General features: G+C 36.8%; 6 protein-coding genes and 2 long non-coding RNA genes across 10 annotated transcripts; 4 read left to right on the plus strand and 4 right to left on the minus strand.

Moving 5' to 3' along the window:
• Nucleotides 1-11261: 11261 nt before the first annotated feature.
• LOC116169429 lies at nt 11262-11680 on the minus strand. Its single transcript, XR_004144957.1, has 2 exons — nt 11520-11680; nt 11262-11472 (listed from the first exon to the last, which is right to left on the minus strand). It is a non-coding gene; the product is annotated as an uncharacterized LOC116169429 (long non-coding RNA).
• Nucleotides 11681-12198: 518 nt separating this feature from the next.
• LOC116169428 (actin-like protein 6B) lies at nt 12199-17792 on the plus strand. The gene is made up of 8 exons (XM_031485515.1): nt 12199-12338; nt 12387-12572; nt 12624-12760; nt 12806-12981; nt 13026-13239; nt 14224-14481; nt 14526-14621; nt 16740-17792. Exons 1-8 carry the CDS (start codon nt 12314-12316, stop codon nt 16905-16907), a joined length of 1260 nt encoding a protein of 419 aa, XP_031341375.1. The 5' UTR covers nt 12199-12313; the 3' UTR covers nt 16908-17792.
• Nucleotides 17793-19003: 1211 nt separating this feature from the next.
• Nucleotides 19004-19834, minus strand: LOC116169746. Its single transcript, XM_031485906.1, has 3 exons — nt 19691-19834; nt 19545-19634; nt 19004-19473 (listed from the first exon to the last, which is right to left on the minus strand). Exons 1-3 carry the CDS (start codon nt 19716-19718, stop codon nt 19133-19135), a joined length of 459 nt encoding a protein of 152 aa, XP_031341766.1. The 5' UTR covers nt 19719-19834; the 3' UTR covers nt 19004-19132.
• A 6607-nt stretch (nt 19835-26441) lies between these two features.
• On the plus strand, nt 26442-36593 carry LOC116168022 (WD repeat-containing protein 35). Its single transcript, XM_031483665.1, has 20 exons — nt 26442-26580; nt 26633-26744; nt 26791-26969; nt 27024-27287; nt 27746-27917; nt 27967-28112; nt 28159-28377; nt 28425-28566; nt 29021-29140; nt 29190-29448; nt 29496-29733; nt 29780-29958; nt 30006-30209; nt 30258-30401; nt 30446-30641; nt 30690-30902; nt 34075-34183; nt 34232-34497; nt 34549-34682; nt 34732-36593. The coding sequence occupies exons 1-20, from the start codon at nt 26557-26559 to the stop codon at nt 34910-34912; spliced, it is 3501 nt and encodes a 1166-aa protein (XP_031339525.1). The 5' UTR covers nt 26442-26556; the 3' UTR covers nt 34913-36593.
• Nucleotides 36594-36948: 355 nt separating this feature from the next.
• Nucleotides 36949-39175, minus strand: LOC116168023 (adenylate kinase). Its single transcript, XM_031483666.1, has 3 exons — nt 38933-39175; nt 38649-38885; nt 36949-38345 (listed from the first exon to the last, which is right to left on the minus strand). The coding sequence occupies exons 1-3, from the start codon at nt 39032-39034 to the stop codon at nt 37956-37958; spliced, it is 729 nt and encodes a 242-aa protein (XP_031339526.1). The 5' UTR covers nt 39035-39175; the 3' UTR covers nt 36949-37955.
• Nucleotides 39176-42821: 3646 nt separating this feature from the next.
• Nucleotides 42822-74160, plus strand: LOC116168373 (serine-rich adhesin for platelets-like). Of its 2 annotated transcripts, XM_031484172.1 has the most exons (11): nt 42853-42946; nt 43012-43297; nt 43626-43815; nt 43866-44042; nt 50056-50294; nt 50349-50660; nt 50710-56211; nt 63951-64847; nt 66889-68296; nt 71308-71471; nt 72002-74160. In XM_031484172.1, the coding sequence occupies exons 2-11, from the start codon at nt 43250-43252 to the stop codon at nt 72998-73000; spliced, it is 9936 nt and encodes a 3311-aa protein (XP_031340032.1). In that variant the 5' UTR covers nt 42853-42946; nt 43012-43249; the 3' UTR covers nt 73001-74160. The 2 variants fall into 2 exon arrangements, with proteins under 2 accessions (XP_031340031.1, XP_031340032.1); XM_031484171.1 differs by lacking the exon at nt 43012-43297 and having other exon boundaries at nt 42822-42946.
• LOC116168375 lies at nt 44049-44526 on the plus strand. The gene is made up of 2 exons (XR_004144751.1): nt 44049-44249; nt 44297-44526. It is a non-coding gene; the product is annotated as an uncharacterized LOC116168375 (long non-coding RNA).
• A 7836-nt stretch (nt 74161-81996) lies between the features above and the next one.
• On the minus strand, nt 81997-102239 carry LOC116168374. Of its 2 annotated transcripts, none has more exons than XM_031484174.1 (10): nt 101988-102239; nt 100850-100978; nt 96820-96977; nt 83425-83497; nt 83219-83380; nt 82967-83165; nt 82678-82913; nt 82539-82626; nt 82283-82489; nt 81997-82235 (listed from the first exon to the last, which is right to left on the minus strand). In XM_031484174.1, exons 2-10 carry the CDS (start codon nt 100964-100966, stop codon nt 82117-82119), a joined length of 1359 nt encoding a protein of 452 aa, XP_031340034.1. In that variant the 5' UTR covers nt 100967-100978; nt 101988-102239; the 3' UTR covers nt 81997-82116. The 2 variants fall into 2 exon arrangements, with proteins under 2 accessions (XP_031340034.1, XP_031340033.1); XM_031484173.1 differs by lacking the exons at nt 81997-82235; nt 82283-82489; nt 82539-82626; ... (2 more) ...; nt 83219-83380; nt 83425-83497 and adding exons at nt 84257-84649; nt 84698-84913; nt 84969-85062; ... (2 more) ...; nt 85655-85816; nt 85867-85939 and having other exon boundaries at nt 101988-102207.
• Between the last annotated feature and the right edge of the window lie 2532 nt (nt 102240-104771).

Here is a 104771-nt window from a genome sequence, read left to right on the forward strand (position 1 = left end):
AAATGTAAATTTACTCTATTAAGCGACTAATGCAATTACGACTCATTCAATTTAAATAATGAAAAACAAACAATATAAGTCATAAATTTTAATTCTATTCCTAATTAAATTCACAGATACTTCTACTTAATCCACAGGCAGCTATAACCATCATAGCTAACTATCCTGTCTTCATTCCTTTTTCGCTACGACAGCCGAAGGGCCCACATTGCTGAGATTTTTGCTCTTGTTCTGTCTATTTCCGCTTCTTTTTCGCACTGTCAACGACGATTCTACCACGATTTCATCAAATGGCTGTCCGAAGGCCGCTGAAGAAAATAATATGCATTATTTATATTTAGTCACACCGAGGTGTGCGTCACTAGGAAACGTGAATTCAGTGAAAATTGATGGGAATTCCTTTCTCAGGATGGAGCTTACGAACGACATTCTATAGCAAGGCGAACGAAATTCCAGAGAAAGGACATTTTTAAAGCAAAAATGCCCAACCGATCCGAATAACAAATTGGTTAATTTTAATTGTCCATTTCAAATGACGCAGGTTTAAAGCATTTGAAGAATTTGTTATAAATTTGGCATATCGCACTGATCACATAAAAAAAATGTACTTACATTTGGCAATCTTCGGTGAATCTTTTGTTTCAGTTGGAGCAGTATAAGAGGTGCATACCAAAACAGCAAAAATGAACACAATAATGCTGAACAACTTCATGCTGCTGACACTATGTAAGAATAGAAAGTGAATTGTGCTAAAAAATTATGTAGGTACAATTTAATCTACCAATACCCAACTCGTATTACTACTTTGCTTAGTAGTCCTTGACTTTTTCGTTAGTGGTCCGAGTCTTGCAATGTAATTAATTTATAGGCACCTGCATATTTCAAAGTAAACGAAAAATAATCAGTTCGAATCGCATTCACATGAACCGGTTTTCCAAATTGAAGGTACAGCAACCTTTTCAAACACTCTACCTGTACATTATACGAATGTTAATATCACACTTATATATTGCGAACTTGTACGTCAATGAACTACATCTATCGAGTTCGCATATCCAATAAAATTGCCAACGAAAGTGGAACAACAATAATCAGTCCCCATTTCCTTCTTGGCCTGGAGGAAACGTCTAACTTTCACTACTTTAGCAGCATTGCAAAGTACAGACATATTTTAATTATAAATCTATTTTGCCAATTTAGTACTGTAGTTATATAAACGAAAAGAATTATTAGATTGTTTTGCTAATAAAAGAAGTGGTCGTTTCTTTCCGTTGAAGTGGAACCAAAAGTTCACATTCTAGAACTTTGCAAATTTCAGTCAGTAGGTATCCTTCATCTTCAAATTTCATTCATTTTTATTGAAATTCCTTTATTCCAAATTATCCTCGTGGCATTGGGAGGAATGAGAGATAAACGTTTTGTTTTATCCATATATTCCAAATTGAAATGTTTCTTTCGAACTATGTGCTTATATTTATTCTCCCTTTAATCTTTGCATTTAATTTACGAAGAACATTTTTGTTTGAATGTTGCACATGTTGTACAGATCCAAGATTGATTAGGTATTATTTATTTTGTGCTAATGATTAGAATCAGAATTAATGAGCAACACATATAAAATATAAAAAAACGTTAAGAGGATTCTATGTACTTACCTAAAAATATGGTTTCCAAAAATTAGCTTCTACGCTTTGCTATGTTAATTCACTTCCTATACAGAACAGTCCATGTACAAGTACTCGAGCCAGCAGAGATTGCGAGGCTCTAATTGCTGTCATTCCCGCAATTAGCAAAATAAGTACCGCCACTTTAGTTTCCACTCCATCTTATTCGCAATAAATATAAGCTGTCAGTAGTGTCAGTGGCAATATATTACGACTCTAATTAAATTTAAAAAACGTCAGCGCATCAGGTGGATATGTAATAGTAACCATATAATGATAGAAGATTACCAAAGTGCTCGTGTGAGATCGAAGGGACTTCAGCGCATTTTTGTGTTACAGATCAGTATTCTATTCGCTAGTTTGATTCCCATTCCCTTTGTTGGTATCCACTACCGACCCCCCTTTCACCCACAATGCGCATTTTGGTGGATTTCGCCCTCCACAAAATAGTATTCAATGTTTGGAGAACACGAGAAAGCGCGATTCGAGCTTTAAGAAATGCAAAGTCGACTACCCCTCGAAGACGCGTGTTTTACAAACGGTTGTTAATTTCGCTCCTAGGAAAAAAAGAAAATTCCGTCACGTAAGAGCCGTGCGCGTTTTTAAGATCTTTCCAACGACACCAATTTGAAAACAATTGGAGCAAAACTGTAGAAGAAGAAGAAAACAAATTGAACAATCACCATGTTAGTAAACCCACCCACCCAGATGTCGCCGACCCCACATCTTGTAGCCCCGTCCCTAAAGTTGTTAATTACCCGACTCCGGTATGTACACGTACACTCCTAGTCTTACTACAAGTGCTCTTCTATAAGGGCCATCATTTCCTGCCAACCGGACAAAGTGAGATTAAAAGCTACCTTTCAATAACACTTTGCAAATGTATGTGCTTGCGAAGTTATAATGAAAGTTAAATAGGGTAGCAGAAGCTATTTGCAAAAATAGTGTGCATGTAGTCCCTGACAGTGTTAATGGTCCTTGTTCTCATAGTAAAGAAACCTACATGCATGTTTAAGTAGTTGTCATCGGCTTCAGATCTAAGTCTTGTAGAACCAAATCACTGCGGAATTAGTAGGTATGCCAGTTTTCCTTGAGGTACTTACGTACCTGAGTGTACTAGTTAATTATACAATGCGATCAAAAATGATTGGCTGTCTAGTCGCCTTTGGAATTTTTGTTTACATGGGAAATCCTATTTAACTTGAACTTCCTAAGGCGACTCGACAGCCAATCATTTTTGATCGCCCGATATTTAAGTGTAGCCTGTCATTATCTATAAATAGGGATTAATATGCAGGAATAGGATGAGTAAACCTATATTTCCAATCCAGATGTTCAAACCAGCTCACACCTCACAACAAGGAAGAATTTCATCACTCTGCCGAGGTGTTTCTAACAAAAAGTGTCATTTTACTATAATGTAACGATTTAGCTGGTGTGCTCTGATTTATCTTATTATTTCATATACGAGTAACACTCTATATGTTTGAATCTCTAACTCTAACAGGAGCAGGACAATATATCTATCCTCATCGCTCACAGGAACAACGGTCGAGGTTTGGGAAAGGATTGGTGAATTCTGCAGCGATTAATACCGTGGGACATGGGGGATTGTACTGGGATAGGTAAAGAAGCCGAGAGAGTTTTACAGTCAATTCGGGAAATACTTACGAAATGGATCTAACTCTGGCAAGGTGGTGCGAAACGTTACAAGAGCGATTCTCGTATCGCCCTTGGGCCGAAATGAAGGTAGACCAATTTTACAGTGGAGTGGGTAGACGCCCCATGCACTGTGTATTTACTGTGACTATATATATTTAGTCTTTCAGTAACTCCTCACAGTAGGGATGACGTTATTGCGCCCCAACAATGCATCTTAGTAATTAAGGTGGCTCATAAGGACTCCCTTTAGCCTAAGGACGTTACGAAAGACTTTCCCTCTCTACGAGTATCTTCCCCAGTTAGAGGTTGCCAAACCGCCAAAGAATCGTATATAATTTAGGGCAGTGAAGATTAACGATGGTTATTCTACAAGTTGATTTAGTGGGTCTAGTATACTTTAAACAGGTAAATTAATAAACACAACAGTCGGTCGCTCTTGATCTTCCACGGTACCATCGGCTAAGATATTCAATGGTTGCACTTAATATTCGCAATACATGAAGTGGAAATCCTTAAACCACACACATTAGACACAATTGAGGGTAGCATTAAAACGAGCTTAAAATGCAAATCATGACAGGAAGCACTAAGATAGAATTAATCAATACTGTTGTTTTACGATTCGACATTCTCCCTTAGTTAATATCCCATTCACAAAACGATTTACGTCAGTTAAAACTCTTCGCAACGCCGTGACGTGAATAGTGTTGACTTTATTTTTGGTTAATAAGTGTTAAAATATAATAATGTTGTACTTCACGAACATTGTCTGCGTATCAAAGATGAGGATTGATGTCGGTGAAGATACGAATAGTTAGCATTGAAACATTTATAAAACATTCAATGCATTGTATTATTAATTTTATCTAATTACCTTTTTGTTTAAACGAGTAAAAAAATCTTAACCTAAGTCTTATCTTTACATATTCCGTTATAAGCATCAACATGAACGGAACCTCTTTAAGAGTAAGGGCAAAATTTTACCGATTGAGAAAGCGTTGAAAGCTGTTTTGCCAATCAAGTCGAGGTGGTGCCTTAATTTGTGTAAAGCTTTCATATTTTTTCCTAATCCACTCTTGGTATAATCGAAAGGTTCAATAAACTGTTGCAAATGCAACTATTGGAAGCAAGTTTATTATTACGTTCTGCATGACGCTAGACAAAAACTAGCTTTACCCCATTTTCGAGCAGAACTTTTCCTACCTTGAATACCTACTGTATTCTTGGAAATGTTGCTGACAAACACTTTCCTTTTAGTTCCATTCGTGGTTCAGCAACTTCCCAAAAAATATCAAACTTATTTGTCTCCCCCACTTCGCATGACATCTCTATTCACTTCCTCAACATATTTGTACTCCCTGGCAATTATAAACCTAAGTAGGGACATTCAAAAACAAAAGATACCATCACGTTTTTTTTATCGTTCTTTTATAATAAAAACTATAAACTATTCATGATCTCCAGGATCCTTCACACTGTATATCATTTATTTATTTGTTATACCTCTCTTGTTCTATGCCCTCAACAGGCTTGCGCCCAATTACAGAGTGACCCGCATTATGCTATCATGCAGGATTTTACTTACGTTATTATGACATATTCCCTAAATTGGAAATTCCGTGCAAGAGAGGTATAGTACTTCATCTAAAGACATGACGCAAGTTGTACGTGCGAACTTTAAAACTTTCAAAATACAAAGATTCAACATTTTAAATGGAAATTTAACCAAAATTAATTAGGGCCGAGATCTCGATGGAACAGACAGACAGACAGACGACGGAAAATGGAGCACATAAGCGTTACCTGAACTTCGTTGTGTTACGCTAAAACACAATATTAATGCATTATACAGAATTCTAATAGGTAATTTGGATATTGGGTGGCTAGTCCAAATATTCCACCCACGCATAGGGTTGTTTATTTTTAGTTGCTCCTGGTTCAACAAGAACCAAGAAACATTAATTAATATGTCATAACCTCCCAGTACCTACAAATTAGGTAATTAAGTATTGAGAAAAAATCTATACCTATCAAACTTGAATATTTCTATTTTAAATCTTCCACTCCTTATCCTTCCACTTCCTAATAGGTAGGGATGAGTGCAACCTAGTGGAACCTTTTTGGTGCGAAATGCAGAGAAATAAATAAACGTAAATATTGGAACATTTACGAACTTAACTTTAAAGAAATTATTTGGATTCTGGAAAAATGTTCATTTTGGTCTTCACCACTACACATTTAATTTATACAGGTATGTACTTGATATTACACATAAAATTATGTATTGATTATGAGTCACATTAGAGCCCAGCCAAGGCATTAAGTGGCAAGTTCTCCCAGACGTTCATTCTCGTAAAAATCAGTATCCACAATCAAAAGTGGCCCATGATCTACAAGATGCAGTCTATATGACTTAAAATTACTTTCCACCTTAGATCATATATGTACATATTATCATAGACCAATTAATTGGTCTATGATAATAATATCTAAGCCGTAATAATACTATGTCTAAGCTTTCCACCAATCGACGCCACTGGAGTCGAACCAGTTTTCACCAGACTGTGTATCTGTCGCAGCCGTTTAATGAAATTGGACATTTCATGAAAAGTCTAGACACTTCATGAAACTGTGGAACAGTTTACTTTCCAGGACCAAGCGATTGGATTCCCTTCCCATTAGAGATCGATAAATGGTATCCTTATCGATCTAGAAGGGGAAGGGAAATTACCCCACACGTACAAATTTTCAGCGTTTCACTAAATGACTAGGCCTCGGACTAGACTTTTCATGAAATGTCCAATTTCATTAAACGGCTGCGACATATCTATAGACATAAGTTATCTACTTGCAGATGTGTTGCACATTGACTCCTTCAATACTGCGCAACCGCAAGCGCGCTAAAATTTGAATTTTAGTAGAATTGTCAATTGTAAGGGGTAAGTAAATCTTAGATCTGTTTATATGATCTAAGAAGTAAATAATACACATAACCTGCATACGTTATAATTGAAGATAATTTAGCTTACCTGCTTACCTATTGTAAGTAGGTGTAGTAGGTATATATTACTGCCATCTTATCAAGATTAATTTTTTTGTTATCTACATTTCAAGTAAATGACTTTGAATTCCTCAAGGAATTCCTAGACTAGAATATGCCAAAGGCGATAGAAAGAAACTATTTCGGTAAGTACTGTAACAGTTAATTAGAAATAGATAATGAAATCTACTTACAGACCAATATTGACCTACGGTAGAGAGAGAGTTTGGTGCTGAAGGAATCACAAAAAACCAGACTACAAGCTACAGAAATGAAGTAGGTACTTGCGAAGGGAAAGGGGAGTTGGTGGAATTACTAGTAAGAAGATAAAAAAAGAAGTGGATGCTCTGATAGAGGCCTTTGGTAGGCAAAAATTAAAATGCTTATTTGGACGAATGGAAAACAGTCGGCTTACGAAACACATATGTAACACCGGAATTCAAATTAGGAAGAAAAGGGGAAGCATAAAGACAACATGGGATATGTACTTATAAGTAGCAAGAATACTTCAAGATCAAGGCATAGAATGGGAGGAGGCTAAAGGCGTCGGACACTACTGTCTTAAGTGTAAATAGCATTGCGATCCATTTGACAGACTAGAGGAAGAATTCTGGCGACACTTTTCTTGCCAGTCTAAACAGGCAAAAGTGCAGCTCACCAAGTTCTCGCAAACTTCCCATTTCGTTTCGATATTTTGGCGAGTAAACGTGCGATTTTTATTATATTGCGACACGTAAATGAGTATCCTGCTTTTTAATTTTGTAATAACAGAGAAAATGGAGCCCAATAGTTTATAGCTTGGTTTATAGTGACTTATCTGGTAGAATATGTTAATTTATTTGGTACCAAGCCAAATGGAAGTGGTAAAGTTGGTAAGATTCGTTTTAATTTGAATAAATTTACGATTTGAATTTGGAATTGTGTAGGTAGTACTGCCACGGGTAAAGGTTTCGTCAAACTGACGCAGTGGAACTGTTTGTACAGCTAAGAAACGTAGGTCTAGCGCACAGAATGAAGTTTAACGAATTGTCACAATTTTATTGTAGTATGAATGTTCTGCAAGTCAGTGATCATTTCTCTGTATTAAACATCGAATTGAACGCAGCTGACATAACCTACTTCAACGGGTTAATATGAAGGGTAGCAAAATGACAGAGCCCTATCGTGCCTGATAAATAAATTGGAAACTAAATATACTGCAGCAAGTTGTTTTATTATAAACCGTCGATACTAAGGTAGGTCATATGTTAAGGCTAGCGCAAGCAGTGCTTACGTTCACCAGACGAAGCGCTTCATAAGCGCTACCCATAGACAGGAATACTCTAGCAAGGTTCTTCTCGCGCGAGTTGCTGTGTGGTAGCACTGTCGAGGTCCGTACGTCGACTCACGGTGATGTGTACACCTCGACAGTGCTATCAGACACCCGTCTTTAGGTAGCGCTAATGAAGCACTTCGTCTGGTGAACATTATCGTAACCATCACCACGAAACTTTTAAAGGTCTACAAACTTACCCCACATCAACATATCAATGAAATCTTAGGCGTCTTGATTCAAACACGAAAAGGTGCACAAAACGTTAAGTTTTAAACGCAAACAAACGAATTTAAAATAGGACGCCATATTCAGTTCTTGCTATTACATTTAACACGACATCGAAAAGACTGATTTGCGAACACTTCCCCGCCGGTTTTTGTTACTTTAAGGGTTGAATTTAACAACAAAATCAAAATTCACGTGATCACGTCCCGAGATCCTACACGCAAACGCCGATTTAAATTCGTACGAAAAGGAGAAGGGACGCCATAACTTTTTGTAGTTTAATATTACGTTTAAACACCGATTTACGTATGATGAACCGAAACGAACTATGTGCCAGAATTGTTCCCGTCTTTTATTTGACTTTTTTAAGTTTATTTTAATATCGCACTTCGTAAATTAGCAGCAAACCGAAAAAATACAACACGCTTGAAACGGCAGCAACGACATAGTTGGTCACGTGACGAAGATAGTGATCATGACGTCACAGCTGCAAGACTCGCTACGATTCGCCCGTTTCAAAAAATGGTCCAATCAAATGCATCCGGCTTTCTGTTTACTAGTTTTTCCCGGAATTCTAAAGCGATGGCAAATTTACTTCCCAAGATCTAAAAACTGTTGCTATTGCAAATCTTTTTCACACAGAAATGGCGAAAATAACTTCTCTGCTTCCCCTTTATTGGTATACATACATATACGTGGGCGAATGTCCGTGTCATTTAATCCAAAACGTAAACAAAGCAATTTCATGGAACCAAAATACGACCCAAACAAACGAAAGTTGCCCTAAAGCGTGAAATGTGGAACTTTCCCATATTCCCGTGAGGTCCGAGCGTAAGGAAAACCCCCCTCCGCCCCCCCTCCCTTGAAACAAATTCAATGTTTCTTTTGTACATCAATCGTTAAGATTTTTGTGCACTTTTGTGACTCCCGGTGCTGCGTTCTTGTTTAAAAACATTCAGCCCTAAGGGCACCCATATGACAATTTTTATCAAAGACCATCAAGCCTTCCTTTCCCTACCCCACAGACTTGCAGTGTTATGGTTCGTGGTCCTTTCTTAAACGTTATGGTGTAAGTGCTAAAACTATTAAATATTTTGGGGGAGAATGCAGAACGGGGGGTGTCTGGAATACCTCCCCAGGAAATGAAAATTCAGTGTTCATTTTCCTACACCTATCGTAACATTTTCGTACGTTAGAGGGGGGTGGCTCAGACCCCCTGGTGTTACATTCTCTCTAAAAATGTTCAGACCTAAGGACTCCCTCTAATCTTCCCGAAAAAAATGATAAAACCAGGAAATGAAATATTAAGCGTTCCTGTTCCTACCATTACCATACGATAGGTATTTTGATGAGAAGATTCGTCTCTCGTTTGGGATAAAATTATTAATAAATAAATCTACGATCCCCCCAATATTTTTATGAATGGGAAGATCGTGGATTTATTACTTAATAATAATAATCATAAGATGTTCGTGCGCTGTGACTCCCAGTGCTATGTTCTTGAGGCTCTCCTTCAAAACGTGCTGCCTTAGAAAGTTGAATTTTCCTTTTGTAATGCGAGTATTTTGTGGAGAAAAGGTTAGGGGAAAGCGACGTAAGTTCTGGAAAAAGCAGTCATGGTGCTTCCAGTAACTTAGAGCAAAAAGCTCGGTATCGTTGGTCTCGACCACAAAAACTTTCCTCAGTTTTTAGCGATACCTGACTAGCCGTTTGTCTACCCCCTGGTAACGATCTCAACGCTCCCAACGGAACTCTGATGAGATTTCCGAATGACAGTATGGCGAACCAAATCCAAGTCAGGGTAGAAGAGCTGGCGCCGAGAGGACTGCCTGGCCAAGGGGGAACTTGGTCATTGGACAGCGAACTTTGGTTACCGCGGGCGCCTCTCAGTTTCAAGTAGCCTTCTGATGGTAAGGGGAAACTGCCAGACCTCGTTGAAAAGCCTAATACTCGTGGGAGCGTCGAATTGGACTTAATACAAAAACCACTCAAGCTGTAACGGAGGACTCGCTACCTCCAACCATCACAGACCAAGGATTGTCCGACATCAAGAGGGCCTTATTGGGCTCTGACGAAGACCACTACTCTAGACAAGGGTACCGCATCCCTCTCTCCCTGAGGACTCCTCTCGGGTAACAAAGCCTATAATCCAAACGAATCTGAAAAATCAAACAGTACTCTCAGGAGCGCCGGCAAGTTCAAAGCGAGAAGACTAGAAAAGGGAGCAGAGCAGTTATGTCCTCATATGGGTGCGCAGATAATACCCTCAAAAAATCCTGTTCCATCACCTCAACTTCTCAAGTCATGGAGGAAAGGTGGAGGTGCTTCCACAGTTCCAAAAAAAAACCTTCCGAACCTGAAGTACAACCACCACAACAGCACCAGCAGCTGCTACAGGGACAACTGCAAGAAGCTACGGTTAAGCATCACAGTTGAGGCAACTTGTGGCCAGTTCGCCCGGTCCTATTTCAAATTGGGAGGAGTTTGTGAATATGGAGTCTGATTCTAGCAACGCCGGATAAGCCATAGACCTTAGGCAGGCGCCTCACTGTAAAGCAGGACATTGCCCTCATTCAAGAACCTTGGGTTGTTAAATCAAAGGTTTCTGGTCTTGGGGGCACAAAACGGCCATTATTTTGATATACAGCAAGAAAAACCTAGGGATCAACTGACAGCATTTATGGAAGCTAAAAGTGCTGCTAGTGTAAACAGTTTTGTGAGAACTTGCTAGTCTAGTCTATCTGCGCCTTAAGAAGTTAACGTGAGATAGGAAAAAATGGAGCCCAATAGTTTATAGCTTGGTTTATAATGACTTATCTGGTAGAATATGTTCATTTATTTTCCCGTACACCATGATGGTAGAAGGGTTTTGATTATAATAAATACCTAATAACGTTACAATCCTTGTTGTTTATTCCATATTATGCTGTAAAGGATCGTGACGGTTGCTTTCAAGTTGGGGCTATAATGTAACTGGAATTCACAGTGATGACCGAAGGCTTTATTAATTTCGAGTGCGTTAAATGAAATTCAAATTTAAGGGCGCTTGCGTATGCGCAGTACCGAGGGAGTCAATGTGCAACACATCTGCAAGTAGATTATCTAACCTTACCAGGGTTGTATAAAATCACTCCTGACTTATTACATTTTGAATTTCTAACAGCGTTGGAAGATAATTATGATTAGACCTAAAGGAAATTATAATAAATTAAAGCTGATATTAGGAATTGCTTTGGGATTACATGTAATTGGATATATTGCAAAACCATATTTTATTGCAGGACAGAAAGACCCAATCAAAGATGGTAAATGAAATGTCAGGGTCCAACTACCTACCCTCGAAAAGACTCATTTCCACACTACCACAAAATGTAATTGAAATGTAATGTCGCATGTATAAATATTAAAGTAATTATCTACATTAACTATTTTATTTACAACCAAACTAATCCGATTCTACATATTTGCCACCATAGTACGGTAGATATTGTAAAACTGCTTTCCATTCGGTAAAATAACAGAGTGCTAGTCCTGCAGTAGCTCCATAGGCAGCACCAGTTCCAATCCTAAAAATGTTACATAACAAATTTGTTCGGAAGTGTAAAAGACATACCAATGCGAAGCCATTTCTGCGTGCTTTTTGCCAAAGCGTGTACACATTCTAGGCATTAAAGAATTTATTATAGACATTTTTAGTTTTCACAAGTGTCCCGAAGCTATTTGGGAAATAATCGATCGTTGTAAAGTTAGTAACGATCTAAATTTTCATGAAGTTAGCTTAGCTGCACAATAAATAGCCGCATTTAGCGGATTTGTATTGGACGCATTCTACAAATTGGTACTGTATAAAGATCATTGATTATATGCAATAATTGATTAGTTATCGATGATAATGACGTGCAGAGCATGTACCCATATTTTTAAAAATTTAGGTGAATTTATAAAGATGTCCACAGTGTATGGCAAAATATACACAAGTGCGTATAATCAAACTATCTGCAGCATACTGCATTAGCTTTGTTTATGAATAAACAATGGAATTAGGTAGTCCATAGCTATATTTAATTGAAAAATTGGTGAACTGCACTTCTTTACTTTATATGCACTCATGTTTGAGGTGTGGAAATAGAGCTTTAATGGACTTCGTATCTCTCAAGTCATTTTTACTTGTACTTAATATTTTATTTGGCTATATATTAAATGAATGAATATAAATGCGACATGTAGGTTTTACTTCAAAATGGTAAAACTATTGATCCAAAACATGAAGTGTGAATTTTTAAATTTCCCGCATGTTTGTGCTGTCATTCTATTGAGTCCCACGCCCCCATCCTTCCATGTGATTATGCGGTTGTTGTATACATTTTTAAATTTCAAACAAACATTAGGATAGTTATAATCGATAATATGAGTGGTGCAATTTATGGTGGAGGTATGTATAGATAGTCCTTTGTGTGTCCTTAATCAGAATTGTTTTCAGACGAAGTCGGTGCATTGGTCTTAGATATTGGTCATAATACAGTCCGTGCTGGTTATGGTGGTGAAGACAGCCCTATATTGGATATACCCAGTAACATTGGTATTTGGGCAGATTCGCAAGATGATGTGGGTGAGCCCCGATACAAATACAACATTGGCCTGACTGCCATTCACGTTAAGCGACCAGGTATCTTGTTTATCAACCTATGTAATTGTTTGTAGATTCTTATTTGGCCAGGTATGGAGTTGGTCCCATTTTTAAAAGAGGGAATGGTTGATAATTGGGATATGTTTGAGAATTTAACAGACTATATTTATAAACATGCTCTGGGGGCTGTACCTTGCGACCATCCCATTTTAATCTCTGAACCACCGGTAAATAGTATGTTTTATACTAGTTTATACCAAAGCTTTTTGTAGTGGATAACTCCACCGAAGCGTGAACAAATGGCAGAACTAATGTTTGAAAAATACAAAGTGCCAGCACTATACCTAGCAAAGAATGCAGCACTGGCTGCATTTGCTAATGGACGACCTACATGTCTAGTTGTCGACAGTGGTGCTACACACACTTCGGCAGTTCCTCTTCTCGACGGGTAAAAGTGGTATGGTCTAATATTCTTGCCAATTTAAATTTTAGGATTATTCTCACGCACGCAGTTGTCAAATCACCTGTCGGAGGTGACTATATTAGCATGCAGTGTCGACATTACTTGGAGGAGAAAAACATTGACATTATTCCCCCATATATGATTTCGAGTAAAGAACTGACGAAACCGGACGAACCTGCGAGTTGGAAGATTAAGACTTGCCTACCTAAAGTCACAGAGTCATGGCATAATTATATGGTGAAGGTATGAGCTATTTGCCTCAGTCTCAAGCCTGATCTTTCATGTTTCATGAAAACAAATCCATTCACATAGGACCTTATTTAAGAGTTCATTTTACGTTCATTTTAAACGGTGTAACAAAAATATCTCAGAGTACTTGAATAACTTTCTTCTACAACATTTTACAACTGGAAAAACAGACTGTCTTGGAATAATACCACGAAAAAATCCTACGATTCACTTTTTCCTATGCTATTTAAAACATCTTTCCTTCTTTTAGTTTCTGCCTCTCCCCTATTTGAATTTGCGTCTTCGAAATTAAACACATGTTTATGCTTATCTTGAAACTAATTAACTTACGCAGCGATAACAAATTTCTTATTGCAATGACCGGAGATAACATGAGATAAACTTACAAAACATTTCACGCAAATATTTTCAAATGAACAATAAAATACTAAATACTACGCGATTATTATAGGCATATGATGTTACCCTAAGATACGTAACTCCTTACTTTTGTTTAATCTGACAAAAAGAAAGCTTTAAAGTTTTAATTGTAAACAACATTCACAATGAAAGACTCTTGAGTAATAACTAACAAGGTTTTAAACATAAGGTTCTCTATTGTTGTCCCCAATCATGCACCATTCAGCACATAATCACCTTCCTGAATATTATTATTATTAATTCTTCTAAATTCCTTAATTAATATGATAAATACCCGTGATAAATATTATATTTGAAACTTCCTTATTAAATATAAATAGGTAATCAGAAAATTATGTGCAAAAATGTATCAAAATATGGGTTGCACCAACTAGCTCACTGGAATCGGACAATTTCAATCTTACCTCGTCAATCTCACAAAACTAATTTTTTTATGTACTCCTTGACATAAAAAAGCTGATTCAATTGGGAGGAAATCACTATGATACAAAATAAAATTGAAAATGATATGAATTTGTTTAGTTTGTTTATATTGTGCACTGAATAAGATTTTCTTAGGAAGTGATGCAAGATTTTCAAGCTTCAGTTCTTCAAGTATCTGATAACTTGTACGACGAGGAGGTTGTGAAAAGTATGCCCGCAATACATTACGAATTTCCGCACGGTTTTCATAAGGATTTTGGCGTTGAGCGCTTCAAGATTCCGGAACCGCTGTTCAATCCGACCACGAGCGCTAAGGCTGGTATTCAACCGATTTTAGGTGTTGGTCCGTTAGTAACGACCAGTGTGGGAATGTGCGATATTGATATTAGACCTGTAAGATCTTTAAAAAATGTTAAGAACTTAATCGTTTTTTATAGGCCATGTATGGAAGTGTGGTCGTGACTGGAGGCAATTCCAACATTCAGGGTTTCAATGAGAGGTTAAATAGAGATCTGGCCGCTAAAACACCACCTGTAAGTATGCGTATGTATGTTGTATGGCCTTATTCTCATAGTAGCAGTTTGATTGATGTTGGCAAAATAAATTTAAAAAAAATGTTTTTTTCTTCTCAAAGAAAGTTAGTATCCATCATGGTAGGTTTATATCAAACATATTACACGGCTATAAATTATTGTAATGTGACATGTTGACTGCACATCCCACATTAAAATCCCATGCTATTTTGCAGCCTTTTTTGGAAGCTGTATAATTTGTACATTTACAAAACAGATTCATATTATAAAAATAGATCTGTTGCAATGTTGTTACGTTTCTACTAATTATGCAAAAATGGATTTTGTACAATATCCTCAGAAAAAATTGTTCTCCAAATACTCTTGCGTATATTTTTGCGAAATGTGCTAGTGGGTATAGGTTTAACGGCAATTGTTTTAAAATGGCGCATGGATGAAGTGACTTGAAACGATTCTTTAATTGTAGATATCTGGTATCGTCCTCACAAACACGACATTAGCGGTCGCATGATACATCTATATGTAAAACATATGAGAAATGCATTTCATTCTATTCTATTCATAAGGGGAGCCCAACCAGGCAGACACACTGAAGGCTCATTCTGTCTACCCTCTTTTTTTTACAACTATAGGTTTAGAACCCACTCCTCTCAGTAATGGATAGGAACCTCTTTAGCCTAAGTTGCTGCACTCTTCCCAGTTCCAGACTGTCGCCTAGGAGCTGTGATGTCTCTCTGATTAAAGCGTAACAGTGACAGACCACATGTCGTGTAGTTTTATCTGCCTCGCCACAGAACCTGTAAGTGGGCTCTCTTAAAAGCCCAACGTTGTGATAGGGGACTATCCAGTAGTCAGTACCCCGTGAGCATACTGGTGATCTCCCTAATCTGGCTTCTATTCAGTTTTATAAGCTAGAAGACCTAGATTTACCAAGGGTCCTGGACTGTCCGAGTCCAGTTGCTTGTTGCCACTTAACCTGGAATTAACTGGTCGCCCTGGCTCTGACAACGAAGGGAGCAATTCCTAGAGTAGATCACTGACCTAAATAAAAGATGGATGAACAATACGCGCAACATATTAAGTCATGCGCAATGGACATGAACGAGTACTAAAGTGATTGTTGGTTGTGTATACCCTATACGTGCATTACAATTCCATAAAATGTAAATTGGTTTTTCTTGACAATTGGAATTGAGCAATCATTTATTTGTATGTATTTAAACAAGTTACAAGTTAGTTTACAGTTTCTTTGTGATCACCAACAAAATATGAGACCATAGAGTGCTTCCCTTTTATTTGAGACGCTTGGTCAATAAATTTCATTAATTAAGACATTTTGAATAGAACGTCTCATTCAATACATTCTACTGTCAGTGAGCTGTGTTAAAAACCTAACCAGGCAGTGAATTTAGTGCAATATTCCTGAATGAAATAAGGGAGCGCCTATCTATGTTCAAGAATAGTCTATCTTACTGCTACAGATTTGTACAGCATGGAATATCTTTAAGCTACTGTAGCGAACATTCCAGAAATCTCGATAGACTTTGAGGCGCCATGAAAGATTAGTCATCGGCGATAAAGGAACGAACGCGGATGTGACGTAATCTTTCCTCGAATTATGACGTGTTTTTGTTCTACACATTTGAACAGACTCGAGAAAACTCGGGTTATTAAGCAAATCGAATTGCGTTTCAGGCGAAGTTTCAGGACAGTTCCTACATCAATGTGTTCTTGTTACGTTATAAATTGTGAGTGATAAATTTTAATTAGTTACTGTTATAAATTAATTGATGGTACGACTTATAGATTTATTGTTAGTTAATTGTAAATACTTAAATAAAACCATATAATTAAATTTATGTTACATTATTTACTTTATGCCTGTATTGGTTCCCTTTAAATTCAGCATTACGAAAAATCATGCGTTTTATAGTACTATTGTTTTAAAAAAACATTAATTATCGTAAAGTATGTTTTATACAGCAAATTATCCATTGATAAACAGCCAAATTTCATTAAAATTTTGAAATTTCAGTTTGCAAAAGTCCATAAGCCATTTTTCATTTTGAACAATTGCTTTGTATTGGTGTATGTATTGACTACAAAGAATCTTTGCAGAGCATGCGGTTAAAGGTGATCAGTGCTGCAGGAGCAGTCGAACGAAAGTTTGGTGCATGGATAGGGGGATCGATATTAAGCTCTCTTGGTTCCTTTCAGCAGTTGTGGGTATCAAAGCAGGAGTATGATGAAGGAGGTAAAGCAATAGTTCAGTCTAAATGTCCGTAATTTGGCGTCTGGTATTTGATTTGGGCGAGGGTAAATTGCTTGATAAGAAAACTTCGAAATTTCAATTACTCATATCTGTCCTATTCTCAGAGCCATTTTGTATATCAATATCTTCTAGTATAAGAGAGTTTATATTCTGATCGTTTGTGACTGACTCAATAACAATTATTTAAGTTCCTTTTACAATTAATGTAGTTGGAAAATTCGGCTTAACTCTAGTTTTCTATTTTAAATGTGTCATATATGGTAAGGTAATTCACCATTGCTTCACAAAAAGTGAACATTTTAGATTGGAAGGTATTTTTTATATATCGAATAGTGGTGCCTACGAAAACTAGGGTTAATGGCTTCATGTGTTCCGTAAAAAATGTGGTGCATATTATTTATCTAACATAGAACTAAAAGACTTATTTTTTAATGCAATGTGTTAAACGCTATGGACATAATTGTTTAAGACTGCAACTTATCAACTAAGGCTCAATACTACTTTAAGTAAAAAAAGTATTATTTTTGGTCTCGTTAAACGTATTATTTTAACTTGTGAGTGAAATTTTGTGATATGTCTAGTTTTGACGTTAAATTCCTAAACGTTAAGTTAAATCTAAATGTTCCTATTAATTATTTTCATTTCAGTTTACACATTTATAAAGTCTGATTTTTTTTATGGTAGGATTAGTTAAATTTATTTAATCTGTCGCTAATTTTTATTAAGACTGAAATACGAAAGCACTTTAAAAAGGCAGCAGTTTGTATTTTATATCTAAATGATGAGCAACTTGTAAATTCTGTAATTGTCAATTGATTTTGAGCATGTCATGTTTTATTGTGATTTGTATTCATTGTAACTTGAAAGTGCCAAAATGTGCAAATATATAGTTAACATAAGTGAGTCGAAAATCATGACCCTTTGTTCCCTTTTGCACTAGCAAATTTGAGCATAAATGTGGCCCCATCCTACATGTATTTATTGAACTGATAGCGGAAAATTTACCAATAATTGAATGAGGAACAGGTCGTACCCAGGGGGTGGCCAGGTGGGGCTGAACCCCACATAGAACGTGGTGTTGCCCCCACTGGAAATTATGGTTGATGGTTCCTTTACAAAAATTACAGGGGAAGTCTATCAAAAACTTCCTAGAAAAATACTGTCCACCCCTGCTACTTCATTCTGGCCGGCCTGGTGAGGAAGGGCGGAAGTGTTCTCTTTCTAGTAGAGGCATTGAATTTATAAAAATTCAGTGGTAAAACAAAATCTACAGATTAGAACAAACATTGTAATAACAGATAACAGGAGATGGGTGGTTCACTTCTGATATAAACGCGTTGATTTGCAGATTTGAGCCAAACGTTATTACCTTCATCTGCGTGGAGCATGAATTTCAAAAGTATTTTACAAATTCCGCAGATGAACATGAGACGGGTGGCTCCCTCTTAATGTGCAAGCAGAGAACAGTGTGAAAGTTTGAATGGAAACTGTAGAAACATGAGATGGGAGTTTCCTTTCTAATTTAAAAGAATATGCAAATTTGAACGAAAATTGTAGACACAGATGGCCTCCCTCTAATGTAAAAGCGGGAAAGTTACACTTTGGCCAAAGATCGTACTATTATCTTTGCTTTGACTTTGATTTGTTTAGCCGACTGCTCGAGATTTTCATGAAAATGTTACACACTTCGGCTGCTTGCACTTCAAAGATTAAGGTTTATACAAAAGAGTAAGTCCACACGGCTCAAGTTTCTGTCTGGGTATCAGTTTCCCTGGACAAACGTATGATTTCAATTTTTGTCATTCAAACACTAAAAATTAATCCGATATTTGTACTGAAAGTAACAGCATTGATTATTATTCAATGGTAATAGCCAACTTGATAAAATGTACAATAACCTTACCTGTACCATGCGCTTAATAATATTTTCCAATAGAAACAAAGGGGTATACAATTCACGTTACCTACAGAAATAATTGTAACGGTGGTAATTTACACTCTGTGAAGTCCAGCGTTTCATATTTGAAAATTGGTTTAACAGAAAAATGAAGATACCTACACATTCCCATTTATTTTTCTAAGATAATTAGGTACAAAGCTATTAGCATAGTATAATACAAAATATTTATTATAATACAAAATATTATGGTATTAGTAACAATATGGAATATAACTTAAATATAGCGTATACATTTTGATTAAAAGGAACCCTAACAACTAAGTAAAGCAATAATTTCTATCAATTATTGTACAAACGTTTTTTGATTTGAGATTTGATAAAATGAATCACAACGTGATACCAGCCCAAACGTTCTCCAAGTTCCAAATCTTCATCGTTTCGGTCAATGGTATGAATTTGAGGAGCGATATTCAGTTTCTCAAGTTCTTCATTGACAACGGCATTGTGATTTAAAACCTGGCGCTCGATCAGTTCTTGGTCGACGGCATCATCCTCTTCGCGAAAGCGATCTGGACAATATACGGGGTAGCAGTAATGGGCGTAGTACAATGCAGTTCCAATGAAGATTAGAGTAAATGCTATAGCAAACACTCCTGTTGCGTTCAATCCGCAAAAACCTCCTGTCAAAAAGAAAATTACGCAAATAAGCAAAATAAGTTGGAACGCAAATTAGACTTTCCAAAGTACTTACCGTGCATCTTTTTTGGAGTGGTGATAGTTTTGTTTAGGCCAACTAATCCATCATCTTCCGCAGCTTGAGAAATTACATCTCCAAAAAGTACTGTAACGAGCATGAACAATTACCTGGAATATTATAATAAATAATTATTTACGTACCGATTATAATAAATAAAATTGTTTCCATTTTTTCCACTGTAGTATCGAAATTTGGCAAAACGCACTAAGATTATTATTGGCAGAGCGGATTCTAAGGTAGCTTATTTTAAACGAGCAGCTTTAAGCGCGCAAACTTTTAGGAAAGCAAAGTGAAAAGTGAGAAAGAAATTACTCCCCCTTCCATTCATTAGTAATTTGCACAGAGTACGTAAGTAGGAGAGGGGCAAAATAAACGAAATGAATTTTTTTATTCGTAAATGAAAATGAAAAAAAATTTTAAGTTCCGTGACGAAATTGTAAAAATTTCGCTTAAGTTCTCAAAAGGTTTTGTTTCAGTAAATATTTCTATTAAGAGTTTGAATTTGTTCACGTTAACTTGATCAAATAGGCGCGTTCGTCCAAATGGCTAACGCTAAAGTATGTTTTTCATTACTCGCAAATCTATTTTTTGAATGCCCGCTAGATGAATGTGTACCTACTTTTTTCAACTGTCATAAAAGCCACTGTTAGTAGGAATTCTTATTCAAGTTGGTAAAATATTTGCCCTTCAAATGCACCTGAGACATTTGAACCAGTAAAAGCTAGAATTCGCTTTGTGCAACCTGCGATGTTTAAACCTCTGAAAAAGTACAGCTTTGCACGATGGCCAAATGCTGAGCTCTCAAACAAAGAAACGTACAAATGGGCGGACGGAATTCAGATAGATCTCTTTATCAAAACTACGCTAAATAAGTTTGAAGAGCGAAAAATATTCTTGGTTCTATACCCACAAAAAAATGATGTCGCAACTCGCTAAAGCTTTCTGGATACACTGAAAGCATAAGGCCGGGTGAGCGGCTCTATCATTTTTTTGCAATTACATTGTGGACATGCTTAGGCTTACTGCTTATTAATTTAGTTAGAACAATCAATTTCTAAAACATAATGTGCGCTTAAAAAATTAATAGGTAATCATGATTTGTTAAAACCCGTACCTATAGTGCATTGAGATGCAATTGATGCCAATTTCCGCAACTTTGATTTCATGTGGGGCGCAGCAACAATGTATAAAATGACTGTAACTATATAAGTTACACAGATTTTAATTACCAAAAAGTAGCAAATCAGCAACTTTCTTGAAATTCCGTTGACTCGCTTCGTCTGTGTATTCTTTCTAAATCAGACGGTTTTTTTCTACTCTGCCTCCTATTTCGTGTTTATAAAGCCATTCTCTGCATTCTCATCTACTTTTGGTTGGTTTAATGTTAAAATATGACTTTTTTTGGTGTTCCCTCTTTACCCAAAGTCATTCGTACTTTTTCGATCAGACTTCTCAATCAAAAGTTATAGACTAGAAACCAATTTCGAAAAAAAATTCAAAGGGCTGCAACTTTTGAACTAGTAGCCCAATCTTGGAACTGTTTGAAATTATGGATTCTACAGGCCACATTCTATAAGAAAATTTTTTTTCCGGGGCGATCTGAGACAATTTTTTTTTTCGGGGCTCAAAAAAAGGCAGTGTATAACCTTCCTTTTTTACCAAAAATCGACTGCACCAAAATTTCTCGGGAAAACACTTTTTCTTATTAATTTTGGTGCGTAGAATCCAAAACAATTCGTACTTTTTCGATCAGACTTCTCAATCAAAAGTTATAGACTAGAAACCAATTTCGAAAGAAAATTCAAAGGGCTGTAACTTTTGAACTAGTAGCCCAATCTTGAAACTGTTTGAAATTATGGATTCTACAGGCCACATTCTATAAGAAAATTTTTTTCCGGGTCGATCTGAGACAATTTTTTTTGAGGGCCTCAAAAAAAGGCAGTGTTATACCTTCCTTTTTTTTGAAAAATCAACTGCACCGAAATTTCTCGGGAAAAAACTTTTTCTTATTCATTTTGGTGCGTAGAATCCAAAACAATTCGTACTTTTTCGATCAGACTTCTCAATCAAAAGTTGGAGGCTAGAAACCAATTTCGAAAAAAAATTCAAAGGGCTGTATCTTTTGAACTAGTAGCCCAATCTTGGAACTGTTTGAAATTATGGATTCTACAGGCCACATTCTGTAAGAAAATTTTTTTTCCGGGTCGATCTTACACAATTTTTATTTCGGGGTTCAAAAAAAGGCAGTGTATAACCTTCCTTTTTTACCAAAAATTGACTGCACCAAAATTTCTCGGGAAAACACTTTTTCTTATTAATTTTGGTGCGTAGAATCCAAAACAATTCGTACTTTTTCGATCAGACTTCTCAATCAAAAGGTATAGACTAGAAACCAATTTCGAAAAAAAATTCAAAGGGCTGTAACTTTTGAACTAGTAGCCCAATCTTGGAACTGTTTGAAATTATGGATTCTACAGGCCACATTGTATAAGAAAAATTTTTTTTCCGGGTCGATCTGAGACAATTTTTTTTTCGGGGCTCAAAATTATTAACACGTTTCTCTAATTGGGGTCGATGTTAGGTTGTTAAAAAATTCTGTTTTAATTGAAGTGTTTTACAATGAATTTATCATTTTTTTGTCGTAGCATGAAAGTGCTGAAATACAATGATAGGCGACGCACCTCGTGTGGATTGTATATTTTGTTACTTTTAATTATCAGCTGCAATTAAAAAAAAAAACTTTTCGAGAAAGGAGTAAAATGTTTTTGTGGTGCACCTCAGAGCTACCCCCCCCCCCCCGTCACCATCATTACTACACTAATACTTTAATGGCCGTAACCTATGCAATTCCACCTGGCCCGCAGGTACCCAGTCCGCCCCTGTTTGTCGATACAAGTTTTTTCTAACTAGCGCATAAATCACAACTATACAGGGTGGTACACATAAGCATGTAAAGAAATTGGGTGGTAGACGGGATCAAAACAAGCACTTTTTGTAATAAACGGACGGTCCAACGTGTTTCGTTTGGTAGCCAGCCTCAAAAAAGTGGTGAAATCTAAGTTTCTTCTTATGGTACTTGGAATAATGCCTATGGATTGTAATGGAACTCTACTTATTAAATAACGTTTTCCCACCACCCGAAGCCACGCACAATCTACATCTTAGAATCGAATTTGTAGACTTGAATACCATCATCTACATATCGATTTTTTAGCGCATTTTTGCAAAAATTTTTTTTTTGTAAAAAGTAGCTTTTAATCTCACTTTGGCTGGCTGGCTGGTCGGCTGGCTGGCTGGCTGGCTGGCTGGCAGTAAATGCGCGCCCGTAGAAAAACGCTTGTAAAAAGACAAAGAGTGTACATGTAACTATCGGGGCCGTGTAATTAAGAACGTTAGGGATGGGGCTACAAGATTTGGAGTCGACGACATCTGGACGCCATCCCCGAGCGTATTATACTAACCTGGAGATTTTGCAGTTTTTATCTATCTTCTTCTACAGTTTTTCTCCGATTGTTTTCAAATTGGTGTCGTCGGGAAGATCTTGTCAACGCGCACAACTCCTGCGTGGCGGAATTTTGTTTTTTTTCCTAGGGGCGAAATAAACCACCTTTTGCGCGGCGCGCTTCGAGGGGTTGTCGACTTTGGGCCCCCAAAAGTTTCTTACAGCGCGAATCGCGGTCTCTCTTTCTCGTGTCACTAATAGAAGGTCGAGCTATGTGAAGTACCCAAAAGTTGAATACGATTTTATGCCGGGATTTTAGCGAAATCTACCAAAATGTGAATTACGAATGAACGGGACGTCGGAACTGTGTATCGACAAAGGGAATGTGGTAACCCCTGACGAGATCTTACTGATGGTGGAGTCGAAACTTCAAATCCGAATTGTTGCGGGTGATCAGAAGTGGGTGTCGACAAAGGGAATATGGTAACCCCCAAAGGATTTTACTGATGGTGGAGTCAAAACTTCAAACCCGAATTGCGAGTGCACGGTAAGCGAGAAAATGGTACCGACAAAGTGAACGTGGTAGCTTTCGGCAAGATCTTATTGAGGGTGGAGTCAATATTGGCTAATAAAACACTGATCTGCCACACAAAAATGCGCTGAAGTCCCTTCGATCTCACACGAGGACTTTGATCATTTTTTAGTATCATTTAATAATATCGACTTAAATCGATAATTGTTTGTTATTTGCTACATTTTCAACAAACTGCATGCGAAATTAGATGGCTCACTAGTATAGGCGAGGGACAGTTTGTGACCCGACGGACCAATCTTCAAATGAATACCTATAACTTTCGTTTGAAAAGTGATTTTAAAAATTTGTTCGACAATTCTCCCCATTTTCGTTGTCCGGCCCAAAATTGTAGTGGAATTTTTTTTCGAATTTTCAAATTTCAAATTCGCGACCAAATTTCGTCGAAATTAGAACTTTTTTTCGCACTCCTATTTAGCGGTGCACCCTTCCGTGGTAGCAATTTAAAAAAAAATTTGCGAAATCGGAAAAAGCATACCCCAAAACCTATTCAAAGATCAGTCTTTCTAACTCCTATAGTTGCTGAGAAAAAAATAAAAGGAGAAATGCAAATTTCACTACTTTTTTGGGGGTGGCTAGAAAGATTAAACCTACAACTCTCGACTCATTGTAGAATGCTCGGGTTTGAAGCATTAGCTGTCTGTCACAGTTCTTTACATGCAGATTGTATGTATTTCAGCGCCAATAAAATCTCAATCTGTAGCACAAAAACGTTTTACATACTTGTACACACCTACACAGGGTGTAACACAAGTATGCGGAAATTTGGTGGAAGATGAGCACAAACATACATGAGTTGAAACCATTCAGGCTCTAGTTCAACCCCCCTCCCCCTATGGGCTACCTCATGAACTTGGTGAAGGTATGATTCCCCGGTTACGTAAACCTAGAACTTCCACGGCGAAAAAGTCGTAGCCTTGGTGAAGGGGATTCGTTCATCCTCCTTCAGTTCCCTTTTGTTAGTACGTATAGCAAAAAAAATTTGTTTTCACTTTTCCTAATTTTCATTACTTTATTTTGTGCTTATAAATCTTATATACCTACTGCATTTTAATTCTTGATTCGCCAACACTCGCACATCAAGCGTGTGTAGTTTTAGCGATCATTTTGGATCAAGGTAACTCAACTTCATCTAAACCCCAATTTGACCGAAGAAAAAGGTGTGTACCTACATGTAAAAAAATTGGATTGCGTATGATATGATATGAACAATTTGAAATAACGCATGAGGAAATAGATTACATGTGTGCAGTGTAAACGTTGATATTGGTGACCGAATTTTTTCGAAATTTTAACAAAAGGCTTTCTTATAACAGGAAACTTTCTTTCTCATTTGTGGACCACTTTTCGTGATAATTTAACTGAGGATGATTTATTATAATAATAAGAGCAAATTGAAGCACAGTGAACTTTTTATTATGAGACGAATTTCTCTAAAATTTTAACCAAAAACGAATTTGGCTGGGGTAGCCAATTTTTTCGCAAAAAAAGTTCCTATCTGTGGAAATGTGCTTTTCGCAAATCGTTTACGATTACTCATATAACTTGTTTGAAATTAAATTATTTTGAATCGAAAGTTCCATAAATACTTTGGCAACCCTACACCCCATCACCAAAAAACGAAACATTCCCACCAAAATCGGAAGTCTCGGTAACTTCGCATATTGATAAATTTCTTCCACTATAAATTTACATTTATCAAAGTTTAAAAATAAACACAGTAAGAAAGCGCGCATGTGGTAATTTGTTTACAATTATTTTACCTTCGGCGAATGTTTATTAAAACATGAGTGGTACTAACCTTTGACGTCAAAATATGGGTCATACACCTTTATCGTGTTATTCTTGCGATATTGAGTTTACCAGTAAAAGCATGAATCACTAATTAAGCTTGAATAATCTATAGAAAAATTGTTTATTTTAAATAAAATTGAATCGCACCTTTTCATATAATTTTATCAATGCCTCGATTTGTTGTATATTTATACTAATTAAGTATTTATATCCGTATATCCAAACGTTGGCGAGGGCCTCAGAATATGAGTGAGAATCATGAAAAAATAGTGAGAATAGATGTCTATAGTTTACAAGCTTTCAATGGTAGTTTCGGTAGACTTTTGTAAAAAGAGCCTCGTTTCGGCAAATGGACAAATGTGAATTAAGTAGAGATTCAGTTCCTTAGCTTTTATATGTAGGTATAAACGACCAAAGAAAACTAAAAAAATTTAACAACTACTGTCTTTGCCACAAAAGAATATGCATACTACGTCATCATTTCTGGACTCTCATATAGTATTTACCATGCATATTTTTGTGGGCGGCTAATAAAACAAAAATTGAATAGATAGTGCACATTCACTGGTCTAGAAATTTTATAAAGAATCCACCTGCAGAATTGCATCGTAATCGGTCCACTAGTTTTTGAGACATCGTGGTAACGGACGGACGGACGGACAGACACAGCAAAATTGTAAGCTCTGTGAATTAAGTGGGTATTATTTGATCGTTTATATTTCTGATCACTCTTTTGGCTCCAAAGTGTTCGTCTATTGGTACATCAGAAAAAGTGTTAATTGCGCATCGTTTTTTTTATTACAAACGACCTTCCTCAAACCCCTTCTTGTGTCCTGGGTTTGTTTTTTACCTGACTTAGATTAGGCACGGTACATTACGTCAATAATTTCCACATAAAAATAAAGGATGAATTAATGCAAAGTGTAATGCAATAAAATTATAATTGTGTACAGGGGCCCTGTATGTCAAAGTACCCTGTACATAAAGAAATGTGTGCTGTAGGAATATTCGTAAGAGCAGTTGGTGCTAAAGTTGTAAGCCTGCTAACGGCTACCTTCATTTGAATATATCTCCATGGTGATGGTTGTTGACATGTGTCTGAATCTGACTGTCACAAAGGAGTTATGTCTGTTTTACTAAGTTCCAAAAGTGGTTTCATATATTAAATTGCAGTAATAATGTATATTTACTTAAGCAAAAAGGTGAGAAAAGTGCTTTCCTTAAAACAAAAATATACCGAAAATGTTTTTACAGATCGCAATCCCTAATAACATTCGAGTAACTTCAATTGCTTGGAACAAGGAGGATGGTTTCATAGCCGTAGGTGGCGAAGGTGGTCTGCTAAAAGTTTTGAAACTTGATTCCGGTACGTCGGGATGAATTAATTGTAACTGATTGGCATTTGTTTTAAGGTAATGATGCGGAAAGTGGCGGTAAAACTAAAGGCATCTCGTCTTCTTCGAACCTTTCAGTTAATCAGACATTAGACGGTCATTCAGAAACTGTCCAGGTCATAACGTGGAATAACAAATTCCGTAAATTAACAACAAGTGACCGCTCTGGAATGATTATCGTATGGATATTGTATAAGGTGAAGCCAATTATTTTTTCTTTTGCTATTAGTATGACGAGTGACTTATTGCAGGGCACTTGGTACGAAGAAATGATAAATAACCGAAAAAAGTCTGTGGTTGTAGACATGACCTGGAGTGCCGATGGAAATAAAATTTGTATTATATACGAAGATGGGGGAATTATTGTAGGGTCTGTTGATGGGAATCGAATTTGGGGGAAAGAAATAAAAAATGTCACCATGTCAAAGGTGCAGTGGTCACCAGATGCTTCAATATTGCTATTTGGTTTCACTGATGGTAATATTCACATTTACGATTCTTCAGGTGCTTTTACAGTAAGTTGTTTGAGCACCATCTGCTGGCTATTGCCATGGGGTACCTTAACACAGAAAATTGCACATGGCAATTGTACAGGATGACTAGTTTGTACACCTCTGTTATACAAAATAAACATTTTGAATATGTATTATGTACCTACCTATTGGATACTTTTGGTATATTTGAAAAAATCTCAGTTCCCTCAGAAAAGAGAGCCAAGAGTGTTCCAACTCGCTCTTATAGTCAAAATTCATTTTAAAAAAATGTAAAAGCAATAATTAATTAATTTGGAAACAAGACATGGTTTCAAATACGCTTTCAATAATTTAACAATTTTTAAAAAAAGAAATTGTGATTATTATATTACTGCAGACTACCTACTTAATTTGTTAAAATATGATGCAGCCGATAAAAAAAAGCTTGCAAACTCCCTAATAGGATGGCGCTTCAACTAATAATGCTATTACCTTCATAGGGAACGATAGAATTAATACCTGTACATGTATTAAAAATGACTGTCGGTGCTAATATCGTCGGTATGGATTGGTATAATGGACAAAATGGTCATGTGTATGCTGCCAGTTCAACACTAGCAGTTTGTTGTGAAAATGGACACCTACAGTTAATGCGTAATCCTTTTCACCCTTGTAAGTTAAAGGTAATTTTACACATTTATTTATGAACCTAATTTAACAGATCCGATCTATGTCGATACGAAGATGACAATATCGTGTTGTAGTTGGAACCATAATGGCTCCTTATTGGCTATAGTGGGTAGACAACAATTACATGATGACAGTAAAAGCAGCAATGTGGTACAATTTTACAATCCATTTGGCGAGGTAAGCGACTCGCAAAGTGTCACATTTTGTCCTCATCAGCTTTCAGCATTTACGAACTTTAAAACTGCCAGGCCAACATGTATCGTGCTGCACTTGGGAGGAGGGGTCGTTACGCATAGCTTTTGGAATTGACTCTTCAGTGTACTTTGCAAACATTAGACCCGACTATAAATGGTGTTATTTTAAAAACACTATCGCCTATAGCTCAGGGCGTTTGTACAAAAATGGGGTGTGTGTTACATTTTGGGACATTGTGAATTACCAGGTAAGGAAAACCTTGGGAAATACTCAAGCAAACCTTGGTCATTTTAGGTGCATGTTCAGTATGTTCTCGGTTTGTTAGATATGGCAGCTTATGATAATCACTGTGTTCTGCTTACAAAGTTAGCGGGTGATGATCCAATGGGACGTTTTGGTTTGATACTTTGCAGTGCTTCTGGAGCTGTTGTGGATGGTATTAATTTTTATGTCTTTAAATCAATTTTAACACTGGAATGGACTGAAACAAATACTATCTTTCGTACGCAGTTGTATATCCTTCTGCAAGCGGATTTTCAACTGTGATTAATAAATTGTTTTTGCAACTTAACTAGCCACTCCAAAAAATAATGTAACGCAATTTGTCCACCTTGGACCCCAACGCTGTCGTGGTAACAATTTATTTGTATTCGTGTTTGAGATTGCCAATTATGATTTCCGGGATTTCTCTACAGATGCAAACTAGATTTCAGGGTTTGTAGGCCCAAATGGTAGAAACAACGAATTTTCAAACCTGGTCTTTCCATTTGTTGTCGTCTTGTCGCCCTGTCAAAATATTAAGTACATCATGGTAATAGACCTATTAGCAAAGATTCTAATCAATTTTACGGATTACTTTTTGAGTTACATTAACAGTTAAAAATTTACAGCAAAGTACGTCGATTTTGACGTTAAATGGGTGGCTATGAATTCCACACATGTTGCGGCTGCGTCAAAGAGTAACTACATTTTGTGGCCTTATAAGACACCAAAAACAACGAGTGCATTCTGTAAGTGCTCCACGTCTCAGTTATGTGAAGTTATTTATGGTTTTTCTAGGGAAAAATCAGGCGTGCCATTTGTATCACACTGCCTATGATCCAACTGGTGCCACTTTAATAGTTAACGATTGTCCGATACCTACAGGAATGCAGAACTCATTTGATCCTATTTGTGCAATTGCTCTTTCGGAAAGGTATTTACTTATTGCCAAAGAGTCTGGTACTATCAAGCAATACGTTGTTCCTCATGTTGTGATTGTGAAAACATTTAATCTGACTACTCGTGCGCATAGGATGTTCATCAATTGTAATTCAACGTATGTTTGGATAAAGAACGTACTTATACTGAATTGTGCTGTTTTAGGCGGTTGTCTTTGATAGATATGACTGGCTTATTAACCGTGCTAGATATTTCTGAAGCTTCCTTTCACCATAGCGACTCGGAGAATACTCGTTTGGAACGCAAAGATGTTTGGGCGATGTGCTGGGCATCTGACAATCCTCAGCTTCTTGCAATTATGGAAAAGACAAGGATGTATGTGTTTAAAGGAATTTATCCCGAGGAACCTATATCAACATCGGGATATATATGCAGATTTGAAGTATTATGCGGGTTAGTTCCATATTAATGTAGCTGTACTATTGCAGAATTTGGAAATCCAAGCTGTAATGTTAGATGAAATCATTGACATACCTGACAAACCATCAAAGGACCACTTGTTCAAATTAGAAGTTAAAAGTTTGCGAGATACTCGCCAGCTATTAGAAAAAGTGGGCATTAAGGAAGCTTATCAGTTTATTGAAGACAATCCTCATCCTCGGCTGTGGTGAGTATACCACTATTCGTTCTAACTTGCCACTAACAGTTTGTTAGGAACTTACTGGGTGAAGCTGCATTGAAAGATTTGAATTTCAAAGTGGCAGAAGACGCCTTTATTCGATCTCAGGATTACAGTGGAATACAATTCGTAAAAAAACTACGTTTCACCATGAATAGCAATGTTAAGCGAGGTCTAGTGGCCGCCTACTTTAAAAATTTTGAAGAAGCAGAAAGGTTGTTTAACGAAAATGACAGGGTGTATGTATAATTTATAATTCTATCGTCTTTCAAAAGGTATTATTTTAGAGATTTAACGTTACATTTACGTAAAACATTGGGGGATTGGTTTCGCGTCATTCGTATTATAAAGTATGGATACTACTCTACTCCTGGATTACTTAAGAATGCCTACAATAAAGCGGGGGATTATTTTACGCATATTAACAATTGGTTAGAGGGATTTTTTAAAACATTGATACATTTTATTTGTATAGGTCTGCAGCTAAGGAGTACTATGAATTGGCAAAAAATAAGAAAAAAATGATCGAGACTTATTTTCAGTTGGAAGACTTTAAATCCTTAGCAAACATGGCGGAAACTCTAGAAGATTCGGAGCCTATGTTGGCAGATATGGCCAGGGGATTTGCTGTTGAAGGCGATTACCTAACGGCTATCAAAACCTACCTCAAAGTATAATAAAAATAATAAAATATCGGGTTACACACATGTAATTTTTAGATTCAAGATGTGAAATCCGCTCTTAAAGTTAGTGTCGAAAATCACCAATGGGAGCAAACTGTTCAAATTGCCCAAAGATATCGCATGAAGGAGGTGTCACAGATATTCATAAATTATTCGGATACTTTGATTAAGCAAAATAAGATTAATCGAGCAGTAGAGATTAATGTTTACGCCAAATATTGGCTAACTGCGGCAAAATGTGCAATAAAAGTAAGTGTGCCATTTAAACGATCAAAAAAGTTGTTGCCGTCGCCAATGTTAAGGTGTAACCTAGTAGACATGATTTGTTCTTCTCTTTTTATTGGTCTTTTTCTTGCAACCAATGTTATAATATTAATTTCTGTCATAATGATACTTCACTTGATTATCAATTCCGTCCAGTCTTCATTATTTTGACAAAATGAGTCACGTCAATTACCTTACTATCAACTTTAACAAATGAAGTTCAGGAAAATGGTTTCTTCCTTGACAGGATCCGCGCGTACTTAGATGTTGTATTCGGACCCTTTGTACTACCTCCTTGACTAGAGTCCTCCGACCCCTCAACATCACTCCAGCCATCTCACACATGTGCTAAACCTAAGGATGCTGGAAAAGGAAGCGGCTCTAATCATAGCCATGCCCGACCACGAACCCCCAACATGGATCGTCTCAGTTGGACTAGGGCGGGACATTCACAAAGTGTGTGGTGTGACCATAAAACACCAGTTTTGAGGCCAGTCGGGGTAACTCGTTGGCTTTCTCATTACTTTTCGTTTCAGCAGCTCAAGGGCTACTTGCTCTAGTGCATGGTGAATTGGTGACATTCGGAAACCAGTGGCCATGTGCCTGCAGGGTTGCCCTACTGTCAGATTCTGATAGTTTTGTTGTTTATGTTATGCAGAAGTCCTTTTCTTGCACTCTCATGTGGAGATCTAGCTGAGGCAGACTCAGAGGGCGCGCTCTAAGTTTTTCTCCAAGGTGGTGTTTGTAAAGGAGGATATCCATTACCTTGTGGTTGCGATAGCCCTTTTGGATGACTCCCTTGCAGTTAATTGCATGCATAATCGATGCGACAATTTGATTCGAGTGCGATGCATGAACGAATGAATCGACGCATCACGTTGGCGCACCGCACCATATACACTATGCGTTGATTTGTGCACCGTGCCTGAATCACGCATCAAATCGGCGCATCGACGAATTGTGTACCCTGGGTTTTAGGCGGCATCGACCACAATACTCATCATAACCACAACTTATAACACCCCAAACATGATTACAACCAGAGCTGGGCAGTATTCGATTTTGTAAATACTTTTTAGTATTCAAATCCTTTAAAGTATTCAAATACTTTGTAATTAAATATTTTTATGGAAGCAGTATTTGTATTTGTAACTCAAATACTTTCACAAATATTTAGTATTCGAATACTTCGCAAGGTATTTGAATACTTTGAGAAGTATTCGAATACTTCGCATAGTATTTGAATACTTAACCTTCCTTTTTTACCAAAAATCGACTGCACCAAAATTTCTCGGGAAAACACTTTTTCTTATTAATTTTGGTGCGTAGAATCCCAAACAATTCGTACTTTTTCGATCAGACTTCTCAATCAAAAGTTATAGACTAGAAACCAATTTCGAAAGAAAATTCAAAGGGCTGTAACTTTTGAACTAGTAGCCCAATCTTGGAACTGTTTTAAATTATGGATTCTACAGGCCACATTCTATAAGAAAATTTTTTTTCCGGGTCGATCTGAGACAATTTTTTTTTCGGGGCTCAAAAAAGGCAGTGTATAACCTTCCTTTTTTACCAAAAATCGACTGCACCAAAATTTCTCGGGAAAACACTTTTCTTATTAATTTTGGTGCGTAGAATCCAAAACAATTCGTACTTTTTCGATTAGACTTCTCAATCAAAAGTTATAGACTAGAAACCAATTTCGAAAGAAAATTCAAAGAGCTGTAACTTTTGAACTAGTAGCCCAATCTTGGAACTGTTTGAAATTATGGATTCTACAGGCCACATTCTATAAGAAAATTTTTTTCCGGGTCGATCTGAGACAATTTTTTTTTCGTGGCTCAAAAAAAGGCAGTGTATAACCTTCCTTTTTTACCAAAAATCGACTACACCAAAATTTCTCGGGAAAACATTTTTTCTTATTAATTTGGGTGCGTAGAATCCAAATCAATTCGTACTTTTTCGATCAGACTTCTCAATCAAAAGTTATAGACTAGAAACCAATTTCGAAGAAAAATTCAAAGGGCTGTAACTTTTGAACTAGTAGCCCAATCTTGGAACTGTTTGAAATTATGGATTCTACAGGCCACATTCTATAAGAAATTTTTTTGCCGGGTCGATCTGAGACCATTTTTTTTCGAGCCTCAAAAAAGGCAGTGTATAACCTTCCTTTTTTACCAAAAATCGACTGCACCAAAATTTCTCGGGAAAACACTTTTTCTTATTAATTTTGGTGTGTAGAATCCATAACAATTCGTACGTTTTCGATTTGACCTCTCAATAAAAAGTTATGGACAAAAAACAAATTTCGAAAAAAAATTCAAAGGGCTGTAACTTTTGATCTAGTAGCCCAATCTTCAAACTGTTTGAAATTATGGATTCTACGGGCCAAATTCTATAAGAAAATGTGTTTTCCCGGTCGATCTCAGACAATTTTTTTTCCGGCCTCAAAAGAAGGCAGTACTTTTAAGTTATTCAAATATTTGAGAACAATTTAAAAATGTTTAGGGAAAGTTTCCATTGTCACAAAATCAAATATAAAAATCCGATACAACTGAATACCGAACGATCCTGGAGTGAAACTTTTTGACTCGATAGTCTACGTAACTTAAAAACAATAGGGACCTTTCTTATATCCTTAAGACCATGTGTACCAATTTTCAAAGCAATCGCACGTTTCTAAACAAGTTATCATGCACACGGACAAACGGATGGTCAAAAATGGATCTGTTCCAAAATCGCTAGGATTAATTTGAGAAAGGCGTACGTATCATGTGCACGACGTACGATCGCTTTGAAAACTGGTACATGTATTCTTAAGGATATAACTGGTATAAGAAAGGTCCTGGTAGGTACCTCCTATATAATAATACGCTTTTACTCCCCTTAAGTTTGTATATAACAATAGAAATATAAAAAAAGGTTTCCCCATACAAAGTATAACTTGATTTTTTAAGTAGTATTAAGCCTTTTATCTAGTATACTATTTTAAATTTAAGAATTTGAATACTTTTTACTGTATTCGAATACTTTTCAAAGTAAGATAATGAAATACTTTTCAAAGTATTCGAATAATTTTTATAGTATTCGAATACCTTTGATAGTATTAGAATACTTTTTCTATATCTAAGCCGTCACAATTTAAAGAAATATATTTTAGATGGCTCGTAAGGAAGCAGAAATCAATCTCAATCAACCAATTAAAATTAAAAGAATGTATGTTTGTGCTGCTCATCTTGTGGAAAAATACAAGAAGGATCCAAACGAAGGTAAATAGTTTCAGTCCAATTCGTATTATATGAAAAATTTGTTTACAGAGGAACTAGTGGATACCATGGCTGATGTGAATTTAGTTGAAAATTGCTGGGAAGGTGCGGTTGCATTTCATTTATACATTTTGGCGCAACACCAGTTATACACTCGTCAAATCCACGATGCAGTTTGTACATTCAACAGATTACGAAAATATACTGCATATATACCTGCCGAAAAAATATACTCGATGCTTGCCTTGACTGCATATTTTGATGGATTATTAGGCGTTTCTTCTAACGCTTTTACACATTTAAATGCTTTACCAGAAGTAAATTTCAGAACTGCTGTCTTATCTTTATGACGGAGACATATTTTTCAGCTTCCAGAAAAGGAAAAAGCGGCATATAGAGACTTGGCACTAAAAATTTTCTCCGTCCACGTTCCGGATCATACAACTCAACATCGAAAACAAACAATGGACTGTTTCAACTGTCAAACGTCCATTAATGACTGGTAAATATTCACCGCATTTAGCCAACATTATGCGTAAAATCTGTTTTAGGGAAATCAGATGCTCTTACTGCGAAATACAATTTCCGTTTTGTATTGCGTCTGGTCGCTCAATTATATCAGAGGGCCTTAGGAATAAATTTTGTTCTACTTGCAATCACGTTATTATTGAAAAGTATTTAGGCTACAGGAGAATGTGTCCGCTTTGCCACAGTGCTTTATTCAAAAAGTAATTGCACATGCACATTTTCCGTGCCCTCCTCTTTATTCAATCAAAGATAGTACTACACTAGATAGACACGACTTGCACAGTGTACTCCAATCAGGTGGTGGTAACTTTTATCTCATGAAGGAAATAACGCCATAAGATTTATTACAAAATATTTGTGTGGCCCATAATGACGAATAATTTTTTATAGATATGAATGGTCAGGAAAGGGCACTAGCTCGTGTTTTAAAGCACTTAGTGATTAGGACACACTTTTGTGTAGCAATTTAAATCTTATAATGCGAATTTGAAAGGAATAATTTTGTTTGATTGTAAAATCATAGATATATTGAAGAAGAACAGTTGTTCATTTTAACAATTTGCACAAAGTGACTGTCCAAAGTAGATGCATTTATGCTATTTATTCAGACGACATTTGACGTGTATCAAAGGTTTGGAGTAAAATTTTGTACAGTTAAATTTGTCCGCAGAATAAGTTGACTCTATCTGCCGGAACTACATTTTTGATATACTGTTTATTCATTGCATTACATGCGTGATATTAGAACATTTAACAATGGTTGGTATTGCAATATGGCTGTACAAAAACGTATACTGAGACAGTTCTCTCTCTAGTCTCATTTAAATTAACAATATCGTGGACTAGTAAGGAGAAAGCATTTAGGCTGAAATCATACTTTCTGTCTACCTATACATAACTTGGGAAATCTCTGTAGCAAAAATCTGAAACCTCGCCCACTCAAAAATAAATTAATATAATAATGTACAAAAACCTCCTGTAAAGTCTTTCTGGAACTAAATTAACGGTTAACAACTATTCTGTATACATGTCTATCTAGTGTAACATTATCTTGGATACAGTTAAAACTCTCCCACTAGACAAACGATGGTAATCTACAAATTAGCAGCTAAAAACTGATTTCCACAATGGTTATAACTAGGGACAGGACTTCTGTACATTGCATATTTTTTTGTTCATTCTTTTTGGCATATTGACCCTAATATGCCAATTTGCAGGTGCATGGAAATGCATATTTTCGGAAATTTGGGTCATAGTTCCATTGTAGTATTAGGCGTTTACGATAATTGGAGCACTCCATAGCGGTATGTATCGAATGCGTTCGTTAATTAAAGTTTAAAGATCTATCCGAGTTCGGCAATTATACCGAATGTATCCAATACATGTATCAGATCCACAACTTACGGATCAGCTACATTAGTAGATACAACCCGCTACATCCAAAACATAACCTTAAAAAGTGTTTGGTTATTCCGGATTTCACGCAAATATGAACAATGAACCGAGTGCGTTTGGTTACCATACATCCACCGGGTGCATAACAGCTGATTACTGTACTTTACCACTCGTTATATACCGCTCCAATTATCGTAAACGCCTATTAAAATTGTCAAATTTACTTCATTTTGAAATTTTAAAATGAGGAAGTATTTTTCATTCTCTGGGATCTACTTACGAAGCCTGTTTTTTAAGAGCCGTTTGAAAATAAAAAAAACCAAAAGGAAATTTGTACAAATTAATTTTGTTTTCAGAATCTACATACTGCATATTGCTGCGGGTCTCTAATTATAAATCTATCGAGATGTTGTTTTATATTACCTACTTTTTAGGAACATACAAAATTTGTACCATAAGTCGTCTATAAATAATAAATCATTTAACAATGGTTGTGTTATTTATAGCTTGAAAAAAAGGTTTGAAACTGAGTTTTTTTGCTGTTGTAAAACCATTGTAACATACTTGGTGCACTTAGGCACACCAAAGGTCTATTGTGCCTACCCCCCTTTCTTTTGCAACAACATTATTATCATCACAATTAATTAGGTCTCCAACTAAACAAATAGTCCGACTGCCCAAAATAGCCGCATAACAAAAATCACATACTTCAACCGCCATAAAATAATGTTTGTGAATTTCATAAATAAATTACTAATCACAATTAGACTTGAATAACTTCAGCTTCGACTGAACGCGTCCCTGCTTTTATTCCATTCATAAGAGACAAGACTAATACAACCACAGATGAACAAAAACATTTATTCGCACCAATTAATGCGCTACACTATTAGACACAATTATATACCGGTTTTTAGAAGTACCCCAACTAACAAAGGGTTTGTAATAATTTACAGTAAGCTCAGCAAAATCTGTTTACGTAAATAACTGCATAAACCCTCCATAAAATTTACTAGATGTAGCTTAATGAGGTGCAGTGTTAAGACAAGTTGTTAACTGTAGTACCTAAACTGATCACAATTTACATGTTTTTAGTAATATTACAAGAATGTTTGTAAACAATAATTCACATTGTAGAAAATAAATCTTTGCAAAAGTTACATGTTCAAATCTATAAACATTTAATTTAATCTGGAAGATATGTTTTTAATTGTACTTAAGTACAGTATGTTTACCTCTGATACATCAGGCAATTTTTACGAGCATTACTTCCCAATCAGCTACATACATTGTTATTAACGTCATGAATGTGGTACAAAGAAAAAGGCCAATAGACACAAATTAAAAACGGGAAGTACAAGTATAAAGTACAACAGGTTTTTGATTGTATGTGGCAAGTTTCATTTTCAATCGCAAAAATAGAATTTAAAAACTTAACAGAAATGCAACGAAACTACTATAAAATTTCCGTTAAGCACCTTCTCTTTATACACATATATACAAGTTTTCATCACAAAATAAAAAGATTTATATAGTTAAATAAAAGAGGTAGGCATTACCATATGATACATTCATAATCCAGATTGGCAAATATTGACTTCAAGTAAACATTGGAGGATGAAGGGCAAGATGGCAGTGAAAAAAATTGTTATAGAAGACCTCTGTGATATAATTTAAACTCCACAATAACTGTGAAAGCATTCATTTTCCATTGCCATAAGTTGGCCACAGACCAAATCATGCTTAATAGTGAGTCAACATGGGCTAAGATTTAGAGGAATATTCCGTATTTCCTAAATCAAATAACACAATACATATAAAAAGTTCGAATGATTTTCAAAATAGGCGCTCTTTAAATACGTAATTTATGCTTCTTTTCACTAGCTTTCAAGAAAATACTGTCGATACTATCAAACACATCAAAAGCGGCTTTCGATGCATCGACACGATGATGCAAACCACGCAATTGATAGTAATCCACCAGTGGTTGAGTCTGTTTATGGTACGCCTCCAGTCTCTTCTTCAACGCTTCCGGATTATCGTCCGATCTCCTTATTAAAGGCTCGCCAGTAATGTCGTCAGTCATAGATTTTTTTGGCGGAGCAAAGTCCTCATGATACGAACGGCCGCTCGCCGGGTGAATTAGACGCCCAGTAATACGACGTACCAAAAGGTTATCGTTAATACCGAATTCTATCACCGCATCTAGGTTTGTACGCCTTTTTTCAAGTAATTCGTCCAGCTAAAACAAAATTGATGCCTTTACTTGTAGGTTTTGTAGAGCAAAGCAAACAAAATCAATCCACTTTTAGTGAAACAGAAATTACACCACATCCACAAAGCCAACAAAAACTGCATGCACTTGACGGTACACCTATACTCACCCACTTATAACAATCAGATCGACAGAGAGTACATACTAAGTGACAAGGACCACGCAAACCCACCGACATTAAGTACATAGCACAAATAAAGTAGAGATGATCTAAGTGTCTAGTTTTGTTCAAAAGATTTAGTTGATTACTTGCAACAGTACGAGCCTTACCTTTTCTGCTTGGACGACCGTACGTGGAAATCCATCCAAAAGAAAGCCATTTGCACACTCGGGTTTGTCTAAATTACTGTCTATCATATTCACAACCAATTCATCACTGACCAGCTTGCCCTCGTCCATTACCTTCTTCAGTTTACTACCCAACACAGATCCTGACTGGATCTCGGCCCGCAACATGTCACCAGTCGAGAGGTGGCAAACGCAAAATTTTTTTTTCAATAAGGGTGCCTATAAAAAATGTTACATAAAACTTACATAAGCGATAAGTAAGTTACCTGAGTGCCCTTGCCCGAACCTGGAGGGCCCAACAGTACGGCATTGACACCATTAACCTCTTCCTGGTGTGGTGCTTCCTTTGGTAAAGCGGCAGTCGGCATGGTTTCAAATAACGGTGGAATAAACGAGCGTTAATTCAAAAAAGGAAAAATAATTGTGATATAAGTCGACCTTTGCTTCGACACGAGATCGGGCAAGAAGAAATTACGCAGGCCACCCCAAAAAAACTTTGAAAAGGTGTTGCATACTGCGCCATCTGTCTCGACGTCGTCTCGAACTGACTGTCAGTGGCGTACGAAAGTTTTTCGTCATAATTCCTAATGAGCAATGTAATGAGATATCTGTAGAGTGTAGAAGGGAATGCTAAAGACGGAAAGTGTAAGATGTGCACCAGACATTTTCGTCGGTGGCGCCAAAACATCAAATGCGGATGTGTCGAGAACTGAATGATGGAATTAAGATAGTGTACTCACATCGAGAAAGTCAAAAGGTCTGGACGAGACACATGACATGGATGGATATTTCGCAAATGAAGTGTCACCGTTCCTTAAAAAATACGCTACCAGCCGCAATGCATATGTCGCTCCAAAATTGTTTTCCCAAACTGAGCGTATATATAGGGTTCGGTTTACAATACATTTCTGTATCCATCATACTGGAGGATCCATTATGTGCTGTACTTCCAACCCGCCCGTCGGTGTGCACAATAATTTTTCCACGAAAAATTGTATGGTGGCCTGCCATGCGCAGGGTAACCTACAGGAAGCAGCTAGGAAAGGTCCAGCGACTCGCCTGTCTGGGAGTCACTGGAGCTCTAAAAACCACGCCAACCTTGGCCATGGAGGCACTTCTGGGCCTAGAGCCTTTACACTTAGCTGTGGAGGCAGAGGCTCGGAAAGCTTCCATACGGCTAAACGATTGGGATGAATGGAAGGATCGAGGCAGCCTTGGGCACGGGCGGATCTGGGAGGAAACCCTCAGGACCGATCCCCTCCTCGCAAGGAGGGACGTGATCCGGGCTATCTTGCTAAGACCAAAGCGTTATAAAGTCATTCTCCCGGATAGGGAGCAGTGGCTGAACTCGGATTGCCCGTTCCTCAAACCTGAGGGGCTCGTGTGGTTTACAGACGGGTCCCAAACAGAAAGGGGAACGGGCATGGGTATATATGGTGATCGACCGAGAGCCAGCGTCAGCGTCTCCCTTGGTCAGCATAGCACCGTGTTTCAGGCAGAGATGTTAGCCATCATGACCTGTGCACAGGAAAACCTCCGTAGAGGTTACCGTAACAAGCATATATACATATGCAGTGATAGTCAGGCGGCGTTGAGGGCCCTGTCGGTAGACAGGTTCCGATCAGCTACGGCGCTTGATTGCAGGCGAACCCTAGATAGATTAGGCGAGTCTAATAGGGTAAGCTTGATTTGGGTGCCAGCGCACTGCGGAATAGGGGGCAACGAAAGGGCGGACGAGTTGGCTCGCGAAGGCAGTGGTGGAGTCTTCGTCGGGCCCGAGCCTACCCTAGGGATTGCTCCCTCCGTTAGTTAGGGCCAGGATTAAAGATTGGTTGACCAGTCAATTCCAGGCTCAGTGGCAACTAACCGGACTCCGGCAGTCCAAGGCCTTTCTAACAGGGCCCCTTGGCAAATCGGAGTCTTCTGAGCTTCTAAAACTGAATAGAAGCCAGATTAGGAAGATCACCGGTGTCCTTACGGGACACTGGATGGTCAACTATCACCTGCATAACATTGGGCTCGCGGAGGAGTCCACGTGCAGGTTCTGTGGCGAGGCAGATGAAACTACCGAGCATGTGGTCTGTCACTGTGATGCTTTGATCAGGGACAGATATCAACTCCTTGGAGATAGATATCTGGAACCGAGGAGGGTGAAGCAACTTAGGCTAAACAGGGTCCTATCCTTCATTGAGAGGAACGGGCTCTGAACTCAGTTGCGAAGAAAGGGGGTAGGCACAATGGGCCTCTGATGTGCCTAAGTGCTGCCCGGTCGGGCTCCTCTGCGAATAGGAATAGGAATAGGAGCGTATATATAGGGTTCGGTTTACAATACATTTCTGTATCCAGCATACTGAAGGATCCATTATGTGCTGTACTTCCAACCCGCCCGTCGGTGTGCACAATAATTTTTCCACGAAAAATTCGCTTTCAGAAGATTCCGCCACGGAATATATTACACTTGTCCAAGAAACGCTCGTTGTAATAATATTGCCTTCTATTCGCAAAAAATCTTCAATTGCTCGCCCCGACATGTCTGCCCAAGGAATATTCGCTTTTAGGAAATTCATTTATACAAATTCGCTCCGTCTTCTTAGATTCCACTTCGTAGGGGCTCCGTGTTTAAAAAAGTTTAAGAAACGCTGAATACAAAAACAACGAACTAAATATCTTGAAAACTGTACGAGTGTTGAGTATAGGTATGACCAATGAATAAAGGTATGACCTAGGACGGACGGACGAAGAAAGTGGTCATAGTCAGGGGCGGACTGGCCCGGGGGGGCGGGTGGCGATTTCCACCTGGCCTGTAGGTCATATTGGCCCGTTGGAAATTTATAAGTATGTGCTGTATTTAGTTTCTTGCGCTATTAATAAATTACTAACAGATTTCTCTCATTGGGGCTGATGTTAGGTTGTTCATTAAAAAATTCTGTTTTTATTTAAGTGTTTTACAATGAATTTATCATTTTTTCTCGTATTTTGAAAGTGCTGAAACAATTATAGGCGACTCGCCACGTTTGTCTATTTTGTTACTTTTAATTATCAGCTGCAATTAAAAAAAAACTATATTCTAATTGAGGAATACTTTAAAATGTAGCAAAAAATGTTTTTGAGAGCCCCCCCCCCCCATCTTCATTACACTAATACTTTAATGGCCCGTAACCTAAGCAATTCCACCTGGCCCGTAAGTACCCAGTCCGCTCCTGGTCATAGTAGCGCTATTTCTACTCCGTTGTCCGTCCGTCTGCCGGCCAGCCTCGTTCTCTATCCAAAATCCATTTTATTTAACGTTAAGCTTTTATATCTTTTAGGTACACTACATTTCCAATACGGCCAAATAAGGGAAGGTGCAAAATTTTTGCGAAATTGCAAAACGGTCCATTGACAGTGGTGACATTACTTGGGTTAATACGACCCTGGAGAGTTTTGTGAAAAAGTACATTAAAAGCATTTAAAAATCCCAAACCCTGGTTAGTGGTTAGTGCCATCATTGAATAATAATTTTTACTCAATGGTATCAACCAGCATGGCAAGCAAGAATCTCAACAGAATCTATTTTGTGTGATTCATTTTTGATTATGTCCCTCAAGATTTTTTCATACGTCTTAAAAACCCTGCATAGGAAAAAAATTAATCCAAAGGCTGTGATTGGTCCTCACTTAGTTTCCGCTAAAATGCACCAATCGGATTATGAGTTAGTCGGATGTTTTAGTCTCAAAGATTTTTCTTTCGAAATATCGATCAAAGCGTGCTGGTCAATATAAGTGAACTGTGCGTGAGTGCGCCATTATGTGTAGCTCATAAAATAACTAAGTAATTTCCATAATTTTCAGTAATTATCATCTAATTCTATAAGAAAATCGATTATTAACCAGTGGAATAACAATCATATTACAAAAGAGCATAAATAATAACGCGATTGGGAAAACGCCAGCGAAGGAAAGCGGGACCAGGATCGGTTTGGTTTCGTCCATTTGCATTTTTCAAGGCGGGCTAAATTGCTTGCATTGGGGTCGATTCCGCTTGCATAATTGTACAATTAAAAACGGATTAATGCCTACTTTGTAATAATTTAATGTGTTTGTTGTCGGTAAAAGATCGCGGGTGATTTGTTTTGAATTTACTCGTTTAGGGCGCATGCTTCACGTGTACATCAAGATAGGCCATGCGCACGCAAAACTAAAAAGTATGTAAATATGGCGTCACGCGAAGGGCACAACAAACTTCCACAAAATTCTAATCTTATCGACGACCTCCAAATAGACATCATAAATGTGTATAAGGTGAAAATTAATCATTAAGTGCTTCTGTTTTAATAATTTGGTTTTTTCGCATGATTGTGTTACAGTGTTTAATTTCGTTTGGCATGGCGGCCATATTCTAAATGTGAATTATTTGGATTAAAAGGCGCAGAGGGATACACGATTTATCGTTTTGCGTTTTAGAAGTTTGTTAAAAGTACCTGTTATACGTAGAGACTGAGTGCCCTAAATTGGGAAATAAGCATGTAGTGAAGTGTTATCTCCTGCGTAGGCGTACTCTTCAGTAATTTCTAATTGCCCACAATTTTTTGATTCGCCTGCACGATGAATACTGTTCCCTATGAAGACTCTGAAGTTTACTTTTCATTGAGAGCACGTATCATTTTATTTTTTTATTTTAAATTAAGATTAGAAGGGTGATTTCAGGGGGAATTTTGATTATGGCCACTTGTAGGTTACATGTTTACATCTGACTCTTTTTGATATCACTCTTTCTACAGTAAATATAGTTTTTAATCTGCCTTTATTTGACTTTAAACATAGATTAAGTAGAAACTGAGGATGTTTTAAGATCATTGTTAAAATTACCAGCTTTTTATTGGAATGATTCATGTGTATCATTACCTTAAAAATGTCAGTTGCTTGCTCTCGTTGTAGTTAGCGTGTCTTGCATATATCTAAAATCAGCTTTTTATTTCAGAGCTTAGAGCATGTACTGAATAATCGGCATGAGACCTTTGAACATAAGGTTGAATCGCTTGTGGAGGTTTGGAAACAAGTTCAGGATTGTCGATTAACGGAGCACAAGCAATACGTTATGCATTTAATGGACTGGTTAAAATTACACACTTTGAATATCGTGTTAACTGGGGAATGGAAAAAACACAAAGGTGCTAAATAAGCCTTATACATTCTCAATTTAATCAAGTTCATTTTTTAGAAATTTACGAGGAACGACTTCTAAAGGAAGTGAACCACTGCGAGATTATATTGCGGCATTCGAACAATATATTCTCGCTCCGATGTAAGAAGCTCGCAGAAATTATAAAGGATCCTTGGGGCAACCCCATTCTTAATCGTTTGCTTAACACTCCAGATCAACAAATCGGACCCGAAGGTAGGAAACTACTCCAATTGATGCGTAGAAATGTAATTTACATATTTTGTTTTTTAATGGAGCAATCAAATGGGCAAACACAAAACTGATGCTTACTGATCCCCATGGTTTACCCAAACTCCCGGAAAAAATTATTTTTTACCTTGTTCATTATGTCTAGTAGGACAATGTATTCCTGAATTATGTAGGGTTCCCAGAGGCCTTTGGGTAAGCTTAACCATAAACGATACAATTTAAGAATTAACATTTTTTAGCGAGGACATTTATCTTTTGTGATCACCTCACAATTTAATAGGAGTTCATTTATTATACTACCACACAGCTCTGCATAGTTTCAATTATTTCAATTAAATTAATAAGAAAATAAGGTTACTTACTAAAAAAATTGTTTAAATTACCCTGTGTGAAACTATTTCTCTTTATTATGCAGTGTTTTCCTTTCTCTCAGTTGTGCTTATAATTAATAGATATGCTTACTTTTTTTTTTCATCGTTTCTTATTACGTGTTTCATAAGGATATACCTTACATTTCACTTTGTAGAATTTGGTACGTGGTAAATGCGCTAAAAGGCTTCAAATTAATTTTTAAGTGTAAGTGAGAATATTGGTAACACTAAAAAAGGAAGCAGATAGCTTTCTGGGTACTAGTTTCACGTCAGTCCAAAATTAATTACATCAAGCGTGAAGTGTTTACTACTTGAATATCACAATTTCCTACCATTCGGTGTAATTATTACCGTAAATTAGAACAAGTTTGATCTGTGTGAGTGGGTGGGTGTTTACGTTCGATGCTTCCCTCTAATAAGTGATTATTAGTCTGTTGAACAATAAACATTACTGATAACATTTCTTATGTGTGCATCCACCAAGCTTCTCTACCGTTTTTAGAAGAAACGATGATAGGCTGATGGGCCTGTAATCCTTCGCCATGTTATATTTGGCAGGATCCGGCTTAGGCACACAACTCTTACCTTGCTCCAGCTTTCGGGGACATACCTTAAGGCCAGGGAGGGCGTCGCTTACTAATGCAGCAGCCTCTTCCACCTGCCCTGCGTTCCGACAGAGTAAAGGTCATATAGCAGTCCCAGTCAGTAGATTGGGATTCCGAAACCTACAGAGCCCGCAGTGGGATGCCAGGTTTAGTTGGAAAAGAATGTGCCTGTGATCCAAAAGGAATGGCTCATCAATGGGGGTTAGTGAAAAGGAGCCAAACATCAGATAGATGACCTCGGGCCTCCATCCCATTTGAAACATTCAAATCAGTTGTTTGCAAGGAGGTGGTCGCTCCACGAGATATTTCCGTGCTGCCCCATGCAACATGATGTGCATGTGCATCATAGCCAACCACAAAAGGGGGCCCACCTATTCTATTAACTCTATCGACATAAATGCAAGTCCTAGGGTTCAGTTGGCTGTCCCTCTTATAATAAAGGGACTCCACCTGAACCTGCTTAAGCTAAGAAATACGCATATCTTCGTAAAATACCTGCATCTGCTTATCAGAACCACATATGCATTAATTAAATTTCGCCTAGCAATAATACTTCTTATTGCAAATAACCAGATAAAACGTTTTATTTATCACCCAAAATTCGACCACATGTGTATGTTCACCATTTGAGATTCACCGCAAGGGTTTTTTTAAATCCTACCTACACACAAAATATAAATACATTTCAAGAATATGAAGGTTCCGATTCTGTATGGTCTTTTTCCTATTTAAGTTACAAAAAATTAATTATTTAACACTCTTAAAGGCACGGTAAGGAAATCCCAGGAGAAACCATATGGGTGGAACACTTGTATTTTTTTAAAGAAAAGCAGAAATTGCACCATTTACATAATCCGATGGCAAACAAATTTGGTATTAAAGATTAATTGACTGTGAGCGAATGCGATGCCGGCTTACGTTGTGCTGTTTATATCCACTTCTCTAATTTTAGGATCAACATGTTCAAATTCATACTAACCTTACAACATGCGCTGTCTACAGGCCCGTAGCCAGAATGAAGTAGCAGGGGTGCCCGATATTTTTCTAGCTGGGGCTTAAGAAGTTTTTGATACAGACTTCCACTGTAATTCTTGTAAAGGAACCATCAACCGTAATTTCCAGTGGGGACAAAACCACGTTCTAGATGGGGCTCAGCCCCACCTCGCTACGGACCTGGCTGTCCGTACTTCAATCAATTTCCACTTTTGAAATTGTGTCACAATTCAAAAATTCTTCCTGGAATGACTTAGTCCCTCTCAATTTTGACTCGTCAACTCGTTCTTGCAGCTTTCAACGAAAAATGCCCCCCGGCTTGACCTGATGCAAAATATTACTATCCTGCTTTCAAAGGTGGTATGCTAATCGGCAGCGTCTGCGACAACCCCCCACTATCTTCAACTAACTATAATGGCTACTAATCTGTTCTACCAATAGAATTCATTTCTTTTTGCCAACAGAATTGGAAGTACTCCCCAGTAATTTCGGTTTATCTCGCGACTTCCTGACCATTAGTCCACAAATTCACACAACAAAATGTTGAAGAAACTTGCCCTATTACAACCTCTTTATATTTTACCTAACCAAATCTTAAACTACAGCTGGGAGTATGTTTGGAATAGTTTCCATATTGGATAAACCCATAAAGCGCGTTTAAAAAAGCGGCAGAACACGTCGCTGTGACCTCACGGTGTCATTGGATTTGACTCATTTTCAATTGGCTTATTACTTGTGGCATATAGGTCAACTGTGCAAAGTTTGAGCCAAATCGGTCCAAGCGTTTGATAGTTATCGTGTTCACGGACAGACGGACACCATCGACTCCCCTGTAAAGCTTCCATCGCTTTGCTCTGCCCCTTAATAACACTAAATTAGGACCGCTATAGAATAGAAACAATGTAATGTTGTACAGATATAACTATTTAATCTATATGTATAAAAATACCGGTTATTAAGTGTTAGGTTATCTATATAATACCTAGATAAATAAATATTGATTATATAATCTAGATAATACATAATATAATCAACAAACATTCTAGATGTTTTCTCAAGATTACATAATTATATGGAGTACAAAAACATTTCTATTTAATAATAATTTTTAAAAAGTGAAAGTACTCAATCCGGTCCGTTTTGGGTGGTAATAAAGTTGACAAGAGCTGAGGTTGATAATGTTGGAAGGGAATTGTTGTTAAAACCAGGGGTCGTTTGTGCCCATTTCAGCACAAAACATTTTTCCCTATCTAGCTTAATGTGCAATACTTTAAACATGTTTATCAGTTAAAGTTAGATGTTCGTGTAAACAGTAACGCATTTGTGGTTAAAAACTGAATGGTAAAGAGGACTAGAAAAACTGGAAGAACTATAGTCAACGTTGTCAATAATAATAATAATATTTAATAATATTTTATTGTGTGTTGTGTTTATACACTTAACTCGTCAACAAAGATAGGTACATAAACAATAAAACAATAAAACGGACGTATAGTTACAATCACATTGTGTATATGAACGGAGAAGACTTACAATAAGTAACAAACTCGTCGAACGAATAAAAAGCATTACTTAATAGAATTTGTTTAATTTTTAATTTGAATGTAGAGAAAGGTAATGATTGTATATTAGCTGGGAGACAATTAAACAAAAATTGGGACTGATATCGTATACCAAAGTGAGATATTGCTAATCTGCAAAGGTCAGTGCGAATATTGCCCTTGAGTCTAGTGTTATGAACTTTTACTGTTGTACATTAGTAGACATATTTTGCTTAGCGTAACACACTGCAGAAAGGATATAAATACAGGGAAGAGTTAAAATTCTTAGGTCAATAAATGCCTTACGACACTCGTCCCTATAACCAAGACAAGATATGACCCGAATAGCTCTACGTTGGAGTTTAAAAATGCAATGCCAATGGGAGCTATGACCCCATGCTAGTATGGCATATGACATAATACTGTGGGCATAGGCAAAATAGGCACTTGTAGTAATATTAATGGAGGTATTATAACGCAATCTAGTAAGTAAAAATATTGATTTATTTAATTTTTTACTTACACTATTGCAGTGATATTTGAAATTCAATTTTGAATCAATGTTGCACCCCAAAAAAGAGATTGACTGGCAACTAATTTCAATAACACCTTTCTTTAAGGACAGAGGCATAATAGTAGTTTTGGATGCATTTAATTTTAATTTGTTGTCCGTGCACCACTCCGAGACAGCAGCAACGCCTTCCTTTATAGTTGAATACGCAGCGTCAAGCACTTGATCAGTAGATATCAGTGTGGCATCATCGGCATACAATATGCATTTCACCTTTAATGACAAAGATGCAGGTAGGTCATTTATATAAATTAAAAATAACAATGGGCCAAGAATGGACCCTTGGGGTACACCATGCATAATCGGTAATTTCCCGGAAATGACATTATTAAAGATGACACATTGATATCTATTGCTCAGATATGAAGCAAGTAGTGATCGACTGACGCTGCTGAAGTTGTAAACCTCTTCAAGCTTGCGTATTAGAATGTCATGTGACACACAATCGAAAGCTTTGGAGAGGTCCACAAAAGCAGCAACTGTATGCTGTCTGGTCTCGAAGCAGTTTAGAACACTGATAGTAAAAGAAGTGATTGCATCGGAAGTAGACATTCCTTTTCTAAATCCATACTGATGGCGATAGAAAATATTGTTAAATTCGAAAAAGTGTACTATTTGCTTATAGAGCACCTTTTCAATTATTTTACTAAAAATGGGGAGGTTGGAAATTGGTCTGTAACTACCAGTGTCATTACTATCTAGCCCTTTCTTTAATTGGGGTATGACTAACGCTAATTTCAAAATATCTACTCCTGTCGCAATGATCAGGTTTGTCAATTTAGTGAGAGGTTCCACAAAGGCACTTATGTTATGTTTAATCAATGTTAAGCTTAAACCGAATATGTCTCTAGAGTTACTATTTCGTAAATTTTTTATCGCGTCGCGAATGTCAATCTGAGATACGCTTTTGAATTCAAAGAGATAAGTGTTTTGATAGGATCTACAATAAAGGCCGCTTTACATACTGCAATTCTTTGTGCAATACAGTTGCAGCAAGTTTACTTGCAAAAATACTGTACATGCAATAATTATTGCACTTTGGTTTTACACGCGGCAATTTTCTTTTTGCAATAGTTTGTTACCAACATTCGCATTTAAAATTGAACTAAAAGCTTTATTCTATTCAAAATTCATCAGGTGTTGTTATAATTCTGAATGCGTTTTGAGTAAAAATGAATAGACACTTTAATCGAAAAAAGGCAGTCGCAGCTTCAATTTGTGTAGTAATAGTAGTAATAATAACAAAGTCTAGTTTCAACGTTTGGGAATTCTAGAACCTGGCGTTGTCAATACTTTCCCCCAAAATATCACGTGCAAGTGCAATAAAAATCATATATATAAGAGAAGATAAAAATCGCGCGCGACCGCTAAATTGCCAAAATGAATCAGCTGTTTCTCAAACGCGCATGCTTCTGGGCAAGTTTTATTGCGTATTGCATGGTCTTGCATGAAGAATTGCAGTATGTAAAGCGGCCTTAAGTAACAGGATCATTGACACTGTCAGGCAGACTAGCTAATATTTCATCAACGTTCCTACTAAAGAAACGATTGAAATCAGTACAAGATAATATTGTACGTGGTACACTTGGGCATTTATTATAGGTATTGATGATTGTCCACATAGCTTTGAGGGAATTTCCCGACTTTGTAATAAAGTCGTCATTTGCCAATTAATTATACTGCGGTTTAGCCCCACGTTGGGCGCCAAAATTATACCCTATATCACTCCACGTTGTGGCAAAATTAAAATGTCACCCAGAAGTATTTATATTATAGTGCTCCTTTAAGCGGAACAATTCACTGACTGAAAATTTCACTCGGAAATCTTGTAGTCAGGCAATCGGATACAGTCACCTGTTGTTTTTTTTTTCGTAATAAATGTATCTTGTATTCAGGGAATGTCTTCAATTATTTCAGAAATGGATTTCTTTGGGATGGAGACGGGATATTTAATTTCCACACGACTTAGAAAACTGTGTGAATCGCACTGTGAAGATCTGGCGTTAAATTTAGTTACCGCGTTTATGCGATTCCACGAGATGGCGGAGCAGCAGAATTATACAATCAACGCGACAGACGATCAAAAACGTTTCATACTTGACGTTTATATCGCACTGCTGTATAAATATAAAAGAACCCGACTCATTGTATCTACGGTTAGTACTTACTGCGTGGTTTTTACAAATTAAATTATTGGTTCAATTTTGCAGCTCAAATCCCTATCGTTAAGTGAAGGTTTGGAATTATTGAAACGGTTTGCCCATAAAAGGGTAAACATATCCAAAATATGGAGGCAGAGTGGTCGCATTGCTGCTCTAGCGGCAAATGTATATATGACAGCAGCTGTAATGAAGGTACCCGACGAGAGCGCTCATATCCTTGAAGGGTTGTTAGTTACGTGGCTGGATATGCCCGAGATCGTTGAGAATCTGCCTAGTGTGACCAACACCGTTCGACGAGTCATGCAGGCTGCAGATTCTGCAATCCATATGTATACCTTATGCAATGCATTTTATACAAGGGTAAGTATCTGTTAACCAAATGTAACCCCGCCTTATTAATTTTGTTTAGTTTGGTGCGCGGATGAGAACGTTTGTTATTGAACTGTACATTATGGCTTTAACAACTGATATCAACGTCTTGCAAAGACAGAAAGAGGAGAAAAATACAGCAGCCGAGAGTGAAAGCAGTGAGAGATTGTCTTGTGGGTTTTTAAAACTTGCGGACGTCATTGATCACAATATAAGACTGTGCCGCGAATCCGTTTTAACTGCGTTTAGTTTGAACCCGTCCCAAGAAATATTGGACCGTATAGTGTCTTTAGCAAATGCTACAGGCTATGAAGTTGTTACTCCTGTTCATTTGTGGAAGTGTGATCATCCGCCGAGCGATTCCTCCGACGAAGTGTCCTATAAGTGTTCTTTGTGTGGTGATTATAAATGCCATATAGAGCTGCAGTCATCCTTGAAGTCCAACACTGCTCTTAGTGATGCTGTTCAGGCAGAAACAGATCTGAGCTGCCATTTGCGGGACGATTTGGTGGTCGTCTTGTCAAGTCCACGTTACCATTTTTTGAATTGGTTGGGAACCTGGAAGAATCTCTACCAATTATGCGTGATGTATTTGGCCGATCCTGACAAAGTAAAAAATATTATCACCGATTTAAAATTCGTAGACATAGATTACTCACGATTTCTCGGTATAAAACGGGAACCAGAAGATGAAAATGCTAATGGCATCGAACGCGGTTATGAGCATTATCTAGAAGAAAGTTATCCAGAGGCTGCCGAAACGGACAATGAAAGTTTTTCACAAGAACTATCTCCCAGTCATCTCGGGAATGAAAATTTTGAAGCAATTTCACCACAGTCATCTAGATCGGATCCGGAAGTACTTAAATCTTTGAGACTCTTCCGACCTAATTTGAAGCGCCCGAAGAATAATTACCACGAGTACATGCCACCATCGAAAGTGTTTATACAGAATCAATCTGAGTACGATCCTTTTGCAATATACGCACAAAATCTATCCCAACCATCAACCTCTAATGCCTTCGCGCAACCATCACAATTTCTGACTGCAGAGCAGTTGCAGACTAGGCAGATGTACGAATATTTCAGTAAAGATCCCAAGATAAATCGAACCTTACAACTACAAGCACTTCTGACTGCTAACTATGCTCGAAATGCCGAAAGAGATGGAGTCTTAAATTTGTCAACTAAAGACCACGCACCGATAGATTTAAGCAAACAAGCCGAGATGTATAACTATTATTTAATGAACAGATCTGTAACAGCGGCCCATAAGAGATCCACATCGGATTCAATTCCTGGCACTAGCGGCAACATTTACCACCATAACAGAGAGACATCAAGTTCCAGCTCTGAAAATTCTCCTGTAAAAAGGAGACTCCCCAAACACAGTAACGCAGGCGGAAGTACATCAAATAGCCAATCATCGTCCTCCGGTATCTTACATGCAAATTCTGCACGAAGATATAAACAGGGATATTCGAGGAAAAAAGAGAAGGAGTCAAATTACGACTCCGATCCATCATTTTATGAACAAGTGATATCGCACGTGAGGAACGACGTTTCCCAATTAGCAAAATTGGATTCCTCTTCTGAGGACATTTTCTCGGGAACCGATTCCCATCAGGATGTGCAAAAGGATTCCCTACTCTTGGCCCTTGAAGAGCGAAGGAAGTTGGAACTAATGAATTTACTATGGAACCCTCCCGACTCGATACAGCATCCGGTGATTTCTAATTTTCATAAAATAATGTGCGACGCATTGCTGGGTAAATTTGATCCGGGTCAAGGAGATTCATTATATAGGCAACCATATTCCGGTGATAGTCTTTCCCAATTAGCGACATTGAATCGTTATCAAAATGATTTTGCAAAACTGATTGATAGTCGTAAGAAACAGATTGCGGGACTTTCTGCCACATTAAACAATGCAAATAATTCTGGAACAATTTTGATAGCATCTAGTCCTGAGACCTTATGCCCGGATGAACACGCTTTGAAAATTAAGTCTTGGAAACGAGATTATTTTGTGTATGGCAGACCATTTGAGCCTTCCCTTACACATTTTGAAGAAGCATCAATTGAAGAAAGAATGTGGACGTACAGAGAGTTTTCGAGATCTTATCGCCAATCGGATCGGAATAGCAATAGGAGAAAAGGTTCCCGAAGTAGTGACGAACCGATAGTAATTAGCTCTCAGAGCTCCATTTCTAGTCAGGGGCATGGACGAAGTCGCCATAAGAAGAAAGGTGATAGACAAACACAAGTACTATCCAAGACACCAAGTAGAAAGTCTGATGTTAGCCAATCAACAAGTAGTTCTCAAAGTACCAATTTTGGGGACGGTAAAAGTACCTCATATAACTCGCCATCTAGACTCTTTGATATCAGTAATCACACTCCCAACAATTCAGAGACTGAAAATTTATTGGAGGAGTACCATGAGGGGAGAAGTGGGGAGAGTGACTTGGCTTCTCAGTTCTCAACAGAAAATGAACATTATCTGGGGATCAATGTAAAAGAGCGAACTCCAATTTGGACAGCATGGAGCAGTTCCGATGCACTGAGTTCCAGTTCAAAGGAGCAATCTGAAATTTATCCATTGAATAGGAAAGACGAAACGTGGCCAACGACGGCTAGCATCAATTCAGATGACCACTTACTACCTCCGATAGCGGATAGTGCGGACAAAACATCACCACTGAATGCAATTATTAACACTATTATTACAAACAGCCTTAGTTCAAACGAGCCAGTAGACTGTGATAAGTGGTCACCCGAAGGAAATGAACGAAATACAACTGTAAACAGCGATAAGGGGTCATCCGAGTCAAACAAACAAAGTACAAGTCAGACAACCGGCAGTGGTGGGCAATCCGGGTCACAAGGTAGCGGACAATCGGTCAGCAAGGTGTATGATGGATCAGGGAGTATTCAACATAGTAGTACAACTACCAGCGACTGGGAACCTGGATCTCAAGATTCTAAACAAAACACGACAACTTCGACTGATACAGATAAGAGGACAAGTGGATCTCAGGAGACTGTGGAATCTCGGTCGACAACGGATGTCAGCAGTATTTCGATACCTGAATCAACGGGAAGCGAGACAAGAAAGACCACAACAGGAAGCAAGACAAGAAAGATCACAACGGGAAGCGAGACAAGTATGACCTCAACAACAGAGAGTGAGATAAATAAATCGACATCTGGATCACAGAGTAGTCGAGGGGGTAGTAGTGTAACTGCCAATAGTGAGTGCATGTATAGATTTCAACAGTGCAAGACCATTACGACCGATAGCGATAAATCAGAAGGGAGCGAGATAAATGAAACGATGAATACATCACAGGATAGCCAACAACATAATATGACTGTCCATAGTGAGTGGATTCCCGGATCTCAGGATAGTGTTGGGAGCAAGACAACTACGAGTGATAGTGATAAATGGTCAAGAGGATCAGAAGAGAGTGGGGAATCAAAAACCACAACGAGCGTCAGCGGTGAGTGGACGGCTAGCTCAGAGGGAAGTGAAGTGAGTAAAACAACGATCGATAGCGATGCGGAGACAGGTACTTCACAGGAAAGCCAAGAAACCACAAAGACAGCTATCAGGGGTGCATGGCAGGGACGTAAACAGAACAAGGCGGCCACGAATAGATCACAGGAGAGTGAGGATGCTAATACGACCACTACCACCAGTGAATCAGGATCACAAGGGAGTGAAGCGACTGATACAACTACAACGACCGAAAGTGATGACAGTGGACAAAATAAAACAACGAATACTGATAATAGCACAAATTCTTCACGGACTACTAGTAACGACTCCAGTTCACATCCCAATGGAAGTGATAGCAGCTCACATAATAGTTCGAACAAGTCGACCGATAGTTCCCAGAAAACAAAAGATTCACCGGGCACTTACTCGGCTTCATCTTACAGAGATAGTTCCGATAACGAAAGTCCATCAATGAACAATTCATTGCACGATCGAAGTAGTAATTTCGGCGAAGAGCAAACTTCTCCCGTTAGTTTGAAGAACACGCTCAATCCCAGAGAGTCTTATTACGGTTTATTACAAAACCAAAAGTTTAATTTTGAAGATGAAAGGTGCGCATCGCCAAGTGTTCCACCCAAGGATTATTTCGACGAGTCCTACAGAATTAGTGCGTCCGAACATAATGCTTCAACTGACAGTATTCGATACACACGTTCTGAAAATGGTCACTATCAGGAAGTTACCCAATCTGAAATTTGTTTGACGTCTGTTCCAACAGATCGTTACGATGATTCCTCTTCCCAGGACACACGTGACAGTCAAGATCAGACATCTGATGGGGAAGATATTGGTTCTAGGAAGAGAATTTTGTTCTTGAAGACTGGGAAAAAGAGGAAGAGTAAATGTTTGGTGACAAATACTGATGACAGTGTCTTAGAAGTGAGTAGCTCCAGTGATGGGTTACAACCGGATAGGAAAAGATCAAAAAACGACGACCCCAAAATTCCTAACTGGCGCAACATATTGAAAAATATTCCCCTTATAACTGACATTCAGAATTTCGATGACAATTATCGAAGTTTTTGTGGCGAAGACAGCAATGAACAAGGTGTCTCCGAAACCAATGTCAATAGATCTGAATTTAAAATGGCGAGCAATAGAAGAAAGAAAATTTCTAAAACTAAAGATTCCCCTCAAACTTTAGCGCATAAATCTGCGAAACAGGAAAGAACCAAGGCCGAGCACGATTGGATAAAAAAGTACAAACTGAAAGAAGTTCGGGTAATGCTGCAGCCACTAACCTACTCTGATTATAAGCAAGAAGAATACAATGGGCAGCGCACGAGTAAGCCAAAAACGCGATCTGGACTGAAAAAGACTATTAAAAAATCCGAGAATATGACGACGGAAAAATTTCGCGCGAAAAATGTGATCTGTGTAAATAGTGATACAAAACCGTGGCCGTTACAGGACATAAGTCCAAAAGTAAACTGTTGTACCGAACTAAAATCCAATGTAGAAACTGTGGAAAAATCGGACATAACCGCCATGAATCCGTGTGTTGTGTTAAAGAGGTTAGAATTCGATAAGAAACGAAGCGCGAGCTCCGTATTGGCGCACGTCCCTGGACTAAATGACTTGCAGTTGATTAGGCCGAGTTCTGTTGATCGTATTGTTCAAGTGGTCCAGGTGCCCGGTGCAAGGTCGATCGGCAACGTTCCCGTTCCGAACGCGCAAACTAGCACACAAGTCACGCCCCATATTCAAAGGATCGGGCAGCCGCGCACCGAGAAGCCTTTAGCGTCCGATTCCGATTCGACCACCGCTACGACGTCGGCGACCACAACGAATGCGGCGTCGGAATCGCCGACGTTAATTAACATTCTGTCGCAGCAGATCATTAGGCCCGCAACTCAAAACAACTGCGTCAAGCCCAGAGCGTCGCCGCTAATTAACATTTTGTCGCAACAAATCATTAAACCGGCAGCTGCTGTGTCCAATTCGAAAGTGACGTCGTCGTCAAGCACTACTGATACTCAGGTAATTATTTTTTTTTTGTTCTGCAACACTTATGGCTGTTGAATAAAACAATCTGAAATATAAATAACCACAAAAAAAGAACGCTGCCATCGTCGACGAATAATAAAATAGAAATCACAAATCTTAGTTTATATATACTAATTACAAGTGAAACCTCTGCAAACCGTTTTTTACGAGCACATGTCTTATCTTAAATATATGGAGTAATAGCCACCTTTTGTACAAATTTAACATTAGTTTATTTATTTATTTATTATCCCTCTCTTGTTCTGGGCCCTCAACAGAGTGACCCGCATAATGTTTTTAATAGTTCAACCAAAGATTTACTTTACTGCTTGCCATAAATGCGGCAAGTAATCAGGGGCGGCCTGGCACGGGGGGGGGGCGGGTGGCGATTGCCACCTAGCCTGTAGATCATAATGGCCCGTTGGAAATTTATAAGTATGTGCTGTATTTAGTTTCTTGCACCCTTAATAAATTATTAACACGTTTCTCTAATTGGGGTTGATGTTAGGTTGTTAAAAAATTCTGTTTTGATTGAAGTGTTTTACAATGAATTTATCATTTTTTGTCGTACGCACCTCGTGTGGATTGTATATTTTGTTACTTTTAATTATCAGCTGCAATTTAAAAAAAACTGTATGGTACTTGATTTTCGAGAAAGAAGTACTTTAAAATGTTTTTGTGGTGCACTTCAGAGCTTATCCCCCCCCGGGCACCTTCATCACTACACTAATACTTTAATGGCCCGTAAGTACCTAGAAACTAGACTAGACACCAATGGACTAGAAACCAATTTCGAAAAAAATTCAAAGGGCTGTAACTTTTGAACTAGTAGCCCAATCTTGGAACTGTTTGAAATTATGGATTCTACAGGCCACATTCTATAAGAAAATTTTTTTTCCGGGTCGATCTGAGACAATTTTTTTTTCGGGGCTCAAAAAAGGCAGTGTATAACCTTCCTTTTTTACCAAAAATCGACTGCACCAAAATTTCTTGGGAAAACACTTTTTCTTATTAATTTTGGTGCGTAGAATCCAAAACAATTCGTACTTTTTCGATCAGACTTCTCAATCAAAAGTTATAGACTGAAAACCAATTTCCAAAGAAAATTCAAAGGGCCGTAACTTTTGAATTAGTAGCCCAATCTTGGAACTGTTTGAAATTATGGATTCTACAGGCCACATTCTATCAGAAAATTTTTTTGTCGTAGCATGAAAGTGCATACAATGATAGCCGACGCACCTCGTGTGGATTGTATATTTTGTTACTTCTAATGATCAGGTGCAATTTAAAAAAAAACTGTATGGTAATTTATTTTCGAGAAAGGAGTACTTTAAAATGTTTGTGTGGTGCACCTCGGAGCTCCCCCCCCCCCCCCCCCACCATCATTACTACACTAATACTGTAATGACCCGTAACCTAGGCAATTCCACCTGGCCCGCAGTTACCCAGTCCGCCCCTGCAAGTAATAGAAATGAACACGTTTACATTTGATGCGGGCGCGCCCCTAACTATAGCATAGGCGATCGCTTGACGTTAATTTACCGCCACTACGATTTTGTCATATTTTTACTATATTGTGACCTATAATGGCTACAATTAGGGACTTTTTGATTAAAAAAACATTTCGCGTAAAAAAAGATTGTTGCGTAATATATTTTCAAAGTACAGTGCCAAGTTGCCAACAACAACATACACTTGTATATACTACATACATAGGATAAGTCACTACTAATTCGCATTTATTGATTGCCAGACGCACAACCAATGAAAGACAAAAGTAATATAAATAATAGCTGAACAATTAACAAAAATGTATCAGTAGAAGTGAATACACACTTATGTCGCCTCCCCCCCCCCCTCCCCCCCTGGAAGAAGTTTTGCGGGCTTTTATGTATATGATGGTACTCTACCGTAAAAGAAAAGTACTCTTTAACCTCAAGTTAACGTTATACACATCTGTGATATATTCTTCTTATTTATTATTATTTACAAATATCCATGCCCGAACCCGGCTTCGAACTCGAGACCCTTAGTCCAGCTTCAACTGAACTGCACTGCTCATATTTAAGTAGTTTACATTAGCATTAGCAATAAATTCTGATGATAAATTAATTTTAAATTTGACCAAATCTGTCACAATTATTTTTTTTTTGTTAGATTATATTAATTGTAAGTATTAGTAAGTAATAATAGGAAGAAGTATTATTCTGTAGTAAAAATCATATACAGATACTTCAGTTTGCCGCATTTGATGAAAAGAGTAATGGAATTATTTTTTATTTTTATTATTAAATAATTAACGTATTAATGCATACAAACAGATATTTATCACTCCTTGTATGTGACAATCGACTTTTGATTAAACGATTAGGTGATTAATCGATTATTTGATTAATCGATTATTTGATTAATCGATTATTTGATTAATCGATTAATCAGTGTAATCGATTATTTTTCATAATCGATTATCGATTATTCAAACCCGTAATCGCCCAGCCCTACTCGTGAGTCATTAGATCTGTCTGCATCAATAACAGCTTAGAGAAGGAAATTATTGAAAGAAACAACTCGAAAAGCAAGAAATACGAACTTTTGTAAACAAATGAACGGTATGCAACCAACATTACAGCAGTACGTCAAATCCCATAAGCGTTATATTTCTCCCTATAATTACCGATTCAATGCTATTAGTGATAAAAATGTTGTCGAAAAATCCCATCTTTACGGAAGCGATAAGCTTAAAAGTAACTTTGAGCATGAATGGGTTCGCACATGCGCAGACAAACTAAACAAAAAGTTATGAAAACGTTTTTAGTAATTTATATGACCCAAAAAAAAACACGAGCTAAAAAATTATAATTGGATCAATATTTATGAGCTTTCTTTGAGCTTTTCAGGCATCATTCTTACTTTTTAGGGGAATTTTTCGAAAAGGGTCCTTACCCCATTCTCTTTCAAATGAACCGCATATCGTCAATGTGTGTTAAGTTTTATTTTAAGTACTTATAAGAGTGATTCTAGACACATCTACTCGATACATACATGCGCAATCGACTATGGTTGCTGAACAAATGCTTTCGCTTGTAATTGGCATAACTAGGCTAATATTTGTACTTTCTTATTTCAAAACATGTTCGCCATAATAAATTTTGTGTGTGTTTGTTTCAGATTATTTTGTTCAGATTATATAACAATTTTGTTTTGATTTTGACTTCTGTATATTTCCTTTCCGCTGAGCTACTTATTGTTTTGTGAACTTAATTTTAAAAAGTATTTCACGCGCTATTGAATATTACAGGTTAAAAATGTGTGAGCGGAATCCTGTAATTAACGAAGCCACTGGGATTTAAATTTTATTGGCGCGTTTTCACTATGTAATCAGGGATCATAGTTGCAAACATTAGCAACTTTTTCAGTTATGGTTTACTGTTATTAGTATTATAGTTATTAGTATTTGTATAGTAAAGTAGGTGTCACCGTCACTTGTGGCAGTACTGCTTGGTGAAAAGTTACAGTTGCTTCATTGCTGCGTGTTTTATACTTACTCTATGTTTATGTTATCCGTTCCTAATTCATAATTTTCAATCGCATATCAGAGAGATCGAAGTTGTGTAGATATGTGGCAGGGACGCTTGTTGTCAACATGTTTAACCTTCCTAGTACGGGTACTCTTTCCAACACGTAATAGTGGGTGTGTACTAATTACTTATTGGATGCTTATATTTAAAGAGAGTAAAGAAAATTGCATCGTTAAAAAATTATAAGGAATGTTAAGTCTGTTTTTAAAATTCAACTTTGAAGACGGCTTTGCCAAATTGAGATTGTGAACCGTACGACGCAGCAATTGTCAAAAACCATACTACTAAAATTGTAATTGGAAGGTGATGTTCACAACGAGTTTGTCGTGTCCAACTTTGACGTCGAATTTTAAAAAAGACCAGTTAGTAAAAAGCACAGGTAAGTACTAATTTTATAGAAAGAGCTGATCAAATTAGAGCGCATTATGAACGTAGCGACGTTTTTGGTAAGTGTAGCATCATGTATATTTTTTATGGGCAAGGTACGGAATTAATTAGGAATGAGTTAAGGAACCATGTTCTATACCACCTACAAACTACAGCTTTCATCTGGTACTAGGAAGGTTAATACTTAATTTTTGTATTATCATGTTTAATGGCCAGTAGAGGTTGTTTGAGAGCTTTTTTCTGACTTGTGCTCTTGATTCTTTAATGATTGGCATCGTGTGATATCTTGCAATTTAACTGGCGGTTCCCCATGCTATATTAGCAATGTTAAATTGCTTTTTTCGTTCAGCGCGGGTTCTAGTCAGCTTTTTCGTAGTGTACTATTTCGGGCATGACAAATAAAAAAAGTTACGATTTTTTTAGCACCTAGGGAGGTTGGCATGATACACGAAATCGAAATTGGTTTTGTTTATTCGAATTTTAAAAAACCATAGAAAAGATGAAGAGAATATTGTCCCAAATGTATACTTTGTTTTTCTGCTAATTCCATTTTAAATAAAACTCAGTTTTTCTATATTTTCGGCATCTACATTTGTGCACCTGAAACTTTGGTCTCGAATGACCACATAGATTCTGACCCTGGAATGTGCACCACACCATTTGTTGTGATTACAGGCCTCTGTCTAAATGTCCGGTTTTCTCTCCCATACTACGCCATCAAATGAGCATTTGCGTTTTTTATGTAGAGGAAATCTGAAGTTACACCACCACGGCTTCTCAATTTGATGTGCTGTCTGTTATTGCACTCGGAGAACGGACAAGTTTTTTATTACAATCGAGCATTGGTCATAAAAAATATGTAACACTGTCAGATGACAGTCCATGAACTTCTATCATTCGACGCTGCTGTCGCACTTTTCCGCTCAACATCTACATTAGCTTGCTAGTTTGTAAACAGTAACACGTTGGTCGATTAGGTGGGTTTGGGTACTCGGTAAAGACTTCAGTAGAGCAAGGTTACAATCGATTCCTTTTTAATTTTTACTAGCGCAAACATAATTTAGGCTCGGTTGAAATCTTAGTGCTTTTGGATTTTAGCTTTGTTTTGTGACTGAGCAAAATTCACATTGCGTGATCATATAATTATCGTCAAGTTAGTTGATCAGAATACCTTAAATTATTGTTGTCGAGCTACTCACGCGACGTTATTTAGTTACAAGAAACACATCTAATTCACAGTGAACCATAATCTAAGGTTGCTTCATGTTTTTATCCCTATTATTTACAATTATTTTGTTGTACTTTGTGGCTGAGGTGATGAGTTACTAATGGGCTTAATTAGACCCTATATCGTTGTCAATTTTTGGTGAAGGGCAATGTATTATTTTGTGTTACTTTTGCCTCTTTTTACGCTTCAGTAGTTACGTGGGTACCTATCTGGTTATATTCTTTCCTTGTCAATTTCCTTCCTAAAATAGTATCTTTGAAGTTGTATCTTACAGACAAGTTAAAATTTTTGACCGTGTTAGTGCAATATACAGTATTTCAAGCATAACAAGCTACTACCAAGATCGAGTGATGTTTACCACTTTGACATTCCTTGAATTATAAAAAAATGTTACTTCAAGGTGTTGGAAAGAAAGTCTTTTGAGTGTTGGCTGATATTATTAACTATAAATGTGCTTTCCTATGGTTCTGTAACTGCAATCTGTAATAATGTTATTAATTTCATTTTGTTTGCTTTACTACCGCACATTACTATTCCCTCGCTTTTATTATTGTACATTACACTTTATTTCGATTTGATGAAACCACAGAATTTGTTTGATATAAAACAAATATTGCTCTAATTGGAAGTGCTGTTTGATACACATCATTGATTCAGTTACTTATTTGCTTATGTTTATTTTTCTTGTAGACACTTTGCTTTTACATTACGGCTTAAAATTGTATATACCATGGTAATAGACAAAAAAACCAAGGCTCATTGTATACTGGGTGTTTTATTCTATCAAGTCACTTTTCACACACAATGTTTGCAATAGACTCTATTAGTGTGACGTCAAATTTGAGCGGGAAATTCGAATTGCAGGACTTGGCGGTTTTACTGTCTAAGATATTGACCCCTATCGTCCCATACATTAAGCATCACTTTTAAATAGGTGCTCTTTACGGGCTTATACTGACCTTATGCGCATTAAATAAGCATATCGACCCTCTTATATCGAAACACTGATTACTTAACTTTAAAACAGAGCAATAATCTTTAATTAAAATCCATCAATTGCGTTATAATTAAAAATTAAAAATATGTCTACCATATTTATTTACACTTTACGATTGGCAGGAAGGAATGATCATAACCTATCTTATTCCGTATTCACTAATGTAAACATATAATAAAAAAACACCGAGGACTATTGAAAACTATTTAAAACAAATTCAAAAAACACACTTTAAAGGCAAGTAAACGTCTAAACGACCAAGTCTAGCAAGTGGGAAAATGTAAACACAAAAACAAGGTCATGATCATACCATATTGCCAACCGTAAAGTGTAAATATGGTAGACTTATCTTTAATTATTAATTATAACACAATTAATCGATTTCATTTAACGTTTATTGCTCTCTTTTAAACTTAAGTAGTCAGTGTTTCGATATATGGTGGCCGATGTGCTTATTTAATTCGCATAAGGTCAGTATAAGCCCATAAAGAATACCTATTTAAAAGTGATCCTTAATTGAGTAGGGCGATAGGGGTCAATATTTCCGACAGTAAAACAGCCAAGTCCTGCAATTCGAATTTCGCGGACTATTATGACGCGTCCGCTAATAGACTCTATTGACTTGGTTGTTCTCATAATGTGAAGAATTTGTCAATATAAGGCACTTAGCTAACTTAATGGAGCCCAGATATTTGCATCATAAGATCCTGTTCATAATAAGCACTTATTACTCATCCTTTTTACATACGATTGTGATAGAGTGTTTTGGAATATCTTAACCTTTTTCTCCATTTGTATAAAACTTTTTAGGACACACTGTATATGGCAGCTTATATGCTCTACATGCGCATCAAAAACTGATTTTGGCATTATCCAATAGAAGTAAAAAATCATAATTTCTGTTTCAAATCCATACCTAAAATATTGATTGTACAGGATGAGGCAGAGAGGACGGATATAACGCTTGAAAACACACGATCACATTCCACGGCTCCATGACATTGACTACACAAAATGGCAGGAGCTACCAAAGACATGACCACATCAGTCGCCCCCACTCCTACTACCCGATTCAGAATACTATGTTTTAAAATCATCCATCCTTTTGCCTCACCCTGTACTTGAAATATTCAACAGAGTAGTAATTTTTCGTTTATTAAACACATGTAAAGTTTTATAAAGTCAATAGCGTTTTTGACCAATGCGTATAAATTTTATTTTTTTATACCTTCTTTATCCAACTGGAGTGGGTTTAACCACGCTGGCATGGAAACTAGAAGGTTGGATTGTACTAACGTACACTAGTTGCACATACTCATTTTACACTGTCACCATGGTATGTACAATGTATATAATACGTAATGAGTATCAGTATATATTTGTTGGAAGGTTGCATGGGTATTTAAGTAATTGGTATTTATAGACTAACTACCTTATCCCCTCTCTTTATTTTTTTTGTTAATTTGTATACCAATTTTTGCCATGCACATAAACTAAAAATTTTTAATTGTGCCATAAACTGAATCAGGTTGTATATTATCAGGTTAACAGCATTCCTAGGGTTATATCTGGAGGGGATCAAATCATTAATCAATTAATAAATCAGGTGAGGACACCTGCACCGACATTGAAGACGCTAGTGAGTTCTCCGGGAACGGAACAAAATCGTATCTTACAGTTTATTTGTAAATCTTCGGATGGGAAACTTATTCCGGTTACGTCGTTCACGTCAAACAAAGTGGTGAAAGTGTCGATGACGCAAACGGGGAATGCTTCAGTGAGTGGAACTGTCGGGACTGAAGACAATAGTGGGAAAGTGGCGCAAAACACCTTTAAAGCGAAATCTGATGTACCTGAGGGGTTGGATATGTTACCCAAATTCCAACAAGCTTTTGGCAAACCAACATACCAAAACAATGTAGATTCAGCCGAGTCTACCGGAAGTAATAACGAAACTATTAATTCCGATACCGAAAAACCTACCACTGTAAAGAATCAGCCAAAAAACTCGCCTGCTTCCCTGAACGTGCAACCCGTTCAGGGAGGAGTTATATATACCCGTCAAGTGCCTGTTGGTCAGACTATCAATTTAATACCACCTGGTCGTGGACAAGTATTTCGTATTGCTACATCTAATCCAGAGCAGCTGTCGTTAGTGAAGGACAGTGTTATTCAAGGAAAAATGAGTGCACTGCTAGCTGCGGCTCTGCAAGGAAAGCAGCGACCCGCTGAAAATAGTGAGACTGACGCTAATTCCGAAGATGATTCGCAATCGAGTACGAGAGTGACTCTAACCACGCGAAATCCTTTAGTACAAAATGCACGCATCATTAAACCGGTCTTGCAGATACCTTCGAACGTAATACGCAGCGCCCCACAATCGAACCTTAGTTCTACTACTTTGGAACAGTTGCGTGAATTTGATATGGTGTACAAACAGGTATGTATCATTTGCTTGCTTGGTTACCTACTTGAAAAGTGCTTTAACATGTTTGCTGCCTATTCAAGACTGACAATTGTTATTAAAGCAACAAATACACTTAAGCAAATTACATTTAATTATCACTGAGAAATTTTTCGAGGAACTGAATTGCGATATCAACTATTTTGAAATCTTGGCAAAACCGAAATTTACAAATCTGGATTCCAAAGCAACGGGTCTGTTATAAAAATGGCATAACAGTTGATTGCTTAAATTATTTAATATTTTTAAGTTCATATTTCAAAAATTTTGGTCTTATAAATCAAATTGAGGTGTATTATTTTTAAAAATTAAGTCCATGTAACGTTTTTCAGGTTTCTTTTGACTGCTGAAACAAAGAGCTTTAAATTAAATTTAAATTTTAAATTGTTGCATTTTACAACTTGTATATCCATTGCCAAATTTATGCCATATACAGGGTGTAATAGGTAAGTACGGAAAGTGAGTGTAAGAGGAGATTTTGTGTCCAAATAAACCAAGGGTCCAAAATGTAGTTCGGTCCAAATATATCATTTTGTAGCACTCTGTAGTACATGCTTTTCAAGATGCTGTTTTTTCGACTCTACGCGGGGCGGTAGCGGTAGTAGGGAGGGCAATGATATATTCGGACCAGACGCCTCATAATTCCGATTGAACTTCAGCTAAGTTCGTTTGATCGGTTAATTATATTTCGGCGTCCGGTCCGAATATATATAATTTTGTAACACTGTAGATGTTTAAAGAATAGATGTAAAACAAAGAAAATAAATTAATAATTTTAGTCAGGTTGGATCCCACCTTGTTGCGACTTCACACGCTTCTTTCACTTTTGTTTGTGTTTATTACTAATAAGTAATAATTCATTTATTTATTGTCTACAGTCAAGCAACTTGGTCCCGGTTAATACTCGTATTTACATAGATAAGCCTAGCAGGAAACAACTTTGAATTTTTGGTATACATCCCTCTGACTTAATTTGAATTAACGTGAATTAATTTGAATTATCGTGAATTAATTTAAATTTGTACACCAAAATGGTACTTGTTTCCCCCTAGAGATAACCACTCATGAACTTCGCTCGTTAATAAATAAATGTGGGTAAAAATGGCTAAAAACTCATAAGTTTATGGCACTTTTGCATTCTTTATCACGAAATCCAAATAACCCATGTTGGCGAAAAAATATTTTAGTTTTTGACAAGTTTTCTCAATTTAAGTCTTTATTGCTATTTAAAAAAAAGTACGATGCCGTTGCGGCGCATTTTTCTTCAAAAATTTGAATAAAATTCGTTATGTTGGAAAATTGCAAACGCAACGCCAAATAGGTAAATCCTGCAGCATACACAACCATTTGAATTATGGTAATCCCTCATCCAAATTTTTTCGCCTATACCGGATCACTGGAATGTTCGGATTAGTGGATTTGTGTGGGATATAAAGCATTTTTTTCTGTTCTGATGTGTTAGGCATGCTTATGCTGCATAGTTTACCTATTAGGCGATCATTACTTTTGTCAATGATGGCACATACATACAGACAGAAAAAAAATTGATTCTTTAAAAGTTGCTTGAAATTATCTAAAATTTGGTATTTGATGAAATTTTAGCAATTTTTAACGAAAAACTTTGATTGCAATAGTCACCTAACTGAAGCTCAAAATTTGATCTGCACCCCTCTCAACCTAAAAAAAATTGATCTCTTCCAAATCTGGGGATTTCCACACATCCTTTTTACTATTTACACACACATATTGTGGAGTGTAATTTCCTTGAGAAACATGCTGAGCCTCGGTTTATTAAAAATCAATAATGCTTGTTTTGGATGATGGACACTATCCAATTTTTTTTACATACCCAATACGCCCTGTATATATACTTATGCATTTTACCATAAGAATACATAACAATTACCTGGTAGGCAGTGAATGTGTGAAAAAAACTGGGAATAATTGCGAGAAAAGCTGATTTATTTAGACCTTGATAAATCGATTAACGTATTCTATAAATGTGCATGTATTTCAGGTGAAAGAGCGAAGTAGCACAAATGTTCCAACAGAATCAAGTCCACAATCAGACTCAAATGATACACCTCAGCAAATTAGTGTGACCTACTTAAATCAAGGTCAAAAAATTAATTGCGCGCCCGTTGTGGTTGTTAGTAGTTATTGTAACGTTCAACCGGCTGCATCACCTGCACTAAGTGTAACTTCTCAAGGCAGCTCTAGTCCGTGTGTTACTCCAGCTCCTACATTGACATTATCTTCTAAGGCTTCTACAAAAAGCCCAAAGGCAAAAGCGGTTAAAAGCACCACTACACACACAGCGAAGGCTTCCCCAATTCCGAAACCTCAGCAAAAACCGCAAGAAGATGAGCATACGACACAGCGAATATTTGACATACTAGCAGAATACGCGGAACAGTTACGCAATTCCCCAGATTTAAATAATAAGCCAGCGCCTCGTAGACGTTCAAATCCTCCGACAAATCCAAGTCAAAACACAAAGCGAAAAAAGAGTTCTAGTTCAAAGAAAACTGGGCAGTCTAGCAATTCTTTAGCTTCCGACGCTGACATAGATGACGGCCATACAGTTGGAAGCGAAGATAGTTCCTGCGGAGTGGTTCAGATTTCTGTACAAGATGACGAACAAGCCCTCGCACCCGTCAATACCTCAGAGAGTAGCGAAGCGTCCGCCAGCCCTAAGCAGCTAATTTTAACAGATTCTGCTCCGAATCAGTCTCACAGTTTAATCATTGCTGACTCGAACGTCGGGGAAGCACTTAAAATGTCGAACACGGCAGTTTTGGTTCCAGGGAATTATATAATGCCAGTTTCGATGGTGAAAGGAGGTCAGCAAATTGCTGTCGTGTCCGGAGGTAGTAAAATTTTAGCAACAGTACCGGCGCGTTCTGGCCCTAATATGTTGCTTTTTCAAAGTTTTTTGAATCAAACTCGCAAGCACGGATTACCGACTGTTAAGTATTCGACTATACAACCAATATCCGGCATGACTAGAAATCTTTCGGGCATTCCTGCACAAGCTACTACAACTGTTCCTGCAACTTCATCTCAAAATCTAACCACGGTTACTTTATCTCCTAGTGTGGGAATTCAAAAAGTTTCTCAAATGGAACGTGTAGATAATTTCGATACGACCGAAGTGTATCTCGCTATTTCTCAGCCGCAAGATGTGAAATTGTCTGATCATCCGCAAAGTGAGCATTGCATAACGTCAACCTCAAAGGCGAACAGTGATACCATCACCTCGGAAGGTTCATATAAGGAAGATAGGAAAGAAGTGTCCAGTTCTTCAGTTGCCACATCTGTCATTGCGCAAGCTACGATCACAAAGGAAGAAATTGTAGAAGTACAATCTACAACGCCTGGAACGATGATGGCGCTGAACTTAAACACGTCCGATAATGAGAAAGGTATTGTTGTAACTTAGTCCGGGGGCAAAAGGTAAATCTGCATGCTATTTCAAGTGTAGAAATGTTTAAAGAGTAAGATTAGAACAAAAAGCGGGAATCTAGCAGTGGTCTTATCTCCTGAATCTGTTTTGATTAATTTAGTCCGACAGTTTTAGAAACCCATTCAAACTTCAATCGTGCTTCTCTATTTTTAATTGAAAGCTTTACTGTCCGTAGGCTGAATTATATATGAAGCATAGTGCCCTGAATGGAATTTGTCATTCCTTTTATAATTTCGTTATTGAATTCCTTTGACACTATTGGTTTAAAAGGGTTGAAATGATCAAAAATAAATTAACGAAAAGTGCTGAGTCATGTCAAATTTGAGTAAAAAGGGGACCAAATTTAAACAAATTTTATTTCCTTAGGTGGGGTGGCCAATCCCTTTTGGGCACAGCAAGTTGTGTGATACTTCCAAAGCTTTTTCAATTTTCCAACCAGAAACTTCAGTTTTGATTCAACAATAAATCATCAATTCTAATTTTTTAATGTGATGACAACCCTGCCTTAGGGTATGAGATAAATTTTGGACCTTCTCATTTCCCTGTCATTCAGATGGCACCTTTGCCGTAGAACAGTCTGTTTTTTGGTGCTGGAGATAGTGTCAACATTATGTGAAATACTCTCACTAATCCTTATCCTCGGCTGCAATCCTAAAAATTCTTAATTACATGCCGATCTTTATTGCAGGCGATTTTAGATTGAATCTGAGAACCACTGTAAATTTTGAATAATTAAATAGTTTGGGAAGGGTTTCCAAAAAATGTTTTAAACATTTTCAAATTGTCCTGCACTTTTGCATCATTTCTGAAATATTTCCAAAATTCGCTACATTTTTTCAAGAGAGACACATTTTTGAACCGTTTACCTCATATTTCCATTACTTTTGAAATATTTCTTGTTTTCCAAAATATCATTTTTACACCTTTTTAAAGTTTCCTTCACATTTCTGAAACATTTCCAAAATTCTTCTATTTTCCGAACTTTTCCAAACTTTCTGTAATTTTAATTTTAAACATTCTTTTAAACATTCTAGAAACGCTTTTAAATTTTTCTATATATATTCTATATAAACCCGTAACTACAGACGTGCCATTAAGGTGACGCCAAACCCCTATTTTAAACAATGCAAAATAACATAAAAACCAAAATTTTTGCAGCTAGGACACTATCAAAATATTAATTCAACAACTTTTGCTTAGTACACATTTATCAGATTTATACTCGAACAATGTGTAGGTAGGTACTCACAAGGACATTCATTTTATTATATAATTTTTGACATAGCCTCACATTAAAACGCAACTAAAAAACTAGAAGTTGGTACTATTCTAATTTTGAAACATATTAACTAAGTATAAACCTATCTGAACATAAATAATAGGTAATAAGTCAAAAACAAACGAAAATACTTAACCTGCAACCGTCTTTTTGACTCCTACAAAACTAAAAACTCAAATAACTGAAAAAGTACTGAAAAGCACAGCCACACATTTAACAGAAATAGGGAAAAACCAGAAATGTTCAACCTGGACACGCGTCAGTTTGACTCCTTGTCTATGGTTACGGGTTAATTTCCCTGTTACTCTTTTTAAATTTTAGGGGTGTCACTAAACAACGAAGAACATTGTTGCTGAATTCTACTATAAAAATGTTTCCCTCAAACGTAAAAGTGGCGTTTTTTAGCGCTTTTCAAAAATTTAAATTTTTGTGTGCCACTCTGTATATAAGCATGTATAAACCGATGTATTTACTATATTTTAATTCAAAAAGTTGTCAAAACTATGTTCTATGGGCAGTTCTGCGCCTATGAACGACCCCTGGAAATTGCCCCCCATCACCACCACCAATTAAAAGCACTTTATACCACTACCACACACCCACCACAACATTTTAATGGAAATATGCTTCATTTTTATTAATATTTTTGCATGACTAGGTGAGGGGCTATATCTAATTTTCCTTTTTAGAATATATTTTCCGTAATTTTTACAATGTGAAATTCAGATGTGGTTTTGCAAAATAATAAAAGACATCAATTTCAAATAACGTATTTCAAGCTGATTTTACAGTTTAAACAATTAAATCCAATATAGAAACATGTAAAATGTAATCACTGTATCACTGTCAATGGTTATGAAAAATACTTAGTGACAAAACCACACTGGTCACATTTTAAATCCTTGGCAGGTCCTAGTCTTAACAAATATTAGACTGGATTTAAGTTTGGTGACGAAAGCGCACTGGGCACACTTTAAATCCTTGGTGATCTTGCTTGTTAATAAATGTATTTTTTTCAATTAAAAATCACATTGCTTGCATAGTCCCACTGGACACATCTTAAATTGTTGGTAGTCTTGTGCTATTGCGCTTGTGCTGTGTTCTACTGACAGTGTCTGTGTTAACTATGTTGGCACAGATGTTCCTTATTGAAAGTAAATGTATTTATGTATCATATATGATCTAAGGAAAATTATCTGTTGCTATTAAGTTGATTTTTTGCAAGTTTCCGCACATGTCATCTTTAATTTTCTAACACTGCTATGTTTACATTAATGAGTCATGCGCAGGTATGCAACTAAGCGTATACATGTTATTGTATAAGGGTGTTCATCTATTCTGATTGCGATTTTTAAAAAATAAGTTCTCCACATCGCAATTGATACTTGACCCCTGTCAACCTTGTGAACTTGTTACTTTTCTTCGGCTAGCATTTTTGATGTTTAAACATTTCCCTGGTAAAACTTAATGGATGCGAAACAAACACTTTTGACACCAGTTTGATTAGAATTAGACTCAGCATTCAGGAGATAAGAACCTTATCTGCTATTTTCCATGATGGCGGTCGACAACTGGAAACCTAATATTTTTCTTTCTATGTCACGCCACTTTTATCACATTTTCACTTTTTTATGACCATTTGCCCCTGGACTAATTCTGAAATCAATTATGACGGGAAAAAAATGTTTTAGATACGACGCTGAAGGTTGAGGGACGGGTGCAATCTGTTCTAGTAACGACAGGTACATCGAACGGTCCCATGTTATCGCATAATCCGCCTACGTACAAGCAGGTCCATTCGATAAATTCCATATCGGAATCAAATAAAGATGAGTACCTGCGCACCGAAGGCAAGGTACTTAGAGTGTTATCCCACATTGATGGTCAGTCACTATTGTTTAATCAGCACAAATTTTCTACCGTAGTTGCCGAAGACTGTATTTAATATTATTTTTATATATAAGAGTGACGATGCTTGTTTATTATTTATTTTTGCAGATTCTATCGTTAGATACATACTTAGAGCTAGATATTATTAATTTTTGCATGACAATATGGGTTTGTTGTTGTTCACAGTATTAGTTTATATTTATTTCTGTAATATCGAACTTATTATTACAGTATATATTATCGTTAGAAAATTGTTTTTATATTTGCTTTTAAGCCTGCTAAACCATTTTGGACGGTGCCACAATTCTTATTTCCCGTTTGTGCATGCTGACAAAATGGTATGTGTGACTGATGTACCGGTCCCATAGATGTCTACAGTGTCGATAAATAAAGCCTTCGATCGCACGCATGCTGTACACATTTATTTCACGTACACCTTCACTCATAAACTTTTGTTTCTGGTATGCCTGGACTAATTGAATTTTTCTGTTTTAGCACAATAGTGTAGAGGCTAAGAGTTTACCCGGTAATGTAGGATATCATTACCAAACTAAAATCAGGAAGACCCACATCGGTTCTCAAACGCGTGATCGTGACCTAAACCAACAACTAACCTTGCAACGTAAAGCGGCTATGGAAAGAGAGTTGAGGTTGCAGACGACGTTGTCGGAGGAATGTGAAGATCTCGGCGTAGACGAACCTAGTGCTAGTGATTTATTTCCCGAGGCAGATCTGCCTTTTGATAGTAATCATTCGCCCTCGTTTGATCAAACCTCTCAGGATCTAGTGAAACGTGTTCCGGTCGTACAGGAGGTGAAGGAGGAGACTAGAACAATAGGACTTTTTTGTGATGACGAACCTATGAGAACTGATTTTTTATTCGAGCCAATCGAATACCAGCCCCCCACAACGGAATTGTCTTACGACAACTCTAAGGAATTACGAAACGGACAGAGTACCATTCAGTCCGGTATAGCGTGCGAGGACAATACGTTGTTGCAAACCTGCACGACGATGTCGGATGTCACTATTCCATCGCCCATCTCCCCCGAACCATATGCTGACCTCTCTCCTTTAACATTTAATAAGCGTAAATATAGTTACTCCAATCGAAAAAAAATTGAACGTGCGAAACAGCCTGAGAATTGGTCTACAGAACTTTCCAGTTCGGAGGATACCACAGGCAGTACTGAATTGTTAAGCACAATGACGCGTAGTCCCGAATCGTTTTCTACGAAGCGCGATCAAAACTTGAATTGCGAGGAAGAACTTTACGAGTTCGCCATCGTAGAACGAGTTCCTTTGAAGGACGAGCAAGGATGTGAGAACATTGACTGTGAATCAGTTGCAGAGTGTCCTAGTGGTAGGGGTTGTCGTCGTAGTGTGAAGAAAACATGCTCGTGTTGTAATCTAACTGTCAAAGTTGCACGTAAAAGGCCTGCCTCCAGACCGACTACCCCAATTAAAAAGACTGTGCCCGCCAAAAAAAGATAGTGGCTATGTTCATATTCTGAACTGCTTTAGGTAATCTAGTTATTCCTATTGACTCTAGTCAAGACATGAAGTGTACTCCACTTTAGTACAAAATACCCCTACTAAATTTGTATAGTATGTACTATATTTGAAAGCGTATAGACATCCTAATACAGGTATATTAAATTATGTATGTGCAGTTGTGTTTGTATGTACATAACTTGGTTAAATCTGTTTAAAAATGGCAGATAATTCAACATAGAATTTGTTAAAAGAGAAATAAGATTCAATCTGACTTAATAGGGTGATGCCAGATATGCAGATTCTCCGGCACGAGATAATGCAATAACTTATCATTATATGTTATTTGTTCAAAATTTCTTATTTACTCTTTAATTGTAAGTAAATCAGTATTGTTATTTTTTTTATTCGATTCATGTAGTATAAGTGAATAAAAGATGGCAAATAGCGGAATCTCGTTCATTATTTGTAAAAAAAGTTTGGAATGAGACCAATTTAATACGTTGAGACTACTTTGTAAGCACCAATTAATTAGATTTGTAGCTATTTTAGCACAATTTCTTTTCCAGTTGTTTGTACGTTTGTTTTGTCTAGGATACTCTTGTTGTAAAAATAAAAATTGTGCTTGACTCACAAATGTATTATTTAAGTGCTAATTTGTGTTGCTTACAAAATAGTGCGTGTATTGTAATAATGACTGCCATCAAATAAGTGATACAAAACAAATTCTATTTTGTTGAAGTTTTGTGATTTTTGTTTTTTCGAATGATAACTATTATCATTCTAGTTTCTGTGACTGTTCAAATTTCATTTCGTAAAACCAATCTTGCTCTCTATAGAGCATGTAGATCTTCAACCGAAGTTTGATGGCATTTTTAATTTATTTTATTCGTAATTGTTCGCCCACAATTTTTATACAAGTAAGTCTTCCAATAATCAAAATGATACATTTCACTTTAAAATTTTGCGTGCTCTCTCGAATATCTAATAACGATTTGATCTGTAACAATACCGATTGTGGGCTTTGCCAAAATTTCAAAGAACAATGCCACAAACTTGAGCACAAGTTTTCAAAGTATTAAATTAAGTTTTTGTTTTCATATCATTTAGTGCAATGTATTATAAAATCATTCCATATAATTATAAAAAATGCTTTTGTGTTTTTTTGTTTTTTTTAATTACGTAGTTATATGGCAAACTCGACATCATTTTTCAAAATAAATGTGATGGTAATTTGCCTAAATTTTCTTTGGAGAATTCATTCTATTTACAACGGTGATGTGTAAATGGATTTACACCATCTATTGTATTTACATTTAGCTTTAAGACTGAGATAGCTTTGCAAATATTCTGATATGCTGTAAAAGAAATTCTTGGGAAATATTTGCGCATTAAACTTAACCTTGTTTTACGATCTGTGGTGGATGGTTGTATAAATTTTACGAGCGTTTCGAATGGTCTTTTGTGGGAAATGCTACATGTAAGTACTTAATCGAATAGATGGAAAATGTCCACATTATGTGGAAGGGCAAACAAAAGTATTGTTCGAGTCCTTCTGTCCTCTTAACTCGCAGCCTGTACTATATCACAATTTCTCACTTCCCACTGTTTGAAGAATTTAAAAGAAAGACATGTTGTATGGGTGGATCCATATCTCTCTTTTGAGTAGTCTTCTAGAATGCCTCACGCAGAACGATTGCAAGGGAGCTACTCCTATGTTTTTGTCATTTTTCTTTAGGATTTTTAGGGCATTTTTGAAAAAAAATACGCTATTATATTCGTTATGGCTGGCAGGCCGGCTGTCCGCGTGAGATCTCCACAACTACAATAGCTAGAGAATTCAAATTTTCACTAAAAGCTTTCTGTTATAGTGTAGATATGCAGGCACTAGTCTATTTTGAGTTAGATTACTTGTGATTTCGATATGGGTTTCGGAGGTGCTATAATTTTACCGTTAGATAGCGCTACCAGTATAAAAGCTTATTATTTACTTTGTGACTTGTTTTACAAAATGAAGACGTACCCTCAATTGAAATTAAATAAAATTAATTATTTAACGTAGCCAACATTACTCGTGAGATCGATAATTTTAAACTTCGCTAATAAAATACTGACCTGCATTACCCAAAATGCGCTTTAATCATGCATCTGCTGATTTACAACTTGTTTGTTTGTATTGCATCTTTTGCATGCGGATTACAGTGTATTCTAGACCAAGCTTGGATTCTTTCCTCATCCAAACAGCATAATATGTAATGCATTCTTTGCTTCAGCTAAGCTTAGAGCAAAATGCAGAGACTGGGATGGTGTTCTCCCTTGCTGGATGATTGTACTAAGAATTAGATTACTTGCAAATGTGAGAGCTCCGCAGGGAAAATTGGTTGGTTTTGAACTATTTACCCTCTTGCACCATACACTATAAAGAGAACTGTGGCTCTAATCTTTGAATATAAAATTTATTCAAAGCTCTAATGTAGTAGTCACATTCAGTTCATCCTATAAGTGACTTAGTGAAGTATGTCATGCCAAATATTCCCTTACTTTTGAATCGATACGATTTACGAGTTATTAATATGTGTGTTTCATAGTTTGCAATATGAATGATGTTCAAGTTTGCCACTTTCTTTGTTAAGGGGGGTTTGTCGACCCCGCTTATCTTTGGTTTGCACTATGGTGCATATGGAAGTAAAATCATCTCATTGGTCACGGTTTGAGTGAAATTGACTAATATACACATTTACAGCGTATTTATAATACTTTTGGTGTAAATAAATAGTTATTGTTAATTATACGTATCAGTTTCTCACATTTATACCAGTATAAGCGAATATTACTAATGCCCAGCTTCCGAGTGCGCTACCTTTCAATCGCGTTTTCGTATAATGCATGGCGGCAAAATGAAGGGAGTGTGGGTGAGAAAGAAGTAGTCACTTCTATTGGTACATTCACCAGTGCCACTTTCGAATTTTGTCTTTTTATTTTTGAAATTTCGTTTTTGATTTTTTTCAAGAACAGGAGTCGACCGCATCTTGAGCTTTAAGCAGGACGCAGACTATCGCGGAATGGATTGGAACGGAATGGAAAGGCTTGGATCACTGAACGAATTTTTCCGCGGTTCCACAGCCCCCTTCGTTTAGTTTAGACGAAGACGAGTACAAAGCGTGTTTATTCCTACAGGAAATAGGATAAAACAACTCTGACATTTGACAATATACCATAGCCATGGTGTGTTTGTTTAATTATTGAAATGAATGAAGAATTTTTAATGAATATATTATGTGGTTATCCACATCTATATTTGTCATGCGATACAAATTTGCGTTTTTTTTGTTTTCTCTCTCATTTCTTGCTTCAAATTCAAACTACACACAGCCTATTTAATTTATTAATATATATAATAATAGCTTGGTTGCCTTCATCCAATCATCTACTGCATGTATAATAAGGTAACATATTTAGATTTACTATCTCCTTGAGTTTTCTAACACTTAGCGCGCGCCTGTATGAATCATTGTCTTTGGAACGCATATCCTCATAACATCGTCATATAATATATTCCACAGAGTCGGGCCAAGGACTGACCCCTGTGGACACCCTTACATACACCTCCCTTATTGTGTCTATTAATTTTAATAACACATTCAGCAGGTATTTATCTAGATATTATCTTTTAATTTCCGGACGCGTCTCCAAATCATTACGTGAAAAGGATTCTGGCTCCGACGATGATGTGCTCGATTGCGGTAATGTGGTCGACCTACCTGCTCGAAAGCCCTACTGCGTGGGTATACCTTTCCTAGTATGCCGAGTAGGGAGATTGGTCTAGAGAAAGCTGCGCTAGAGCCTTGAGCACTATCCGAGAAGAGATAAATGCGCACACCCAGTAGCCCTTTGACCGCATCTGGGTTTTACAACATATCCGGACCGGCATCAGTCTTGAACGAACAGGGATCCGCTCATTTTTTTGCGCGGGTGGAGATACCAGCATTCGCCTGGGCGTGTAGCGGAGTTGGTTCTAGATGATCGGGAATGCGAGCGTTTTCGATGCCACTGACGGTTGTCACCTCGATCTTGTGTATGGAAGGCGTTGATTCGGAGTGAGCGCGGATGCGAGTCTTCTGGCTGGTGGAGAGTGGCGCGAGGTCGAGCTGGCAAGGCGAAATGGTTCTGTAGGCGAAGGGCTGGTTGTTTCTTGAAGCGCAGTCGAAGCAGGATGAATCATTTTTGAACTTAGCAGAGTTCTAGAGCCCTTCTTTTAAACGTTTTCGGGCAGGGAAATGCGCTCTCATCGGTTAGCCGTTTTGACCAATGAGGGTGTAGCATGTTTTAGTTTGCTGCCGGACGTGCAAGCGGCGCATCGCCACAATATATAGGTTTTCAGGTATTTATTTAGTACTAATTTAGCAATTATAGGTATTACCCAAAGAGTACTATGGTTACTCTTTGGTATTACAAACCGAAAGTAAGATGCCGCAGGCGTTTAAAGGAAGGAACCAGGTACAATTTCCAAACTCCTGAGGTCTCTGTACAAGAAAATGTATTTTGCTCTTTATTTTTGGGAATTAAATAACAAAAAAACTAACCGGAACTAAAATAGAATGTGGACGTTTAGTTTTATTTTAAATTTGAAAACCAAGCATAAGTATTTTCTCCAAATAAACCGAGAGCTCAAAAGTTTTCGTTTAAAAACTATACTTTCAAAAATTTGCATTTCATATAAGATAGAATGTATGAATGTGATAAGAGAGCGGGAAATTAAGTTTCTTATCAATTGCATTTATGCAGACTATTACATAACGAAGTGTCACTGTGGGGTACGTGGCGATTGACGTATACATTTTCGGCATTAAATTGTTAGAAGCGAAACTTGTATAAGGTAGTGGAACGACGTCGCATTAACGCATTTCTAATAGTGACGGCGTACGAACGGTATCGCTCTCAAGTTTAACATAAGTATAAAACATTTCGGAAAGTAACTTTAATAATTTTGATCACATCAAATAAAAATAATAAATGCTTGTATAATTGCATGAAATAAAAAAAAACCTAGATATTAGAATAGTATTGACCCTACTCTGACCCTTTCATCTTTTCTAGTTAACGGCTACCTCTTCGTCGTCAATGACTGGAATGAGATCTTTCAGTAACCTAAACAATCTGAGCTATGAGGAGATGCTGTTCTATACAATCTTGTGGTGTGTCCAGAAACTTAGGTGAGTACAAGCGTTACTTAAATTGATTAATCAAAATCTGTTCTGAGTTGTAAGGGTATGATATTCCAGCTCGTTTTAAAGCCGAAATTTCATGTTTAAAGCTTGAAAAGCAATGGTTTCTAGGTCAAACTAAAGAAAGCTTGGCATATTTAGCACCAACTATCTTTTCTTACCATCCTCCTCCTCTTGGTTCCATCGTAGTTCGCCCGACGCCATTAGTTTGGAAAGTATGGTAGTTACTAAAGGGTTCAAAACCTGTTATGCCCCACCTTGTTTTACTCGGTGCCTCCATTTTGGCACTATGTAGTAAGACAAGAAAAAATGATATATATTACATACATAAACCAGGAAAAAATCGACACCGACAAAAAACCTTGTAGGTACCTATATACAACAACAAAATGCAAATTAGTATCAAGCAGGCATGGATCTGCTCAGGGGCGGACTGGCACGGGGGGGCGGGTGGCGATTGCCACCTAGCCTGTAAATCATAATGGCCCGTTGGAAATTAGAAGTGTGTGCTGTATTTAGTTTCTTGCACTATTAATAAATTATTAACAAGTTTCTCTAATTGGGGTTGATGTTAGGTTGTTAAAAAATTCTGTTTTAATTGAAGTGTTTTACAATGAATTTATCATTTTTTGTCGTAGTATTTTGAAAGTGCTGAAATACAATGATAGGCGACGCACCTCGTGTGGATTGTATATTTTGTTACTTTTAATTATCAGCTGCAATTTAAAAAAAACTGTATGGTAATTGATTTTCGAGAAAGGAGTACTTTAAAATGTTTTTGTAGTGCACTTCTACCCCCCCCCCCCGGCACCTTCATTACTACACTAATACTTTAATGGCCCGTAAGTACCCAGTCCGCCCAATCTTGGAACTGTTTGAAATTATGGATTCTACAGGCCACATTCTATAAGAAAATTTTTTTCCGGGTCGATCTAAGACATTTTTTTTCGGGGCTCAAAAAAAGGCAGTGTATAACCTTCCTTTTTTTACCAAAAATCGACTACACCAAAATTTCTCGGGAAAACACTTTTTCTTATTAATTTGGGTGCGTAGAATCCAAATCAATTCGTACTTTTTCGATCAGACTTCTCAATCAAAAGTTATAGACTAGAAACCAATTTCGAAAAAAAATTCAAAGGGCTGTAACTTTTGAACTAGTAGCCCAATCTTGGAACTGTTTGAAATTATGGATTCTACAGGCCACATTCTATAAGAAAAAATTTTTTTCCGGGTCGATCTAAGACAATTTTTTTTTCGGGGCTCAAAAAAAGGCAGTGTATAACCTTCCTTTTTTACCAAAAATCGACTGCACCAAAATTTCTCGGGAAAACGCTTTTTCTTATTAATTTTGGTGCGTAGAATCCAAAACAATTCGTACTTTTTCGATCAGACTTCTCAATCAAAAGTTATAGACTAGAAACCAATTTCGAAAGAAAATTCAAAGGGCTGTAACTTTTGAACTAGTAGCCCAATCTTGGAACTGTTTGAAATTATGGATTCTACAGGCCACATTCTATAAGACATTTTTTTTTCCGGGTCGATCCGAGACAATTTTTTTTTCGGGGCTCAAAAAAAGGCAGTGTATAACCTTCCTTTTTTACCAAAAATCGACTACACCAAAATTTCACTGGAAAACACTTTTTCTTATTAATTTGGGTGCGTAGAATCCAAATCAATTCGTACTTTTTCGATCAGCTCAATCAAAAGTTACAGACTAGAAACCAATTTCGAAAAAAAATTCAAAGGGCTGTAACTTTTGAACTAGTAGCGCAATCTTGGAACTGTTTGAAATTATGGATTCTACAGGCCACATTCTATAAGAAATTTTTTTTCCGGGTCGATCTGAGACAATGTTTTTTTCGGGGCTCAAAAAAAGGCAGTGTATACTGCTCCTACATTGCCTACCATTAATTTAACATGAAACGGTGTAGATGAAAATACAGTATGAAAGGTAAAGTTATCACACACATACAGAAGGCCGGAACGTCTATTAGATCATTCCTCCTCGTATTGCTTATACCCAACTCATTTTATCATTAACGGAACGGAAGAAAAAAATGTCAAACGCTTAGCTTCAAAAATGAAGCGGCGCGGTGAAATTCAATGCAAAGGGTGAAAACGGAAAAAATAGACGCAAACATTGCAAAAATACAAGAGGAAAAAGGCCTCTCCTAAAACAAATTTACAAATTCGGTAATGTATAGTTAACACCGATCACGTCCCGGTATTTTGGGTTCAAGCAACAGGTTATCATCAGGTTTATTTACGTGCAAGCGAACGACCTTGTCCCTTTCTATCCTAGTTTTCAATTACCATTGCGAACTAAAATTGGTTAATAAATTATTACCTAATTAATTGTACAATATTCGTTTACTTTCGTCTTCCAAGGAACGAAAGCTATGGGATGCTGCAAAGATAATTCAAATATCTCTACGGGAACGATTGCAAACTGATCAATTAGATACGGTTTTTTGTCAACGCCTAAAAGATAAATAGGTCTGGAACTACAATTTTTCGTAATAAAGCCCCCGTTTGAATTCGTAGGAGTACCGGGTGTTCAATAATGCTGATAGGTTCTATAAATGTAGGTACGGTGTGTTCGTTAAAACTGGTATAATCCCTTGTACGAAAACGGGTGCTTGTTACACAGTAGGTTAGTTCTTTTATTGCGTTTAGAAAAAGGTACACAGTTACAGAGATGTTTCAGCTTGAATTAAATCTTACTTGATCATTTTAAAATTATCTATTGCTTCAATTAATTTCTCCTTTCATTCGGATTCGAAACGAATTTCATTTGTAACTTCTTCTGCAATATAAACATATATATCGGCAACCCCTGTAGATCTGCGCTAGTCAAGTGCCCTTGTTTCGCCAGTAGGTTGATAGCTCTTATCCTTGATTTAGGCGACTTAGCGCAAATCTCCTAAAAATAAGTTTCTTTGACATACAATTTACCGTGCATTACTGATATAACATCCATTATTTTCGTACAATTATCAAACTGTAATTACGTAATCCGGCGCATTTGAACATCTTCGTGTTGTTATTTTTGCTTTTTCATTGGGCAGGAGGAATTTACTAAATGGCCTTCGACCGGTTTTAGTTGAGGTCAAACCGTGGTAGCTAATACTCGTGGTCACTGGTTAAGGCCGAATTGTTGGGATTCAAAAGGTCTATATTGTTCAGCGAAATTGCTGCAGGTACACGCACAGAGAAGTAGAAACTTCTTAAATGATCACCAATTTCTTATTAAATAATCGCATGTCTAAATAATAGAGACATTTTTCTTCCTAATCCATGTCCCACCATTGCGACTACCAATCTTAAGAGTATATTTAAAAAATTGAAAGTAATTGCCTCCGGTTTATTTTTGTGAATGGTATTTGGGACCAAAATTAAGTGGGTGACTTTCTTAAGTGACTTTATAAAAAAAAATGTTGCTATGCTTTGATTACCCAATTCGTACCTATAAAATATCACATATAAAAAACGGTACGCAGACCATCATTGTGAAACTTTGAAGCACAAATTATAGCATTTCACTTGCTTATCTAATTATTTATCACAGTTTTTATACTTACCTACCGTCTAGGAAAAAAATAGTGCCCTCTCATAGATTAAAAATGAAAAGTCATTTCTATTATTTGTGTAAATAACTTATTTGTTCTCTGCGATTTTATATAGGGATGAGAATTTCTAGTTAAAGTTCTCATCAATCTAAAAATATGACTTGCAAAATTGAACTATAAAGGAAATAAAAGTAAATGTAGATAATAATTAAGCTCCAACACCATATATTGTTAATTTTAATATATAATACACAAGTTCTTGTTTATATAATCGCGACAGAGGTTCAGCACGCACTGGCAATTGAAAGTATAAATCTAGCTATTAGTTCCACTGTCCTATATACATTGCACGGGGTTGATTGATGGTGCTAGTGCTATATACCCTGGATGGCGGACGAAGGAATCCATATATCTGGTATGGAGACTCCGTGGGTTCCACATCTGCAAGGAATCTATTACCTACCATTGATAAAGTCGGCAAATCGTACCTATCCCACTTTCAAAACTTCTAGTATGCCACATAGGTTGGTGCTGCAAATGATGCTGATGCGTATAGAGTGAATGCCTAGCCTGCAAAGGTGGAGGAATCTGGTGGTGGATCACAGAAAATCGTTTCGACGTATTTGACTCTTTCCCCTTCGACTTGGAGACAAAATTGGGAACGCGAGCGCGAAGTCCACAATAGTATGGATCATCTAAAAATGCAAACTTCAGCGTATGTACACTACGAAACGTTCACCTTACCATATTTTTTATCCTTATTTTTTGCTTTCCCTTTGCCTCTAGTAAATGGTTTGACGCTCCGATTATTCTCCGTATCGTCGTAGTCGGGCTAAAATAAACCCAATAAGTAATCATGGACAGGTAACAGAATTAAATTAACCTTTGGGATGTTATGGGAATACCAATTTTCTCGGGGAGGTAATTTAGGAGGTTTTTCACTGCGGCGTGGGAAGTGTTGACCTTGTAAAAGGAGTGCCTCACGACTGGGGGCCATTCCGATTGTGTCCGTTAACCCCAAATTTCTAGAAGAACCGTCGCCATTTCCAGCGATGCTGTACGGATCTTCGTCGGGAATCGGAATTCTGGGCCTATTTTTGATGTCAACCGCTCTTTGAACTGATTACCAATGTAAGAAATTAGTAACGGACAATAGAAGTGATAGATACTACCTGGCGGTAATTTGGATTTCAACATGTCTATAGCTACGATATTTATAATTAGAACCCATATGGGACATTCTAGAAGTTGTAACTCCGATTTGACAAAAGCAATCGCACTAATACACTGATACTCCAATCTTCGTCTATCAGGGTACGCCCTTCGAAGCTCCCGGTTTACATTAGATTGGAATTTCTTCATATCGAACAACTGCATTATTTTCAAGATTAATAAGTTACGACGAACTAAAACTGGGGAGATACCTTAAACGGTTTTTCTGGTTCAATCGCACAGCCTGGCATCCTTAAAATTTCATTTCCTATTGCATTTTCCTCATCTTGTCCACCATTTTTAATGTAAACGTTACATTTTGATAATCGTTTAATGAGAATGTTTCCAGAATCGTCCATTTTTATTTTCACGCCCTAGAAAAACGAACCAATAAAAGACTTTCAGAAGAATAGCTTACATGTCCAATGTGTCTCTTTAAATCCTCTGTTTTTGGATCGCGCATGGGATTCTCGAAGCCGCACAGTCCAATTCTAGAAGAAAGAATGTAGGTAATTCGTAATTTTGACCTATAGTCTGCGAGTATGTTGGTATAGGTAGGTATATGTATGTTTTGTAAAAGTTTTAAAGCAAAAACTATGGCTATGCAACTTATTCCACCACATGCATTAGATTTGTTCTTTTTAGAAATCCTGCGAAACTTTCGGAGGCACTAACAAATTACGAAAGCGCTCTTAAAATCGCTTACCTACTGTACAATAATATCACGCTGTCTAACAATACCATGCTGCATGCAAATGAACCAATTAATATTTACCGTTTGATCTCGAACAACTTGAGAAATCCTCCTTAAACCTTTCTGGAGTATGAAAACTGTAACGGTTCATCTTTGGTTTCATTTAAACTTTAATAGGAACTCATTAGACTTGACGCGCACAATTTAAATATCAGAGCTGACCATATCGACGCAAAGTTGCTCACTAGTATAGGTACCTACATTTGTTTCCAAAACATCGAATTTTTTACTGTACACAGTGTACATCTATAGATGTGCTTACGCAAGTACAGCGTATATATTTTGGTTTGTGATCAATTTGTGTTTTATACATGATGTATAAAACATATCGTTTCCATAGTTGGCGAAAAACAATTTCTGGTTGTATACTTTGTAACTGATAGATATGAATTTAAGGTTTCTGCATAGTACTATGGCCTCTATGATAACATTAAGTTTTAATGCGATATTAGCCAGATACGACCTTAAATATTAAACAGGGAACTCAGAAATGAACTATTGTAACAGGGCTCCATCACCATATATTGTTTAAATATAAATTATGAAAAATATTTCCACGCGTACAAATCAGCATATTTTACACAAGATATATACGTATTTTATGTAATGTATGTATACCAAAACGTGATTGTAAAGGCATCACGCAAAGTGGAGTCGTTTTAGTCTTTTTGGTTTTCGTCTACAAAGTTTATATGTACAGTTGTGATGCACACACACTACACTACACGTAGGTACATGGAGACAACTCCATGAACATTCAACTATATATGAATCGATTAGTCCCATTCTCCTATATACATTGTTCGGGGCTGACTAGGAATGTATCCCCTGGTGGGAATGCGAAGACGACCATATATCTGGTTATAGGGAGACTCCGTCTGTTCTACATCTGCAAGAAACCATTTACATTTAATTTTAAAAAATGAACCACGCATACCTATACCACTTTCAAAACTTCTAGCGTGCCACATAGGCTGATTATTGTGCATGTGGTGTGGGTGGATAAGGTGTTGATGTGTAGGCGGTAAAGGCGGAGGCTGCTGCTGCTGCTGTTGACTCACGGAAAATCGTTTGGACGTAACGGCTTCTTTGCCCTTAGATTTTGAAACAAAGTTCGGAACACGAGCACGTAGTCCACAATAGTATGGGTCATCTAAAAATCATGTTAGGATAAATTAAGCTTCAGCTTATTCGTCGTCCGCCCTCACCATATTTTTTGTTATTATTTTTTGACTTCTCTTTCCCTCTGGAGAAGGTAAATGGTTTTAATCTGCTTTCATCTTCCGCGTCGTCATAGTCAGGCTAAAATAGAAGATTTAAGTAGCAGTACTTAGCATGGGTTAAGTTGAACCTTTGGAATGTTGTGCGGGTATAAATTTTCTCTGGGCGGTAATTTGGGAGGTTTTTCACTGCGACGTTGAGCGTGATGTTGGCTTTGTAAAAGGAGCTGCTCTCGCGTGGCTGCCACCCCCATCGTGCCCGCAAATCCTGAACTACCTGACGAACCGCTGCCATTTCCAGCGACACTGTATGGATCTTCGTCGGGAATTGGAATTCTGGGCCTATTTTTGATATCGACCACTCTTTGAACTGATTTTAAACATAATTAATCATTCGAAATGTTAGAAAGTGCTACTACCTGGTGGTAATTTGGATTTTAACATATCCATAGCTACAACATTTATAATAAGAACCCATATGGGACATTCTAGAAGTTCTGGCTCCGATTTGACAAAAGCGATCGCACTAAGACACTGACACTCCAATCTTCGCCTATCAGGATACGCCCTCCGCAGCTCCCGATTTACATTAGATTGAAATTTCTTCATATCAAATAACTGCATCATTTTCAAAATCAGTTAATCAACTTACGAGTGTACAAGAAAAAAAATACCTTGAACGGCTTTTCTGGTTCAAGCGCACAGCCTTGTAACTTTAGAACTTCATTCCCTATAGCATTTTCGTCGTCTTGCCCCGTATTTTTTACGTAGACATTACATTTTGATAGCCGCTTAATGAGAATATTTCCCGCATCGTCCATTTTTATTTTAACGCCCTAAAAAAGGGATTGAGAAAAAAATGCGTACAATGAGAGATAGCGTTTACGTGTCCTATATGCCTCTTGAACTCTTCGGTTTTTTGATCTCGCATAGGATTCTCGAAACCGCACAATCCAATTCTACAAAAAAAGTGAACTTTGTAACTTGGAGCCAAATTATCTTCGAGACCTTTTATAATATAATGCCATTTATTAATGTAGTTTCGAAATGAACCTTTAAAAAACGTTTCTGGTTACCGAAAGTTAAATTCGGACAGTAAGTCACGTCATGTTGGCTAAGATTAATTTTGTTTCCTTCAGTTAATTATAATTATTTTAATTACAATTTTCGATGGCAATTTTCTTTCTCGCCTGATGCATGAAACATTTGTTAGAACCTATTTTTATCTTGCACGTCTTATGTTTGATCTTTGCGCATATTTATTGTGTGTAAAAGAACAATGCAGAGGTTTCAGATTTTCAGTGCTACTGCTTCACTTTTCAGACAATTGGTGAATAATTGAAAATTTAACTCAAATATGGGCAACATCCCAAGTGATCCGGAGAGACAGACGTTCGTAATAGTGTATTTTATTTTTGGAAAATGCGAAAGACCATTAACCATTATCATTGTACTTCCAAAAAACACTTGGTGTTAGCTTACTAAAATTGGATAGGTATCCCCCCGATGTAACGTGTTTTTTACGAGATGTAGAGAAGCAGTAACAGTAGATTCTTCCAGTTTCGAAACTGAAAATACTTATGTTCATCCCTTCGCCACCGTTTTCTCGTCAAATGGATCTACGTAGGTAGTAACGTAGCATCATTGATGATTCAATGGTAGCATATACAGGGTTGTGACTTGCGTAACGCATCATACGGATTTCAATGTAAAATTCATAACATGCGATTACTGGCTCCCCAAATTATTTTAGAGTAAAAATGTATTAAGGTTTTTTGTAGGAAAAATTTTTTTACGTCAATCAACCCTATTAATTTTCAATTTTTTGCATAATAAAGACGAAAAATTGGAAAATAAAACCCCCATCTTTTTCAATAATCTGCGATGCCATGGAAACAAAAAGATATCCAGTTATCGATTAGCAGCAGTTCGAAATGGCTTTTATGATCGACTTGGTTACTGTCTTGCAGTTAATGGTAACTTATTCGAACATTTATTGTAAATTGTTATATTAGGAAACCGTTTTTAGCGCATTTCCACAAAAATTAAAAAAAATGCGCTATTGTGGCCACTTTGTCCGTCCGTCCGTCCGTACGGCTGTCCGTCCGTCCGCTCGTTTTGCGACGCTACTAGTTCTTTATCTTAAGAGCTATTGTTCTACTTTTTTCGCTATTTGGTTCGTTATGGTGTCGAGTCTTATACCAAGGAAGGAATTTTTTCTGTACCGCTTACAAAAAAAGTTATTGTAAAAAAAACAAAAAACCGTTGTTTACATGTTCCATAATTTTACACTTTTGCCGTTTATTAACGATCATAGAGATCGTTTATAATTTTGCATTGCTATCTGTCGTCTGCCTGTTGGTCTGTCCGTCTATTCCTTTGTCTGTCTGTCCATCTATCTGCCCGTGTGAACGATAACTTTGTTTAGAAATGTTCGATCGCTTTTACATCTCCGTTAGTTATGAACTGAATTGCATGAAATTTAATATGGGCATAGCTTTAGCCATATAATACGCAATGCCAAAAGTGGAATCGAATCGATTCAAAATTCACAGTGCCCTTTTCGCATCTCGACCATTTATAAACCGAATTGCAAACTTTTTTACTTATAAAAGTATTTGAATGAAATTTGATACATAGGCATTTGGAATAAAGGAAAATCAAACGCCAATTTCAAAATTTGGTTTTGCGCATGCGCAGTGCCAACTTTTTTATTTATGGAAGAATTTAAAACGAAATTTGATACATAGGCACTTGGGATAAAGGAAAATCAAACGCCAATTTCAAAATTTGGTTTTGCGCATGCGCAGTGCCAACTTTTTTTATCTATGGAAGCATTTAAGTGAAATTTGATACTTTGGCGCTTGGAACAAAGGAAAATCTAACATTAGTTAGGTTTAGGTTTGCGCATGTGCAGTTCCAACTTTCTTATTTAGAAAAGCATTGAAATGAAATTCTTCTTATAAACTGAAATTGAAATAGCATGTCAAAAATGGATTGCTCATGTGCAACGTTATCTTTCATATTTGTGGACGGATTTTTACGATTTTAACAGAAGTTGCATCTTACAAATGGGAAATGAATGCAAGTGGAAATGCGCTTTATGTAAATCGTTTACGATTACTTTTTAACTTGTTAGTAATTTGGTCTTTATTTATGTTGAATTCACTGTTCTAAATATAATACTTTTTGATAGAATTTGATTTGTTTTATAGCGGACATTCCATGGCATGACGGATATTGGCGTAGCTTTTCATTAGTGTACACAAAAACAAAATGCACAGGCGGGTATTAAATCGAAGGGAAGTTATTTAAAGACACTATAATGGTAATCGAATTTATTGTTTGTCGAGCCTATTTAGCTCTGTGAATTAATTCCTCAAGGATGTCTTCAAGCAATTCTCTGTATTGCAATTGTCTTTTCAGGTCAAACACCACACATAGGAACACAAGCTCATCAAGGATGAAGTTTGGGATAAAAAGGGTTTCAAGCCTGGAGGAATGATGATTGTCATTAAAAGCGTCGGAATTTCATAGGGCGCCGGTTGCAGGATGAATTTTTCTTTGTAAGTACCTAATTAATTTTCAATTTTGCAAATGAATAAATCGAGATGTATGAAGCGGACTATTTTATATTTATAGTACAAGTTTAAAATCTACTGTCGATTTCAGGCATGTCGGCATATTCCACAATACAAGGTGCGTTTCGGTTCATCACACTTTCGAGATCTGCATCATTTGTCTGCACTAAAACTTTCATCTTTTAACATATTTTCTCGAGTTTCAAGCGAAACCAGTTGGCTAAAATTAGAATATATTTAAGTGAAAAAATCAGTTTCGATTTTTAGAAAGCTGGTCAGTAAACCTATCGATCATTGTAATTAATGTGCACGTATACACACGTTAATAATGCTATGAGAAGGCATGATTGATGGAGTATAATTTAAAACAAAACCAAATTAGTTGAAATTGGCTACCATGCGAGTTTGAAAATATGTGCGATTTTTTTCCTGCTATGAAGCTGATCGCCTTTATTAATTTACGGCATCAGAAAAGGTTGGTCGGTAATTTTTGATACCACCTAGTTAATATCTAGCCACAAGAGGCCTTCTTTCACTACGATAGGTACTCGTGCCCCATCATGAATTTGCGGTTTATGAATGTTCTAACAAAATAGTGATCCTATCAAAATGTTGCAATTCAAATCAATAACAGGAATAGTGACAATGTATAAGATAGTTGTGGGCGTTTAAGAGACAACCTTGAATTTGTTCAGGTTAATAGCAATCTGTTGTTGGCAACAAAGCCAGATCTTTAGAAACAGGACCTTTCAGATAGTTGAACTTTCAATTATAGTTTACCAACCCGTTTTCTTTGAAGAATTTGAACTGAAATTATAATAAAATACTGCCACTATATGGGTAAAGACAGTACTGTGACATTTAAATCGTATAGAGCGCCATAAATCGCATTGCATACTTTATTGGGGAATAAATTATTTGTTGGCTGTCACATTCGTTTTTAAAGGGCATAACGGAGTATGATTAATATTCATCCATTTATGGTGCTGGGAAATTTCTATTTATTTGGCATCACGGAGTCACGATTAAGAATTAGGGGGTAGGTGATGCGTCCAAGACGATTATGACTATTTTATCCGGCAATATTTTCAATTTATTCGTCACTCCTACGCTCATTCTTTCGTAATCGGTATAATGATTAATGCAACGGTGTCGTAAATCCCATTTCGTAAGAGTTCCCTTGCAACATCAAAACCACTAATTTTTAAATGTTATTAATTTGACGTCATGGAAGAAGATAAACAATGCCGTCACTTTAGTTGGTCTGTAGATGAGTAGGTATAAAATAATAAACAGGAATTTAAAAAAATTAGGTGGGCATACCGAAAGAGCGCGTGATTCATCAACTACATTTATTACACAAAATTAATTAGTTTCTCAATGAAAATTTCGTATGCGCCTGTAACTTTTGACTACGGTCGCCGACGGCGTGTTTAAATTATAATTTTCTTGCCATTATTACCGCGATCCCACCCATAATCTGGGTTATTGGCTTAGACATGATTGCACTTTTAAATTAGCTCCGTAATAAAGAAATTTCACACCATTTTCCAAATTGATTAGTTCATCTTGAACGAATTCTTTCAGAAAATATACTGGACTTTTGGTATCATATCTATACGAATAGGAAGGTATCAATTTGCTCTACTCGAATGTCACTAACCCTACGACTTTCCTGTATTTTCCTCGGTTCTTCGAAATTTTGGTATATACCTAAGTAATACAATGGAAATCTGAGTGTGGGGTATACTGTTTGTCCATTTTCACATATTTTAGGGTTATTCCTACTTCCATTAGCACTACAATGAGTTGGAATGGAATTTTCGACGGTCAAAAACCAGTATCAATACACTAAATTGAACCCTTTCGACTGAAATCAATATTACCTACCCTCCTTCATTTTCTGCGTATTTCCTGCTTTTTTTTCCTCTCCTATAGAGATCCCCAACCACACTTTGGCGTTATCATTAAATTTGGAATGGAAAGAAGTATACCTACTAGCACGTTTTAACGTACCCTAAAAAATTAAATAAACCAGTCGTCTCTATTTCGGATGTGAGGGTGATATTTCAGCAGATCTTCAGTGTCACTTTTGCATTAATCTATTAGTTTTTGGAGCCACTGGAGATACTTTTATACCATTTCGAGTCTCATACCAATATTGCCATGTTCACTTTAGTTTTGTTTAATGCCTTCATACATTTAAACCATCACACACTGAAAATTTTTGTTTGGTACATCGATACGAATACACTAAAAATGGTACAATCATAAAACAGTAGTTATAGAAAATCCGCGTAATTATAATGTCCTCATAAATAATTTTGCTGATGCTGACGATGCTGATGATAGTTTTGTGATGGCTTGGAAAGAAATAAGATTTAATTTTGTAACTGGAATTAGTTGTTGACATTTCTGTAATGACAATAATTTACCTGTAAATGAGTCATATATAGCGAGATTCAACTTGCTATTCGAGTATCTTGTATGTACGCTGGTATAAGTACTTCAAGACATAGTTGGTATTATAATTTTTTATTAATTTTTGCCTTGTTAACCTTGATGTAGTGCATATATAATTGTTTTACTTGTATAATACGTTGAATTATAACTTCAGTATACCGTGTAGCAATTTATTATTTGAATTATTTGTCTTGCGACGTCCATTGTTAGGTACTTGCTACCCTATATGAAAAACATGAAATTACAAACGTGACAAACTACTATTACACATTATGTAAATAATTCACATTTATAATTCAGTGGTTGCTATCGCGTATGTGTTCTATAATTGCTATGAATATTTCATTCATCTTCTCAGGCGTTTCAACCACCTTAATTGATATATTTACGGAAAGCGTATAAATTTATGATGGCGAGATCTATATGGACGCCAAATTGGGTAGTGTTGCTTTTACGCTACCCATGCTTAAAACCCACGTCCTTGCTTTATGTTAGCATCTATCAGAAGTTACCTCCCATATACAAGAACTTTCAAGAATAGACGACGTACACATTAAAGCAGCTTTGAGCAAAGTTTGTCAAAAGCAAGTAAGTTTCTTTCTTGCAAACTGAGACAGGTAACACGACCCAACTTGATGTTTACGGCCACGCGGTCAGTCGTTTTCTGTGTTTCTTTTTTACTATCTAAACTACAGTAATTACTTCTATTGTTGATAAAATCCATACTCTCTATGCCATGTACAAATTGAAAACATAGCCTTAACCAGTTTTAGAATCACATCCCACATAGAAAAGTGATAATTTGGGTACGTGCCGAATTATTTTACCTTGTCCGACAGAAAAGGCCAAGTCGAAATGTTATCCGTCAACATTTTTCATCAAAGAACAACTCTCAGGTCAAATCGACGAAAATGGCACTGAGAAAAATCGCGTACGATTTTCAGTAGGGGAATCTTTTGCCACTCAGCTCGCATTCGGAAACACGACTTTTAATCCGGCTCATATCCAATAGCACTGATCCTTGAACTAGAAATCGATTGGCGAAGGTTTGACGAGGAACAGACGGACGGCCAAAAGCATTACATAAGAGGAATTTCCCTAAAAATAAAGGATCGGTTGTTATGTCAAAGCGTGTACCGATCCTACACAATTAAGTACGTTTCTCAAACTGATGTCTTTGTATAATAATCGTAGTCAGGAGTATACTAATTCTTCAAGACAATAAGGTTTTTAGGACATTTTTTCCACATAAAAATTCCCCTTATGTGATGGTTTTGTCCGTCTGTCTGTCCCTCGTCTACTCGAGAACAAAAAGAGATGTTAAACCTGCGCCAATCGATTTCTACGAGTTTCAAAAGCAGTGCTATTGAAATCTTCAAAACAGCAAAATGAAACGGGAATACATCTTACCAGAAATATATACACAGTAGGTACTGTAAATTGGCAGTGAAAATTATTACGTGCCACTTAATAAATTTAATATTGACGTCGTTTTCCAAGATGGTGTCACATAGGTATTAATTATTATTAGGGATAAGTATCTTTTAAATGATGATACTATACTATGAAATTTGGTACGAACGCTCTATAAGGGTATTGTTTTATATGAAAACACTGGCCATTAAAAAAATTTAAAATGATAGCCGTTTCCAAAGATGGCGCCCAGCTCATGCAAATATTAACGCTCGTATTATGAAAAGTTTGGCGTTTCTGATACATCACTGGACCGATGAGGCGTAATTATACCAAACTTCGTTCAAAGATACTTACCATCTCGAATTTCTTAAGCGGCCACTGTTTTCATATAAAACAAGACCCTTATAGAGCATTAATACCAAATTTCATGACAGTATCATCATTTGAAAGATACTTACCACTAATGATATATGTGCCGTCATCTTAGAAAACAGTGACAATATCAAATTGTTTAAGAGGTCAGCGTTTTTATACAAGGTGACAATTTGAAAACTTACCACCCCCCATATCTTAGTAAATAAACGAGATATTTAAAAAAATCAAAATCCGTTTCGGTAATTCGGAGGGGGAATCACAATGACATAGTTGGCGACGCACCCCTCACACCCCCTGCGCCCCAGCCACCCCAACTTTTAAATCTTAAATAGTGACCCCCCATGTGTGATACGTCGTTGGAAAGCTCTGAAAAAATGCTTTCCAACCATACCCAATAGCATTACATTTAGGTTAGTAATTATCGTGCAAATAAAAAAATAAGCTAATATGATACATTTGAAATCTGTCGTATTTAAAACGCAACCGGCGAACATAGACGAACTAAGACAGAGAATAATTCAAGAATGTCGAAATATTGCAAAACCAACATTTGAAAAGGTTCGACAAGAGTTTGGGAATAGATTATAACTGGCGATCAAAAATGAGTTGCTGTCGAGTAGGCTTTGGAATTTCAAGTTAAATACGATTTTCCATGTTTATTTTTTGATTTGCACGATAATTACTAACCTAAATGTAATGCTATTTGGTATGGTTGGAAAGCATTTTTTCAGAGCTTTCCAACGACGTATCACACATGGGGGGCCACTATTTAAGATTTAAAAGTTGGGGTGGCTGGGGCGCAGGGGGTTGGAGGGGGTGCGTCGCCAACTATGTCATTGTGATTCCCCCACCGAATTACCGAAACGGATTTTGATTTTTTTAAATATCTCGTTTATTTACTAAGATATGGGGGGTGGTAAGTTTTCAAATTGTCACCCTGTATAAAAGAGTACCCTTACATTCATACCAAATTTGATACTTATACAAAGTACCATCATCTTAACGGTTCAATCATTTTCTGGCATTGATCTGCCCCACTATATAAATACGAAATTTTTAATTGAAAACGATTATAAAAAAGAAAAATTGCCATTACGCCACCTTAATAAAAAACATTCCCCAAAGAACTTAAGACATTGGAAAATGTTTTCTTTCCAAAATTCAGTACGTTTAATGAGTACTACTATAGAAACTAATTGTGTATTTTATGGGAAAGTACAATGAACCAAATTTTTAGTGAAGGAACTTTATACGTCTGCCACCACAAAACCTAACGAATAACAGCGGACATTCGTATGTCGTTTCTATCAAGAATTATACGAGGAAAAGTAAAATTATTGTACTGTTGGGGTGGTTTTGGGACTACCTTTTTGGTTAAATGAGGTAGAATGATAGGGCACGTCCTCAGACACGGAGGATTAGTACAGCTAGCTATAGAAGGTAGGGCAGAGGGCAAAAGAGGGGTAGGACGGCAGAGTTAGGGACGTAGGCAAGGGTAGTTATGTAGAAATGAAAAGATTAGCGCAGGATAGGAAAGGGCGGAGGACTGCAAGAAGAAAAAGAAGAAGAAATAGAAATAAGGTAGAAATAAGAAATGTTGCTCTGGGGTATTTATGGAAATGTAAGGTGATTTTGTGTTGTAATTAATCAACTTCATTATTACCGAGGTGATGATTTTGAACTTGCTGTCTGTCCGTCGGTCTGAGTACATGATTATTCGCGAACGGTTTCGAATTTTCCAATTCTGTTTTCAGTAATAGGTATAGACAATGGTCAAGGAACTAACTGATTAAATGTTGGTCATTTGAACTTTCTGTCCGTCCGTCTGTGTACATGATCACTCGCGAACGGTTTCGAATTTTCACATTTTGTTTTCAGTAGCAGGTAGACAATGATCAAGGGACTAACTGATTAAATTTTGGTAATTTAGACTCTGCCGCTAAACGTTGTCTATATTGGCTTGAAACAGTTTATTTGTAATATCAGATGTATGCAACTAGCATTAATAGGACTTCAAAAGAATGGGTAAATTTGACATTAAGTACCTAATGAAACTATAAAAACAAATACATACAGAATGAAAATCATGACGAGACTCGAGACAAGATGCTTTAACAAGACAGCCATTATAATATATCTATGGTAACGATAAAAGTTTATTCAATAATAGGTAATGTGCAAACATAAGAAATGCCATTCCTTTCATAATCCCGTTTTCCAAACAATAATGGTTATCCAACATTTCATTCTGTATTTGAAATCGATATTAAACCAATTCCTTGGGTTTACTTCCTGCGTACGAATTTTCTGTTTGATTTGCAAGATTGTATTTCTAATTGGGTTGGGTCCAATAGGAAATATTATTTCTTTAATGGTGATGGGTAAAAAACAAGATAGAAAAAACATTAAGCGCATGGAAGTTTACATAAATAATAATAAAATTGATTTTCTAGAATTCTGTGTTTCGGTTCAGTATATTCTCCTCAGTGAGGAAATGATGCCCTTATATTATGCACACGCAGCACAGGAGCAGATTAAAACATTACCTTCAACAAGCAATAATTCGTTCTTTCAAAACGAAGACACGATTTTTGGAAGATCAAAACCAAAAGTGTCCAACCCTTTTGATGCTAATGGTCATTCCACCGACCCAATGCAGCACGTTGAGTATAGGTACAGATAATGTAGTGGGTGTCCGAATTTGGGCACGTTCATCGTATGGAGCATTTAAATCTACATGCATTTAGCCATTGCTAGGTACAATGTAAATAATTTCATACAGATAACGGATGACAGTTTGGACTATCAGGTACCAAACATTTCCAATCCCTTTGTGGGAACAGTATGGAGACATTTAACGGAATAAGTAAACACTTTTGCGGCCATACAATTACAAAATTGATGCATAATGTTCACATATTGATGAAGTATAAGATTATCAGTTAACGAAACATAATGGCACGATTACTATTCGTCTGCGATTTCTTTTCCTTAAACTTGAAAATCAATTGAATATTCCGCTCGTTTTCACCTTCTTTTCCTGAATAATTCCGATCAAATTTGCAATCTCGACCTGTCTTTTGAACTCTACAGAATATTTTGGTAGGCAGATCGTCTCTGCGACAGGCTCTTTCAGAAATAGCGCTTGTTTTAACTTGATGATAATTTGGACGATTGAATGTGAACTTGTGTTTGGTCATATACAATTTACGTGGCATAATTCAAGTTTATTGGTTCAAATGAGCAGGATATGAGAACCAGGCTTAGAGAAAAACTCAAGAAAACCGTTTAATGTAATCTAAGCTACTTAACCGTTTAATCGCAATATGCATAATTTAAATTCGAGTAACTAGAGGCTGTGGAAGGTGTAACGGCAAGGAATTTTGTACGCAACTTTCATAATTTATATTTTATATGCTTCACTCAGAGCAAGATTTTCCTGTTTACAAGGTTTTTATTGGTGATTAAAAATGTTCTTTTTGGTCATTCGCTCTTGGAAAATGTTCATCAACCTTAACTTGTGCATAAGATGCATCATTGTCCACATCATACCAAATTCCTTCGAAATGATGCGAAAATAAACTATAATTCAGCAGGAACATGGTGTTGCAATGGAAGTAAAAATGTTCGGGTTACATAAATCCGAAACTATACAAGGTATCCCACTGACAAAACACATTTAAATGTTATTTCCTACATATCATTTCTAAACAAACAATTACGTTTCTTCCTCCTTTCCATCGTGATTAGACAAAAACATTTTTTTTTAATATAAACAACAATAGATAGGTAGATTGTGGTTTCAGAATAAGCTCGCCTTTAGGAATACCTTTAGAGTTTTAAATTACCGTAAACCTAAGAACGGGTTGTATATAAATGTGTCATAACTGCAAAATTACTTTCACTAAGGTAAGCGAGTTTGAAGGTGTGCATGTGTTTTTATGGTACGAGCATTCCGTTGTGTTTTTTATAACACTGCGTTGTTAATTTCGAAACTATCTTACCGAAATCCGTCGAATCCATCATCAGATCCATTTACCGTCAAAACTGGAGCTCGCGCGTACGCCTTTGCGACTCTTCTATTTCGTTCCAAAACGATCACTTTCGCCCATATTTCGTCATCAATTTGCGTCCATTTATCTAATACTTCCTGGATGTGATCCTATAAAAGAAAATTCAAGCTAGAATGGAGGATTACGCAAATATATTTAACACCACTAACATACTTTTCTTTTTACGGTTGTCTGTAACATAGTTTAATAGTCATTATAAAGTTGCTAAGGAAACCGGATTGTATTATATCTATATAATAACCATGGTTTAACGAGAAACGTATAATGTTATAGAGTTTTGTTATAAATATTGCTGCATGCAATATGTTTATATCTGCCATTATTCCTAAATTGTAATAGCGGAATAATTTGATTTCTCCTCACTTAATGCCGCTCGCAATTAAAGAAAAAAGTTTCGTTCAACTCAAACTTTTGCAAAAATTGCGGTCATAGAATTATGTCCCATGAAATTGGTACTAGGTTTATTATTACAATTTTTCACTTGAATAATTTTTATAAAAATTAGTCCTATAGAAACACGAGAAACTTTCACATAAGTGAACGTATCGTGTAACCTCGACTTAATATTTAGATCGTTCCTATGGTTTCTGGTATTTTTGGTCTACCGTGCCTTACAAATATAATTTGTGCGAGCATATTTGAGAAAATTTCAATATTTCGAATCAATAATAAATAACGCATCCAACGGTGCAACCAACGCAACATGGTTCCGAGTAGGTAATAGGTTTGCAATGCAAGTGATTGTTTTTAGCCTGGAGTGCTTTAGCCGTTACGACAACGTCCTTGCTGTAATTAATGCCTGCCATAAGATACCTAACTAAACACAAGCTATTGCGACTCACCAGATATTATAATTGTGTCTAGTATATCTATCTATTTATGGTATTCCCGCAAACAATAGCTGTAAAATATTTTTCTTTACGGCGTGTATTTATAAATTTTAATATTCATCAAGCGAAGATATTGCTTTCACTTGTTTAACATAATGCACTGACGCGTTTGGTATTAGATCGACATTAAAATCTCCAATATATTATTTTTTTTTAACTTCAAATTAACATTTTGGTAGGTCCGCATAATAGAGCACATACCACTGAGTCACGGACTTTGCTGCACTACATTAAGAAATAATTAAAATCTACACAAAGTGGCATCGGTTCTTAATTATGTAAGCTTGTGGAATATTACAAAAATGTAAGAATTTCAGGTTTTGATCGGTAAGTGAATTACTTCGAAACCCATGATTGCCACAGATATTGGATAACTGAGAATGTAAAAGATCTCTAAATCTCGTCTGTTGTCTTTTATATCTACAGAATGAGCGAATGACACCTAATCATATTTTTAAGGGGACAGCTTTGAACTCTACGATACTAATGCTAATGATAGATGATGCACTTAATTCTCAACGCATATCACGTATTACAAGTTGCAACCTTAATCGGTCCCTTGTCATCCGCTTCCGTTGTGTTATCCTTTACCTTCCGTCTAAAATTCTTCACTTTCTTTCACATTGTTTAAACAATCCATTCTTCTGCGTCTTGAAAGTTGTAGATATTTGAACGCGACAAAATAAAATTTCAGTGGAAAAATAACACCTTTTATATAGTTGTGACTGGTGAACTATAGTACCGGACTTGGGGAATTTATTACCTATACTTAGCAGACGCGGCGAACGTCGGACCGCCCTGAGGAAATCTCGTTTTTTCCATTCGGAAGTGCTTTCGAAGTACACCTTAACGCCTCCAAAGAAACAAACCTACCTTCTAAACGTCAAGTCTCTATCTTCCGCAGTTTCGACTGTAAACCGTAAAGTCCCGTGTCTTTCCCGTTCCCGTGGGAATTTCGGAAAGTGTTTTACTATATCAAAAACTTTCGCGGGCAAACGTCCAATCAATCCTCAAAGTTTCATCGCAATCTAATGAACGGTTTAGGCAGGTATAAGAGACAGACAGACAGACGTTCATTTTTATTGATATAGATAGATTACCACTAATCGATTTGTTTTTTCTTTTAACTTTGGTGCATTTATTTCAGAGATTGCTTGATAGTTTTCCATACCTTTTGATGGTATTTGCCCATCCCACCATTAAAGGTTGTGATCGTTTGCTATATAATGCATGTTGGCTACGTTCCTTTGATATAGGAGCCTTACCTCAATGGCAGTCTCTGAATCAAAGTAACCCCTCATACTCAATCATGTTCCCGTAAAGTGATCTTCATTTGAATGATGTAACTTGAGTCCCATAAGATCTGTAGAATGTGTATTGTAAAATCCCTATGGCCGAACATCTTTCTTCTCCATTAATGTTTTATCTTATATCGACATTTTATATCTGTAATACTTATAAACCATAGTGTGCGGCGCCATACGTTTTTGAATTCAATTTAATTGCTTAATAATGACTCTGTAGTATCTTTGTTCTTCGTTCGAACAAAATCATCAATGTTATATTGTAGAGCACTGGTATGGGTATCAGTATAACTCCATAACCCTTCTGCAATAAAACATTCTCCGAAGATTATTCCTCTTCGTGGTATGTTCTTTTAGTTTCGGTCCAGTCGCGATAGTAATAACAGTCTTTCTGTTGTTGTTGCACTAATTGGATCCCTCCTCGATGCGATATTATTCAGACTCAGCGTCTTCATAAGAGGCTCCTATGAGTTCCTTTTGCATGTTGCGCTTTCCATGAACCGCCATCTTAACCAACACTCGAATGATTTAGGAATGATGCGGGACAGTTTCGGTCTAATTGCAAAATCATTATGACCATCAAGCATGAAATATTGATTTTGTTTGACTACCTTTGGCACTTCGCCCTTTGGGTAAGTGCCATTAAAAAAATTTCCAGTAACTTATCGGTTAGTGTTAAATTTGTACCAGACTAGTTTTGCTTGCACAAGGAGGGCTGCAACTGTGATAGAGTTTTGCATATAGGAAAGGATGGCTCACGAATGTGTCCATATTGTTAACGGTTGTAGTCTCATGAAGCGAACTCCTGCCAAATCCAAGCGGCTTTGAAAATTTCCTTGTTTATTTACGTTAACCTTCTCGCCAGGATACCAGACAATTCAATTAGACCGACACATCCAATTAAATCAACTTCAAAGTCAGAATGCTAATCAGATTATTTTGTCTACGACTGTCCTATCCGTTTTATTTGTTAGCCTGGGGAGCACCAAAGAGGACGGCAGAAAAAATACCCAAAAAATCTCATATTGAACCCGTTCACCGTTCATAAATAGGTAAGGCGATCGCGAAAGAAAATATGATTGTGTTTCTTATATAACATTTAGAAATATCATAGTATTAATCGACGTTTGTTGATACGCTCTAATAACTCCTTGCTATTATATTGTAGTTCCCGACATTTTTAAAGTTTCCATATTGTTATAATGAAGTCGAGATTCCACGTTTAGTCATATTGAAAGTAAATTTCAATCGGAAGAGTGGGTAAGACGATTTTTTTTTAATTATATAACGTTATTTTAACGGGCTGACGTAAGAGAAACAAAATTTTGTTTGGAATTTGTATATGAAATTAATATAACGCCGTACTGGGTTGATGATTTTAACTTATATAAAGTTACGTGCGTGCGCCTTGTGAAAGTTGTTCTGTAGGTCCGTCAGGGTCTCCGCAAATGTCAAGAACATTTGCTTGTGACAAATTTATACATCAAATGAAATGTTAATAATAGGAGATAAAATTGCAAGGACGCAAATTTGGCGCACACACATTATATGCAGTCAAGTGATAAATCGCACTAGCACCAGCAAATGTTTATTGTCACATTTAAAGGTATGCATTTACGACAAGGCCGCATAGAAAGCAAAGCCCCAGCCTAAGATTGCATTTTAATTGCCATTCTGACCTTCGTTTTGAAAAATGGGCAGCTGGAAAAGTCCCCACTCGGTTAAAAAATGTACGCGATTAATCTAGCATTAGTAAAAGAAATGTACCTTGTAAAGTTTGTCCTTTTGGTACCAAACGTCTTCCTCGTCTTCGGGTTGTTGGAAATTGGAATCCATGTGAAGATCATCTCGGGATCGTGATAGAATCTTTCTACGCGACACCATTTCTTGATAATCCTAGAAGAAATGTTTCACAATTTGAAATGTGAAGATTTACCATGTATTACACGTATGAAGACGGTTATATATTTACCATAAGGTCAACATACTAATGAAGAGATGCCACATGGGGACACATGCATTGCACGGTCATGTATGTATATATGTTTATTTAGGAGGAATGTCTACAGAATTTCGTACAATGTTAAGAATACAAAAAAAACTGCGACAAGCGTGTTCTGAAGGCAGAATTTTGGTCGTACATTCATCATTAACATTTCCAGCGATTGCAAATTCAAAGTGAACTCAAAATTACCGTTCTTCTTCGACCGGGTATTACCTTTTGAGAATATTAAATGGTAGGTGTCACCAACGCGCTATTACTACCTACGAAATCAAACAGTTATGTAAGGAGTTGTCAATTGCAAACGAGTCTTTGATATTATTGCTGTAACTTATTACCGCGAAGGCGTTCGTTACGATGAGATACAGTCGAAAAAATCGTCTTCGGCATGAGGGGTTGGTGGATAAGTTAAGCGTTATTGGAATACGGCCAGTTCTTTTCTCGAATCCCAACAACCCTTAACGATGCAATTTCACGCGAATTTACCTACTTTGCGTCCACACTTTTGTACTACGAGAGAGTTTGTGAAACGCACCAAGTGAAACTTAACTAGCCACTAGCCTTGCTAGATTCTTAGTGGTTCAGAAGAGTTCGTACTATTAAACATTAACAAAACCTTCAACTAATTGTTTGGATAATTGCTTTTTATTTAGTAACCTGCATGGGTACTGAATTATTCTCACATTACAAACTTGAGTAAATTACACTACCCAGAATTCACCCGCAAGTAAAAATTTAAATTCAAAAAAGTGTCTGGAGTGCGCCTTAATATTCAAAGCCCCATTCCTTCGTGGTACGCGTAAATATTTTCTAGAAGAAACGAAAAACTAAAAATAAGAAAGGCACCGACTCAATAGGTGAAAGCATTTGTTTACGGATCTCATAGACAATTAATAAACTTACATAGAGTAGGTAACTCCAGATTTATTGTGTATATAATCCCAAATGTTGCACTTCACTGCACTACAATTTACGTGAAAATGTGAATGGTTCGAAACAGAAAAGCCGTCGCGACGCTTCGCGGTTGTTTGCACGCAAATCGTCTCTCAGAGTGCGAAACAACTCGCGAACACCTTCGCCGACGTAAGACTCATTATGACGTCGCAAGTAGAACACTAACCAGTCGACTGCCTCTCCCTACTTAACTGTTCCCAAGGCAGTAGGCTACTTTCTTTTCACTATTCGATTATTATTTTTTCAAACATTTTCTGTTTCTAAACCACTACCTATTAGTAAAATGTTAAAGCGCATTCCCCACCGACGCCTTTCGCGCCGATTTTTTAAATCAAAGCCCCAACACACCAACTACACAAGTAATTAATTTATACAAGCGTAACTAAGATTCTATAATAAATGAATAAAAAAATTGTAAGAGATTTCAATGAGAAGTCAGAACACAAAACCGGTCCACTGCAGAGTGTATTTCCAGATTCATATTTTTTTCTCTGTAAAGGCATAGAAAATTCATGACTTCAAGTACCATAGGGGTTTGTAAAAGTTGAACGGCAGTATACATTTTTTTATTTCGTTAAAATAAATAAACGCCAATTATATTTCCATAAGTCCCTTGAAGTTGAGAGTATAAAAAGTAGAAGTGATCGCACGTTTAAAAATATCGCAGGTCAACGAAACCAACAATAAAGAAGTCGAATCTTCGTTTTTTTTCGCCAGATGATCTGAGGACAAGTTTGGTTTGTATGAACACCCATAGAATACACTTTAGGGTATTATTAAGTAGACTTTTTTTACGGTATTTATCTTTAATTTATCTCTTAAGTGTGTTGCAAAGCACTTCTCTTATTTATCTCAAATTGCGTTATAAGTGAATAAATATACATGTTTTACTATAGGGCTTGACAAAAAAATTTTGAAACGCACCTCTTGAAAGCAAGAAATGTGCTCATCAATTCGGCATGCACTTTTCTGGTTTCGAATTAACGAAAAATAAACGATTTCGGAACCTATTGCTTTTATTAACTTACAGGTGCGTTAAAATTGCTTGGCTATCTCACAATGATGGATTCTTAATTGCGGGACTTCGTTGACTCATATTCATGCAGACATCCTAACAAAAATTCCCAATATAGAAGAACAACCTTGAGTGTGGCCTTTTCAGAAATTATTCATTTTTTTTCCATTTGCGTTTTTAACGAAATAATGATCGATAGAGTAATAACAATATTTTTAAATTAATAAGAGGTTTAGTAAAATCTTTCGGTCAGTTTCCTATTCATCAATGCTACTTTTTGTAAGTTGTGGTCAATAACCAGAATTTCCGAAGTATAATCATACACTTGATGAAACTTATAATAATTATGGATTTACACAATTGTCTCCTGTGCTCCTGCGTAGTACATTATTTACAATATCTATAGCAATAGTTTACGTGGTTTCAATTACATTTAATTTCCGAAAAGATTTGGATTTTAGAGCGTGAACTCACTGAATTGACAATATCACCCTACAACTATACTTCGGCTCACAAACAATATCAAAATTTACAGGGGCGGACTGGCACGAGGGGCGGGGGGGGGGCGGGGAGCCTGTAGATCATAATGGCCCGTTGGAAATTTATAAGTATGTGCTGTATTTAGTTTCTTGAACTATTAATAAATTATTAACACGTTTTTCTAATTGGGGTTGATGTTAGGTTGTTAAAAAATTCTGTTTTAATTGAAGTGTTTTACAATGAATTTATCATTTTTTGTCGTAGTATTTTGAAAGTGCTGAAATACAATGATAGGCGACGCACCTCGTGTGGATTGTATATTTTGTTACTTTTAATTATCAGTTGCAATTTAAAAAAAAACTGCATGGTAATTGATTTTCGAGAAAAGGAGTACTTTAAAATGTTTTTGTGGTGCACCTCAGAGCTACCCCCCCCCCTCGCCACCTTCATTACTACACTAATACTTTAATGGCCCGTAAGTACCCAGTCCGCCCCTGTGTATAACCTTCCTTTTTTACCAAAATTCAACTACACCAAAATTTCTCGGGAAAACACTTTTTCTTATTAATTTGGGTTGGGTGCGTAAAATCCAAATCAATTCGCACTTTTTCGATCAGACTTCTCAATCAAATGTTGTAACTTTTGAACTAGTAGCCCAATCTTGGAACTGTTTGAAATTATGGATTCTACAGGCCACATTCTATAAGACAAGGCAGTGTATAACCTTCCTTTTTTACCAAAAATCGACTGCACCAAAATTTCTCGGGAAAACACTTTTTCTGATTAATTTTGGTGCGTAGAATCCAAAACAATTCGTACTTTTTCGATCAGACTTCTCAATCAAAAGTTATAGACTAGAAACCAATTTCGAAAAAAAATTCAAAGGGCTGTAATTTTTGAACTAGTAGCCCAATCTTGGAACTGTTTGAAATTATGGATTCTACAGGCCACATTCTATAAGAAAATTTTTTTCCGGGTCGATCTGAGGCAATTTTTTTTTCGGGGCTCAAGAAAAGGCAGTGTATAACCTTCCTTTTTTACCAAAAATCGACTGCACCAAAATTTTTCGGGAAAACACTTTTTCTTATTAACTTTGGTGCGTAGAATCCAAAACAATTCGTACTTTTTCGATCAGACTTCTCAATCAAAAGTTATAGACTAGAAACCGATTTCGAAAGAAAATTCAAAGGGCTGTAACTTTTGAACTAGTAGCCCAATCTTGGAACTGTTTGAAATTA

This window comes from Photinus pyralis, unplaced genomic scaffold (assembly GCF_008802855.1).
Source record: "Photinus pyralis isolate 1611_PpyrPB1 unplaced genomic scaffold, Ppyr1.3 Ppyr1.4_LG4, whole genome shotgun sequence".
Lineage (NCBI taxonomy): Eukaryota > Metazoa > Arthropoda > Insecta > Coleoptera > Lampyridae > Photinus > Photinus pyralis.

Excerpts from the sequence above, each read along its gene's own strand:
- LOC116168023 (XM_031483666.1), bottom strand. The coding sequence starts at position 39,034 with ATGCCGACTGCCGCTTTACCAAAGGAAGCACCACACCAGGAAGAGGTT. Across the intron at positions 38,886-38,932 it reads GTTCGGGCAAGGGCACTCAG|GCACCCTTATTGAAAAAAAA; the intron begins GTAACTTACTTA and ends CATTTTTTATAG. Across the intron at positions 38,346-38,648 it reads CGGTCGTCCAAGCAGAAAAG|CTGGACGAATTACTTGAAAA; the intron begins GTAAGGCTCGTA and ends ATTTTGTTTTAG.
- LOC116169746 (XM_031485906.1), bottom strand. The coding sequence starts at position 19,718 with ATGGAAACAATTTTATTTATTATAATCG. Across the intron at positions 19,635-19,690 it reads AATTTTATTTATTATAATCG|TACTTTTTGGAGATGTAATT; the intron begins GTACGTAAATAA and ends TGCTCGTTACAG. Across the intron at positions 19,474-19,544 it reads CACTCCAAAAAAGATGCACG|GAGGTTTTTGCGGATTGAAC; the intron begins GTAAGTACTTTG and ends TCTTTTTGACAG.
- LOC116169428 (XM_031485515.1), top strand. The coding sequence starts at position 12,314 with ATGAGTGGTGCAATTTATGGTGGAG. Across the intron at positions 12,761-12,805 it reads TTTTAATCTCTGAACCACCG|TGGATAACTCCACCGAAGCG; the intron begins GTAAATAGTATG and ends AGCTTTTTGTAG. Across the intron at positions 12,982-13,025 it reads GCAGTTCCTCTTCTCGACGG|GATTATTCTCACGCACGCAG; the intron begins GTAAAAGTGGTA and ends TTTAAATTTTAG.
- LOC116168022 (XM_031483665.1), top strand. The coding sequence starts at position 26,557 with ATGTATATTTACTTAAGCAAAAAG. Across the intron at positions 26,581-26,632 it reads ATATTTACTTAAGCAAAAAG|ATCGCAATCCCTAATAACAT; the intron begins GTGAGAAAAGTG and ends ATGTTTTTACAG. Across the intron at positions 26,745-26,790 it reads AGTTTTGAAACTTGATTCCG|GTAATGATGCGGAAAGTGGC; the intron begins GTACGTCGGGAT and ends ATTTGTTTTAAG.
- LOC116168374 (XM_031484173.1), bottom strand. The coding sequence starts at position 100,966 with ATGGTGTCGCGTAGAAAGATTCTATCACGATCCCGAGATGATCTTCAC. Across the intron at positions 85,817-85,866 it reads TCAAGAGGCATATAGGACAC|GGCGTTAAAATAAAAATGGA; the intron begins GTAAACGCTATC and ends TCCCTTTTTTAG. Across the intron at positions 85,599-85,654 it reads AACCAGAAAAGCCGTTCAAG|TTATTTGATATGAAGAAATT; the intron begins GTATTTTTTTTC and ends AAAATGATGCAG.
- LOC116168373 (XM_031484171.1), top strand. The coding sequence starts at position 42,860 with ATGGCGTCACGCGAAGGGCACAACAAACTTCCACAAAATTCTAATCTT. Across the intron at positions 50,295-50,348 it reads CCCGACTCATTGTATCTACG|CTCAAATCCCTATCGTTAAG; the intron begins GTTAGTACTTAC and ends TCAATTTTGCAG. Across the intron at positions 56,212-63,950 it reads CAAGCACTACTGATACTCAG|GTTAACAGCATTCCTAGGGT; the intron begins GTAATTATTTTT and ends GTATATTATCAG.